This window comes from Vipera ursinii (assembly GCF_947247035.1).
Source record: "Vipera ursinii genome assembly, chromosome: Z".
Taxonomy (NCBI): domain Eukaryota; kingdom Metazoa; phylum Chordata; class Lepidosauria; order Squamata; family Viperidae; genus Vipera; species Vipera ursinii.
Window position 1 is genome coordinate 101,675,399 of NC_139517.1, and position 135,190 is coordinate 101,810,588.

The 135,190-nt window shown below is 40.1% G+C and overlaps 3 protein-coding genes across 3 annotated transcripts; 1 reads left to right on the forward strand and 2 right to left on the reverse strand.

Annotated features, from left to right (window-relative positions):
• Window positions 1–37,928: 37,928 nt before the first annotated feature.
• On the reverse strand, window positions 37,929–40,491 carry OTUD1 (OTU deubiquitinase 1). The gene has a single exon (XM_083376463.1). The coding sequence runs from the start codon at window positions 40,158–40,160 to the stop codon at window positions 38,913–38,915; it is 1,248 nt and encodes a 415-aa protein (XP_083232589.1). The 5' UTR covers window positions 40,161–40,491; the 3' UTR covers window positions 37,929–38,912.
• A 13,775-nt stretch (window positions 40,492–54,266) lies between these two features.
• On the forward strand, window positions 54,267–120,635 carry LOC310649802 (uncharacterized protein C10orf67 homolog, mitochondrial). The gene is made up of 16 exons (XM_083378596.1): window positions 54,267–54,364; window positions 63,155–63,275; window positions 64,480–64,623; window positions 65,882–65,956; window positions 68,042–68,188; window positions 85,828–85,969; window positions 87,156–87,214; window positions 88,330–88,401; window positions 90,965–91,030; window positions 102,034–102,267; window positions 104,202–104,287; window positions 104,373–104,438; window positions 106,298–106,382; window positions 106,830–106,925; window positions 109,083–109,182; window positions 120,419–120,635. The coding sequence occupies exons 2-16, from the start codon at window positions 63,255–63,257 to the stop codon at window positions 120,478–120,480; spliced, it is 1,455 nt and encodes a 484-aa protein (XP_083234722.1). The 5' UTR covers window positions 54,267–54,364; window positions 63,155–63,254; the 3' UTR covers window positions 120,481–120,635.
• Window positions 120,636–132,990: 12,355 nt separating this feature from the next.
• PTF1A (pancreas associated transcription factor 1a) lies at window positions 132,991–134,946 on the reverse strand (the record flags this gene model as incomplete). The annotated part of the gene is made up of 2 exons (XM_083378717.1): window positions 132,991–133,193; window positions 134,277–134,946. The coding sequence occupies 2 exons, from the start codon at window positions 134,944–134,946 to the stop codon at window positions 132,991–132,993; spliced, it is 873 nt and encodes a 290-aa protein (XP_083234843.1).
• Between the last annotated feature and the right edge of the window lie 244 nt (window positions 134,947–135,190).

Here is a 135,190-nt window from a genome sequence, read left to right on the forward strand (position 1 = left end):
TCCTAGCAGGCATCCAAATAGCTTGCTCATCCTCTCCTAACTGGCCACCACCTTTAAGAGATGTCAAACGTTGGCCTTGATTCCAAAGAAGTCAGTGGTCACTCATCTATAGGGCCTTGCCACCAGCCAACTGGGCTCAGAGGCCAAAGGCAGGTAGAAAGAAGGTGGAATTATGATCCTCCTGTCTTCCCTTTTGTCACACAACTCTGTATGCCTAGGAAGTGTAGCTGGAAGAACATGATGACATTGAAGTGGCCACAATTTAACTAAATTTCATTCCTCAAGAATCATGGATCCCAGCATTCTGTAAATTAGCCCATTTTATTTCATTCAATGACTGTTGCCCTATATTTTCCAAATCCACTCAACTAGATGTTACAAATAGGCATGAGAGTTTTAATAGTATATAGATAGATGGATATAAAACTTTAAAGAAACAATCACAACACAGCAACAGAAAGAATTATGGACCAAATCCATAAAATTTACTCTAAGCTATGGGCTAAAAAAAGGGACATGGTGGCTCAGTGGGTTAGGACGCTGAGCTTGTCGATCAGATGGTTGGCAGTTTGACGGGTCGAATCCCGAGTGCCGCATAACAGAGTGAGTGCCTGTTACTTGTCCCAGCTTCTGCCAACCTAGCAGTTCGAAAGCACGTAAAAATGCAAGTAGAAAAATAGGGACCACTACGGTGGGAAGGTAACAGCATTCCGTGCACCTTTGGTGTCTAGTCATGCTGGCCACATGACCACGGAGACGTCCTCGGACAAGCGCTGGCTCTTTGGCTTTGAAACGGAGATGAGCACCGGCCCCTAAAGTTGGAAAACGACTAACACCCATGTGCGGGGGAACCTTTACCTTTACCTTATGGGCTAAAAGCAAATTGGTACAAAATGTTTTACAGATGCTACACAATTCCTGTTAAGTGTTCTGTTCTTGAAGACACTAAGCAAGATGAGGTGTTCAAACAGCAACAAGTTTATTCTAACTCAGAACATAACAGAAGCAAGCTAATAGCTGCTGCACAGCTATTTATATGGTTGGCCTCTAGGTAGCAACCAATAGACTTAAAGTAGCAGTTTCCCACCCCAAACCTACTTAACAGACTGAAGACTCTAGCTCAACCCGGCAACCGTTACATAACATACAAAAGTAGGTCAGTTATTAAGCAAGCAGTTAGACATAAAGCAAGTGATTTAAACAGATAAGGCCAATACATTACACCCCTTCCCCCTGGATAGCACAAACTCTCATTTGTTTTACATAATCTTGCAGATACATGACCGTTCAGAATGTCTGAGGGTTACAGCAATCTCCTGGTCTACCTGCTTGCCTGCCAGGCTGGGTAGACCAGGACTCTGAGGTTCAGTGGAGTCAGGGTGACTCAAGTCCCTTTGGCTGGCCTGTCCCGGTCGGCCCAAACCAAAGTCCAACTGTGCAGCAAAATCTGCTGGGCTGCTTCTTGGTGCAAGTTGTCTTTCCAGATCCTGGGATACAGTCTGTGTGTCAGAAGGGGACTCTTCTACAGCCATTTCCCCATCACCATGTGCAAGAGTTCTCTCAGAGTGTGTACTGCTCTGTTGGGCCACTGACCTGTGGACCCAGTGTGTGTCCCTCTTGGGAGTCCTGAGCCAACGACTGATCTGCTAGCTGCCAACACAGCTGATCAATGTGCCAGCGAATGACTCACCCATCTTCCAGGACCACCTCATAGGATAGTGGTCCTAACACCTTAACAACCTTTGCTACCACCCACAAAGCCCCTTGCCTGTAATTCCAGGTGCAAACCTAGTCACCCACTTGCAAGCTTCTGGGCGCCTTTGGCCATGCAGTGTCTGAGGCAACTTTGTCGGGGTACAGCATGTCCAGTTTGGTGTTCAAACGCTTGCCCCATTGAAGCTCAGTTATACTTTTGCCCATGGTGGTACAAGACATTGTGTGCTGGCAGAGTAGAAAATCAGCCAGCCTGTGGTGCCAATCCCCTGTGACAATGCGTTTCAGGGATTCCTTGGTTGTGCAGACCATGCATTCCACTTGTCTGTTCGACGATGGGTGAAAGGGAGCCGACATGGTGTGCCTTATGAGGTTGGCCCTGAGGAAGGCCTGGAATTCTCATGTGGTGAAATGGGCCCTGTTATCAGAGACTAAGATGTCTGGAAGCCCATGTGTTGCAAATAGTTTCTGCAGCACCTGGATGGTCCTAGCAGTAGTCATAGTGGAAATTGGCACCACCTCTAACCATTTAGAGTGGCTGTCTACCACTATTAAAAACAATTGTCCCTGAAAGGGCCCGGAAAAATCAACGTGGATTCTGGACCATGGTGTGTGCATTTCCTCCCATCAGTGGACAGGGGCCTGTGGCATCTCTGATCTGGATTGTTGACACATGTAGCACCTGTGTACTTGGGCCTTGATAGCTTTATCTAGCCCTCGCCACCAGAGGTAGATCCTTGCCAGTGCCTTCATCCGGACTATTCCGGGATGGCCTTCATGTAGAGACTGAAGAACCCTGAGCCATAATGAGCTGGGGACTATGACTTTACTTACCCAAAGGATGCACCCTTTATGAGCTGAAAGCTCATCTTTTCTCATAAAAAACCCTTGAAATTCTGGCCCTGGACATTTGTCCACCCATCCTGTGTGAACCCACATTAGTACGCAGCTAAGTGTTTTGTCAGCTGCTGTCTCAGCAGCTGCATCTCCAGCATGAGAGGCGAGAATGGCAAGTCCTGTATGGCTAAAATGCGTGCAGCCAGAGCCGGATCTGGCTCCATGTGTGGCAAAGGCAATCTGCTAAGGCCATCTTCATGGCCCATTTCTTTGCCCAGTTTGTGAATCAGCCTGTAGCTGTAGGCTGAAAGAAATATAGACCACCTCAGCATTCACGGGGACAGAATCTGAGTTGTCTGCCTGTTCATCATGAACAATCCTAGCAAAGGCTTGTGGTCTGTGAAGACTGTGAAATGGCGTCCATACAAATAGTCATGGAACTTTTTAATCCCGGCCACAATGGCCAAGGCCTCCTTGTCAATTTGTGTGTAAGTGCGCTCAGCAGAAGACAGGGTCCTCAAATAATGCGATGGGAGACTTTCCCATTAGCCGACAAATGGCTCAACACAGTCCCAACCCCATATGGGGATGCATCACACGTGATGCAAACTTTTTGTTTAAGTGGGTGAGCACCAAGTTCGAGGACAGCAGTGACCTGACTGCCTGGAAACTTTGTTTGTGGACATTGGTCCACTGCCACTGAATGTTTTTGTCTAAGAGCCAGTGTAATGGCTCTGTCACTGCGGCCTTATTTGGGAGGAATACATGATAAAAATTTAGAAGGCCCAAGAAAGCTTGAAGCTCCCCTTTGGACCTAGGGCTTGGTGCCAGCTGAAACGCTTTCAGCTTTGACTCCAAAGAATGGATGCCATCGGCATCAATGCAGAATCCCATGAACTCAGTAGACTGTACCCCAATCTTGCATTTCTCCTTTTTTAATTTGAGTCCTGCTGCACGGAACCGCTGAAGGACAGCTCTAAGCTGTTCAGCTTAGACTCCCTGGCAATGAGAACATCATCAAAGTAGGGGCAGACCCCTGGAATACCCTTGAGTGTACACTCCTTCACTCCCTGAAAAATCGCTGGGGCCACACTCAGCCCAAACTGTAGGCACTTGACCTTGAAGTCCCCCCTATGTGTAACAGTGGTTTGGGCGGCTACCATGGCCTCTTCCACCGGCAACTGTTGATAGGCCTATGCTAAATCTAATTTAGCAAACCTGCGGCCTCCCTGCAAGGACGCCAAAATATGGCTGACAACTGGCACTGGGTACACGTGCTGTTGAAGTGCCTGGTTAATGGTGCACTTATAGTCAGCACATATGTGTACTTCTCCATTGGCCTTGAGTGGTGTTACGATGGGGGTCTCCCACACTCCACTGTTTACGGGCTGCAATACCCCCTGACTGACCAGCTTATCCAGCTCTGCATCAATTTTGGGCTTTAATGCAAAAGGCACTCAACGGAGCTTAACCCGGATTGGTGTTACCAGGGGATCAAACTTAAAAGCTATCGGAGGGCCCTTGTACTCTCCCAGGCTTGGACTGAAAACATCTGCAAACTCTTGTCAGTTTGCCACCTGTGTCCAGTGAATGCCGGTTACTTGGATACCCAATGCATCAAACCAGCTGAGCTCTATGAGGCTCGTGCATTGGCCTCCTACCACAATAACATCTAGTGGGCCTGTAAACCCCTTGAACTTCACCGCTAATGTGGCTTCATCCTTGACCACCACTCGGGAGTTCTGGAAGTCTGTGAGTAAAATGTATTATTTTACAACATTACGGTATTTTAAATTATTCTACAGCATGGATAAGGCCCAGATGTTATCCTTTTCTTCCATATACCTGAGACAATATCCACAACCTCTAGATGTCAAGATTAAAAAAGGAGATAAACCTGAGAGATTAACCAAATGCGAAAGAGCATGACTATACTGGCTTTTATGGAACCTTTATTTATTAATTAATTTGGTTTATATACCGCCCTACTCCCAAAGGACTCAGGGCGGTTTACAAGGCAAAATTTAAAAACAATACAATATAAAATTAAAATTAAATTAAATTAAGTCTAGCCGCAAAAATTAAAATCACAATTTAAAAACATTAAACCCCTCAGTCCAGACCAGATAGCTCAAAGAGCCAGGTTTTTAGGTCCCGGCGAAATGAACGAAGGTCGGGGGCAGTCTGGAGTTCCGTTGGCAGTTGATTCCATAGGGCAGGCGCGCCCACAGAGAACGCCCTCCCCCTGGGGATCGCCCGTCGGCAATCCTTGACCGGCAGTACCCTGAGGAGGCCCTCCCTGTGGCGATGGGAAATTGACGCTGGCAGCAGGTGCTCCCTCAGATAATCCGGGGCCAAGCCATTTAGGGCTTTATAGGTCATCACCAGCACCTTGAATCTCACCCAGAGGGCAACTGGAAGCCAATGCAGCTCGCGGAGAAGAGGTCTTACATGGGAGTATTGGGAGACTCCCATCACAACTTGCGCGGCTGCATTCTGCACCAGCTGAAGCCTCCAAGTGGTCCTCTGGGCAGCCCCATGTAGAGAGCATTGCAGTAGTCTAGCCGGGAGGTCACGAGCGCATGGGTGACTGTGCGTAGGGCATCTCGGTCCAGATAGGGCCGTAACTGGCGCACCAGGCGAACCTGGGCAAACCCTCCCTGGCCACGGCTCCTATATGATCTTCCAAACTGAGCCGTGAATCCAGGAGGACGCCCAAGTTGTGGGCCCTATCAACAGTTACCATATTAAGTGATTTGATCACAGTTGCATGAATATTAAGGATTATTGCTTTTTCATCTTGCTCATGGGTTTCCTAGGTATGTACAGTAGAAGGTTGTTATTAGAATTATGATGCTGAGCTAAATAGTCCTTTGGTCTGATCCATTAGGATTATTCTTAAAAAGAGCAGAAATCTCCCCTGTCCTGGTCTGAAAAACTGGGAGAACCACTTGCAAATTTCTCTTATTTTGTGTGGTTTGATCCTTCAATTAAAAAAATTACAATCCAAGTTCCTAAGTCTAACAGAAAGCAGCCCTAATATAAAACCAAACAGTCTATTCTATTATACAGATGGCTTAAGTTAATCTAATGTGACAATCATATCAAACAATAACTCTCCCAAAGATTTATTTTGTAGAATTAAAGAATAACAAAAAACAGAAATGATAGTTAACATTACATCACCATTCTTACCCCAGACAACAGTAAGTTCCACAAATACTTGTCTCAGGTTTGTGAGACAAAACAAATCAAAAGTCTTTGCTTTCGATTTATGAACCATCTTGTCTCAGGCTGATTCTTTTCTAATGACATTGGGCTGTTGCTAAGCAAGGCATATGGCAACGTTTATGATAAGCCATTCCTGTCATCAGAAATGAATATCCAGTAGATATTTATCCTATTTTTGATTAATGAAATTTTGCCTTCTGGGAATTTCAGAATTACTAGGAGGAAGCTGGCATATAATGCAGTAGTAGTAGTAGTAGTAGTAGTAGTAGTAGTAGTAGTAGCTGCTGTCTTATCATTTAAGATCGGTGGCTTATAATCTCTTTAAACTGTGAAATTTTGTAATTTATAGACAATTATAATAGAATCTAAATTGTGCTCCTAGACATTCCTGTTTCCCCCTTTTTATCGGTTCCAATTTTCTTCTTCTAGCACAGGGGTGTCAAACTCAATTTCATTGAGGGCTGCTTCAGCATTGCGGTTGCCCTCGGGAGGCCGGTTGGGTATGGCCTGGGTGGGCGTGGCCTACTTGGTGGGCGTGGCTAGAGTGCGTATGGCCTACTGGGTGGGCATGGCCAGCTCTACATTGTTCGCATCAAGGGTGCCTATGGGGGCCCGGGCAGGAGTGGGACAGATCTGAGGGTCTCTGGCAGAAGGAGGGTCTCTGGGCCAGGGCCAGGGCCAAGGCAGTGGGAGCCGTTCCCTCACTGTTTCCAGGATGGCTTCGCGGGCCACATGAAACCACTTCGCGGGCCGGATCTGGCCCCCAGGCCTTGTGTTTAACATGTCTGTTCTAGCAGTTTGAGGAAACTTTGGAATGATTAAAGTAGATCTTAGTTTCAAGTGACTCATAAAAGATGGACCTGATAAATTCCAGATGTTTTAAGGAAAAATGAAAGGTTGCTTTCTTTGAGGTTTTAATGTATGCTTTTTCAAATCTTTGGATTGGATTAAATCTGGTAATTTCATTTTATTTATTCAATTTATATACCTGCCCCTCTGAAACCAGTGACTCTGGGTGGCAATCAATCACAAAAACAAATAACACATTTTAAACCTAACACACAAAAATAAATTAAATACAAACAGTAGCTATGAAATACTATAATCCACGGGGTGCTGATCAGGAGCATTGATGATATTACCTAGTTTGGTAATAAAATGTCTGCAAGTAAACAGCTAAGCTCAGAGAGCACCAACAACCTCACTCTTCAACCCTACAAATATTACTATCCATATTATAAATTTGTTGGTAACAAACTAACCAGAAAATAAGGCCATTTATAGACTCAGGACCCCAAGTTCTACTTTAATCATTCCAAAGTTTCCTCAAACTGCTAGAAGAAAATTGGAACTGAAAAAGGGAGAAACAGGAATGTCTAGGAGCACAATTTAGATTCTGTTATAATTGTCTATAAATTACAAAGACTGAGGAATCAATTTGGTATGTTTCTGCCATACCAAAGAAGTAGGCCTCTGTTGCCATAAAATCTATGCATTCTGGAGACTAGAAGTCTGACACATTGACACTTTCTTGCTGAAGCAGAACTAATTTGACTTCCCAGAATGCAAACAGATTTGGTCATGGTCAGGTTTAGCGCAAAAAAAAAATAAATACAAATGGTAAAGAAGATAAATAGAAAGAAGATAAAAACCTAACAATGATGCCAAATCAGCACTTTTGGAAGACAGAAAAAATGGGAAAGGAGAAATTGCTCCTTGGGTCCAGAAAAACAAAAAATAACATGGGATTTGCACACTGTTCATAATGTCACAGTGTCCTCTGGAGCACTGCAAACTATTGGAAATAACCAGATTGACCCTGGATCGTTTCCATCTAACCTTGATTTTGTTTTGTGTGGATATCTAACTGACATTTGTTCAGAGCATAACCGTCAGCATGTGTTTACATTTCTGCAGTTTAAAATATAAAAAACAAATTTTCATATTAAGGAAATACTTCTAAGCTTGTATATTTAGGTAGAAAGAAGATAAAGGTTATTGAAAATGTCTGTTGTTTGTTGAAGATGCATTCTGAAATTATGTTTTGACCTGCATGAAACATTTTGCTTTGTAGAAAAACTGTCACATAAAAATGTTGGGATAAGGTCACAGTTCTATTCTGATTTCAAAGTACATCCCTCTTCCAGGGCAAAATAAGCATTTTGCTTAATTAAAAAGAACATTCAGCCTGCTAATAAACATTTGATTGAGCTCAAGACATTTTTATAATTCTGACATTTCTGTTTCAGTAGCAGAAAGACAATCAGTAAGCTGACCTCTGCTATTATGTTCTTCCATTTAATCAGCAAACATGTAGAGATCAGTATTAAGACTGTTAAAAATGGAAATAGTGTTTGAGTCACAGGAAGAATGAAGGATGAAATACAGGAGACATGGAGCTACCCTGTATTTCCTGAGATAACATTTTGCTAGGAATAGAATCTGAATCATAAATGACAAAATACTAGGTTATTGATGCATATCTTAGAGAAAAATAAAAAATAAAACGAAGTCCTCTTCTGCTTCTCCAAAAATGCAAATGCAGCTTACTTACAGTATGGCCTCTATGAACATTTCTTCCAGAGAATGTGTCACCTCTTGCTTCTGTTTATCCAGAGTTCTTTCCCAACATTTGAATACTATCCACTATTTTTCTATATCAGAATACTGCTCATTTGTTTAAAAATATGTATATTCATTCAAATAATAAATTAAACAATTGAAAGCAGCTTTGTTGTATTTCAATAGATTAGATTAGATTAGATTAGATTAGATTAGATTAGATTAGATTAGATTAGATTAGATTAGATTACCTTTATTTTCATTTTTACTGTAGGCACAACGGCACACCTTAAAAATGAAATTTAGTTGCTTGATCTCCAAGTGAACACATACATAACACATATTTAAACATACTATATACAACATGTATAGACCTACACCCTTACTTATAAGTAACATATAAGTATTTATATATGTATTAGATATGAAGGAGGAAATCTGTACTTTTAGATGTAGAGGATACTTAGAATCTGATCAGCATTACAGTATCCTGAAATGAATACTTGGAACCAAAATTAAATAAAAATACACTTTTTTAATGGCCAACATTTTGAGGTTGCTAAAATTCAGTGTTCTTACTTAAAATTTTGAGATTTAATTAGTGAAATTTCCAAGACTTCTTAGGACAAAAATTTTCATGAAGTTACAACTAGCTGCCTATAACTATGAACAGTAAGCTTCATACTGAAACATTTTAGTGCAGATCACATTTATATCAACTATGTATTTCAATGCAGATAGAAGCTCCTCAAGAAAGTAGCTTAAATAAGAAACTTCCTGGAAAAACAGATTTTTAGCAAGATCATAAGCAAACCTGATTGCTTGTCAGGTAATTTTTAACAGATCCTAAAATAGGCTTTTATTTCTTGCATGAGAAGTGAAATATCTTTTTAAAAAATCAGAAGACTGATTGCCTTTAATAGCAATAGCACTTACTTATATACTGTCCCATAGCACTCTCTGGCCAGTTTACAGCATCAGCCTATTTCCCCCAGCAATCTTGGTCCTCATTTTACCAACCTCGGAAGGATGGAGGCTAAGTCAATCTTGAGCCCCATCAGAATCAAAATCCAGGCTGTGGATAGTTTTCCTGCAATACAGCAATCTAACCACTGGGCCACCAGAGCACCATGGTTTGAAATAAAAGTTCCATTGGGACAACATATATTTGGATGAATGAGAACCTCCATAGACAGATCCTAAAATATAAAGTAAGATAAGAGGTTACAGTTTAGAACTCAGCATTAGCACTAACCAATGACTTTATTTTAACAAGGAAAATGACTGGGCAAATGACATGCTAAAGCAGACATGTCAAACACAAGGCCCGGGGGCCGGATCCGGCCCGCAAAGTGGTTTCATGCGGCCCGCGAAGCCATCCTGGAAACAGTGAGGGAACGGCCCCCGCTGCCTTGGCCCTGGCCCAGAGACCCTCCTCCTGCCAGAGACCCTCAGATCTGTCCCACTCCTGCCCAGGCCCCCATAGGCACCCTTGATGCGAACCATGTAGAGCTGGCCACGCCCACCCAGTAGGCCATACGCACTCTAGCCACGCCCACCCAGTAGGCCACGCCCACCCAGTAGGCCACGCCCACCCAGCCCCTTGAGGGCAACCGCAATGCTGATGCGGCCCTCAATGAAATTGAGTTTGACACCCCTGTGCTAAAGCAATAATGTCTTCCACATTATTATCATCAACAATATTTGCAAAAGAATGAAAGCTTTTATTTACTTGTGGATAGAAGTTAGTTCTTAAATCCTAAATCAGCTCACACCATAATTATGCTAATTAGTGACTTAAAGTAAATTAAGTCCACATAAATAATTGGAATGAACAATATTTCATACCAGGTTTAAAACATCACAAAATAGTATTAACGCTATCACCTAAATGAGAATTAGAAAATTTCTTCAATTAATTTTATAAGGACATTTCATTTATAATTAAATTCAATCAGAAATGTGTTCTCCTGCCCAAATTCATTTGGGGTACTCTTTTTATTACTTTATTTAAATGAATGTCTTTCCATATCTTTATCCCAAAATTATCCAGAGCAAAGTAAAATCATATACTGAGCCTAAAATATAAACCCATTTTAATTGTTGATTTCCTATGTTTTTAAAGGTACCTCTTATAATTCCAGTTTCAGATTATTTTACAAAAAAATGAAAACCTCAAGCAAAATAATCATACAAACAAAGGACTTTGGGGTTTGATATGACTTACTCTACCACAGTTGATGGCTTCCATTGGTCAGCCATCATTTTTGGTCATAAAAATTAACATTCCAAGAGCTTCAGATGAGGGGGATACCAAAATTTGGTTTGGCACTTTTATGTCCTCAGATGATTCCAAATGGAGCTTAAAATCTCTAGACAATTATCTAATGGGATGCAGTAGCATCCAATGAAACATCCTTCTATTTTTTTAAAAAAAATTGTTTGTAAAAAATGTATAATTAAGAATACTTCCTATACTTGAGGAGCTGATCTCGTTTAATGACTTCCTCTTAGCAATTGAAGTCCTGTTCTTTTGTTTTAAAAAAAGCTAAAGCCATTTTCTCACTGCTTTTATTATTACTTAACAGCTATCCTCATCTGTCACCTTAAAATAACTAGTGGCCATTCCTAAAGGTATTCTGGAGTCTATATCCTACGTTTTGGAGCATCCAGGTCACAACTAGCAGTTCAAACATGAATGTTTGACTATCATCTCATTCACTTTTCAAAGCAAAGGGAGTCCTCAAGATGCTTAAATATGAAATGCACGAGCAACATAAAAAGAATAAAACTTTATGAAAAGAAAATGTGAACTTTAATCTCACTTTAATTTTAGATATTTAAATGTCAGTTTCCCCATATAGGGATGCGGTGGCTCAGTGGGTTAGGACGCTGAGTTTGTCAATCAGATGGTCGGCAGTTTGGCGGGTCGAATCCAGAGTGCCGCGTAGCAGAGTGAGCGCCTGTTACTCGTCCCAGCTTCTGCCAACCTAGCAGTTCGAAAGCATGTAAAAATGCAAGTAGAAAAATAGGGACCACTACGGTGGGAAGGTAACAGCGTTCCGTGAGCCTTTGGTGTCCAGTCATGCCAGCCACATGACTATGGAGATGTCCTTGAACAAGCACTGGCTCTTCGGCTTTGAAACGGAGATGAGCACCGGCCCCTAGAGTTGGAAACTACTAGCACGCATGTGCGGGGGAACCTTTACCTTTTTCCCATTGAAGCTGGTAGTTACAGAACCAATAAAATGACAAGAGGACAGCAAATTCAAAAAGCTTCTAGGAAGAAAGGAGGAAGAAGCTCATAGACTGCCATTCACAAGAATGGCACTACTCCATTCCTCTTACCCCAAGATTTCCATTATTGCCACTTATGTAGAGTTCTCTGGTAATCCAAAATCTGAAATTGATATTAGCGTATATGATATTCTTTGCAATGTCAGTAAGGATAAGAATGATAGAAATACAACTTAAAGTATCTAAAGTAGCACCCATTTAGCAACAAAAGTATGCATACATTCTTGTATGCTTACTTTATATACTCTTCTATTTACAGATGTGTATCTTCATGGATTAAAGTCTATGTGACTGCAGAACATAAAATACATAAAATTTTATTCATAAATACATAAAATTTTATTCATAAAATTTGTTTAAATAAACTGGAGGATGCTTCATTACTTTATTTAGCATAAGAAATGCAAAGACTTCAAATGTCAAGAAAATGCTGGGTATGTGTGGTAATTGTAAAGATTAGAGGCCTTTCCTTTACACACATGCAATTATTGTTTACTTCAAAGGAAATCATAGGCTTTTATCTCTTGGCAAATTGCTTCTGAATAGATAAGTAGAGGAATTTAATGTTATTACCAAATAAATAAGCACTGTAAACTGGATATATTAAGAAAATGGTTTGTTTTGCCAAATATATACATTAGGAAGCATCTACTGTTGATGCCTGCTTTAGTTAAATGTGGCTGAACTGACACTCTTTTATACTGAATTTAGGTACTTGCTAGACAACAGGGTGTTTACTGTTGAGTATCCTCAACATTGAAAACTTTTCAACCTCTTATGAACTACAGATAAGCTTTCACCAGAGAAGCTTGTGATAAAAAAAGAAACAATGAACAACAGTTTATAAAATGGAGCCCAATATTATTCTCCCAACTCCTATCAAACATTTTTTCCTGTTCACCTAGTGAGAAAGAAATATTTTAATCACTTGACTCCTTTCCCTAGTTGAAACAAAAACTAAAAATCAATGTATTCAGGTTTATCAGTAAAACTTAGCAATTAACAATTACAAGTAATCAAAAGTCTATTTCATAGGCCTTTAAGACAGAGGTCAGCAACCAAAATTAAAGGGAGGGGGAAGCATTTTACAAGCATGCATGAGCATGCACACACATAGGGCTGCAAGCACATGCATGATGCAAACAGGGTGGGCTAGTGCCCATGTGATACTAACTAGCCCTGCCCCATTCTTGTGTGGCACAGTGCCCTGTTTGCATGCCCTGAGGTGCGGCGGCAGCCCATTTTTGCACCCTGAACCGCAGTGTCCTGTTTTCACATGCCGCAGCACTAGCATGAGTGGGTGGGTGCGCACACACACATACATGCACTGGCCAGCCTGTCCCATGGCCCAGTGGCCAGTAGGCCACGGCCCAATATTGGGCCACGGCTCACAGGTTGGGGACCCCTGCTTTAAGATACCTTTAAAATAATAGAAAATACTTGTAGTTCTGGCTTTAGATTTTGGCAGTGGTTTGATCTCCAAGCTTGTTTCAATATAGTTTCTGAACATTTCGTTACCAAACTGGATAACATCATCAGCAGGATTTTCTTGTCCTATTCTCCTTAGGTTATAAATGTCTTGTGTGCCAGTGTGGTCAGTTGGTCATGCAATTGATTGTCATTTGGAGCTATATTTAAATTCTGAGCAGCTGATTGGTTCTCTTGTTGATTGGTAGTTTGAATGGTCTGGTTTCTTACATACTCATAGGCTGGATCTAGATCAATATGCTTGTTTATTGCTCCTTTGGTAGCAGTAAATTCACATGTGTGGTAGGTGTTGGCATGCCCAATGATTTTTGTTCCTTCCCAATCAAATTGTTGTGGTTTATTATCAATATGGTTTGAGGTCAGGGATTTTTGGTCATGCCGTTTAACTGCTAGTTCATGTTCATGAAGCCTTCTTTTCTATCGACTGCCTATTTGTCCCATGTAGAATTAGTTACAATTGTTGCAATTGATTTTGTACACTATGTTGCTGTTGTCTTCCTTCTATATTTGACTTTAGATAGCTCCTTTCTGTCGCTTTGTGAGCTATTATTTATTATTCCTAGGGGTTCCAGTATTCTGGCAGCCATTTCGGATGTTCCTTTGATGTACGGCAACACTTGTTTTTGTATTGTGGCTGGCTGTGTATTTTGTCAAGGCTTGGATGGTAAGCATTGTATTATGAAATTTTGGGGATAGCCACTGTGGAGGAAAACATTGAAAAGGTGTTTCTCTTCTGCTTTTAATAATTCGTTGCTGCCATGTGTTTGGCTCTTTTGAAAAGGGTCTGTATGCAGATCCTCTTGTGTGCCATGGGATGGCTGCTTGTGAAATTTAGTATTTAGTTTGTGTGCGTGGATTTTCAGTATATGCAGTTTGTTAGATCACCATTATCCTGCCTCTTTATGTCAATATCTAGGAAGGGGAGTCGTTGCTCTCTTTCCCCCCCCATGTGTAAAACTTTAAGATATCTGTTTGATATTCATTTCAATGAATATTTATGCCAAAAAGGAATTAGAAACTAGACAAGAACTGTGTGATAGTACGAGTACAAAATTCTGAGCTTTCTAATTAGAAATGGAAGCTTATTGTAGAGAGAAGATCAATAGCCAAGGAGTAGAAATAATTGAAAAAGAAATGTGAGCTATTTGAAGAAATCCCTAACGGTGTCAGCAAATGAATGATGGAATAGACTCTGGTCTTTAGGGATGGCATTAAAGAAGGAGCCTTAAGTTCACCTATCAGCGATGCTGCAGCTGTAAACTGCTCTGGACAGGGGAATGGATAAGCTTATCCACCCTGATCATCATCATAGTATACTCTAGTTCTTGAATCCCAGGAACAGCGGATCATAACAGGAGCTTAAAATATACGACAGGAAAGGCACCTGTGACTTCCGAAGATAAAATTGTTTCACAAGTACATAGTTGAAACAGCCTGGAGTCATCTATAAATATACTAGTATAAGAGAAGAATTCTCCTTTTCCTTCTTAAAGTAATAATGTCCCACTCTACAGTACAGTGTTCCTTAACCTCAGCAGCTTGAAGACATGTGGACATCAACTCCCAGTACTCTGGGAGTTGAAGTCCAGATGTCCTAAAGTTGCTAAGGTTGAGAAACTCTGCTACAATATCTTCAAGATACATAACTATCTCATTTTGTCACCCATAATCTTGAAAGCAAGTTTAAGTGTCCTATTATGGGTGCAGCCGGAATTGTGTTTGGGCATGTTGGCATGTGGGCACCTCAATTGCTCTACTCAATAGCTAGCTTCAACAATTTCCTTCCAAGCATTTTATCCCCCACCCCATAAGCATTTTGTCTGCTTCAGTACCATTCACCTCCCACTATCACCTCTATTTTTAACATCAGTTCCTCTCCAATTTTTCAACTACTTTGTTTGGGGGGAAGAAGAAGCCCTATAGTGCAATTGTATTTTAATGACATTTTAAATTGTGTCACTAGGTATCTGTATCTCTTTTTGCAGCAAAATTGCTTTTTGTTTTTGCAGTGTCCAAGAAAATATTAATGTTCAATATTTTAAATTGTTCTTCCTGTTTTTTTCTTTTTGCCAGTTTCCTAACATTGGTGACTTTCAATGGGGTCCCTGCCTGTCATCTTTAAAGTAAGAGATGAGGTTGCCCAGCAACTAGTCACTTTCTATTGCATAGTTACAGCAGGTTATGTTCCTTTCTCATGGGGACTATTTAAACCCCAACTTCTTCTCCTGTATTTCTAAATATATTTTTAAGTGAGAGCTGCATAAACTGGGTAGGGGAAGAGAGGCAGAGAAACTGGAGAATCTCGTGCAGAATCCAAAAGACCCCCATCCATTTCTTCTGCAATGGCCCATCTGGTAAATGTATCATCACTAATTGGTGATGTGCTGGAAGTGGGTAGGAAATTTGTGTTATCAGGTTTGCAAGATTGATGTCAGTCTTTTCAGGTAGACCAGATAAGAAATACAGCCACATGAGCTAATTCTACTTTATTATAGGGCTACATGAATAGAATCGTGCAAGTCTGATAGTACAAATCTGCTCCTGTCTCTTTTACAGCATGAAAATTTAGGGAGGTACTTTTCTAAGTCTCTTTCTCTCCTCGTTATGCAGCTGCAGGGTATACCTTCCATTACCTTATCATTCCCTAGGCAGCATCTCTTTCTGGGGCTCCCTAAATCATTTGCATATACATTGATTTTGCAGAAGGAGGAGAGAAGTTATTTAAGAGTTTATTTATTTTATTTATTTATTTTATTAGATTTATATACCGCCCTTCTCCCACAGGACTCAGGGCGGTTCACAAGGTATTTTAAAAACAATACAACAAATTACAAAAATTAAAAACAATTAAAATGATTACGCTAACCTTGAACTAAAAACCCCAATTACAGTTAAAATAGTTGCTTCTATTATGGATCTGAATCTACAAGCAATCTGTCAACTCTACAATGAAACTGGCTGCAGCCATTTTTTTTTGTTGTTGTTCTAGGTTGCCACAAGAAAGGGAGGGGGAGAAAGGTATTTCTGGTAATCTAAACATGAGCAAATCTTGTGGGAACCAAGATCATTCTCATAACAAAGGAGCGAAGGAAGATTGTTTAGTCAGAAAGCCCGCCTAGTTGTTCTATTGGACAGCATGAGTATAGGGGTGGGAATTGTTACATTGTATTATTTTGATTCTTGGAGGGAAAGTTTAAGTCTGGTTTCACTTTTTCACTGGTTTCACTTTTTGTTCATGCCAATATTATGTATCCAATAAACAAGTTGTTTCAGGAATTTTCCTGCCTCGGAATTCTGATTTTCTTGGTCTCATTGATCGGAACCTTGACACTAAGAAGTAATAAAATTCTCCAGGAACACTGTCACAAATAAGAGTTTAGTCTAGAGTTTAGACAGCAAAAGTTAAAGAAGACTATTAAAAGCTACTGTCGATCAGTGAAGAAGTGATTAAGAGAAAAAGTATAACCTTCAGCCTAATGGATACCCAACTCCTACATCCCTATTCATGGTGTAGGAGTTGGATATCCTAGCTTTGTGGTCCCCAAAGGGAAAGGGATAGGGATATTGTCATGGGGGAAATCAAAGGAGCCAAAATGATAAGTGGAAATACAGATCATAGTTCCCCTTTTGCATGTTTATAGTAGCAAAGGGCAGGGCTTTGGCTCATGGTTGTCTTTTTTACTTTGATCCTTTTAAAGAGATAGTTTTTTCCTCTCCTTGCTGAATCAATGCAAACTTGTCGTATTTCAGAAAACTAAATCATCTGGTTCCAAAAGGAGGTGGTGAGGGAACCAGTAACCAGGACATCCAGCCAGCATAGCCACTGGGGGGGGGGCTTGTTTGCTTGCTTGCTTGCTTGCTTTGATGCCTTCTAGCTAGTTTTTGACCTGGCAACTGCCTGAGATTAGAATCTGCAGTTTTCTTGGCAAGTTGTTTTGGAAGTTGCAATTTGCCATTGACTCCTTCCTAGGGCTGAGGGAATGTGACTGGCCAAAAGTCACACAGCTGGCTTTATATCTAAGGTGGGACTTGAACTCTTAGTTTCCTGTTTCTAGCCTGATGCCGCTATACCAAACTGGCTCTCCCTGAGTACTATAGTTCTCTGATATCTGGAAGGCCACATATTTTCTCTTTTAATTTTGTCCCATCTTACATGAAAATCATGCTAAGCTTTCTCTCTTGAGCTACTGCAGAAGAACGGGTGGATGCAGGATAGGCTTGGGATATGGCAGTCAAAAAAGTAAAGATGGAAGCCACAATCATGCAATCAAAGACTGTATATATATTATGTACATTGTGACGCATATAAAAGGCAGAGCTTTAATCTGATAGTTGTGGCCATTTTCTTGAATTCTACGCACAGCCCATTCACACCCCCATAGACACCCCCCTTCCTCCAGTTGGATATTTTTTTATGAAGTAGAATAGTACAATACATTTTTAAATGAAATCATGTTTCATTCAATGCCACTAGGTGGCACAAAATCATATGAATGAAAAAAAGATGAGCATCTGATCTAAATTATTTGGATAGTTTGTTTGTAAAATTGTATTTAGTGGTATTTCCCATATAATCTTTTTTTTTAAAAAAGTATGTTGTTCATTGCCAAGTCTCTGGAATATTTTCTTTAAGTTATGGTTTCTTTGAGGCAGATCTTAGATATACCATGGCCCTTGGATATTACAAATGCCTGGCTGGTTGATATTAGTTTTATGAGATAAATATGGCTACCCATGAAAAATAACCAGTGGATAAGAAATAGAACTTTGATTTTTACCTGAACAAAATACTCAATTTGCTTTAATAAATCTTTTGTAGAACTTTTTTTCCTGTAGCATATAACCATATTTATGACTAATAATATTTTATGGCTTTGTTTAACTTTCTATTACATATTACACAATAAACTATTATTTACTTGAATGTTACTTATTGACAGATTACATTCTTTGATATATACTTGCACTCAAGTCTGCCCTTTGTGTTTTGTTTTGTTTTTTGGATTTTTAGATGACACTGAATATTTTCCAAGTAAGCCCTTTCTTTACAGAACTGGTATCATTTGCCAATGCATAAAACGTTCATGTATCATTATTAGTTGCTCTATAAATGCAACATGATTGGGATGCATTCTCTTAAAAATGCAGCAGTGACATTGCAAAAGTTTTGTAAATTTTGCTAGATGCATGCATGACCAGCATGGCCAATGGTTAAGAACACTGAGACTTTCATTCAGACTTCCTCTCGTGCTTTAATTGTTTAATTGTTCTTGCTTCTCATAACATTATTGATATTATTTCTCCATCTCCTTTCCCCATTGATCCTGGTACTATGCGTTCCTCTTTCTGTTAGCTTACTTTTTCCTCTCAGTCCTGCAATTTGGGTAAAATTATATAAGGTACCAAGAAATTTCAAACTAGACTCTTTTGACAGAGTCCAACAACTTTGTTCCCTGTGCTACTCCAAAGTGGCCTTCTGGCAAATGATATTATTTATCTCTGCTATTTACAGCTAAGAAAACAAACTGGTGGATGTTCAAATAGAGTTTTCATTTGAGGCACAAATGATCAGGCTCAAATTGTCCTACTTCAGATACATTATACAAAGACCTAACTCTCTGTAGAAGGGTCTGATGCTGAGAAAGGTGGAAGGGAAGGGAAGACAACAATCAGCAACAAGTTGGATAGATTCAGTTTCAATGGTGATGAATGCATTTATTGGAAGACTTGAAAGACAAGGTTAGGGACAGATTATCATGGAGAACTTCTATCCACGTGGTCACTAGGAGTTGATAATGATTTGATGGCACACACTCAATCAATCAATGATGCAGCACCACTCCAATATTAGCATCAAGAAATGGGACTTACTGTTTTTCAAACTAATTATTTCATTATGGAATATTAAGTTGGATAACAAATATTTAACTAACTTCCTTTCTACTGCCACTTGTTCTAGATCAGCCTTCCCTTAATCTTTGTACTCTTCACAAGAAGGGCTTTACTTCCTAGAATTCCCAACAATGGGCCTTGCTAAGATCCTACAAGCATCTGGGGAATGGCCCAGTTAGGAAAGGGTGATTAAGCTCTGACTGATCTTAAGCGAAGCTTGCAGATTCTCCTAGATATCATGGATTACTAATTTGTCAAAAATGAATAAGTCTGGCTGAATTAAGTTCCAAACTCAGGACACCCTTTCTGGCTCCAACAAGCTGATCTGTCAGAACCCTGTCTTTCTATGGGCATAGGCTTTTTGTTCTTTTTCAGGTTCTGCCATTCTTCTGGGGGGAGGGGGGAGCTTGGCATGCTGCAGTATATTTACTTTACTTTGTTCCTTGTTCTATCCTCTTTGATGTTTCTTTCTCAGGGTGAGAATGGAATGTGCCTCCGGCCATCTGCCTTATCTCTGGGTGCAGAGACATAACAGCCCTGGAAGACAAAGGACGAGTGAGAGTGGTGATCATGGCGCTGGAGGGAGCAGAAGCTCACTGGATGGTGAGCCTGCATAACGCAGATGCCCCCAAACTTCGGAACTTCAACCAATTTATGGCTGCTCTGAAGATGAGATTTGAGGAACCCTTAGCTGACTGGAAGGCCAGAGAACGCATTGAAACAGTGAGGTGAGGTCATTGCCAAGTGGCTGACCATATGGAGGACCTAGTATGCCATCTCAACTGGCCGGAGGAAGTCCTAGTGGGTCATTTCAAAGATGGGCTGAACCATGTTCTGTACCATGCGTGCATCGGCTGGAGAGATCTGGACTGCCTCTACGACTGATGTATCCTGGCCAAGAAAGCCGAGATCCACCAAGCCCGAAGTCAGTGATGCCTGGGACAAGCCTGGAGATACTGCCCCCCGAGAAAGAAAATGAGAGGCGATGAAAAACCCCATTGCAGCACCACATTCAATGACTTGCTTCAAGTGTGGTAAAGAGGGGCCTTGGGCTGCAGAATGCCATTCACAGACTCCTTTGCACAAACCTGACTGATCCAGTGGGGGGAAATCTCAGAAGACTCTGCAATGACCCAGGGAGAAGAGCACTGAGGTCAGCGAGGTCCATTCCCCCTTGATCCCAGGGGAAGGAACTCTGGCCCTAACCAGAAAATCACCCAACTCTCCTGACAGCGACTCTGAGGACGAACCCCTGGTGGATCTCTCATTTTTTTAAGTGGGGCGGCATGTCACAACCCTGTCTTTCTATGGGAATAGGGCTTCTTTTTCTTTTTCAGATTCTGCCATTCTTCTGGGGAGAGGGGAGAGCTTGGGGTGCTACAGTGTATTTCCTTTACTTTGTTCCTTGCTCTATCTTCTTCAATGTTTCTTTCTTGGGGTGAGAATGGAATTGCCTCCGGCCATCTGCCTTATCTCCAGGTGCGGAAGAAGAGGTGTGGAGAAGTGGTGCTTTATCAGTCTGTTCCCACAACATTTTCACACCTGCAGATTGGCCCATTTGAACCGTCCGGATGGAGAGTTGGAGTGGGATTTTCATAGACTCTTTTGACATTGATTTGCGCAGTAAATCCTCAGATCCTGCCTTCTACTACTGCCTTGAACACCTTCCAATAAAAGTTCCTTTTAAAATGATGTCCATTTCAAGAGTTCTGCTTTGTTGGGAGAACTGATTGAGGCAGGTCCTTACTTGATCATTTCTCAACCATATGCCCTCCAAATGTGTTTGGATTGCAACTCTCAGCATTTAAATCAGTAGAGCCAATGACTAGGAATTATATTCACTCTTCACAACAAAGAGGATCAATTAAACAATCAAATAAGTATACAAAAATCCTTAAAAATCAGGAGAGATCCACTTTAAAGTGTTATTTTCAAAAGCAAGCATTGATAGACCTGAAAATTGCCAGCCTCTTTGTTGCCTTTAGCCCAGATGCAGAAATTAACGCAAAGTATGATGCCTGGTTTAATGTGCTCAAAAGCTGAGTTCCAAACAGTCAGAGGAATCTATAGGAGGGTCAAGCATTACATTATAGTGTTGCAACCTCTGTTACTCTCGAATGGGTGTCAAATATTTATACAGAAAGAGTAGTGCTTGCATCAAAATTTTGACAAAGCTGCTGATTTTGCAAATGCCTCTGAGAACAGCCATTCTGAAGTCACACCCGACAACGAATCTGAATGTTGGGTAAATGTGGTGTGTGGGGAGCAATTAAAATTACATTCATTGTCTAAGAATTTTCTTTAATGTCTCATTATAGGAATATTCTTGAGAGAGGTCAAAAAGGTCAAGATGAGTAATCAAGGCCTCCCTCCTTTTTTAAATGTAATGTGCATCTCAATCTCTAATGTGTGCCCTGACGGCACAGGAAACCTCCAAGTGGCCTCAACAGGGAATTTTAATTTTAATTTTAATTTTAACTGGGGTTTTATTTGTTCAGGGATGGATATAATTTTTTAACTGTTTTTAACTTTTGTATTCTTTGTTTTAATCACCCTGTAAACCGCCCTGAGTCCTTCGGGAAAGGGCGGTATATAAATATAATAAAATAAATAAAAAATAAAAATAAACAGCTCTCAGAGAGTACTAATAATCAGATGACTGCAAAAAAAATACAATCCTTCCATTTCCCACCACCACCACCATCCTATGAGAACCTATCCTTCTATTTCCCGCCCCCCCTCCCCCTTCACTCTCCACTGTCAGTATCTACCCTTTCATCCTCCCACCGTCAGAACGGATGAAGTTTCTTGGATGAGAAGCAAAATATTTTCTTCTTCCTCTTCCTCAAGGAAAAAACAGCCCAGTTGCCTTTTGAAGAAAAAAGCACCTTTGAGACAAGTATGACCTGGATGACTGAGAATCTTCACAGATATGTATCTCAGAGGTTGATCCCAAAGTCACAGTTAGCCTCTTAACTTTTTTGACACACATAGGCAGCCAGCAAACACCCCTATGTCATGATCATTGAAACTTTGTTTTGGAAAAGCTTTAGGCATATTAAATTAAAAACCTGCAATAGAAACATCCCACAATTTTCCATATTCATGGTCATTATTATGCACAATAAATGTAGGTTAGTTATATAACTCTTTTTCATTGTCCATATGTCTTTCTCTAAAACTGCCATATTGTGCTAACAAATGCATTTTGCTGTTATCTGAAAAACAGAAGTAATGAATTGCATAGTGTTTATGTGCAAATACATATAGGTAAAGGTAAAGGTTCCCCCGCACATGCGTGCTAGTCGTTTCCAACTCTAGGGGCCGGTGCTCATCTCCGTTTCAAAGCCGAAGAGCTAGCGCTTGTCCGAGGACGTCTCCGTGGTCATGTGGCCGGCATGACTAGACGCCAAAGGCGCACGGAACGCTGTTACCTTCCCACCGTAGTGGTCCCTATTTTTCTACTTGCATTTTTACGTGCTTTCGAAGTGCTAGGTTGGCAGAAGCTGGGACGAGTAACAGGCGCTCACTCTGTTACGCAGCACACGGGATTTGACCCGCCAAACTGCCAACCTTCTGATCGACAAGCTCAGCGTCCTAACCCACTGAGCCACCGCGTCCCTGCAAATACATATACAGTAATGCAAAACAATTTCAAGAGTTTTCCCAGCAGAATACAATAGAAGGGGGAAAAATGGAATAGTGGATGGGAAAAAACATGAAATAAAAGGATGCAATCTGCTCATTTTGTTTTGGCAGAGAAGCAGCACATTCATTCAGAGAGAACTGACATTTGCTTTATCAATTTTCCAGGATGGGCATTCTTAGAGCATTTCTCAGCATTTCTCGTAGCCTATTGACATACTTCTGATGGTTATTCTCGTACTTTAAAAATGGCTTTCACTCTATTATCAATAAAAAACAAAAATGGGAACCAAGGAAGCATGTGGCATCAGTTCAGGCAACTGTTCTTTTGTCTCGCAGCCTGTGCTACCTGTGTAATTCAACATCATGAGTCAAATCCGATGTAACCCAGGCTTTGGGTCTTCCTTCATCACAGCTATTGGTCTGTTATTGCAATAATTTTTCAATTACACATTTCATTAGAAGAATAACAGCATGATGTTGATGGGAAAGTGAGGTGTAACTAAGAATATACAGAGTTCTTCAACTGTAACTGTGAACATCTCATTGATTTAAGATCTTCTGTGTCAACCATGGGGAGCTCAAACACAGTTGAAATTCATGTCCCCTCTATCTGATGAAGCTGAATGTTATGAAAGCTTGTGACTTTTAATGAGATGTATGGAAACTGATAAGATGCATGTACAATTGAAACCAGGATAGGATCAGAAGGAGGATATTCTCCTCTTGGAACTTTGCCTGCCTAGGTTAGGGTTTTGCCTCAGCCTCAGGAAGAGGGCAGATGACTGTTGAGATCTGAATTGTTAATGCAAATAACTAGATGTGTGTAAAAAGTAAGGAAGATAATCTTGATGAAAATATACAGGAACCATTACTAAGCAAAATAAGCTAAAATATATTTCAATTTCACAGTGCTGAGAACATTCAAAAGCAAACACCTCCCTAATTCAATACTGTACAGTACAAAAGGGGGATGAGATATAGTACAATCATATTTGCAAGACTCTGTTATTATAATCAATCTCAACTGAAATAGTTATAGCCTTCCTGTAAAGTCGCGTGCTTCACATAGAGACGGACACAGAGCTGGGGTAAAGATGAGTTTATTTGAACAGAATGAACTGGAGAAACAGGGAAGCCTGGCGTCTATTGGATGCCCAGATGGATGGCATCCAATCAGTTCAAACCTGGGCTTCCTGCCAGTGCAGGTGACAATGGGTGTAGATCCTGGCTTCCCACCAGGCTGACCATGCCTGGAGCTGTCAACAGCTTAACTCATTAGGCTTATCCTGAGTGAGCAGTTATCGCCCGGAGCTGTCCATCCAGTCTGCTGATCTGCACCATCAGCCTCCTGCTGTGCTGTCCTTTGTGTATGCTGGGAGGCATACAGTGCACCCCTTCCCCCATAGTGAGGAGGATCCTCTGTCTTTCCTTCTTAACTATATACAGCTTATCTACAATTTTTACATTTAACCCTCCAGATTCCTCCTCCCCCCAGGCTTAAGAGCGAACATAATCACTGAGGTAGCTGGGGGCTCTGTGTGTCCTGTTTGATCTTCTCAGGCTTGGCACTGTAGTGGTTTCGGTTCTGCTTCCTGTTCCTTGGTCTGGTTGTGTTGGTCTGATTTGTGTGTGTGTGCATGTGTTTCTGTGTTGGCTCTTTGTGACCTGCTGCCCTCAGGCTCTTGCCTACTTTCCCTGTCAGCTCCCTGCCAGGCAGATGGATGCCCCAAAACCCTTCCTGCTGTTCTTCTGGGTGACTGTGACTGTGGCTGTGTGTGTGTTTGTGTTTGCTCTGCCTCCTCCCTTGCTGTTTCCATTGATTCTCCACCCATCCTCTCAGGGGCTCTCTTCCTTAGTTGATCTAAGTGTCTCCTCCACAAGAGTCCCCCCTCCACCCTTACTCTGTAGGAGAGGGGGCCTGTCTGTTACACCACTTCACCTGGCACCCATGGATGGCCTGTGCTGTAATTTCTGGCCCAGATCTGCTCCCCTATGTTGAAATTGGTTTTGAGGGTTGGGGGTTCTGTGTCTGCTGATACCCTGTCTGGGTTGAGTCTGTCTAACGTAGTTATGAGGCGTCTGCCCCACCTGAGCTCCACTGGGCTCTTTCCTGTGGCTGTGCAGGGTGTTGCGTGTTGATGGAGGAGGAATGTGGCCAGTCTCTGTTTCCAGTCCCCTTGTACTATTCGTTTGAGTGCATCCTTGGTAGTCCGCACGAACGTCTCTGCCAACCCGTTACTGGCAGGGTGAAAGGGTGCTGAAGTGGCATGCCTAATCCCCAAGGTCCTCAGGAACACCTGGAAATCCGCGGAGGTAAATTGCGCTCCGTTATCAGATACTACTACATCTGGTAGCCCATGTGTGGCAAACACTCCCCTTAGTGCCTGTATTGTGCCCGCTGATGTCATGTTGGACACAGGTACCACCTCTAACCACTTGGAGTGACTATCCACGATGACTAAGAAGGTGTGTCCCTGAAATGGCCCCGCATAATCTATATGGACCCTGGACCAGGGGGTGTGAGTTTGTTCCCACTTGTGGACTGGAGCGTATGCCTGCTCTGGACGAGACCTTTGGCATATGTAACATCCTGCTACCAACCCCTCTATCTCTTTATCCAACCCAGGCCTCCACAGGTAACTCCTGGCCACAGCCTTGATCCTTACCACTCCCGGGTGACCCTCGTGAAGGGACTAAAGGACTTTCTCCCTAAGTTTTGTGGGGATGACCCTGCTCCCCCACAGCAGGCAGCCTTTATGGGTTGAGAGCTCGTGCCGCCGCGTAAAAAATGCTGTGAACTCAGGTCCCGGTGACTTGTCCTGCCACCCGCTGCTAACCCAGGACTGAATTCTGCTAAGAATCTCATCCCTGGGAGTTTCACCGTCACCGACGCCTCCCCCCTGACTTTAATCGGAGAGTTCTGGAAGTCTGAGACGGTCAGTTTGGATGGCTTCAGGGGAACCCGCTGGGCGCTCCGCTTGCAGATCTCGCTGAAAGTCCGCGCGGAGATAATGGATACGGCTGACCCAGAGTCAAGTTCCATTACTCAGGGGACCCCTTGAATTTTAACCCTCAGTTTGATTTTTGGAATAAGGGGTGGGTGTTCCCCGGTTTCGCAAACAGCCGACCGTCCTGCCGTGTGGCTAACCGTAAACCTCAGCGGCCGCTCCCCTGTACCTGTGGCCAGCTGGAAGTCCTCCTCCACCTCATGCAGACTGTCCCTCGGCCGGCTCCGACAGACCGCCGCGATGTGGCCGGTCTTCCTGCATGCTCTGCACTTCACCGACTTGAACCGGCAGGTAGACCGGGGGTGCTGTCCTCCACAGCTGGTGCAACGGGTAGATCGGTTGGAGTTTCCTGACCCACAGCCGATGCACGGGGTAGACCGGTGTTGTCCAAGTGAGCCGGGCTGGGTAGACCTGGGGCCGCCGCCGCACTGCTGGGTAGACCGGGAGCGATGGGTGCTGCAGCCGGCGAACTGGGTAGACCAGGGGCCGCTCGTTCCGCATCCGCACTCCTGGTACCACTGCTTGGCTGTCACTGGGCGCTGCTCCTTCACGCGGTCCCGGGAGTAGGTGGTCGATCGCTGCTGGCGGTGGATGGCGTCCACCTCGAAGTCTCCCCCTTCTGTGTCGTCGTGGCCGGACAGCTGATGGATGGCCCCGTTCTCCCTTGCATCGGACTCCTCCGCTATGTCCCAGGCTAAGAACTTCTCCTGGACGTCCCGAAGGGTCAGCTTCTGCTTGGCAAACATTTTCTGCTGCAGCTTCCGGTCCCTTAGCCCGCAGATGATCCGATCCCGCAGACGGACTTCGAGGTTGTCGAAGTTGCAGAGTGACAATGGGTGTAGATCCTGGCTTCCCACCAGGCTGACCATGCCTGGGGCTGTCAACAGCTTAACTCATTAGGCTTATCCTGAGTGAGCAGTTATCGCCCGGAGCTGTCCAACCCCTCTGCTGATCTGCACCATCAGCCTCCTGCTGGGCTGTCCTTTGTGTATGCTGGGAGGCATACACTGCACTTCCTCTGTTGATTTTCTCATCTAGTCTACTTGGTGAAGTTGACAATGATCCTCTATTTAAATGATTGATTGAATGGATGGATGGATGGATGAATTTTAACTGGATCACATCTACTTGAGGTACTTGGAGCACAGTTCTATTGGATTATCTGAGATGAGTCTGAATTTGTGACTCCCAATGAAGTGGACAGTGAATTTGGCCACCTGCTTATTAAATTATTATTAAATTCAAACCTTCACGAGTTATTAAGGCTGCCTGGGAGGTGTTCTAAGTTGGTGTCGTAAATTGTCCTTAAATCCTAAAATCCTGGACATTATTATCCTGTCTCCAATCTTCCCTTCTTGAGAAAGTTGAAATTGCAGAGGATCCTGGAGGAAAGTAATTTTCTGGATTTGTTTCAGTTAGGTTTCCAGACAGTATGTGTAAAGTCGCGTGCTTCACATAGAGACGGACACAGAGCTGGGGTAAAGATGAGTTTATTCTGAACAGAACGAACTGGGGAAACAGGGAAACCTGGCGTCTATTTGTACCTGCCCAGGTGGATGGCATCCAATCAGTTCAAACCTGGGCTTCCTGCCAGTGCAGGTGACAATGGGTGTAGATCCTGGCTTCCCACCAGGCTGACCATGCCTGGGGCTGTCAACAGCTTAACTCATTAAGCTTATCCTGAGTGAGCAGTTATCACAGGGAGCTGTCCAACCCCTCTGCTGATCTGCACCATCAGCCTCCTGCTGGGCTGTCCATTGTGTATGCTGGGAGGCATACACTGCCGTATGCAGTCCATTTCCTATCCTAATGCCTGAAAGACAGACCGAAGCTCAATCCTGCCAAGACAAATGGCTGCACTTTTTTTAGCCCTTTCAAATCTGGTGATTTCCCATCTTTAGATTTGCATAGGGTTGCAGTCTTTCATTCAAGACTGGTAAAACCTGTGGATTGTCTTGGACTTCATGATTCCTACTTAAAGAATAGGTAGCAACTGTGGCTGAGATCAGTTTTGCACAGCTTCATCTGGTACACCTGTTATTCCTGTTCTGGGAAAAGGAAACACCTCAGACAATTACTCATGCCCTACTCACTTCATGTTTGGATTACTGCAATACACGCTATGTGGGCTACCTTGAAGACCACTTGGAAGTTGCAAATAATCCAGAATGCATCAGCACGGGCAGGGTTGAATGTGCCTTGGTATATCAATGTACCCACTGCGCTATGGGCTGTTTTAGTTGATGATAAACATTTATGTGCAATTCAGGATCCTGGTTAGTATTTATGAAGCTCTTCATAATACAGAGCCAAATTATTTGAGAGACTATCTCCATGACTTCTGCCCATCCAATAATTTCAGACAAAATTGTTCTACAAATTCCTTCAATCAAACTATGCCGCCTATCCGCACAGGAAGCTTGCCCTTGTCTGCACAGCACCTGCTTTCTGTAATTATATTCCCTGTCCCAGGAAATCCATATAGTTCCCATACTAATGCTGGTCTGAAGGTCTTTACAAATATGGCTGCCCCCCTGGAGTTTAGGGAAGGGTGGTTGTGGGACCTCTGTCAGTTTTATGTTATGTGTGATATGGTTGTCTAGTCATGTTAGATTTTTTTTAACATTTAGTAAGCTACCCAAGGTCATCTGGAGTTGGGCAGCCCCCAAATCTAATAACTAAAACTTTCTGAAAAGATGCTACCAGTTTCTGATTTTTTTGCTACCATAGACAGTTCTTCTCATTACATTGTTTCCTTCATGTTTTCTTTCTCCAAATGACCGAAGGGGTTTCAGACTACTGAGCAAGACATAAATATCACCTATAGATACAACTATGGCATATATAATTCATCAATACTTCCCTCCTGTTCTACCAAAACAAAGTTCTTAAATTCTAATATCTCTAAACCAAACCAGTTTTAAAAAATAATGGTCTGCCCATCTGCAAATGATAACATAAGGAAACAATAATGGAAAGCAAAAACAAAGCGCCATGGAGCAATCCCTTGCACTTATCAGTAAGCATTACAGTAAAATTCTTAATGATCAGAGTAAAGAAGAATATTTACTTTCTTATTTATTTAGTAAAACCTTTAGTATTTTTACAAACACAAGGTAGCAAACATACCATTTGCAGTTGGAATCTAAGCATGGTACAACTCCTATGGAGTTGCTCAACAGAACGGACTTACCTAGTCATTTAGGAATGTTATGATTCTGTTGGATGTGAGGAACTGGGTAGGATCCTGAAGAATGCAAACACCACAATCTGCATATTAGATTCATGCCTCTTCCTGGCTAGTTAAAGCTGCCCAGGAGTGGCAGGTGGGTGGATCCAATCAATGGTGAATTCATCCTTTTTGAAGGGAGTGTTTCCAGTTTCCTTTAAAGAGGCATTGGTGTGCCCCTTACTCAAGAAGCCATTGCTGGATCCTACCATGTTGAACAATTTTTTTCCCAGTCTCCCAATTCCCCTTTCTAGGAAAGGTGGTTGAGAAGGTGATGGTGTTGCAAATCAGGGGACCCTGGAGGGAACAGATTATCTGGACTCTTTTCAAGTCAGGTTTCAGGTTTTGACATGGGACCAAAATTGCATTGGTTGTGCTCATGGATGATTTCTGGCAGGTACAGGATGTGCTGCATCCATTTTTGCTCTCCTTGACTTCTCAGAGACTTTTGATACCATTGACTATAGTGTTTTTGGGGGGCAACTTAGGGAGTCAGGGGTTGGCAGCACAATTTTGGACTGGTTCACTTCCTTCCTCCAAGGCTGGACTCAACTGGGAATGAGAGGTCCAACTCACAATGAGGACCCAGATTGTTGGGGGCAATAAGCTGACTTTGTAATAATGCCACTTGGGGGGGCCGAAAGCCCTAATAAGCAGGCATATACATAGAATGAAGGCTATTGCTAAGCACATTGATTTGTGCTTCTTAAGATTGTAAGCCGCCCTGAGTCTTCGGAGAAGGGCGGGATATAAATGGGATAAAAAAAAATCCCTTCTCTGTGGGGTGCCAAAGGACTTAGTGCTCTCCCCGCTCCTTTTTAACATCCTCATGGAAGTGCTGGTGAAAACATTCATCACTATGGGATGTCATATTACCAATATGCTGATGATATTCAGCTATATATTTCCATCCCAGGTGAAGTGATTGCCAGGAGGCTGTGGGGGTCTGGATGGAGAACAACAGACTTCAACTGAAACCTGATAAAATGGAGTGGCTGTGGGTTGGCCTCGCTGTATCCAGGAGTTTATCATTTTTGGCTCTGGATGGATTGCACTACTGCAAACAGACCTGGTGCTAACTTGGGGGTCCTCATGGATTCATGGCTCCTGCTTGAAGAGCAAGGAGCAGCCATAGCCAGGAGGGCCTTCTATCAACTCCACATTGTGCACCAGTTATGTCCCTTCCTCAACCAGAAGGTTCTCTGTTTGGTCATTCATGCCCTGGTCAACTCCTGTTTAGACTATTGCAATGTGCTCAACATGAGATTTTCCTTGAAAAATATTTAGAAGTTTCAGCTGATGAAGAATTCAGATGTAGGCTCCATATTGGATGCCCCAAAGAAGAGCAAATATAACATCTTTGATCTGCGAATTGCACTGGTGCCAGTTTGCTTCTGGGTCCAATTCAAAATGTTGGTTACAACCTATAAATCTCTTCATGGCATAGGGCTAGGCTATCTAAGGAATTGGCTTCATCTCATTACATCAGCCGGTCCCACTTGATCAGGCAGGGAAGGTCTGCTGTAGACCCTGTCAATCAAAGAATTTTGACTGGCAGTATCTAGGAAAAGAGTCCTCTCTCTCATTGCCCTCGCATATAGGGAATATATTGCCCCCAATGTGATGTGTGCCCCTACTCTCCTGGCTTTCTGCAAAGGTATTGAAACTTGGTTGTGCAGCCTTGCATGGAGGACACATGCATTCATGAAATAGTGGGTCTGGCTGGCCGATGAAGCCCTCCCCCCCATCTATATTAACTATTGCTTAATGCTCATCTTGGATTTTTTTTTACTTTTTTGAAATTTCATATTATGTTTTATGAATGTTTTTTTAAAAAAACTTACATCTATTTTAATTTTTTAACGTTAATTGTATGTTGTTTATATAACAATTACATTGTATACCACCAGTGCCTCTCTGAGGGAGATGGGTGGTTATGAAATAAGAAATATAAACAAACAAATAAATACATCCAATTTTCCTCACAATTTTCTGAAGTGGGTTGGGCTGAGAGACAGTGATGACCAAAGTCATCCAACTGGCTTTCATGACTAAGGTGGGACTTGAAGTCCCAGTGACCTGCTTTCTAGCCTGGTGCCTTAACCACTAGACCAAACTGGTTGATCAAGTAACTGGTTAAAATAATCTATTTGATGTGCCAGTTGCATCCATTCCTGAACTGGGAATCCTTGCTCACAGTCACCTCCTGTTTGAATTACTGTAAGGTGGTCTACATCTGGCTGCCCTTGAAGACCATCTGGAAACTGCAATTGGTTTATAATATAGTGAAGACACAGTTTTGGGTGCCCCACAGTTTACACACACACACACACACACACACACACACACACACACAAAATAATGCAGCACTGGGTAAAAGGGATTTAAATTTTTGCCAGATTCCCTAGCTCCTCGAGGAAGAATATCATTTTAACAGTAACAGAGGAGAATAAATAGAAAAACACCACATTATTTGCTCAAGCATTAGGAGCAGTTCTTATATAAGTGATATTACTTGCCCAAGAAAGGTATGCTAAGTATTTGATGAAGCAAAGCCTGTTAGAACTGTAAATAAAACCTATCTGCTGAAGTCCAGGGTGCGGATGAGTCAGTTACAAAAACAGGTACCAACCATGTCAGGAATATAATTGTTATGCCATGCCATCGTTCTGGAAGAAAATACTTCAGGTATTTTAGTGTGCTTTCGCTTTCTATTTAAGTTTTGTCTGCCATGCTGGACAAAAAACAGTATGCAATTTCTTATGTTGTATAAGCAAAAAGGAGACTAAAAAGAAAATTCTAGACACGTTCTCCTGAGATGATTGAAAACTTAAAGAAGGCGAACATAGCATAACATTAGAAAGCAATCAGATTCAATGGAGCAAGCTGCTCTAGTATTTGCTTAAAAGGAAAGGAAGAGGAGAGAAGCAGAAAACACAAACATCAGAAAGTCTGTCCTTTTGCTTTCCTTGAAATTCTTTAGATATCCTTGCCTGATCTGGAGCCAATTGTTCCAAAACATTTCTCTGAAGAAACCCTGAACGCAGGAGGTAAAATGATCTTTGGGCCAAAGAGTAGTACTTAAATCACAGAGTGGCCTGCCAGAGATAGGGCCCATACTAAACTAAGATGAGTCTGGGCAAAAAAAGAAAAGATTGTTTCCCTTGTTCTCTAAGTCTACTCTAAAGTCGGTCCAACTCTTCACACCCTCAAAACAAAAAGTAGTTGGATTTAATTTTATAGTTAATTTTAAATCAAATTAATTAAAAAATCAGTTATTAGCATTTAATAATTCTGCCTAACATACAAAAGTGTCCCTTGAGATGACTGCACACAATTTTATCCATGAACTTAGTTTGCCAAAGTTAGTTTGCCAAACTGTTTGTCATTAAATTACTTTCTTCTGGGATTTCTTTTAACGTTCTAGCATCATTTTAGTGTTACATTAAAAATTACAATTTGGTATCCAGTTTTGGAAGTGTTCTGCCATTCTTCCTTCCAAATCTACACCTTTTTTTCCTATTTCCTCGCATTCCCTCAATACTTGTTCAATAACTTTCAAATAAATGATTGAGAGTACAGGTAGTCCTCAACTTACGACCACAACTGAGTTCAGGATGAATGTTAAGTGAGAAATTTGTTAAGTGAATTTTGCCCCATTTTACAAACCTTTCCTGCCACGGTTGTTAAATGAATCACTGCAGTTGTTAAGTTAGTAACACAATTGTTATGTGAATCTGGCTTTCCCATTGACTTTGCTTGTCAGAAGATCACAAAAGATGGATCGCATGATCCTGGGACACTGTAAGTGTCATAAAGATGAGCCACTTGCCAAGCATCTCAATTTTGATCATGTGATCATGGGTGTAATGTATTGGCCATTTCTGTTTAAATCACTTGCTTAATGTCTGATCACTTGTTTAATGTTTGACCTACTTTTTCTGTGTTATGTAACAGTTGTTGTTACTGGGCCAGACTTGCCATCTCCAGGCTGATAATTAGGTTTTGCTACTTTAAACCTATTGGTTGCCACCTAGAGGCCAACCATATAAATAGCTGCACAGTAGCCATTAGCTTGCTTCTGTTCTGAGCTAATAAACTTGTTCACTGTTTCAACACTTCGTCTCACTTAATGCCTAAGAGCCGAAAATACAACAATGGGGATGTGGCAATGATCATTAGTGTGAAAAATGGTCATAAGTTGCTTTTTTTCAGTGCCATTGTAACTTTGAATGGTCACTAAGTGAACTGTTGTAAGTCGAGGACTACCTGTAGCTGTTATAGCCATTCATTTTGCTGAAATGAACAGGCATTTTTATGGTAAAAGGAAGTATTTCATTTCCTTATCCATTGGATTACTGGTCCCACAACATATTGTTAAATAAAGGAAGATAACAGTTTTAATACTGTTGTTCATAGATGAGATTTTTTTTATTTGTATACCACTTTTATTACTTATAGGTGGCAAACATATCTAATACACCTTCCTCCTATTGTACACACAACAACCCTATGAAGTGAGTTGGGCTTTGAAAGAGTGACTGGCTCAAGGTAACCCAGCTGGCTTTTGTGGCTGAAGAGGACTGGAACTCAGTGTCCTGCTTTCTAGCCTGGTGCCTTTCTAGCCTTAGACTTTTTAAGAGGGCTTGAAAATTACTCACAAGATTTCAGTAGGTTAACTATCTAAAGTTGATAAAATTATGCAGCCAAGCATCTTTTTCTCCATTTTATTGACTAGAGATTGCTTTCCCCCCCCCCCCCAACAGCTTATGTTTTTACAATGGCAAGCTCAGAGTACATTCACAGTACATCGTTATCCCATTCAAACTACATCATTATGAATCCAAAACCATAGATTATATACACTCAAGTACATCCAGGTTATTAAAGAGAATAATAGCTTATCCTCACTTGTGCTCAAATTATAGTGTTTTTCTTTTTGATCAAATAGAAGAACTTCAAAATTTATTCAGGAATTCTATGTACTAATACATAGAATACAGTTGAAATAGTCCTACGTAAAAAGGTAGTAACCAGCACATTAAAAAAAAATCTCAAAAAGAAATTAAAATAAAAAAAATTAAAAAGAGAAAGTACAAATCAGCCCAATTAGGACAAAGAATTATTGCAGAGAAGTGGAGGTGAGGAATGGAGGAATAAAACAAGTAGATGGAGAAAATGGAATTAACAGAACCTAGAAAACTTTAAATCTTTAAACAGGAGCTCCCCATTGCACAGGTAGTCCTCGACTTACAACCACAATTGAGCCCCAAATTTTTCTTGCTAAGTGAGCCATTTGTTAAGTGAGTTTTGCCCCATTTAACAGCTTTATTGACATAGCTTTTAAGTGAATCACTACAGTTGTTAAATTAGTAATACAATTAAGTTAACCATTAAATTGTTAACTTAATCTGGCTTCCCCATTGATTTTGCTTGTCACAAGATCATTAAAGGTGATCACATGACCCCAAGACACTGCAACTGTCATAAAAGTGAGTCAGTTGCCAACGGTCTAAATTTTGATCATGTGACCATGGAGAAGTTGCAACGATTCTAAGTGTGAAAAAGATCATAGGTCGCTTTTTTCACTGATGTTGTAACTTTGAGCGGTCACTAAATAAACTGTTGTAAGTCAAGGACTATCTTAATATGTTTTTGCATGGTGGATTTTTATAATAATATCTTGCAATTTATGAAAAGAAGACACCCCCGCCAAAAAAAGGATACAGGGAATAGGTATTTAATGTTACTCATTTCTTGAAATGATTGACATAATTTATAATATCCTAGATCAGGGGTGTCAAACTCAATTTCATTGAGGACCACATCAGCATTGCGGTTGCCCTCAGGGGGCCGGGTGGGTATGGCCAGGGTGGGCGTGGCCTACTGGGTGGGAGTGGCTAGAGTGCATATGGCCTACTGGGTGGGCATGGCCAGCTCTACATCATTCACATCAAGGGTGCCTATGGGGGCCTGGGCAGGAGTGGGACAGATCTGGGGGTCTCTGGCAGAAGGAGGGTCTCTGGGCCAAGGCAGTGGGGGCCGTTCCCTCACTGTTTCCAGGATGGCTTCGCGGGCCATATGAAACCACTTTGCGGGCCGGATCCGGCCCCTGGGCCTTGTGTTTGACATGTCTGTCCTAGATCAAAGTGACCATGTAGACAATATACACCCTTGTGTAAGAGTCTACATACTGAGGATATGAGAATTCCAAAGTGTAGCTATGTATTGTGGGAAAAAGCATTTCTTTTTACTAGTCCTAAACCTGTTGTAGGGAACTTTGGAGGCTAGGGGAGCATTTTCTTCATTATTGATCCTGTTAGCCTGTGAATATATACTATATAATAATGTGTATCGAATAAAATATTGAGTTAGTGCTTCTGGCGGGCTACCAGGTGACAGAATGTCAGGCTTGCCCGGCCTTCCGCTTCAACCAGTAGATCTTTTATGTTCCATTGACTCTAGTCACTTCCTGATACAGAATACATAATTTCCCACAGTAACTACTCAATGTGGAAAATCAGACCTTTGAATTTATAACGCTTTAAAGTTTTCTGTTAGCTCATTTGATAGCCTAGATCAGCACTCCTTAATTTGGTGTCCTGTAGATATGTTGGGAATTCCCAGAATTTGCAGACATAATGACCATAGGAATTGTGAAAATGCAATTGTGTTGCATCTGGAGGGTATTAAGGAAGCTCAGGAAATGAAGTCGGCATCAAACAGAGCCTAGGTGAGTTTGGGGTGAACCTCACCAAATTAGATCTGCAAAGTCCAACAGCCAAAATAATTTAATTCAAAGCATAGCTCAATACAATGCAATGGAAAATTCAGATGACACCACCCCATTTTCTTAAATGTAGCATTAAAAGATATTGGGTTTCACTGCTAACAAAAAAATGAAACACATGGTGCCTGAAATTATCAGCTTCGCTCTATGTCTAATGGCCAAACCAACTCTTATTCAGGCCTTACAATAAATGGCGGTTATCAGAAAGCTTGCCTTCGAGGACACTTGTTTCTTTGAAATTTTTCACCTGCCGTTTTCCAAAGAGAACAGACTCTCACCAAAAAGTTTTTTAAAATCCTTTTTTAAAAGTTATGTTTATATCTACAACTTTTTAATAAATGGATTCAGCTTTATAAAAGCATTAAATGACTTTGCCAAGGACAGAGCACACGTCTATTTTGTGGGTGGAGAGCTACCAAATGACACTTCATTATCCAAATCATGGTTTCCGCTGGGTGATTCCCACTTCCAAACAGGACTACTCTGGTTTATAAATTGATGCTAATCAAAATGAACTCTGGAGCAAAATTCTGTATGCTACATCCAATTTAAAATGAGAGCTTTATTTTTCCACAATTGCAACCCTGGACATATTGAACTTGAAGGAGCATTCATTAACGTTGCAAGGAAACAGGCTTGAAAATCTCTTATGTAGCAAAACCCTCCTGTTTTATGATTGGATTGACAGAGGAACACCTTTATTGTTCTACTCCTCGTAGAACAAGCAGACTCCACCTCCATATTCTTGGGCAAATTCTATTCATTTTAGGACATCAGTTTATAGGATTTGATTCAGAGCAGCCTTATGTTACGTTAATTCCACTAATCATGATACTTCCTATAAAAAGTTGTTTCTGCAATTTGATTAGTGCACAGCCGGATTTGTTTTACCCGGAATTCCTGATTAGTTTATAACATGTTTATGCTTATTCAATATGTTTGATTGATTTTAATAAAGTTGATTTCTATGTATGCGATCAACCAACTACACCATCATATTGTAATTCTAAGCACCAAGAAAAGTTCTATTAAATATGTAAACTGTTACCTTTGGGAATGATGGGTAGGGAGTCTTCTGGCCTGCAGCATGCAGTGATAAAGTTACATCTTTACCACTTTGTGGTCCAAACTTCTCTTCCACTATATTAGTGGTGGCGAACCTATGGCACGAGTGCCAGAGGCGGCACTCACGAGCCCGCTCTGTTGGCACATGTGCCACCACCACCAGCAGGTCCATCAGGCCACCACCGCCGCCTGGAGCAGGAGTCCCACCCAGCACAAAGGAGGCAAAGCGGCCGACTAGCAAGCTCAAGTAGAGGTGGTAGAGCAGAGGTCACCAACCATTGTTGATTAGTGCCTGTGTGATACTCACTAGCCCTGCCTCATTCTTGCATGGTGCAGCACCTTGTGCACCCCAAGGAGTGGCAGCCATTTTTGTGACTTGCAGCATGGTGGCCCATTTTTGCACCCCCCGTTTTTTTCATGCCAGTGACACTCAGAGGTGCCTCCGTCCCCACCCCCACCGAGGGCACAACAATCCTGATGCGGCCCTGGCACTTTGCGATAAATAAGTGGGTTTTGGGTTGCGGTTTGGGCACTCGGTCTCTAAAAGGTTCGCCATCACTGCACTATTATGTATTAGGTATCTAATTTAGCCTCAATACGTAGTTCATTCTGCTCCTACCACCACCACAGGCCCTGCAATTACAATCATTAGTACATTATTTTGAAATGGAAAACACACTTAAAAGCTCAAATAAACTGAATTCGGTTTAATCATGTGAACACCTCTTCCCCTAGAAAAAAAAATCCCAGCTCTGTTGATTTTGCATCATTGCCTTCACCAAAAATATGGTCCCTTGCTACCAAGAGGTTACCTTTCCATGAACATATGTAAGAGTAATGTTATCTTCTAACCAGTTTTATGACCTTGGAGCTTGGTTATATATTAAATGGTTCATATAGTCTTGACTTCTCAACCCCTTCCCCACTATCAAAAAGTAGAAGCAACAGGATCATGGAGATACTCCAACCTCTACCTTCATCACACTTGACCCTCATGTGCTCTTTCCAACTCACTATTCCTCATGTGGATCAGGTAGCAAGCCTAGCGCCAAAGTACCAGAGAAGAAATCTGGCTTTGCCAAAAGCTTTCATTTCCTTTCTGCAGCCTCTCCAAAAACTCCCAAGTTTAAGACAAGATGTTTTTACCCACACAGATACAGGTCACAGATCCAAGCAAAACTATACATTTATTCCAGAATGCTAAGAATACTGCTATTATACAAATACAGTATAAATTCCAAAGTCACAAGATAAAAAAAAGTACAAACTCCATTTAATAAATATATCTAACCACTTCAGTTCATTGCAAAATTGAAGAGGGTGGTTTCTACCTTGAATGTTTGACCCAGCAAACCATACAAACTTAGTATAAATATATTTGTACATAATACCATCTTAAGCCAATTAGAAACAAAAGAATGTGATAAAGCTGCTAATAGACTATCAAGGGGCAGACAAGGAGGCATTTATACTCCTAAGAGCCAGTTAAAACCACATTGTTTGTGTGATTAACAAACAAAAGAGACCAATCAAATTGAAAACCCAGATTATTCCACCTAACCGAATCCAGAAGAAGCCCAACTGCTCTCAACCTTTGCTAAGAAGCCACATTATAATTATCTCAAGAAATCCTGCTCTGAAGCAGTTATTTTTCTGGAGAGTTGCTAGGTAAAAATTTTGCATTAAAATTATATCTTTAAAGGGTAACTAAAATTTATTTTCATCTACCAAGAGAAAAATGTGGGCTAGCAATGTAGTTTTTCACTGAAAGAATGATACTGCGAATGTGTCAGATATTAATATAAAATAACTGTTATGCTATCAGCCATCTAGGCCAGGAAAAAAACCTATAGGCAAACAAATAATGAAATTAAATTTTATTTTGGCGGTGAACAGACTAGAAAAAGTGCAAAAAGAAAAAAATCCTCTCTTAAAGAACAGAGTGTACAGAAATAAAAGAAACATTATATACACAAAATAAGATAGGAAAATAACTGGTATCTGATAATCTATAGATAAGCATTCATTATAAATCTCACTCTCCCTTCCTTCTCTACAGGTTTTTGCTCCATGTAAGAATTACAACTGCTAGAGAAAGAAATGGAGAACAATTAAGGCACCAGAACAGCAGACAAGGGATGCAATGCCTCTCTCAGGAACAGGCATTCTGCTCAATGTACATCTTGGACAAGGACACTGCCATGGTTTTGGCCAGCTCCTCATCCTTCCTGCGCTGCACCTGAGTCTTCCTGCACCACTCCTCATATTCTGGATTGGGACACTGACGATCTAGCACAGCATCATAGTGGCCGTTGCTAAGCCAGCTCAACCAAATGCTGCCCCGGCTCGGATCCTCGGGGCCCAGATAATGGGTCATGGTGGAGACGGTAGGGCTCTCGGATCTGCCTCCGGTGGTGAGGTGGATATTGACGTTCAGCATTTGCCCCATAGCCAGAAGCTCAGGATAGCCAGCCCAAGCACCGTCCTGGGCTGCGTTGATTAGGAACTCTCCCACGTCACCTTCGATAATGGGTGCGAAGTGCTCCAGGTGGTCGGCGATGTAGTGCACTGTCTGTTCGCGAAGGTCCCCATGCAGCCGCTGGTCCCCATTGATGGCTTTGCAGACGGCGCGGTACAAACAGTTGCCGTCGGGAATGATATGGAAGCGGAAGCGACCTTTGTGCCGCAGGTACTTGTCTTGCTTCTCCACCTCGGCCAGGTACAGCGCCAGTTTTTCGCTCTGCTCCGTCTGACGCAACTGGCTGGGGCTCGCCTCCTCCGCAACTTTCAACGTGGTGGCGGGCTGAGATTCAACTCCGAGTCCCGAGTAAGAGCCGGCTGCTGCCGCCGCTTGCAAGGCCTGGCAATGCTCGTTGAAGCGGAGCCCGCGATTGCTAGGCTCCGGCTGCAAGGTTGGCTGGGCGGCGGCCGCGATTTCGCTCCCGCTGGTCTCCAGCAACAGCCACGGGTGGGCATTTGTAGCACTCCGCGGGTCCAACTCCCCCACCGCTCCGACGGACTCCGAGTGCGGCAGTAGTTGGATGGGCACGACTCTCTCCAGCTGCCGGCGGCGGGTCATTTGTGCCGCGGAGCCAAAGACCTGCGGCTGCTGCTGCGGCGGCTTCCTCTGCACGGGCCCGGCCGGAGGCAGCAGTTCCAGGCAAGAGAAGGCGGGCATGGTGGTGGCTGTTCCCGCCGTGACGGCACTCGGGGTCCCTCCTCCGCCACCACCGACGCCGCTCTCGATTCCAACCGGGCTTTGTCCCGCGGGCTCTGGCGAAGGAGAGACTTTGAAAACGACTCCGGGCCCGCTGGACGCGCCGCTTCCTACCGCCGCTGCTGCTGCTGCTGCTGCTGCCGCGGCCGGATAATGAGTGACGATAGTGCTGTAGAGCTGCATCCTCGGCTCTTTATAGGCTGCTGCGGTGGCGGCGCTCACAGCAACCCAGGCAGGCTGCAGGGGCCGGGCTAGGGAGCAACCACTGCAGCCACTGCTTTGCCGCCGCCCCTCCGAGCAAGTAGCCAGAAAGGATGAGGCGAGCGAGTAAAAATAGCCGCTGGCATCCCCGCTCCCCACCACCGGCGTCGCCGTCCTGAGACCGCTTCCGCCCCCTCCTCAGTTCCTCATGCAGGCAGGGAGGCGGGTCCGCAGAAACAGCGCCCCCCTTCGCTCTCCCGTTTCCCTCGGCCCGCGCCGGAGCGGGAATTCCTGCTGCGCCACAGCTCTGAGAGGCTTCCTCCTCCCTTTCGCAGGCCTAGGCCCTTCTGGAAGTCACTAGAGGCCCGGCAGAGGGGGAGCGGCCAAAAAGGCCGGGCCTTGTTTACTTCCCGCCCTTCAGCACGTTGCGAGACACACGTCGCCAAGGTGGGAGGGGCCTGGCTGCCGGCCGAGCGGTCGCTCCCAGGGCCACGTCCTCCGCTGGGTTGTGTGACAGGGCTTCCGGCAGAGGTTGGCCGAGTTCCCCTCTTGCCACGGCCGGTTGGCCACGGACGTTAGCCTCAAAAACGCACGCGCGCGCGCACACACACTTGGTTCGCTGTCTCTGCTGCCTCAAGGAAGTGGGGTGGGCAATAGGAATTACTCGCTTTGGAGACCAACGGGGTTCGCTTTTAATGCCACGAGGAAGTACAGTAAGAATAAGCTTTCCGAGCGCCCGGAATCCTCTTCGGGTGCCTTACGGGGCTCAACAAGATAGAAGGAGCGAAGGAAAGAGGAGAGAGTCCGCTGGCGGATAATAGTCAGGCACAAAGAGCCAGGTGGGAACAGCATCAGGAGTCCGGGTCCAGTTAAATGCAGTGAGAAAATGCCTCTGAGCATGTGCACAATGCCGAAGGAATGCAGAAAGAAGTTCTACTGCCCTTCGGCCGAATCATGTGCTATTTTATTTTACTTTTTTTTAAAAGCAGCTGCTGCTTAAAAGAAGTGTGTGTGTATGTGAGTGAGATAATAAGCAAATAGAATTGGGTACCCAGGGAGTTGCAGAATACCAAATAAATTTTCTCCCCAGTTGATCAGATTTAAAAATTCCCCTAGTGCATGTTTTCATTTTGTGTACTATTTCATATTGTTGTTATATATAGGCAGTGCTTTTTTTGTAAAAGAAAAAGGTGCCGGAACTCACACATGTCATACAATCCGCCTTGCCTACCCTACAAGGTTCCATCCAAAAAAGGTGCTGGAACTCCGTTCTGAGCGTTCTATGAGAAAAAAAGCCCTGTATATAGGTAAAGGTAAAGGTTCCCTGTGCTAGTCGTTTCCGACTCTAGGGGCTGGTGCTCATCTCCGTTTCAAAGCCGAAGAGTCAGCGCTTGTCCAAGGACGTCTCCATGGTCATCTGGCCGGCATGACTAGACGCCAAAGGTGCACGGAACGCTGCTACCTTCCCACCATAGTGGTCCCTATTTTTCTACTTGCATTTTTACGTGCTTTCGAACTGCTAGGTTGGCAGAAGCTGGGACGAGTTAACAGGCGCTCACTCTGTTACGCGGCACTCAGGATTCGACCTGCCATATTGCCTACTTTCTGATTGACAAGCTCAGTGTCCTAACCCACTGAGCCACTGCGTTCCTACACACACACACACACACACACCGTGTGTGTGTGTGTGTGTGTGTGTGTGTATGTTTGTTAAGTATTTAGAATGCACTTGCTTAGGTACCAAGCATGGGACAAATCTTATTTCCTGTTTCAGCCTAACCCAAGGCCATCTACAGGCAGTAGCCACAGTAGTGGCAGCTCATATTTGTGTAAAAAAATTTTTTTTGGGGGGGGGATTGCTAACAAAGAATAAAGGGAGATAGATATGATCATTTCAAACTTATTTGTTCTCATCAGTCAGCCATGCCCTTCTGCAATTCGAACCTGGGCCAACTGCATCTTAAGCAGTTGTTTTAACCCCTAGGCCACAGGCTCTCTCTCTTTGTTAGCTGTTTTATTTATATATAAAAATGATGTAGAGCTGGCATGGCCAGCTCTACCTCATTCACATCAAGGGTGCCTATGGGGGCCTGGGCAGGAGTGGGACAGATCTGGGGATCTCTGGCAGAAGGAGGGTCTCTGGGCCAGGGCCAAGTTAGTGGGGGCTGTTCCCTCACTGTTTCCAGGATGGCTTTGCGGGCCACATGAAACTACTTCGCGGGCCGGATCTGGCCCCCGGGCCTTGTGTTTGACATGTCTGATGTGTGTGTGTGTGTGTGTGTGTGTGTGTGTGTGTGTGTGTGTTAAGTGTTAAGTATTTATTTTATATATATATACAGTTGCAAGAAAAAGTATTTATTTATTTATTTTATTTTAATTCCATTTATATCCCGCCCTTCTCCGAAGACTCAGGGCGGCTTACAAGCTTAGCAGTAGCCTTCATTCTATGTATATGCCTGCTTGTTAGGCCTTTCATACACCCCCGAAGCAGCATTATTACAAAGTCAGCTTAATTGCCCCCAACAATCTGGGTCCTCATTTTACCTACCTCGGAAGGATGGAAGGCTAAGTCAACCTTGAGCCTGATGGGATGCGAACCTGCACTAATTGCAGGCAGCTGGTGTTATTTAAGGAGGCATTAGCCCACTGCTCCACCAAGGCTCTTATGTGAAGTATGTGAACCCTTTGGGATTATGTGGTTTTTTGCATGAATTGGCCATAAAATGCGCTCTAAACATCATGTAAGTCACAACAATAGAAAAACACAGTCTGCTTAAAATAATAGTACACAAACATTCGCTGTTGTCATGTTTTAATTGAAGATAAGATGGAAACATTCACAGGGCAGGGTGGAAAAAGTATGTGAACCTTTGGACTTAATAACTGGTTGACCCTCCTTTGGCAGCAGTAACCTCAACCAAACGTTTCCTGTAGTTGCAGATCAGACCTGCACAACGATCTGGAGTAATTTTGGACCACTCCTCTGCACAAAAGTGTTTCAGTGTAGCAATATTCTTGGGATGTCTGGTGTGAATTGCTCTCTTAAGGTCATGCCACAGCATTTCAATCAGGTTGAGGTCAGGACTCTGACTGGGCCACTCCAGAAGGCGTATTCTGTTCTGTTGAAGCCATTGTTTTGTTGAATTACTTGTATGCTTTGGGTCATTGTCCTGCATGGAGGAAAAAAATACAAGTATTGCTTTATAGATTAATTTTGAAGGGTTTTTTTAATCAAATTCAGATATTTCATTTGCTTTCATTCAATGTCACAATACTGTTTACATCTATAGACCCAGAACTAGTGAAATGTGGTTCATGGCAGCAGTACTGTATACACCAGATCTAATCAAATATATCAAAATCAAAATGCCAGTATCACAGATTTCATCAAACTCTGCCTTAATACCTACTTTCAAATTGATAAAATATACCAACAAATTGATAAATATACCAACACCCATGCAATCCCCTCTCTCAGAGACTGTAGGAGAGACTGTAATACAATGTCTAGAAACTACAGTACTCCCGCACATACAACCAAAAGTATGGATCTATATGTAGACAACACCTTTGTCATAATAATAAAAAAGAACAGCACGACAACATCTTCAAAGGAATGACATTCACAAGGAATGACATTCACAAGGAAGAAGAAAGCAACCCTAACCTATTTAGATCCACATCAGCAAAAGAAATGGCATATTTGAAACACAAATTATCAAAAACTAATCAAGTGTTCCACTTCCAAAATAACAACCCAACTTCTTCCAAGGGGAATTATTCAGACAAGCACAAACACACTGCAGAACACCAGAGAAAGGAGATGAACTGCTTATACAACATAGGCAATATACATCAGGAAACCCACAATTTCAAAATATGTTAAGTAAACTGTAAAGTTGCGTGCTTCACAGAGAGGCGGACACAGAGCTGGGGTAATGATGAGTTTATTCATAACAGAACGAACTGGGGAAACAGGGGAGCCTGGCATCTATTTGTACCTGCCCAGGTGGATGGCATCCAATCAGTTCAAACCTGGGCTTCCTGCCAGTGCAGGTGACAATGGGTGTAGATCCTGGCTTCCCACCAGGCTGACCATGCCTGGGGCTGTCAACAGCTTAACTCATTAGGCTTATCCTGAGTGAGCAGTTATCGCCCGGAGCTGTCCAACCCCTCTGCTGATCTGCACCATCAGCCTCCTGCTGTGCTGTCCTTTGTGTATGCTGGGAGGCATACACTGCATAAACCAAAAGACTCATCAGCCATTAATAGCTACATACAGATTCTTTGATGGGAAACTATGAGAAGGTAGCTAAGAAGCTGAAAAACAACTCAGAAAAAACCACAGCTGCTCACCAAATTTTTATAAAATTTTTATCAAGGAAAACTTGAAGGGCACTTTTTATCTTCCTTTTTTGGGGGGGAATATCTAGAAGTTCCTAGTTCATGGCTATAGTCTGCTTGGAGACACTTTTTGTCTTTTTTTTTTAACCAAAGCATATAGAAGTTGCTATGAGCAAGCATCTTGATTACTTGACAAATTAACTACAAAATGTTACCTGCTTTCTTATCCTTCTAATCCCATTCCAGTGATTATATGGGTGTGAAATTGAAAAATCAGCCAACTTTGTGCTCAAGCACGAAGCCGAAGACACCAGTCTGAAGAATATATATATATATATATATATATATATATATATATATATATATATATATATATATATATATATATATATATATATATATATATATATATATATATTGCAAATTGCTAACCTATCATCTATATGCTATATTGATGACAAAATAGTTAACAGGAAGTACAATAATAATAAAGACAAGATTAAACTTTTAAAGACAAGATTAAACTATGTTAACAAACTATTATTGTGAACAACTCATAGAAATTTTTTATGGCATCTTATCTATCCGAAATCATCCCAAAGGTTAATAGTAATTGTCCTGGATCAAATATTCATGTTTGTTTCTTAATGCCATTTCTTATCAATTGCTGTCTGATTAAATATAATCAGTTCAATCTCCAAAGTTGGTCTATTTTCCAGATAAAATTGATTCCTGATTAAGTGTGATAAATCCATTCCCTCATCTCCTTTGATTCTCCAGGGGAAAGCTGATTTATTTCTCCACTCAATGTAATTTCTGCTGCAGGCTTGAACTTTCAAAGAAATGTATGCCACCAGCTCAATTAATTTTAAGACTGTACAATCTCAATTTCTATCCAACAAAGTACCTAGTTCCAAATCACATTCCTTTTGTGATATTGAACAATATGCCAGTGTATATTTTCCATGGCCATTATCATTTCATCAAACTTTTTCAGCCAGTCTGTTTTAATTCAATCCATTGTTGCTCTGTATAAGTTAGCCAGGAAACAAACATTAAAGCAAAGTGAAGAAATAAATTAAAGAAACAGGGAATATATTTTCCAGATATGTCAATCCACAATTAAAAGAAAAATTTAAAAAACAAGCTCCAAATATTTGCAAGTTAATAAAGTACGAAAACCCTATGGTGAAAGTCTAATATGATATAAATCAAATAGAAGTCATTCACCATCCAAGGACACTTTTCGTTTCCATACAGAAAAGCAAAAATTATTCAAAACAACAACATTAATCAAAAGGAAGAGAAATAACAGAAAAAAATCCAGTAAGGGGTTAAAATAGGTCAGCATTCAACCAACCAGTCAACTTTTAAAGACAAAAAGCAAAGTAAAACAATAAATTCAGAAATAAAAGTTAATATTCAGGCATGGTTAGAAAATGAAATGCTGAAAGGAAGGTGGATGCTCTGGCTTTTCAACTGCACCTAAAGGAATTGGAATCTTCAAGACTCCCCTTCCTAGATGGATCCCCAGCCATCCAAAAGTCATCTGGGTTATTCCTAAGTGCTCCCATTCAAATCCAGGGAGCCTCACTTCTGAATAACTGTCTCTAGCAGCAAAATCAGCAGATAGTCAGCAGAAAAGGAAAACATTCCCACTGTTCAGCAACCATCTTGGGGGGAGTCCTCAGTCCTGTGATATTTTTTTCTGATTTTTTATTCAAGTACTAAATAGATGACTCTGTTTGATTTGGGGGCATCAGCTAAGTTCAGCTAGGTGCTGCCATTTCACTGGGGTGGGGTGTGTGAGGAACCAACACTGCAAAGAGATATAAAGATATGTTCAACTTCACTCCAAACTGACTGACCATTATTCAAAAGCTTTGTTTTTTGCTCAACTGACCATCATTCAAAAGCCTTGTTCTTTGCTCATCTAAATATAAATATAAACATATAACAACAATTTCTTTGTGAAGATTTTTTCCCATGTTGTAAAATAATTATTTTTGTTAGCTCTCTTGCTCCAAAAGTCTATAGGTATTAATGTGCTGAAATTTTAAATAGTAGGAACCTAGCTAAGAAGAACAAATGTATCTTTAAACTATCACAATCAAGCCATGTGAATAATCCTGTTGATTTCAGTCCAATAAGAGGACACATCAAGATCATAGAAATTAATGTTCCAACTCCTGAGCCATATCTTCAGAAAAAGCAAGTACAGCCAACTCTTACTGAATGTTCCCTGAGATGTACACAAAGCAAAATCTATAATTTTTCCAGGCTTTTCTTCTTCCTTTATCATGATTATTAATTTTAATAATATCAATTATTGCTTAAACAGCTGCATGAATACTTTATCTGTTAACTCTTGGCCTTTTTCTACAAGTAGGGTACAGTGTTCACCACCCATTCTCAAGTTGGAACAAAACTACATGTATAAAGTTTCATGTCCTCATTGCAGATCACTATTTTGACTTCTCTCCCTCTGTTCCCAGTTGCTGTCAGTTCCCAGAGTTTCTTCCAATGTAATAAAAACTAATGGACTTTAAAGATTTTGAGGCTGCCTTTGGATCGTGTCAGATAGGGGAGAAATACTACTTTAATAAGCTAACAACACTTGCAAGAGCTGAGAGTAGACTGGAGGTACAGTGCCATAGTTAAGTGCAAGTGGGAACATGCTGCCAATAACTTTTCTCAGGCATCTGGCCTTTTAATGCTCTAACGTATTGACATAAGGAAAATGGCAGCAGGAAGCATGCAAATAGAAAGAATGTTGAGGGGGATTAGATGCACTGTAGCTCTATTCTTGGTCACCACATAGTACTTGCCCTTCATTCCTAGTACATGCCATCTTTTGCTGTGGCAAAATGAAACTGGAGTACTGGAGCCTACAAAAATTGGCCCTATCCCTTTCTCTTCCTCCTCCTATTGCAGAGATGACATGGAACTGAATCATGTGACTATTATCTATTCCACTAAGACAATGTTTCTCAGTCTTGGCAGGACTTCGACTCCAAGAATTCTCCAGCCAGGCTTGCTGGAAATTGAAATCTGCCCATCTTAAAGTTGCCAAGATTGAGAAACACTGCATTAAGATGTTAAATCACAATTTAAGAGCAAGTACTTAATCCTTTGTTATTTAAATATTAGTTGATTTAGGCATAACAATGTAATGATTCCAGTGGTCATAAATATCACATAAATATGTAATCATTTTTTAAAGTGACTAGCAGCTGATGGCTTTGAAATCTATGGAATGCTAACAATGAGTGATTCTCAGAACTCTGTAATACTTACATTGTGCCTTCTTTCTAGTTTTTGGTACTATTTCAAAGTTCATAACTTCCTTTAAAATTATTAGTTATTTGTAGCATAAAATAAAAGATTACTTATTTTTCTATAAAAATTTCACAATTAGAGAACATCGTATTTAAAGAATGTGAAGTAGTTCTTGATGTGACTTCACTGACAATGTGCTATGACATTATGTTCTCTCCCAAGTAATCCATTTGAATGATTCAGTGTAAAAGTAATCCATAACATTCCTTTGTATCCTAGTAACTAGCCTGGCAGGCTTGGTATCTCTAGGAAAGCAATACTTTCAGAATGAGTGACAGTGACATCACAGCACATCAGGCAAAGGAGAAGCAAACTTGCTGTTTAAAGAAACAGGCTTACAATTTTTCAGTATGTTTGCCAAGTAGCACTAAAATATCAAAATTATTTTGCTTTTGGCAGATTGGATAGATTCGAGTCTCTATAGTACCTATAATTGTTGCAAACTAGTACATATGAAAAATAGAAGGTGAAGGAATATGCCAAATTGATATACAGACTTTTAACAAAAAAGATACTTTACAAAGGTTTCCTCTTATATAAAGCAATCAGGGCAGGTTTAAAGAAAGATAGAACATTAAACATGATTACAGGAATGTGAAAAAGTGTATTTTATTTTGTATATTGTATTTGTATTTACTGAACTGTAAATTAATTTCATTTTTTGGTTCTAGAGTTTTGATATTAAGAGTTAAATTACTGAATAGAAAAGGGATGTCCTTGCAAAATGGCAGCCAAAAGGAATACAATGGGTGCCATGCCAGTAATATGTCATACTATAGCTTAATTAGTCATTACATTTAGCAGAATAGAGCAAAACTAAGGTATTTGTATGAAAACTGCTGTCTTTGTGTATGTCAGCTTTTTTTCTCCTACTCTGCAATTTATGCAAAAAAATACTCTTCTATTGGAATTACAAAAGAAAACATTACTACACACTTAAGCATAGTTTAGTCTTGCTAATCAAGAAAAAAATGTATCCTACAATTATGTTTCTACTACTGGCATAGTAAGAACTGATTCATGAGTAGAATTTAGGGAGCTGCAAGGTTATATGGGAATTAAACCAGCACTGTGTACAAAGCCAGTGGCAAAACATTCATATCTAGTGATGTCAGCCTACATTAAGATTGTTTTTCTGTCACTAACAAATTCTAAAAATGTAACAAATTGAATCTATAGTTAGACAAGAAAAAATATGCTTTATTTGCCCTCCTGATTTAAAAAAGCCCTGTTTTTTTCTAACTTTCATGTTCCTATCTCAGTTTTTACACCAAATATCTATTAACAATCTTGTTAGTAGAGTTGTCACTGTATTTTGTAAATACCTTGTACATATCAGCTCTATAATAAGTAGTAGTCACAGTACTGTAGTAAAGAGCAACAGTACCTCATATTACAAAGTAATGGCTAAGTTGCTTCATTGTGGCAAGTCAATATTTGTTTTAACTATGATTTGGAGACATAATATGTTGCTTTCGCTTTCACTAAAGCCTCAGACCTGAGGTTTTCAGTGTGGTCCTCTTGGAGGAGTGACCTGCATGATCCTCACCTGGTGGCCTTGAGGCTGCTTATTGACTTGCTAATTTCTACCACACACCACAATGCCAGCCATTCTGTGAACAGGCAAGCCATAAACACACTCCTGGTAGCCATAGTGCCTACAACATACTATCAAAATTATAATTGAGTTCCCCCAGTCAAAAAAGATAAAATATCTGCAAACCCACAATTACTAAATTCACAAACACACTAAGCCAAATCAAAAGAAAGCACCTTATAGATTCATAAGAAATAATTTTAATTTTACTCCTTCTTCTAGAATTAGAAAAAAATATAGGGGTAGCTTTTTATAGAAAAAGCTCCTTTAGAAGAAGTGTGGTTAAAGTGTATGGGTGTTTTATAACATTACAATATTTCATTTATTACTAAGTAGAAGACAGGAAACCTCCAAAGATGTATTTCCCATTCTTACAAAAAAAAAGTTAGACATTAGTCATCTCTGCCAAGCTTAATCTCTTCACTTTCAGTTGAGCAGGTTGGACATAAATAATATTCTAGTGGCCATTAAGGTCAACGCTTACATAAACATCTTCTCAGACTAGAAAAGGGTGATATTAAAGCAGTAAATGAAGAGATTATGAGACAAGTACTGTGGCAACAAAATGACATAGAACCAAGTGTCCCAGCCTAAAGGGCAACACTTTTTTTTTTAGCAACAAGTTATTCTCTTTTTTCCAGGAGATCTTGTGACACACATGCTGGTCTGAGGAATTCCAGGAATCTTAGGCCACGCTTGCTAAGATTGAAAAATACTGGTCTGTATCACAGTGGCTATTTAAGTCAAAGATACTTGCTGGTACTAAGTAACAAGAACAACACAAGCCAAATACATAATTAAGCCTAAGTAAATTATTACTTCATTAATGGTAAACAATTCTAAGCTATCATTAATCACTGAGTTTACAAGCACATCACATTCCTTTTATCTAGTAATTTTCCGTACTTTATTATTTGTGGAAATTTAATTTTAAAAAATAACATGCTGACTTCCTTAGTAAAATCCTGATTTTATAACACTTCAGTCTCATTAATTTCAACAACAGCAAAAGGTTTCATTTAGATCGATAGAACCCAAACTATTAGTGCTGGCTTTCAAAAAAAAAATCAAGACTAGCAATGAGAAGTGGAAGTCTAACTGAGCTGCAGTCTAGTGGCCACTTGAATGTTTTCAGGCATGATGTTTTTAATCTTAGTAACACTGATTACTTGTGCCTATTATTATTATTTTTTTAAAAATCCATATAGGAAGTCTCTACATTCGTACTTGATGAAAAGTGAGCCCCCCATTGAGCTCATGGAGGAGGATTTGAAAGAATGTATTGCATTTTATTTATCTAAATAAATCTGGGCCCGGTGGCCACAGATCCATGGTATCTTGTACTCTGTAGTGGAACTTCTGAGGATAAAAAAAATGGTGGACCAGCTTATGGGACTGACTTGCTACCTTCCATGCTGGCTTCCCCACCTGTATTTATGGGAACTTGGCAGGGAAGGTCGTAAATGGCAATTTCTTGATTGTGGGATACTGTAACTATCATAAGTGCAGACTAGTTGCCAAGTGCCCAAATCACAATCAAATGACCTTAAGGATGCTATAATGACTGAAACTTTAGAAACTGGTCATAAGTATGGCTCATTGAGTATTATCAATTTTTGAATGGTCATTGAATGAGTGGTCATAATCCAAGAATTACCTGTATAAACAAATTTCCCTTTTCTGTTCAATTCTCTTCTCAGTGCAGTTAATAACCCAGTAGTAGCTATATCCTCTTTTACTTCTGGCTAACCATTGCAGAGCTGGCAGAGAATTTATTAACAATTAGCACTAAAAACAAGTTGCTGGGTTACAATGGAAGAAGAAATGCTTTAATTATTGGGGAAAAGCTTCTTTAATGTAAGAACAGGAGAAATTGAACTGAAATAATATTTGTCTTTTAAACCAGTTAAATTAAAAGTACATCATAGACACTTGTTTTTATTAGGAAAGATTAAGGGCCAAATCTTATATAGCTCAGATTAGAGAATGGGCTATCTGACTCATTGTTAAATACTTACTGTGATAAGGAACATACTAAACCTTTCTTTGTAATCATTTCTCCTTTCCCAAAATATTACTAGTTTAACTAGGAGGAAAAGATAACTATTTTGTGAGTCTGTAAATTCTGTCAATAGGAGACACAGCAATTTCAGAGAGACGGTGGTTTACTAGGGAATAGTTCAGAGAGAAAGAGTAAACTCCTTTTCTCATGATGATGATGCTTTAAATGTGAAACTACCCATAATTCTTTTTAAAGCATTTAAACTGAAATCTGATAAGGGATATTTTTACGTCACTGCCTATTTTAGCTCTTGGTTAAACTTTTGGAATTTACTGGAACTCTGCTGCCGTAACTTCTCTGTCCACTAAAAACAATTCCTTTTAGTTCTATGCCATCATTTCATACTTGTCAGATAACATACTGAAGAAGCTGTACTGACAATGTACCCATTAATCATCACATAGGAAACCATCACCAGGATAGCACCTAGTGGCCAATGTAGAAAGGTTGGTGAATGGTGGCAAGCAGAAGTATGATCAAGTAAAAATATGATCATTCTATAAATGTGTATACAAATAAAAGGTATGGTTTCTAAATATAAAACAATACAGAGGCTTATCTGTTTCTTATCTCTTTTCCAACAGATGATAGATAGATAGATAGATAGATAGATAGATAGATAGATAGATAGACAGACAGACAGACAGACAGACAGACAGACGTTTTATTTCTGAATCCATATTTCTAGTTCATGATTTCTTTCAGAAAAAAGTAACATTCTACAGATTTACTGAGATGAATAGCTCACTTATATTCATGATACCTTATTGGTAGTAAGTATTTAAGACTGTAAACATAAATTATAATCCTAAAGAAAATGGTTATAAAGCCAAATCATTAGAAAGTCTTAGAATACTTAATATAGTTTTATCTTATGCTTTTTTAAAAAAGCACACGTCCATCATGAATAATATACTTGATTGTAGAGAAAAATGGTTCATTTCAGACTAATATATACACCTAAATTTTCATTTCAATCATTAATATCAATAGTATACTATTTCACCATTACTTGGTCATTACAATCAAGGTTTAGAATAACATATTACTGAGTAAGCTATTAAGAATCACTTTCATAAATAATTATGAAAATAAGAATATGACCAGCAAATTCTGGACTAAGTCCTCAGGGAGAAGGGCGGCATATAAACTTAATAAACCTTAACCTTAAACAATATCACCAGAACTCCTTGGTTATAGTCCTATAGTGGTACAATTCTATGGGGTGGAATCAAGAGGATTTAGTTCAACACATTATGTAATAATCCCCTTCTTCTTGTCTGACCTTCAGGGATGCAGAAAAGAAACTCAGGGACAATTGGAACTCTATTTTTGTAGGGTCTAATAATAAAATTTTCAAAGCTTGCCATTTTCCCCTCTGCTCTCAGTTATACAGGTAGTTCCTGCCTTACAGCCATACACTTAGTGACTTCAAAATTTCAACCGCACCTACAACTTCTGAAGGCAAGCTGTTCCACTGGTTAATTGTTCTCACTGATAAGAAGTTTATCCTTAGTTCTAGGTTGGTTCTTTGGATGTGATGGACAACAAATATGAGATTTTTAGAGGAAGCACAAGAGTGCTAGTTATAATGAGACCTAGTTCCAGCAGAGGTGGGGACTTTGTTGGTGATCAAGGTTGCATTTTATATTGAAAGTGGGGGAGGGGCTAGATAGGGCCTACGGTTGGGGCACATAGGCAGAGTAAATCATACACAGATATTTCTTTTTTCTTACTTTGTTGAGAAACTTTTTGTATTAAGAAACTATTGTGTTTTAAGGTTTTATAGTTTTATAACCATAGAGAGAAAGAGTCCCACTCATGTCCCACTTCAGAATAACAGGAAATCACATCTCTGACTTTGAGCAATCATGTCCCATTGAGCTGCACCAGCAGAGAGAGGTCACAAAAAGGTGCTTTAAGTTTTGCAGTTTGCTTACCTTTGAACAGGAGGTTTGGATACATATGTGATACTTAGGATTTCACAATATACCAAAGTATTGCAACCTCAGGTTCCATTCTTGATCAATCCTCTTTGATTTCCTACACTGAGTTTCCTTAGAAAGCCAAATCCTCAGTGCTGTCACTCAGTGCTGTTTATTCAGCCAACGGGAAAACCTTAGTTAGAGCTCCTGGGATGCTGGAGAAGTGATGGAAGTTGATCTACAGTAGCCAAGACAGCTAGGAAATTCTGGTAGCTCAAATTCACACATCTGAGTATCCAAGTCGGAAAAAAATAAATCTGGCAGTGGTGTTGATGGTAAGTCAGTAGTAGAGCTTCTACTTGTTTTCAACATCCAGCCTAACTTCAATTGTGCACTTTATTGGCAAGAGAATGTTCATTGTCAGAGAAAGGAGTTAAGACATCTTTAGTTTCGCTTTCTGTTGTCTTTCCCCAATCAAACAAATAACTAAATTGGATATGTGTTCAAATTTTTAGTGGAAAACTCTGCTGATCTGGAGGTGAAAGGAAGTCGTAACTTCTTCTCCTCTATAAGTTCATTGGAAATGTTCACTCTAGCAGAGTCTTCTCCAGCTAGAATTACTTTTTTGTTCAAGAAGGAATAGAAATACAGTAGTAAACACAGAATTTCCACATTGCTGCCATGGTAACCCATGATTGGTTCCTTACTCATGTTCTTTCCAAGACTCTAAAAGAGGAAGAAAGATGGCCAAAGCCCATACACTTCCTGTGTCTGCCTACCACTCCAATGAAAATAGTGATCTTAAAACCATTGAGCAGACTTCTACCCTGCTTTCAACCCAGAAGCTGACCCTCTCGCCAAACATCCTAGAACTTTTAACTCTGCCTTGTGGTTTAGAGGAACTGGAAAATGACTACCGGTAAAATGCTGAACCAGCTGCAGGGAGCATTTTGGGAGGATTCATAATCAAGTATAAGAATAAAAGGGAGGGAGAACATCTGGTGGAGGTATGAGGGGTATGGGTTAGATACTCAAGACTTCTTCAGATGGGATGTATATAGATACGCTTCATTTCAAATTACTTTATCTCTTTTTTTAATTAAAATATTCTGCCACTCCATCCTCCTGGTGTGGGATATGCCTACAATGGCTTAAAACAATTATCATATAATGACAGTATAAAAGCCCAAAACATGAAACCAATAAAGCAGTAGCGTTAGAGGAAACAGCAAAGCTAAAGCAGAATAAAGATTAAAAAACCCAATCTCAAACTTGGTAAAAATCTTCATTAGCTACCTAGAAGTAATTAATTGAAACTGCTCAGAAATAATACAGCTTTTATGTATTCAAATTATCTGGGTAAGAAGCTTATAAGATAGCTTAGGTTATGTGATAGTGACAGTTCATTTAGAAACAATGCATCCATGAATTACATGTATGTGATGGAGTCATCAGAACATGATCTCATTAATAATTTTCATATCACCCTCCTGAAGGACAATAGTCATTTTTAAACAGAGCCAACTCATATGCCTTTGGTTATCATGAATAACCATACAGTATATGTACTATATATACAGAGATATTTAATATTTTACTTAAAGTATATAGTTACCGTATGCTATTGTGTCATAGTCCATATTTAAACACTTATATACGTACTTTGTATAGTTGAGCCCTGTGTAACAACTTATGAAGTAAAACAAATTTCTGCTATTAAATAATGGAGATGAACATTACTGCTATGCAACTAACTCAGAGGCAGATAGAATTGGGTTTAGAAAAGGCAGCCCAGTTGCATTAGATTCCACAAAATGAATGAAACATGGAAGTACATGTCTTACATTTTTATATATTGTCTCTGAGATGCTTTTTTCAGTTGGACTTCTTTTGTTTTCCTTGAAGATGTTTCACTTCTCATCTAAGAAGCTTCATCAGATCAGACTGGATGGGGGAGGATAGAAGGACTATATTTCTTTGCAGTCATCTGGTCATTAGAATTCTCTCTGAAAGCCATTGAGGTCACTTGGGAGTTTATCTGTGCCCTCAGGGGGACCTGAATCAGAGGGCAAATGGGAGTGGAATCTTCTTGGAACTGCTGAAAGGACTGTGTTGTAGACAAAGAGATTGGTGGTGTCATATTCCTCCCCCTCTGTTGAGGGAGGACTGTTCAGTTCTAACATAAGTGGCCTTTTTTACCCTTCTTTCAAACCAATGTGGACCGCTATCTTCAAAAGAGTGACCTTTGCCTTTCAAATGCATATGAACTGCTGAATCTTGTCCTGAAGGATTTATTCTCCTATATTATGCCATGGATTTGTGAAGTGGTTGTTTTTTCAAAGTACAGATCTGCACATGTCTCACTGCATGGTACTGCATATATCACATTGCTCAGTTTGTGTCTGGGTGTAGTATTCTTGGGGTGGTCAAGCTTCTGCCTTGTATATTCTTGGTTTTAAAATATGCATGTATGTAGTGTTGATTGAAAATCCTCCTGATCTTTTCAGATATTCCTTCAACACATGGAATGACAACATTGCTTCATTTTTCTTCTTTTCTTTATCTGTTATGGAGGAGCTCCAGTTGGGTCTCTTTCTGGATTTGATAAAGGCCCAGCTGGGAAAGCCACAAGTTCAGAGGGTTTCCTTGATATGTTTTAGTTCTTTTTCTTTTCCCTCCTTATTGATAGACAAACTTTCAAACCAGTTGTGTAGGGTTCTGACCACTCCCATTTTATGCTCCAGTGGGTGGTGAGAATCAAAATATAAATACTGATCTGTGAGTGTGTAGCAAGGGGTGTTTTTGTAAACTTCAGTGTTTAGGCTTCTGTCTTCCTTAATGTGCACTGCATAGACCAGGAAACCCACACTGTTTTCCTTAACATCTTCCCATGTGAGCTTAATGTATCTGTCCACAGAGTTGATGTGTTTGGTGAAACTTCCACTTCCTATGTTTTAATCTTGACCCAGGAATCATCCACATATCTATACCAGTGTGTGGGTGGAATTCCTGGGAAGGAACTTAGCGCTTCTCTTCAATGTAGAAATTGGCCACAATGGAGGACACAGGTGAACCCATGGTGCAGGCATGTTTTTGTCTGTAGACACCTTCACTGCATATAAAATAGGTAGCGGTCAAGCAGAGGTCCAATATGGCACATGTGCGGTCTGGGCTGTTAGTTTTATGCCTAATGTCCTTCTTGTAGAAGTCATTCTTCACTACCATGGCAACTTCAGTTGTTGGGTTGCAGTAAAAAGTGAAGTCACATCATAAGAAACCATAGTCTCATCTGGATCTACTTTTAGTTTCCAAACCTTGTTGACAAAGTCCTGTCAATTGTTGACGTGATAAGTACTGTGACGGAGTTGATGTTGCTGACAATTGTCTGAATGGAGTTCCATCTTTATGAATTTTGGGGAATTCATATATGTATGGAGTCGCTTACCCTCTAGGTACAGTAATCTTTTATCTCTAAGCATTATCCATTCTTTAAGCCATGTTAGAATGGTTACTTGGTAATATAACCTCCAGTCCAGCAGTCCAAATCCTCCATTATCTTTTGCTTCTTGTAGCATTTTCACTTTGATTCTAGCTTTTTTTCCTTGCCAGATAAATTTTAATATTATTGTATTCAGTTCATCAAAAAAGGCTTTTCCCAGCCTTACAGGGATCATCTGATATAAAAAGAATTTTTGGTAAGATATTCATTTTCACTGTTGCTATTCTCCCTGACATTGAAAGTTAGAGATTCTTCCACTTTTCCAAATCCAATTTTATTTGTTTTAGCAGTCTTACATAATTATCTTCTTTTACTGTTACACATCTTGCTGTTAAATAAATTCCCAAGTACTTAACTTTTTTAACTATTTGAAGATTATTATTTTTTGTTAGTTGATTATTATTTTTTTGTTTTTCTGTTAAATTCTTTGTTAGCACTTTGGTCTTTTCTTTGTTTATTGACAATCCTTCCACTTCTCCAATTTTTTCTATTTTCTCCAAAAGCTTAGTGCTTATTTCCAGTGGATCTTCCTGTATAAAAACCAGATCATCTGCAAATGCTTGTAATTTGTATTTTTCATCTTTTATCTCAAGTCCTTTAATTTCTATATCTTGTCTAATGTTTCTATTCAGTACTTCCAATGTTAATATGAATAGTAATGGAAATAGTGGACATCCCTGTCTTGTGCTCTTTTTAATGTTGAAGTTTTCTGTAAGATCTCCATTTACAGTTATTTTGGCAGTTTGTTTACAATAACTTGTTTTGTTTACATTTATAAACTTTTTTTCCAAAGTCCATTTCTGCAAGTTGCTGAAACATAAATTGCCAGTTTACATTATCAAATGCTTTCTGTGCATCAAGGAATATTAGAGCCATCTGTTTCCCTGGATGAATTTCGTAATACTCTAACACATCAAGAATCATTCTTAAATTACTTTTTATCTGTCTTTTGGGTAAAAAACCATTCTGATCTCTGTGTATAAATTCGATCAGAAATTTCTTCAGTCTTTCTGCCATTATTGAAGCAAAGATTTTGTAATCTATATTTAATAATGATATTAGTCTATAATTTTTTATTTGCGTTAAATCAAAGTCTTCTTTAGGTATTAAGGTAAATAGGCTTTAGCTGTATCCCGCACATTTTGAAGTGATGTTTCTTCTTTCTTGTTTATTTTAAAGTAAAAATCCATTTCCTTTGTTGATAATTGTAAGAATTTTTTTCTTTCAGTATAGATTTATTCAAAGACCATCTAAGTTTTTTCTTAGTTCCTCTCCAAGTCACCTTTATTGGGTTATGGTCTGCCCAAACCTTTGTTTCTATCTCAACTTCTTGTATCAGCATTTTAAGTTCCAAAGTTGTCCATATCATATCAATTCTAGACCATGATTTATATTGTAATTTCTTTGGATTTTTCTCTCTCCATATATCTTGAATACAAAGTTCTTCTGTCATTTTTAGAAATGTTTTAAGTAATATATTTCCTCCCTTTCTCCCTTGTTTGGTGCTTTTGTCAGCTGGCAAGATAGTGATGCTTGGGTCTGTTCCTAGGGATGTCACTGCTCTTCTTTTTTGAATTATGAGATTGGAAAGGGTGTTTTGGCATTGGTGAGGGCTGCAGATACCTTCATTCTTAATTGCTCTGCCTCTGGTTCTGCCAATCTATTGTTCCTGATGGCTGACTCTATGGTTCTGATGAGATCTACAATTGGTAGGTGTTCTGGTGTTACTGCAAAACTCAGTCCTTTGGATAGAACATTCTTTTCTGTTTGAAGAAGCTCTCTGTCAGACAGATTTCTCACCATTAGTGATCCTTTCATCTCTACCACTATCCAGTTGGAACTGATGAATTTTCTTGGATGAGAAGTGAAACATCTTCAAGGAAAAACAAAGTAAATTCAGTTGGCTTTGAGACAACCATTATTTAATCTTCATAGACATTTTTATATTGTTTTATTTTTAATTTTTATTATTTAAAAATAGTTTACTTCCAAGGGAGAAAGATTATTCTCTTAAAGATGACCAGGAGGGAAGGGTATCATTGAAAGCCAAATCCTGGGATATGTAAGCTCCCTGAATCAAAATTTTTGCATTTCTCAATTAAAGGATCAGTTAATAAGGAATGGGATATAGCGAAGGCGTTTCAATTTAAAAGGAACAGGGTTATTTGGAAAAATACTTTGATTTTGCTTGAAACAGCTTTTTATTTTCCCACACTTTTATTTTACATGAGCCTTAGAATTAAAGATAAATTTGGCCTCCTAGAATGTTCTTTGGGAAAAAAAATAAACAAAAATGTTTGGTCTGGAATTGTGCTCCTAAACCAGAAAGAGAACAAAGTCAAGTAAGGGTAATAGACAATACCATGTACTGGGGATATTATAGGGAGAGGCAGATAATATTCTGGTAAATCAGTGCTTTATAACAGTTTTTGTCCCATACAGGCATATTGTGAAGCCCCCTCCCCCCACTTACAAAAGATTGAGGGCTCCTGATCTGTGGAATAAACTATCACAATGTCATGACCAATGTGGATTATGTTAAAATAGGTTTAGATCAGTTCCCTGCTAGTCTTGGTGACTTATAGACTCCTAAAATCAAAGCAAACATATCATTGAACAGCCCTATGATGTATTCCTAATTCCCTAGACCAGATGTCACTAAAATAATATGAAGTTTGTTACTTCACTGCAATGTTGACTAAAAGATGCTAGAAAATCTACACATCATTGAATATCCATTGCTAGAAAGGATGGAGTTCTTATATTCATGTCCTGCTTTGGAGCTGCCCAAAGGACTTTACTTGGTACCTGTGAGAAGAAAATGCTTAAACTACATTATCCGTACCCGGCAAGGCTGGTACTAAAAAGCTTCTGTGAGCAACTAAATAAATTGTGGCATTGGGTCATTAGCTTTGCCCACCGATGCTGATAAATATAGATGGTAATACACCACAGTTAACTTGTCTGGTTGCATATTGGGCCCAGTTGAGGATGGTGCCAGCCTGCCTTTCTTGCAGTCTCTACAGTTAACAGTTAATTCAAGGAACAAGTATTTAAAAAATTTATTTACAAGAAGGAAGATAATGGCTGCAACATGAGAATTTCAGTTAATCCTTTATTTCTGAATGAGATACCAATGTACAGTACATGCAATTTAGGGTGGCTAAACTCTTTCACCTCTTCCTGCTTTTTTATGTACAGGACTGGAAGCTTGCCTCTATATGAATGAAGGGCTATCTGCTTCTATTTACTGTTTCAATAGATATCATTCCCAATGGTATGAGAAATAACTCTCACATGTGGTTGCTGGTTGGCTTATTTATTCATTGGCAATACAACAGTCATAGGCCACCCCAATCCATATAGACTCTTAAAACTCAGTTGTATCTCTGGGGCCACATTCAGAACCAGGAAAGATCTTTATCCTCCCTGCTCCTCAGATGAATATTTCAGGTTCCCATTGGAAGAGTTTCAAACATGGCGCAAATTCACACAGAATCACTTGTATAACACAAACTAGGGGTGATTATGGCAAGGAATTGTTTAACACATAAGATGCTTTAAGAATGGCATTATCATGTGTCTTATTATAGTTCTGCATTAAGAGTTCCCTCTCTGAATGAGCTAAGTTTAGCTTGGGTGACGTATGTGTTGACTCAGTCTGATTTGACAGTCAGAAGACTAAGCAGTCACTGTGTGCATCTGTTTGTCAAAACTGCCAAAGCCAGTGAATCTTTGGATAGTTTCCATCTCCAAGATATCTAGACATTACAAGCTGTCCCCACAAAACCACACTAAGCAAAATAACAGGCTTTTCAAATAAATTGACAATGGGCATTAAGGAAGGGGGGGAACCTTTCTTAATTACTTCTGAAGAATGTTTTATGCCACTGTAGGCTGAAAATGTCAGTATGCTGAATCATGTATACACAGTTAGCTTATAGTGCAGACTCTTTAGAGAACCACTTGAAGGCACAAGATAGTTAAATTATTCAATCCAGTCTCATGCTACATATGGGCCACAAAAGTCTCTCTATCAACTTGAAAGAAGTCTAATGTAATTGAAAGTGGAAGCTACTAAGTACATAAGAAGCAATTATAAACTGCATTCAATCAATCTGAACTAAATTCAATTTTAGGTATTATCCCAGCTTTCCCCACATTTTGTAGTGTGGCAAATGAGGCATGTTTTGATCTAAAAGCCTGCTATGCTAGGGCTACCAAAAGTCATAAATTTATAATACACAGAAATTAATTATTTTTATGGCTGAGCCATAAAGCACTGCATGAAAAGAGACAGGAATTATAAATCAAAACTAATTAATCATTCAGCTAACCAGGAATCAGGATTCTGAACAAGACCAACCATGTAAAACACAACAGAGACCCCAACTCACAAATAGTTTTTTTTAACCTAGCCACAGTAGGTGGAGCCTCTCCAGATTTAGGTTTCTTCCTTTAAAAGCTGCAGTTCTGTGGGTAACCTCATGAGACTGCAGTCAACTATTTCACTCAAGCTATTTCATAGAATGTTAAGAATTTTAATTACAGCACTGTATATGATATGGCTCTCATATCATAGATAGAAAGAAAGAAAACTGGTCATGATTATATTGTATTTTATGTATAATACATGTTATCTTACACTGATGCTTAGATAAGTATTTAGTCTTCTTTGATATGGGCTTATGTCTAAGTAGAACTCCAAATATGCTAGAACTAGAATATTTATTATGTATTGGCTTGTTTGTATGACCTGCTTTTGCAAAATATATATGAATAGATATGACATCAACACAGAAATTAGTGAAGTGCTGAAGATGACACATTGACATAGCTAAAGAGCTGGTTAGCTATGTACATAGAATCTATATTTACAAATCCCACTGAACCATGAATTAGTCAACCACATTTTGGTCTAATATGTTGGGCAATCCTGACTTCTAGGTTTAGCTTCATTCATTCACTGGGAACCCAGAAAACTGAAATGACTAGACCATAGTAGTTACAACTAGAAAACTATGTTGTGTGGTCATAACCAGAAAGAAAAAGTCTAAGGTGGAAGGGGATGGGATTCAGAGAACATTAGGATAGGTTAGAGATGCATAAAAGATGGAACTCTAGTTTATAAGAGGAAAGAGTTTCTCTTGAGGTGAATGGGTATTGTGAGATAGTTATGTTGAAATGTGAGTATGTGAATCTTAAACATTTGGGGAAGAGCTATAGGCTGATCTTGAATAAAAAGAACTAAATCTAAGTTTTTGAGTTTATCCTGCACTACTGTTTTTTGTTGTTGTTCTTTGTTCACTGTTCTTTGCTGAATTATTTGTTACATCATTTTTCTTGGTTTGTTTGAAATTGGTTGGTACTAGAACAGAGCATTATGTAAATTACCTGGTCAGACAGTTAGACATTCATAGGTTAGATGGGCAAATTGTACCGGATGCAGTTATCTAGATTTCAAGTGCAGATTTTCCGTATCATCTGCTGTTTCGAGAAATGCCCTGAATTAAATCTGGAATTTCCTCAATATCAGAGGTCCCCAACCCTAGAAACCAGGCTGTGCAAACAAGCAAAGCCCCGTCCACCGGATGCAGGCAGCACACAAAACCACGCCCCCTCTGCTCCAAGGAAAAACCTGTCCCCACAGAATTGATCCCTGATGCCTAAAAGATTGGGAGCCTCTGCTCTATATAATGCCCATCAGTTGGCAGCACATAGCCAACCTGGACTAATTTCAAAAAGATAAAGTGGATTAGACCTGGTTAACATTTGGCCAAAATGCTTAGGAAATCCCAGAGACTAGATTGGGAAACTGGAAAAAAAAAATTAGGAAGATAATGAAATGGAAGCCACTTCATATTGCTATCAAGAACAAGATTTCTGATTGTGTTAAACAGGACTCTTTACCTTTTCCTAGTATCTGGCTATACCATCTCCCAAATGAGAGAATTATAACATTCTACTGCAGAATAATAAAAGCAAGATCAAGATCAATCAGGCAAAAGCACTGTATTTAAGTTGAAAATCAAGAAACTATAAATAGGCTTGCTTGGAAAATATATAGGAATTAATTCTATTCCAGTTATGAAGATATATAACTGAAACAGAAATGGATCATTTTGAAAAATGAAATGCTAATTTCTATTAGGCAAAGAATCTCTGCTGTTTAACATAACTACTTTTTTTATATAAAAAAAAAATCTGCAGGCCTAGCATTTCAGAGGACCTAAAAATAGGTTTTGCCATCTCTGATCATGCCACTCAAACTGAGATAAGTGAAGTAGGAGATCTGAAACAGTTTGCAACAATGACAAGAGCTTTACTAGAGGTAACTATAATTACCATCTTTCAGATATTCTCTTATATTTATTGTGCTTTTTACCTTGCCTTGCTTTATTATAAGCCTCCCAGAGTCAGTTTGAAGTTAGAGAATACATAAATTGCATTGAATTGAATTGTTGCAGTCCATGTGATTAACTCTCTACATGGGGCTCTCTACATGGGGCTTCCCTTGAAGACCACTCGGAGGCTCAAACTGGTACAGAATGCGGCCGCGAGAGTTGTCTTGGGAGTTTCCCGGTACTCCCATGTTACACCTTTGCTCCGCGAGCTGCATTGGTTACCAGTTGTCTTCCGGGTGAGGTTCAAGGTCTTGGTTATGATCTTTAAGTCCTTACATGGCATGGTCCGAGATACCTCGAGGACCACCTGCTGCCGGCGTCAACTCCCCTCCGCCCTGTGCGTGCCCACAGAGAGGGCCTCCTCAGGGTGCCTCCAGTCAGGGAATGTCGACCGGTGGCCCCCAGGGGGAGGGCCTTCTCTGTGGGTGCCCCGGCACTATGGAACCAACTGCCGGTTGAGCTCCGGATGGCATCGGACCTCCGATCCTTCTGTCGCGGGTTGAAGACCCACTTGTTTGAGTTAGCTGGTCTGGCCTGAAGGGGAATATGGGTTTTCTAATTGGTTTTATTATTTTTTATTGCTGTATTTTAATTGGGCATGGTTTAATTCTCTTTTAATTTTTGTATACCTATTTATATATGCCCTGTGAACCGCCCTGAGTCCCTAGGGAGAAGGGCGGTATAGAAATCCAATAAAACTAAACTAAACTAAACTAACTGCCCTTGTTTATATGAGGGCTAGTTCGCATGTAAAATCTGTATAGAATTCATATGTCTATAAGTAAAAGGTAAAGTTTCCCCGGCACATGCATGCTAGCCGTTTCCAACTCTAGGGGCCGGGTCTCATCTCCATTTCAAAGCCGAAGAGCCAGCGCTTGTCTGAGGATGTCTCCGTGGTCATGTGGCCGGCATGACTAGACGCCTGATTCACTGATATTTACATTTGCATTTCTGATCCGCTTTCTTATTATTTCTTCTTTATTTTCAAATACCCACAAAACATTGAGGCAGAAAGTGAAATCAAGGTAACAAAAAAAAAATCCATCATGGTCAGTATCAACTTTTTGTAATCACAACAGTTCCAAAAGAAGTTATGAATTCATATAACACTTCTCTTTTTTGTATTTTTAGTTTACGTACTCACTCTGTGATGACTTTGCCATGTATAAAAATATTCTGAAAATGCAGTATGAGGAAAAAATACAGGAATATGCATCCAAACTCTGGCTAGAAATAAATGACCGACTGGAAGACATTGAGAAACTTTATAAGGAGGTACAAGTTAACCTCCTTTATCTTCATTTTGCACCAGTGCATGATTGTCCTTGTGCTGTTTATAAATAGCTGATAAAAGAATAAGTAGGTAATTAGGAAAAAGCCAATCAAATTAATATAAAAGTTGAGTGCAAGTATTTAAGTTCTTCAGAACTTTTATTTAAGGGGGAGGAAGAAGAGAAGGAGAAGATGATTGGATGGCTATTTAAAGCAGGAGATTTAGTCTTGTAAGTCAGTCCTAAAATTCGGGCAGCAGGCTGATCCTAAGGGATACTGGTGGTTTTAAAATTAATTCCTTGTCTCACTATGGATTATACAGATAGTCCTCAACTGGCAATCTTTTGTTTAAATGACTGTTTGAAGTTACAACAGCACTGAAAAAAGGTGGCTTATGAGGGTTTTTCACACTTACAACCATTGCAGCATCCCCATGGTCACACGATCAGAACTGGGTTGCTTGACAGCTGGTTGATATTTATAATGGTTGCATTGTCCCGAGGTCAGGTGATCACCTTATGGGACATTCTGACCAATAAAATCAATGGGGAAACCAGATTCCCTAACAACAGTGTTACTACCTTAGCAATTACAATGATTCACTTAACAGTTGTGGCAAGAAAGGTTGTAAAATGGGGCAAAAGTCACTTAACTATCTCACTTAGCAACAGAAATTTTGGGCTCATTTGTGATCGTAAGTTGAGGACTACCTGTAAATTATTTCTTCTTCAGTTGTTCTTCCATACACATACTTGACCACTAACTTACTACACAGCAGAGAAGAAAGACAGATTAGCCCCCATTTTTCCCCTGTTCCCCTCATACTGTATGTGGAAAAAGAATGTTTATGTTTCATGATTTTCCTTCCTTGATTATTTTGTACAGGATCTCATAATTCAGGCTTTTCAAGACTGGCAACCAGCAGTTGTGTTGCAATTATAAGTCTCAAAAATCAGATCCAGTAAATTCAGTAATGTCTTCCAGATATGCTAGATTAAAATTCTTATGGTGTGCACTCTAAGAACCCTGAAGCAGATAGCTCCAGACAAACTGACTTATAGTTCACACTGTAGAGTAGCTCCGTATTTTAATCTTTTTTAAAAAAATTTAAAAAAAATTAAAAAAATAAAAGAAAAATTTGATAAGAACTTTTTTCTACAATGGGAATTATTTGTTTGGATAGTAACCTACTTTTTCAGTTTGTTATTTTTATTAATTCAATAATTCATACAAATATGAATCCTTTCTTTTTTAATTACAGAAAGAAATCAAAACACGATATAGCTACCAACAACAACTAAGTGATGCGCTTGCTATTCTTAGAATGCACTATTCAGTGAGTTGCTACTGTGTTTACTTGAGGCATCTAATACAATATATGTTTTTTGCTCTGACTTTTTATTAGAATGGTTGAAGGTTTTTCTGAACAGTATGTTATGTTTCTCATTGTTACCTGTTACCACCTTTTTCCTTCTTTGCCTTTATTCTACTATTTTTTTATTGCTATTTTTTCTGTGTTTGTGAATTGCCCAGAGTCACTTGGAGTCAGGCCATGTAAAAATTTTTTTTGAAAAAGTAGAGAGATATAACTTACTCCTGTTTACCAGATTAAATTTGGAATTTGAAGCAATGTTTTTCAAGGTTTTAACTTTCTGATTAAGAACCTGAATTGATAAAATAACACACGTGAAACATTCTAAAAGTCTAATGTGTCAGTGTGGATACATGTGTAGTTCTCTTGTGTATATGCTGTGATTCTGCCCAATCATTATGTAAAACAATTTTTACATAAGTGTAACAGGATCACTGGAATACATTGGCTTCCTTAGTCCCAACTGAACTTTGCCACTCCATCTATTGAAATACATTCAAAGAGATTAGATAATTTTTTATTTTATTTTTTATTTTATTTTAATTCCATTTATATCCCGCCCTTCTCCGAAGACTCAGGGCGGCTTACAAGCTTAGCAGTAGCCTTCATTCTATGTATATGCCTGCTTATTAGGGCTTTCACCCCCCCCCCCCAAGTGGCATTATTACAAAGTCAGCTTAATTGCCTCCAACAATCTGGGTCCTCATTTTACCTACCTCAGAAGGATGGAAGGCTGAGTCAACCTTGAGCCTGGTGGGATGCGAACCTGCACTAATTGCAGGCAGCTGGTGTTACTTAAGGAGGCATTAGCCCACTGCTCCACCAAGGCTCATTTTATAATAACAGAAACTCTGAATGTTTTAAAGAGGACTGTATTAGTTTATGGAAGCTAATTCTGTCAGTGGCTACAAATACTGGTAGCTGTTCATTACATTCTGAATTGCAAGCTGTAACCTTTCCACACTGAATGCTAAAAGTGGAAGGTCCTATCATACTCAGTTTCACTGACTCATCTAGCAGGCCACTCTGACCTTCAGTACTTGACTACATGGATTTAAGGCCCAGTCCTATTCGTCCCAAATTTAGCTGTTAAATTGATGATGATTTGGAGTTTAACTGTTGTAAGATGGAAGTACAGCCACTGCATTTTTCCTCCTTTATGTTACTTATGTGTGCTTCTAGGATGGCACTCATTGTATTCTGTTCTATGAGCTGCACTGGCAGTTGGTTTGCTTCCAGGTGCAATTCAAGATGTTGGTCTTGACTTTTGAAGCCCTACATAACATGGAGTCAGGCTATATGAGGGAATACCATCTGCCTATCCCATCAGAGCCTGCAGGAGGGGTGTGTTGCACGTCCTGTTTGCTATAGAGTTTTATCTGATGGGACCTAAACAGTATGCTTTTTTCTGCTGGGGCTTCTGCCCTCTAGAACATCATGCCCCCTCAGGATAGGAGTTAGCACCATTTCTGTTAGTCTTTTGGAAGGCCCTGAAAATGTGTTTTTTCCAGCAGCCGTGGGTTCCATGGGGAAGTCCACATGATGGTCATATTGGGCTTAGATGGATGTTCTCCTACTGCATTATTGCTTTTATTTATATTTTATAAGGGTTTCTTTTAACTGTTGAAATGTTCTTTTACATGGCCCAGAGTCATGTTCAGTGAGATGGTCACTAGATAAATTTTTTAAATAATTTTTTTAAAAATTCCTGCTCTGCAGTGATTGCCACTGTTTCCTAATCTGAACCAACCCACTCCCCCAGGGAAATAATTTCTTTGTGATGTTTTACCTTGTGGGTTAAAGTTTGGGAAGTTGGTGGGACATTAACTGCTGTATCATAAAACTTCAGACCTCTCCGCACCTTCTTTGGCCACCTCTTAATTAAAATAAACACAAAAACTCTTATTCTTTTTTCTTTAGATCAGACCAAAAAGAATGGTAAAACACATTTATAGCCCATGTGCCTCCTGAAGCTGCTCTTGTTGTATTCTCTAACTGGACAACTAGCTACAATGGGATCTCTCATTATTCCTCCTTTTGTTTTGACAGAAATATGTACAAGTTGATGAACAATGTAAAGTAGATTTGTCAGCTGCAAAAGTAGATAAGTTAAGGAGAATCATTGATGAGCAAGCAGATAAAATTGAATATTTAACAGCGCTGTTACAGGAAGAGAAAGATCTGAGAGATGAAAAGGTATGTTCTTTTTCACAGCCATTAAAGTCATTAGGCCAGCTGTAAGATCTGCTTTATTAAGCTTGTGGTCCAGCAAGTCTGATGCAATCCATCAAAGATAAATCTACCTTAAAATAAAATCTTTTTTTTCCAGTTTCGTTGGAGTTTACACTGTCTGTCTCTCTCCCACACTAGGTGATTAAATTGAGCTCACCTTGGCTTAGCCTGGATCTTTTGTGTATCTTCAAATAACCATTAACCTAGCTATTTTGGAGGCACAGAATGAAATAAGGTCATGTGTGTCATTTTTTTAATAAATAACTGGGAGCGCAAAGTAAATAGAGGTGACACCAAACTGCATGAAATAGCAAAAACCTTAAAAGACAGAGATAACATTAAAATAATCTTGAAAGTTAGAAAATTGAGTAGATAATAACAGAAATAACAGATGAAATAGAAATCAATGTAAACTTTGTCATTTTTTAAAAAAGAAAGCAATAAGACACTAACTTTGATCTTAACTAAAAGGCCAAGAAGATTGTTCCCAAATTAATTTAGACTCCAAGAGAAATTCCTGTTCCAATTCAAACATCTGGAAGATATTTTCAGAAAATAAAATCTTAGTTTAGAAATTTTGTATGGAAGGTTCTTTGGTTCAAAGAATACCTTTTATAGAAAATGCAATCACCAATTAATGAGATTCTGTTTTCTGAAACAGGAAATTTGTCTTCAGGCTTATCTATTGTCAAGTATTAAATGCTGGAAGCCAATAATGGTTGTTAATTTTCAGACATGGACAACTTTGGAATACACATAGATAGCACCTTTGGTTTAATAGACAGTACTGGGATCTAAATACAATACAACTCTAAGCACAGTATCTCTGGAAACAAATGTCAGTTAGAAAGCTATGAAATCTAATATCTTTTTTAAAAAAGTGTTTCTTTTTTCCCCATGCCATATTGACATTATTGGGGAAAAAGATGATGAAACCTCAGATATTGACTTTGGATCAATTGATAGATGATGATAATACTCTGTGTTTAGAGACTATTATCATTCACCAGATGTAACCCAATGGCAATATTTTTACAGCTAGAAACCTCTGTTAACATTGTTTAGTAACATTTTCAGCTTCTCTGATATCCAATATACAAAACTGCTAGTTAAATCTTTTAAAACTAAAAAGCCTACTAGAGGTAATCTTGAGTTACAACAGTTCATTCATTTAATGATTGTTCAAAGTTACAACTGCACTGAAAAAAAGTGACTTCACACCTATGACCACTTTAAAATAAGCAAACCATGGTCAGTGGCCAAAGCCCTTGTGAAAGCTCCCCACCATTGCCAGACTCCAAAACTTGGCCAAAGAACATTGATTAAGGAATTGGGTATAGTGGCTTGAATGACCCTTTCTAACATTACTCAACTTATGACAGCTGAGCCCATAATGTTAATAATAATGACATGGTCGTTAAGCAAATCATGTGGTTGTTAATCATTGTAAACCTGAATCCAGCTTATCCAATGGACATTTTTTTGCCAGAAAATGGCAACAAACACTGCAAAATGGGATCATATTATTGTAGGATACTGCAACCAGTTGTGAATGGGAACCAACTACCAAGTACCCAAAATGAAATCACATGACTGCAGGGTTGATGCAGCAGTTGTAACAGGTCATAAGTTACTTTTTATTTAGTCTGTCATAACTTCAAATGCTCATTACGCAACTAGCCACAAGTCAAGGATTACCTATATAATTCTGTATGTTTGTGTGTTCATATTAAAAAATTATGTTTGCTTATTTAAATTAAATTAAATCAAGTTAAATGCTGTATCCTTCTTGCTGTTCCTTGAATAATAAGCCTGTACAATATCCCCCTCTTGTGGTTTGAATCATGCTAACACACTCATATGCAGGTTTTTCCTTAGAAAGGGGAAACGGAAATATTACAAAAGACTACAAATTCCTAATGGGATTTTTGTGCAAAATCTATTTTGATTTAGCAGTCCAATTTACCATCATCCATTGTAATTTCTGTATATATATATTTTGAAGCAGAAAACATTGGGATAAAATCAGCAGTGTGGCATGTATTGGTATATGAAAGTTATAAGAGAGCAAAAGGTGAGACTGAAGGGCAACTTGGAGACTAGAGGCAGTGATGGGAAACAATTCCAGTACTTTTCTTTCCTAAAGTTGAATGACTTTTAACTTGCTATATTCAAAATGGCAGACCACTGGCCTGAACTGGCCCAAATATTATCATCATATGCAAAGGTTTTAGGACCCAAAATTCTAGCTTTATCCAGGTAGTGCATGTATGCCATTCCTGATTTTGTGATTTAGCAATATATAGGCAATATATCCGGCCCTGAGTCTTCGGAGAAGGGCGGGATATAAATGGGATTAAAATAAATAAATAAATAAATAAATAAATAAATAAATAAATAAATAAATAAATAAATAAATGTGAACAGGGTGAGATATCATACAGAGCTCCCCTCTACATTCAGTTTCCACTTGTCTGAGAAAGGCCAAGCAGGATTTAACTTTTAAAGAGTCCCAATTTGTTAGTACTTTTGAATCAGAAATCCTGATTTAAATAAAGTCTAGAAAATATTTTTAAAAGCCAACTTCAAAATACATTATGGAGTTTCACCAGAGAATACAATGTGCTTATTCTGGCCCACCTGCAAGCCACAAAACTCGCTTACTCACTCTTTCTTTCTTTCTTTCTTTCTTTCTTTCTTTCTTTCTTTCTTTTTCTTTCTCTTTCTTTCTCTCTCTCTCTTTCTCTCTCCCCCCTCTCTCTATTTCTGTCCATGTGTGTGTGTGTTTGTGAGTAAGTCAGAGAGAGAGAGGGAGAGGGAGAGAGAGAGAGAGATACTATAGAACCATCCAACTTAAAAGACTAGTTTATAGGATCATTCTGGCATAAGATATGAAAGTTATAACCCTTAGGTTGATGGTAAGAGGCCATAAATGTGCTGATTCTGCAAAGGAGCTTTGCAATCAAAAGTCATGTTCCTTGAGTATAATTCACACATGTGAGATCTGCACTACAATACACAGAAAACTTTCAATCCTATTTCATTCTTCGATAAAGTGACTAAACCAGTAGACCAGCAAAATGCTGTGGATGTGCTATACTTAGATTTCAGTAAGGTATATGATAAAATAGACCACAACATACTCCTTGGTAAACTAGAAAAGTTGGAATAGACAACATCACCACCAGATGGATCTGTAGCTGGCTGCCAAACCAAACTCAATGAGTAGTCCTCAATGGCACTACATCCACATTGAGAGAAGTAAGCAGTGGGGTGCCACAAGGTTCCATTTTAGGCCCTATACTCTTCAACATCCTCATCAACAACTTAGATGAGGGAATTGAAGGGAAATTTGCAGATGACACCAAACTGGCAGGAGTAGCCAACACCCTAGAAAACAAACTCAGGGTCCAAAAAGATCTTGACAAACTTGAACAATGGGCCCTATCCAACAAAATGAGTTTCAATGTGGAGAAAGCAAAGTTTTACACTTAGGCAGGAAAAATCAAAGGTACAAGTACAGATTGGGTGAGACCTGGCTTTAAAACGTAACTGTGAGAGAGACCTTGGAGTCCTAGTGAACGATCACTTAACCATGAGCCAGCAGTGTGCAGCAGCCGCCAAAAAAGCTAATACAATCCTTGGTTGTATAAACAGAAGCATAGAATCAAGATCACGCGAAGTATTAATACCGTTTTATAAAATCCTAGTAAGACCACACCTGGAATACTGCAGCCAATTTTGATCATCATATCACAAAAAAGATGTTGACAGTTTGGGGGGAAAAAATCAGAGAAGAGCAACTTAGATGATCAAAGATCTGGAGACTAAAACATATGAAGAATGGCTGCAGGACTTGTGTCTGGTTAGTCTAAAGAACAGAAGAAATAGGGGAGACATGATGGCAGTGTCCAAGTATCTGAGGGGCTGCCACAAAGAAGAAGGGGTCACATTATTTTCCAAAGCACCAAAGGGCAGGACAAGAAGCAATAGTTGGAAACTGATCAAAGAGAGAAGCAACTTGGAATTAAGGAGAAACTTCCTGACAGTGAGTACAATTAACCAGTGGAACAGCTTGCCTCCAGAAATCATGGGCGCTCCATCACTGGAGATTTTTAAGAAGAGGCTAGACAGTCACTTGTCTGAGATAGTATAGGTCCTCCTGCTTGAGCAGGGGGCTGGACCAGAAGACCTCTAAGGTCCCTTCTATTCTATTGTATTCTATTCTATTCTAGACACAACATAAATCTATATTTTATTTTAGAGCCACTAGTGGGAGGTAGGGATGCAGTGGCTCAGTGGGTTAGGATGCTGAGCTTGTCGATCAGATGGTCGGCAGTTTGGCGGGTCAAATCCCAAGTGCCGCGTAACAGAATGAGTACCTGTTACTCGTCCCAGCTTCTGCCAACCTAGCAGTTTGAAAGCACGTAAAAATGCAAGTAGAAAAATAGGGACCACTACAGTGGGAAGGTAACAGCGTTCCGTGCCCCTTTGGCGTCTAGTTATGCCGGCCACATGACCACGGAGACATCCTCGGACAAGCGCTGGCTCTTCGGTTTTGAAACGGAGATGAGCACCAGCCCCTAGAGTCGGAAATGACTAGTACGCATGTGCGGGGGAACCTTTACCTTTACCTAGTGGGAGCTAGCCAATAGGAAGTGGGGGATAGATCAATATTTAGGTTCACACTCAGGCATACGGACTTTGATTCAATGACTGAGCCAGCCATTTCCCTTCAGCCTAATATACTTCACAGGATTGTTATTGGAATAAAATGAAGAAAACTTACCATGTAAATTTACACTGAGTTCCTAAAGGAAGGAGTTGTGGTGATATAAAACAACAATTAGAGTTTGATTGGATCTGATTCTGAAGGCATCAATACAGGTAGTCCTTAACTTACAACAGTTCATTAATGACCATTCAAAGTTACAATGGCATTGAAAAAAGTGACTTCATGATCATTTTTCTCACTTTTAAACATTGCAGCATACCAGCAGCACATGAATAAAATTCAGATGCTTGGCAAATGGCTCATTTTTATGATGGTTACAATGCCCCAGAGTCATGTGGTCACCTTTTACGTCCTTTTGACAAGCAAAGACAATAGGGAAGCCAGATTCACTTAACAATTGTGTTACTAACTTAACAACTGCAGTGATTCACTTAACAACTGTCGCAAGAAAGGTCATAAAAGGGGGCAAAATTCACTTAACAAATATTTTGCTTAGCAACAGAAATTTGGGGTTCAATTGTCTTAAGTCGAGGACTACTGAACTCATTAATCTTTTGATTTTGTCTCAAAATGTTAAAATTAAAATATTACATTTTCTTTTGTGGGACTTCCAAAGTTTTAAATTTCTTTTGGTTCCATGATCAGCACAGAAAATACGAGGAAAGCTTTACTGGTGCTTGTTTAGAAGTTCTAGAAGTCTCTGGCAAGTTGAAGTAGGTTATAGCCCTGAGGTTTTTGTAATAAAGCTATTAGGTAAATGTTGACTTTCTCTGTTTTGATTAATTGAAGGTTAAAATATTTTCATTGTTTAAATTAAGAATATTAATAGTTTTTGCTTATTATTAATAGGCATTATTGATCCTTCATTTTGGAAAGCAAGGGCATATATTAAATAGATTATGAAATAATAAAATTATAATCATATTATACAATTATTATTACATTATTAAATAGTTTTAATAATTAATAAAATTGCATAGAGGGCTCTACTGCTCATGCTGTAAAAACACAGAGAGTGAGATACACCAAGCCAACCCTTTTGTAATAGTAAATTGCAAAACAAAATCTATGCTTTAGTAACTGGAAAAGGTGATAGCACTTTTAACTGATTTGCTACTTGCCTTTGCTAAACTGGAGCCCTTTCCTGGACCTGCCTGCTAGTGCCATAAACTCCCAGATTTGGATTTGGGAAATATATTTATCATAAGACACAATTTGTTTTCTTAGCAATTCTTATGTATAACGGGTGGTGGAGCTAGTGTTAAACCTCAGTCATGCAAAACAAATCACAGCCTATACATGGATTAAGATAGAAAGCTTCAATGCAGCTTAATTGGATTAAATGTCTGTATTCAAATAGGCTTGCTTGAATTTTAAAGTAATTTACTTCAATTCACTTGAAAATTCACTCTTGCTTGTTTACTGTTGTTATTATTATGATGCAAGAAGTCTATGTATTTTTTAAAAAACTAAAGGTGGTTCCTGGTGTCTCAGGTAATTAAGGTAATTAAGCCTATTAAGGCAGCAGTCTCCAACCCTTGCAGCTTGACAGCCCAGCAGGGGGTAGAGGGGAACCAGGCTGCATGAGTAGCAGGTCGGCACCACACACATGCATAGCTCCACTCATGTAAGCAGTGGGCTGGTGCACATGCATGTCCTGCTCGTCCACCTCTCACACATGTGCAAAACAGCCCACCTCTCATGCGCCCCAGTTCAAAATAAGCCACAGCCTAGTATTGAGCCACAGCCTGGGGGTTGGGGACCCCTGTATTAAGTCATGATACTGTTGATTTAAAACTGGGGGTTTGCTTTGTAATCACACATGGTGGGAGAACATAACAGGAAATGCAGACTAATCACTTCTTTATATTGTTTGATGTTTATGAACATCTAGAGGCAGATTTTTATTGGAGATTATTTAGATTCATTTGGGGTTTTTTCTCCATCTTTTTTTTTAATGTTGAGCAGAAAAGCTATTTTGCTACTAAATTTGCCTGAACCAACTTTGGGTGTGCTGGAGGCTGCAAATGGGATTATAAGCATCTGCTGAGAGGCAAGGAAAGCAAATGAAGCAAAGTATATTGTGCCACCCCTTCATGGATTACTGCCTTGTCGTGGCGAAGGGGCTTGCGTAATTCAATGAAGCTATGAGCTATGCCGTGCAGGGCCACCCAAGAAGGAAAGTTCATAGCAGAGAGTTCTGACAAAACGTGATCTACTGGAGAAGGAAATGGCAAACCACTCCATTATCTTTGCCATGAAAACCCCATGGACAGTACCAAAAGGCAAAAGGATATGATGCTGGAAGATGAGCCCCTCAGGTCGGAAGGCGTCCAATATGCTACTGGGGAAGAGCAGAGGGCTAGTACTAGTAGCGCCAGAAAGAATGAAGCGACTGGGCCAAAGCCAAAAGGATGCTCAGCTGTGGATGTGTCTGGTGGTGAAAGGAAAGTCCGATGCTGTAAAGATTTTTCTCCATAGGAACCTGGAATGTAAGATCAGTGAATCAAGGAAAGCTGGACGGGGTCAAACAAGAGATGACAAGACTGAACATCGACATCTTAGGTATCAGCGAACTAAAATGGACAGGAATGGGTGAATTTAATTCAGATGACCATCAGGTATACTACTGCGGGCAAGAATCCCTCAGAAGAAATGGAGTAGCCTTCATAGTCAATAAAAGAGTAGGAAAAGCAATACTGGGATACAATCCCCAAAATGACAGAATGATCTCAGTTCAAATCCAAGGCAAACCATTCAATATCACAGTAGTCCAAGTCTATGCCCCAACCACCAGTGCTGAAGAGGATGAAATTGACCAGTTCTATGAAGCCCTACAGCACCTTATAGAACTAACACCAAAAAATGATGTCTTTACTATCATGGGGGATTGGAATGCTAAAGTAAGAAGCCAGAAGATAACTGGAATAACAGGCAAGTTTGGCCTTGGAGTGCAAAATGAAGCAGGGCACAGGCTGATAGTTTTGTCAAGAGAATACGATGATCATAGCAAACACTCTTTTCCAACAACCCAAGAGACGGCTCTACACATGGACATCACCAGACGGTCAACACAGAAATCAGATTGACTATATGCTCTGCAGCCAAAGATGGAGAACCTCTATACAGTCAGTAAAAACAAACCAGGAGCTGACTGTGGCTCAGACCATGAGCTTCACATTGCAAAATTTAGGCTTAAACTGAAGAGAGTAGGGAAAAGCACTAGGCCACTCAGGTATGAATTAAATCATATCCCTGTTGAATATACAGTAGAGGTGGCAAATAGATTTAAGGAATTAGATCTGATAGACAGAGTGCCTGAAGAACTATGGACAGAGGTTCGCAACATTGTACAACAGGTAGCAACCAAAACCATCCCAAAGAAAAAGAAATGCAAGAAAGCAAAATGGCTGTCTGAGGAAGCTTTGCAAATAGCTGAGGAAAGGAGGGAAGCGAAAGGCAAGGGAGAAAAAGAAAGATACGCCCAATTGAATGCAGAATTCCAGAGAATAGCTAGAAGAGATAAGAATGCCTTCTTAAATGAACAGTGTAAAGAAATAGAAGAAAACAATAGAATAGGGAGGACCAGAGATCTTTTCAAGAAAATTGGAGAGATGAAGTGAACGTTTAATGCAAAAATGGGCATGATAAAGGACCAAAATGGCAGGGACCTAACAGAGGCAGAAGAGATTAAGAAGAGGTGGCAAAATTACACAGAAGAACTATACAAGAATGAGCTTCACGTCCCTGATAATCACAATAAGGTGGTCACTGACCTTGAGCCAGACATCTTGGAATGTGAAGTGAAGTGGGCCTTAGAAAAGCTGAGCAACAACAAAGCTAGTGGAGGTGACAATATTCCAGCTGAGCTATTCAAAATCTTAAAAGATGATACAGTAAAAGTGCTACACTCAAATTTGCCAGCAAATTTGGAAAACTCAACAGTGGCCACAGGATTGGAAAAGATCAGTTTACATTCCAATTCCAAAGAAAGGCAGTGCCAAAGAATGTTCAAACTATCGCACCATTGCACTCATTTCTCATGCTAGTAAAGTTATGCTTAAAATCCTACAAGCTAGACTCCAGCAGTATGTGGATCGAGAACTACCAGAAGTACAGGCAGGATTTTGAAGAGGCAGAGGAACTAGAGATCAAATTGCCAACATACGCTGGATCATGGAGAAAGCTAGAGAGTTCCAGAAAAACATCTATTTCTGCTTCATTGACTATGCTAAAGCCTTTGATTGTGTGGATCATAACAAACTGTGGCAAGTCCTTAAAGAGATGGGCATATCAGACCATCTTATTTGTCTCTTGAGAAACCTATATGAGGGCCAAGAAGCAACAGTGAGAACTGGACACGGAACCACTGATTGGTTCAAAATTGGGAAAGGAGTCCAGCAAGGCTGTATACTGTCGCCCTGCCTATTTAACTTATATGCAGAGCACATCATGAGAAAGGCAGGGCTAGATGAATCAAAAGTTGGAATTAAGATTGCCGGAAGAAATATCAACAACCTAAGATATGCAGATGATACCACTCTAATGGCAGAAAGTGAAGAGGAACTAAAGAGCCTCTTGCTGCGGGTGTAGGAGAGTGCAAAACTTGGGTTGAAACTTAACATTAAAAAAACCAAGATCATGGCATCCGGCCCTCTCAATTCCTGGCAAATAGATGGGGAAGAAATGGAGGTAGTGACAGATTTTATTTTCCTGGGCTCCAAGATCACTGCAGATGGGGACTGTAGCCAAGAAATTAAAAGACGCTTGCTCCTTGGGAGGAAAGTCATGGCAAATCTAGACCACACACTAAAAAGCAGAGACATCACCCTGTCAACAAAAGTGCGTATAGTCAAGGCTATGGTCTTTCCAGTTGCAATGTATGGCAGTGAAAGTTGGACCATAAAAAAGGCTGAGCGCCAAAGAATTGAGGCCTTTGAACTATGGTGCTGGAGAAGACTCCTGCGAGTCCCTTGGACTGCAAGGCGATCAAACTGGTCAGTCCTAGAGGAGATCAACCCTGACTGCTCTTTAGAAGGCCAGATCCTAAAGCTAAAACTCAAATACTTTGGCCACCTAATGAGAAGGAAGGACTCACTGGAGAAGAGCCTAATGCTGGGAAAGATTGAGGGCAAGAGAACAAGGGGATGACAGAGAATGAGGTGGCTGGATGGAGTCACTGAAGCAGTAGGCATGAGCTTAAATGGACTCCAGAAGATGGTAGAGGACAGGAAGGCCTGGAGGAACGTTGTCCATAGGGTCGCGATGGGTCAGACACGACTTCGCAGATAACAACAACAACAACAATATTGTGCCATCTCAATACAAGCTGTTCCCCAAACATAATTAAGTGATATTAATTAAGTGAAGTACAAAACAAAAGAGCTTGCACTGTGATATCATGACTGACATTTCACCACTTTGGCATCATTATTCAAAGCTAGACCTTACCTTGTTGGGTCATCATTTCAGAGATATTTCTTTACTGAAGCAGAGAAACAAACAAATAAAAAGAGCAGTCAAATAGGAGCGATTTTAACTTCCTGCTCATTTCCTCATTGAATTTCCTTGTGGGAATCTGGCAAAGAACATTGGAAATCTCCTTCCCTTCCCTTTCCTTCCATACCCTTCCCTTCCCTTCCCAGCTGGCAGGTAAATAACTGCCACTAGGTGAGAAAGGGAGCCAAGGATTGTGAAACTGCCTGGGAGACTGTCATGGAACACTAAAAACGAAAATCCCATGACCATAGTCGCAGCCCAGCAGAAGCCAATAGCACTGAGCACTCACAGCTTTCCCAAATTTCACTTCTTCGGGACGCTGGGGTCCCAGATTTGGCCCTTTTGTGAATTAGCCCACCTTAGTACCTTAGTTCAAAAATTGTTGCTTTGTGATTCACCATTTGACCCAGTGAAAAATTATCAGTGAGAATTTTAGTAATGTATAGATGGACATGAGTTGGGTCAGGGCAACAGGTTGTCCAATCCTGCCCTTGAGAATTTTTTATTATTTTGATAATTCTCTTGGTAACAAAAATGTCGTATTTACTTCACAGGTGGCCTCTATTTAAGAGCTCAGTAGGGAACTATAATGATGTATCAGGGGATTATCTCTAATAAGGATTACAGGTAGTTCTCGATTTACAACATTTCATTTAATGACTGTTCAAAGTTAAAACTGCGCTGAAAAAATTGACTTATGACCTTTTTCACATTTAGCATCGCGTGATCAAAATTCAGAGGCTTTGCAACTGGCTCATACTTACAATAGTTGCAGTTCCTTTTATGATCACCTTTTATGACTTTCTGACAAACAAAGTCAAAACAAACCATGTTACTAACTTAACAACTGCAGTGATTCATTTAACAACTGTGACAAGAAAGCTCGTAAAGTGGGGTAAAATTCACTTAATAACTGTCTCACTTAGCAACATAAATTTTGGGTTCAATTGTGGTGGTAAGTCAAGGACTACTTGTACTGAAGGGTCTGTTACTGTAGATCTCCATTAAAAGAGGCCTCATTTGCTCTTTCTGCTTTTTACAATAGCAAATATAAATAGGACAATGAATAAAAATGATTGCCTTTACAAAATAAATTACACAAATGTTCAAAACAACTAGAAGAACTAATCAGACATATAAGGCTCTTCTTAGCTGAGGGAAATCTGGTTTTGAAATCCAAGGGCAATTTTCTGTTGCAACTTGTTCTCCCATTTCTGCTGTGCTTTTAGAAATGTCTTGCTGATTCCTTTCTTTCTGTGCCAGGTAACGTTCTGGAATGGTCCTTCTAATTCTTTTCCTTTTTCTGATTTCTTTCCCTATGATTTTGTCTGTTTTCTTAGGCTCAGAATTCACCTCCAACTGCCATTCTGACCCTTCTATTTTTGGGTATTCTCAATTTGATCTGTATTTTTAATAATTTGCTTCCTGACCTTTTCCCCCCCCCCCCTACCCTTCTCCTCTTTTTGAGTTTCTTCTTAAGTTCTAATGTTCCTAACATATCTAACAAACTTCTGCTAAACTGCTTTGACTGAGGATTGCCCTAAACCAATTTCTTTGTTCCCGTCAGTTCTAACATTTCTCCGATCATGTTGCTGTACCGTCAACTTTTCCATCTATGTTTTTCGAAACAGAAACATAGAAAACTGATGGCACAAAAAGACACAGTGGTCCATTGAGTCCACTAATTTGTGTTTTTGTTTTCTTTTTAATCTATGTATTATTGTTTCTATTCCTTGTTATTATGGTCTATTGCACAGTCAGCCAGTTGGCCTTTTTGTCTGCCTATTGAGCCCTTCCCAAGGATCTGGGATAGGTAGATATGGATGTTGTTAGAGGTATTGTCACAGGATGTAAGCTATTACAATAGAATTTAGAATAGAATACTCTTTAATGGCCAAGTGTGATTGAACATACAAGGAATTTGTGTCAGGTGCATAAGTTCTCAGTATACATACAAACAACCAAGTAATGTAATCATAAGATACCAATAAAAAGGTAAAGGTAAAGGTTCCCCCACACGTGCGTGCTAGTCGTTTCCGACTCTAGGGGTTGGTGCTCATCTCCGTTTCAAAGTCGAAGAGCCAGCGCTTGTCCGAGGACGTCTTCGTGGTCATGTGGCCGGCATGACTAGACGCCAAAGGCGCACGGAACGCTGTTACCTTCCCACCGTAGTGGTCCCTATTTTTCTACTTGCATTTTTACATGCTTTCGAACTGCTAGGTTGGCAGAAGCTGGGACAAGTAACAGGCGCTCACTCTGCTACGCGGCACTCGGGATTCGACCCGCCAAACCTGACCAATAGGAGAAGTAATAAAAAAGATGAGAGGAATAATAGTAATAAAGCCCTATTATGTGGGTAAATATCCTTAGGCATAAGATAGTGCTGTGGTGATTAGGTTTTCAGCAGAGTGATGGCATGAGGGGATAAAATGTCTTTGTGTTTACTTGTTTTGGCATGCAATGCCTTATAACAGCGTCCTGAGGGAAAGAAATTGAAACAGCTTATGTCCTGGGTGTGAGGGGGTTTCTGTAGATATTTTCTCAGCCCTCTTTCTGACTTGCACAGTATACAGGTCCTCAATGGAAGGCAAACTGTTTGCAATTGTTTTTTTTTCTGCAGTCCTAATTATCTATTGAAGTTGCTGTGCCAAATCAGACAGTTATAGAGGTACAAACAACAGATTCAAACAATTCCTCTGTAGAATTGTATCAGCAGCTCCTTGGGCAGTCTGAACTTTCTTAGTCGATACAGGAAGAACATTCTTTGTTGTGCCTTTTTAATGATGGTTTTAATGTTAGATTTCAAATCCTGGGAGATTATGGAACCCAGAAAGTTAAAGGTTTCTACTGTTGATACTGTGTTGTCTAACATTGTAAGAGATAGTAGAATAGGAGGACTCCTCCTAAAATCCACTATCATCTCTACAGTTTAAGTGTATTCAGCTCCAGATTGTTCCAGATGCACCACAGGATTCAACCTCCCATCTGTATGCAGATTTGTCACAGTCTTGAATGAGACTAATGACTGTTGTATTATCTGCAAACTTCAATACTTTAATGGAAGGATACCTGTGAAGATTCTGGAAAAGATAATCAAACAACGAATCAGCGAACACCTAGAGGCAAACAAAGTCATTACTAAAAGCCAACATGGGTTTGTCAAAAGCAGATCATGCCAGACAAATCTTACTGCATTCTTTGACCAAGTGACAAAATTAATGGATCAGAGGAATGCTGTGGATATAATTTATTTGGACTTCACTAAGGCATTTGATAAAGTAGATCACAACCTACTACTCGATAAGATAGAAAAATGTTGGTTAGACAGCATCACCACCAGATGGATTTGTAGCTGGCTGACTGGCCGTACTCAGCCTGTGGTCCTCAATGGAACCACATCTACATGGAGGGAAGTGTGTAGTGGAGTGCCCGAGGGCTCTGTTCTGGGCCCAGTGCTCTTCAACATCTTCATCAACGATTTGGATAGATAGGGAACTCATCAAATTTGCAGACGACACCAAGCTGGCAGGAATAGCCAACACTCCAGAAGACAGGCTTAAGATACAGCAGGATCTGGACAGACTTGAACACTGAGCGCTATCTAACAAAATGAAATTCAGTGGTGAAAAAAGTAAGGTTCTACATTTAGGCAAGGAAAACCAAATGTACAGGTATAGTATAAGGGGTACCTTGCTCAATAGTAACTGTGAGAGGGATCTCGGAGTCCTAGTGGACAATCATTTAAATATGAGCCAGCAGTGTGCTGCAGCTGCCAAAAAAGCCAACACAGTGCTGGGCTGCATTAACAGAGGGATAGAATCAAGATCACATGAAGTATTAATACCACTTTACAATGCCTTGGTAAGGCCACACTTGGAATACTGCATCCAGTTTTGGTCACCACGATGTAAAAAAGATGTTGAGACTCTAGAAAGGGTACAGAGAAGAGCAACAAAAATGATTAGGAGACTGGAGGCTAAAACATATAAGGAACGATTGTGGGAATTGGGTATGTCTAGTTTAACGAAGAGAAGGATGAGCAGGGGACATGATAGCAGTGTTCCAATATCTCAGGGGCTGCCACAAGGAAGAGGGAGTCAAGCTATTCTCCAAAGCGCCTGAAGGCAAGACAAGAAGCAACAGATGGAAACTAGTCAAGGAGAGAAGCAACCTAGAACTAAGGAGAAACTTCCTGACAGCTAGAACAATTAACCAGTGGAACAACCTACGTCTAGAAGTAGTGAATGCTCCAACACTGGAAGTTTTTAAGAAGAGACTGGACTGCCATTTGTCCAAAATGGTATAGGGTTTCCTGCCTGAGCAGTGGGTTGTTGTTGTTGTTGTTGTTGTTAAGATGTAATACCTGGAGACAGCAGAATAGAAAAGAAGGAACTGGAAAAGATAGCAAAATATGTACATGCAAATAGAAACAGAATGACTGTGACAAAAGAAAGCAAAGATAGAACCAATAGTCATAGGTGCCTTGGATGCAATTCCAAAACAATTGGAGCACCACTTGAGCACTATTAGTTTTGACAAATTCAGCATCAGTCAATTGCAGAAGGCAGCATTAATTGGAATATAATGTAACTTGAAATTTCTGTCTTTACCAATGACTGCAATTATCAACAATTGTTAAGTCTGACTTCTTATGTGGCAAGTGCCTGTCTGTTTAAATTCTAAAGTGTCAGAGCACTTTAGCCTCTTTGTTTTCTATTACTTTATTATTATTATTAGTAGTAGTAGTAGTAATAGTAGCAGTAGTAGCAGTAGTAGTAATAATCATAGTAGTAGTCATAGTGGCAGCAGTAGTAGCATTAGCATTAGTATTATTTATTTATTGGCAGAGACAAAGATAGGCCTAAAGAGAAGTGGGTGACATCTTTCTGTTGAGATTTATGCAAATTAAATATCCAAATGTGATTGGATAGAGAAACCAGTTATTTCATTGGATGTAACATGTGCCTAATGAAGCCCATGGCGTTATTAGGGCAGAGGTCCCCAATCTTTGGGGCACCAGGTACTGGTTACCTGGAGAGATGTTTTTCCACGGACTGGAGGGGGCGTGGTTTTGTGTGCTGCCTACATTGCGCGGATGGGGCTTTGCTTGTTTGTGCGGATAGGTTGCTGGCATGCTGCAGACCGGTATGGGTCCACGGACTGAGGGTTGGGGACCCCTGCATTAGGGTTTAACTATGGTCTATAAAACCATTGTTTCTTTCTAAGAGTTACTTTCTTTTTCTTACCTAAAGCTCTTCTTGCCCCCAAGTAACTTTTCCCAGTATATCTGCACTCTTTGGCCTTCCAAAGATTCTATGACTAAGCTGACCGTGTGATTTTCCTGAAAAATTGTTTTTGTAGTCAGGTAGTTGCCTAATTTGTCACAATATAGCTGTCCTTTTTTTTCCTCTGGAAAGATGCATCAGAGGCTTTAACTTGGTACCCCAAACTCTCCTATAATTCCCTCTTCAAAAGTTTGAAATGTTTTATTATTTTAAGCTTCATCATCCCTCAGAGATGTACATGTTATGCAAAGTGTTGATTGCAGGTCCAATCATTATGCTATAATCTGAGCAATGATTCAACTTAAACTCCAATACATAAAATGACAGATGGTACCATCAGCAAAGCTGTAGTAGTCAAACCAGGCTGAATCAGGACATAAAGAAGAATTCCAAACATAATTAGCAAACCAATTTGCCATCCTGCAGACACTGCTTAATGATGTGAACATGGAAGAAAACTAGATATCTGAAGTTATCTATTACTGTGTCAAAAGGGTGTGCCAGATCATATGACTCTGAACATAAGTATGGATCTTGGAGAATGCCTATATTTGGTAAACCAACCCAAACAAGCGAAACTGATGTCAGTGCCCAATAAATTGTGAATTTTTTCATCAGAAAAAGGAAGAGTTTGAGGCACATTAAAACATTTTGGAATTAAAAGATACTATGCAAAAACATGAGCTTTATCATTCTCAGATGCCTAACTGGAAGAAATAAATCAACATACAATAAAATATATAATAATATATTTGAACATGTCTAAACTATATTTGTTTCTTAGATGTATTTTGCCATGAATATATTCTATATAGCATTTCAGTTTACTTCTAAATTGTCAATATCATGTTATTAGTTTTCCTTTCTTTTTATCTTCGGATGATCTAGAAAAGAATTACCTAATAATTACCTAAAAATTTAATAATACCATATCTTTAAGTAATTCAGCTATTTAGTGCTAGGTGTCACGATTTTTAAAAAAAAAGATCTCAGAATTCACTGTTATGTTCTTAGATCATTATAAAGTTGTGTTACAACTTCCTTTTTTCCCCTCCATCTCATTAAAAGAAATATGCAGCAGTAAAATCTCAACAGCCATTTAACAATGTATGCAAATGTTCTAAATAGCTTTGAAGCAGAAAAGAAGAAAGAGTAATTCTCCCAATAAGCTTGGATGCATACAAAGTCTTTTCCATAATGAATGTGTCCAGATTTTAACAAAGGCCATGCATAATAAAAATGTAAATGAGTTTGCTTTACTAAAAGTATAACTTTAAAGTCTTTTGTTGTATGCTGTCCTGAAACTTTCCTTCAAGGTTATCACTGCTTGCATGGAGATTTACCCAAAACCTTCAACGGCATTTAAAAAAAACAACAACAACTCCAAACCGAATAGCCTATGTGTGATGTGCATGCAAAACTGGTCTAAAGCTGAGAATATGAATTGGCTCTGGGTGGCTTCAGCACGAAGCAAAAAGCCAACTATATTGCTATAAGACTGCCTGACGGACTCCATGTGGCTCCCAGCCTGGAAATTTCTTCAATTTTGACATGTGATGTACTCGTCACTGCAGTGGCAGCCCTGTCACTGAGAAATGGCACAAAGACAACAAGGCACCCCCTCCCTCTCCTTAGCCCTGCACATTGCAGCCCCCTGGAGCTGTCTGTCCATGGTTTCTCTTGCTTGCCTAGTTACAGACGGCCCTTCTAAACTGAGAGATAAGGGTGGGTGGACTGGATAGGCCCCAGCTGCCTTTGGGATGCAGCTTCTACAATAAATTGGCCTGAATGATGAGGGCAAACAAACAGTATGATATGTATTATGCCTGTCAATAATACAGCCCCACATGTTTCCGTCTTTGTATAAGCAGGACCAAAGCTTTTCTTCGGCAAGTTCTATTTCATCTCCTAGCTTTTCCTTCCATTCATATTATAACTTACATGACAGGATTCAGAAATTTTTATGATAGCGGCATTGTATAACCATTGTGTATCCATCGCCCCCCCATCCCAGCATCAGATTTACATTTTGTTATTCTTTTATGCCTCTTGCTTTAGAAATAGATGGCTTCTTAATCTTTCAGCTTCAACTTGAAGGGTACGTTACTGTGGAGTGGCATCGGGAACAGATGCGAGAGTTGAGAGAACAAATAATTAGCCTGATTGAAAGAAACACACAACTTCAAGAAACTATGAAGCAGGGAGCGAAAGAGCAGACTAACTTAGGTAAATTTTGCCTGTAAATCAATCATTAGAGATAACATCATATGCAGGAAAACAGAAAGAGTATATAGAAAAATAAATGGCAGAATAGTATCTAACCAGCAATTGCTCATTTCTTTTTATTTTGCTCTTTAATTTGAGTTGGTCTTGAACTTTGATAGACAGTGCAATTAATTTTTATTTATATGCTTATTTTCTGGATATTTATTCTGGTAAAAAGAAGATAACAGTATTTATCAACCCTCTACTAAATAATAAATGAAGAAATTAGGAAAAATGCCTATTAATGTGGTATACACATATATGTGTATACAATAGATTACTTCTCCTTCCTGCACACCAAAAAGTGGAAAATTAGAAATTTGCAAACATGTCATCTCTGCTTTCTAGAAATTAAGAAGTTTTGGAGCAACTAAGCCCATATCAAAACCAAGAGCCTTGGTGGAGCAATGGGCTAATGCCTCCTTAAGTAACACCAGCTGCCTGCAATTAGTGCAGGTTCGCATCTCACCAGGCTCAAGGTTGACTCAGCCTTCCATCCTTCCGAGGTAGGTAAACTGAGGACCCAGATTGTTGGGGGCAATTAAGCTGACTTTGTAATAATGCCGCTTGGGAGGGGTGTGAAAGCCCTAATAAGCAGGCATATACATAGAATGAAGGCTACTGCTAAGTTTGTAAAGCCGCCCTGAGTCTTCGGAGAAGGGCGGGATATAAATGGAATTAAAATAATAAATAAAATAATAATGTTAAGACATACTAATAATAACAAAGTACATGTAGCAAAAACAAAATACTGAAACATGATACTATTGGATGGGAATATAAATTAGCATGAAGTCAACATTTTTGCAGTTTTATCATCTCTTATGATTTGCCCATATCTTTCGCAAAATTTAGAACCACCTGCTAAAGCATTTTGTATCAGCTGTGAGTATTAATGAAAAGCAAAGGGTGCTCAAATACACTTGGCTCTTGAACTTATTTCTCAATCACCCTCTCTCTGACCAGCCAGCTGAACAGCAGGCGGAATTCTGTGAAGGTCAAGGGCAGTTGTGAAGGTCATCAGTCTGCCCACTGCCTTCCATCTACCATGGACCCGACTGACCTGCAGTGCACAATATGAATCTATTCAAATAGCCATGTAATTTCATGGTGTGCTTTATCCCCGCCTTATCCTTGCTTCTTTCAGAGAATGAAATAAAACTTTTGCAGAACAAAATGGAAAAAGATATGAAGGCAATGGAAAAGGTACTGTATCCTTTATTTATTTATGTCAGTGATTGATTAACTTGTACAATAGATGCAGGAATCTAGAAATTCACTAAAATAATATTTAAAAGATGATCCCTACCATTCTATTGTTCCTAGCTTGTTGCCTTTTATAAACTGTTTTCAAAATATAGGATTTCTGTGGAAATCATGCATCCTGAAGTTCACCTCGGTTCGATGCAAGCTGGAAAAGCAGAATGAAATACCAAATTATATAAATGGAAAGTAATATGATGTTTCTGATTTGACAAGTCTGGTGCTATTTCATATAATAGCAATTTCATAAGGTTGAATTTTTGGAAACAGAATGGAATCACTGACAATAATAATAGTTCATTATTAATAATCATAAATATGATGTATATACATTAGAGGAGGGGTCCCCAACTCCCAGTCTGTGGCCTGGTGCCAGTCCATGACCCACTGAGAACCAAGTCGTGCAAGCAGTAGACGATGTGGGAAGCTCCATTTCTGCAAACGGCAGGCATGCATGTGAAACCATTTCCTTCTCCCCCTGTTGCAGCAGCTGCCAATCTGCAGAGCCAGAAAGGTTGGGGACCACTGCATTAGATGAATTTTCTAAGTAGTCAAGAGTAGAGAAGTTAGTAAATAAAGTTAAACACACACTTTTTAAAACTTCCAAGTTGGTAATGGGCAAAAGGATGTAAAGGACTTTTCTTTGTTCTTTCAGACCAGGTATGTCCAAACCACAGCTTATGGGCCACATGTGATATCTGGACAGCTAGTAATGCAGCCCCACAAGATCATAAACTTTAACAGTATTATGAGATTATATATACATTAAGTATACATTATATACATTAACTACAGTGCATTCAGAAAGTATTCAGACCCCCCTCTTCACTTTTCTCAATTGTGTTACGGTACACAATTGTTGAAATTCATTTTTTTCTCATTAGTCTACACTCATTACCCCACAACAACAAAGTGAAAACAGATTTTTAGAAATGTCTGTAAATTTATTAAAAAAGAAAAAAACTGAAATATCACATTGGCATAAGTATTCAGACATTATATTTTAAAAAAATACTTTCCTCTTGTAATCTAAAGCTCCATAATGTTTTTTTAATTAGTTAACAAATGCTCACGAATTACTGAAGGCAGAACTTGACAAAGAGAAGAAGAGAGTGCAAGCAAAAGCTCAGGTAAGATTCTATTAAAAAAAAAAAGAGTATATATACTATGGAGGATTTCCTCATATGTCAAGGCCCATGAAAGATGTTATTTTATGTGTTTTGTAGCAATAGCAATAGCATTTAGACTTAAAAACCACTTCACAATGCTTTAAAGCCCTCTCTAAGCAGTTTACAGAGTCAGCATATTGGCCACAACAGTCTGGGTCCTCATTTTACTGACTTTGGAAGGATGGAAGGCTGAGTCAACCTTGAGTCAGTCAGAATCAAACTGCTGGCAGTCAGCAGAATTAGACTGCAATATTGCATTCTAACAACTGTGCCACCAGGGCTCCTGTGTTTTTATGTTTTTTCTGAGCTATATGAAAATGAATGTGAATACATAGTAATCTCAGAAATGTTTTTTTTACTATTGGAATTACCTTCACTATTTACCATTACATAGATAAAAGCTATCTCTATAATCTTTTCAGTATTTGCACACTACATCCAGTTCAGTGTTGCTTAAAACAACTAATAGTCCTGATGGTTCTGATTATGCTTTTAATTTATGTTTTATTTTTTCTCTTCTCTTAAGTAACTTGTTTTCATATTGGTCAATGCCAATTTGTTTTGTTTACAGCAGGTTAAATATCATATTGATTATAAAATACATTAAAATCAAACACATCTTGATTCACTTTTTTAAAATTTGCCAAAGAATGTCAGAGTAGAAAATGTTATGAAGAGTAAACCAAACCTGCTAAATAATCACTTCCTTTTTGCAGTTACATTCTGAGCCTAATTACAATTTATTTGTTCATTCTATTTTGTTAAGCTCAGGACCATGTAGGTCCTTGAGCTGAAGATCAAACCTGGGGAGAACCATATTGTTTCATTATAAATCTGTAAAGAAAAAGAAAAGGACAAGAATCTTCAGAGCTGTTGCAGCACAGAGAAATGAATGAAAAATGTTGTTTATTTTATATTTTTATAAATGGTCAATATGCTGCCATTTTGTTTTTAAGATAATCTATTCTTTCCAGAAAGGGATGCGGTGGCTCAGTGGGTTAGGACGCTGAGCTTGTCGATCAGAAGGTCGGCAGTTTAGCAGGTCGAATCCCGAGTGCCGCGTAACAGAGTGAGCACCTGTTACTCGTCCCAGCTTCTGCCAACCTAGCAGTTCGAAAGCACGTAAAAATAGGGACCACTACGGTGGGAAGGTAACAGCGTTCCGTGCGCCTTTGGCGTCTAGTCATGCCAGCCACATGACCACGGAGACGTCCTCGGACAAGCGCTGGCTCTTCGGCTTTGAAACGGAGATGAGCACCGGCCCCTAAAGTTGGAAAGGACTAGCACGCATGTGCAGGGGAACCTTTACCTTTACCTTTACTTTATTCTTTCCAGAACAATGAAGAGTTTTTTTAATATTGCATTATGGTAAACAATGTTGGGGAACCAATGAACATTGGGATCATTGAACTGTGATCCCAGCAGCTCCAGCATGAATGACTGAGTGAGGGATGCTTGGAATTTCAGTTTTGTAACAGTAGAATAGTCATATTCCAGTTATAGACAATATCCAGTGAGCATTTTACACAGCAGCTTCTTTTAGAAATTACACCTCAATTCAAGTTAGAAAATCATATATCTGTTCAAAATGATATGGCTATTTGCAGTGTTACGCTATACAAAAAGATAATAACTATGAAGCTATTTCCCCAATATTGCCTTGTGGATAGTAATCACTACATAGAACGGTATTATAGTAAAAACTATCTCATAAAATTTGGAAAGATTGGGGTTTATTTTTATAAGAAAGAGGAAGAGGAATTATTTTATCTACCATTGATTTTAAATATTCATTTTAATTTTCTTCAATCTGATATGTTTGCAATTCTTTCAGCTAGCAAGTTTAAAGGAGCTCAACCAATAACATCTTATTGCAATAGAATCATGATAAATGTAGTGATAAATAAACTAAAATCCTTTGTGGTTAAGGAAGTTAATGTTGATTAAAATCATAAATATTGGGTTTATTGTATTATTGTTGCTAATTTAGCAATATTTGCTAGATTTATTAAAACAAGATGTTTTTTTAAAAAATAAGGTAAAGGTAAAGGTAAAGGTTCCCCCGCACATGTGTGCTAGTCGTTTCCGACTCTAGAGGCCGGTGCTCATCTCCGTTTCAAAGCCGAAGAGCCAGCGCTTGTCAGCGCTTGCATTTTTTATGTGCTTTCGAACTGCTAGGTTGGCAGAAGCTGGGACAAGTAACAGGCGCTCACTCTCTTACGCGGCACTCGGGATTCGACCCACCAAACTGCCGACCTTCTGATCGACAAGCTCAGCATCTTAACCCACTGAGCCACCACATCCCTTTTAAAAAAATACATCATTGTTAAATATTATCGTAAAATATTTTTGTTCTTAATTCTTTGTAAGTGCAGGAAAAGTCTCATGTGAGAACACTATTGATTGTATTGGAACTTAGTTTATAAATCAAGTAAAATAAACATCTTCCTTCTAGTGCCAGAGATTTCAGCACCACATTTGTTATTTCAATGATGTTTAATTCTATTTTATATTTATTTTTAAGGAACTGAAAGAAGCTCAAGATGCTCTTGGAAAATTAGGGGAAACTGGAGCTCAGCCGGTAGCAAAGGTAATTTGGCCTGTTGACTATAAATGTATTTTATTTTATTGTAGAGATAGTCCTCAGCTTATCACTACAAGCAATATCAGAATTTCCACTGTAAGTAATTGTAGTTGTAAGTCAAGTTGGACCCAATGTTACAACAATTTTTAGAGTGATTGTAAAGCAAATCATTTGGTCATTGAGTCATGCTGTTGTTAAGCAAATCCAGTTTCGCTAATGGGTGGTTGGTTTTTTTTGCCAGAAATCAGTAAAAAAAAAGTCACAAATCATGACCAAATAACTGCAGGACACTATTAAGTAGAAGCCAGTCATCAAGTTCCCAAATTGTGATCACCTGACCATGGGAGCAGTACATTAGTTGTAAATACTTTTTCTGAGGCCATTATTTCGTCGCGATCTTAAGACATTTCTGTTTGTACAAGCCGGCCTAGCCTGAGGGGGAGTGTTGGGGTTATTTTATTTTTTGTTTTTTAACTTTTTTGGGGGTTTTTAGTGTTGTATTTATATTGTTTTAACTAGGGCAATTTGTTTAATCTTTTTTTAATGTTTGTATTCACTATTTTATTCTGCCCTGTGAACCGCCCTGAGTCCTCAGGGAGAAGGGCGGTATATAAATGTTATTAAATTAAATTAAATTAAATTATAACTTTAAACAATCATTAAGCAAATGGTTGTAAATCAAGGACTATCTATACATTAAACAAATGGTTGTAAATCAAAGACCACTTTTTTTAAAAAAATCCATTTATATCCCACCCTTCTCCGAAGACTCAGGGCGGCTTACAAGCTTAGCAGTAGCCTTCATTCTATGTATATGCCTGCTTATTAGGGCTTTCACACACACACCCCAAGCGGCATTATTACAAAGTCAGCTTAATTGCCCCCAACAATCTGGGTCCTCACTTTCCATATTTAATATTTTATTTTCCTGTTTTTGAATTAAACACATTGAATTAAACACATTTTAGTTCCTTACTGGGATCCCCACCTGCTTCCGTCGCTCACAACTCGGCGGATGCCTTAGTGGAAGCCTGGGAAAGGGCAGCCACTGAGGCACTGGACCGAGTTGTACCCTTGCGGCCCCTGACCCGGCGCAGATCCCAACGAGCTCCATGGTTCTCCGCGGAGCTCCAGGAGATGAAGCGTCGGAAACGGGGCCTAGAGAGCTGCTGGAGGTCCAGCCGATCCGATTCCGACCGATTGCGGTTAAGAACCTATATTAGGTCTTATCTCTCTGCGATGAGGGTGGCGAGGTGTAATTACTTCTCCACCCTCATCGCGTCCGCAGATAATCGCCCGGCCGCCCTGTTTAGGGTGACTCGCTCACTTCTTAATCAGGAGGTGAGGGGGGATCCCTTACAGGGTCGTGCCGAGGAGTTTGGTCAGCATCTGTCGGACAAAATCGCTCGGATTCGGACCGGTTTGGACTCCAGCTGGGCAGAGTCTGACGATCAGGACACGGGCGGTCTTGTCAATGTTATCTGGGAGGAGTTTGATTCTGTGACCCCTGATGAAGTGGACAGGATTATGGGGAGGCTGAGCTCCACCACATGTTTATTGGACCCGTGCCCTTCCTGGCTGGTTTATGCAGCTAGGGAGAGGACACGAGGCTGGTTCCAGGCGGTGATATCTGCTTCTTTGAGTGAGGGTAATTTCCCCACCGTCTTGAAGGAGGCGGTGGTGAGACCTCTCCTCAAGAAGCCTGCCTTGGACCCAGCTGTGTTGAACAACTTTCGTCCAGTCTCCAACCTTCGCTTTCTTGCGAAGGTTGTTGAGAGTGTGGTGGCGCACCAGCTCCCTCTGGTCCTGGATGAAGCGGATTATCTGGACCCGTACCAATCGGGTTTCAGGCCCGGGTACAGCACGGAGACGGCATTGGTCGCTCTGGTGAATGATCTCTGGAGGGCTCGGGATAGGGGATGTTCCTCTGTCCTAGTCCTATTAGACCTCTCAGCGGCTTTCAATACCATCGACCATGGTATCCTGCTGCGGCGTCTCAGGGGATTGGGAGTGGGAGGCACGGTTCTTCGGTGGTTCTCCTCCTATCTCCTGGGACGTTCGCAGTCGGTGTTGGCAGGGGGGCAGAGATCGGCCCCTAGGTCTCTCGTTTGTGGAGTTCCTCAGGGGTCGGTTCTCTCGCCTCTCCTGTTCAACATCTACATGAAACCGCTGGGTGAGATCATTCGTGGTTTTGGAGTTGGGTATCATCAATATGCTGATGATACCCAACTTTTTATTTCTACCCCAAACCACCCCAGTGATGCCCTCGCTGTGATGTCCCGTTGCCTGGAGGCGGTTCGGGTCTGGATGGGGAGGAACAGACTTCAACTCAACCCGGACAAGACTGAGTGGCTGTACATTCCGGCATCCCGGGACATTCAAATTGTTCCATCTCTTTCTATGGGGGGTGAGCTGTTACCCCCCGTGGATAGGGCTCGCAACTTGGGAGTCCTCCTAGATTCACGACTTACTTTGGAAGATCATGTAGCAGCTGTGACTAGGGGGGCTTTCGCCCAGGTTCGCCTGGTGCGCCAGTTGCGGCCCTATCTGGACCGGGATGCCCTGTGTACGGTCACTCATGCGCTCGTGACCTCTCGCCTGGACTACTGTAATGCTCTCTACATGGGGCTTCCCTTGAAGACCACTCGGAAGCTCCAACTGGTACAGAATGCGGCCGCGAGAGTTGTCTTGGGAGTTTCCCGGTACTCCCATGTTACACCTTTGCTCCGCGAGCTACATTGGTTACCAGTTGTCTTCCGGGTGAGGTTCAAGGTCTTAGTGACGGTTTTTAAGTCCCTACATGGCATGGGTCCGGAATACCTCGGGGACCACCTGCTGCCGGCGTCAACCCCCCTCCGCCCTGTGCGTTCCCACAGAGAGGGCCTCCTCAGGGTGCCTCCAGTCAGAGAATGCCGGCTGGTGGCCCCCAGGGGGAGGGCCTTCTCTGTGGGCGCCCCGGCCTTATGGAATGAATTGCCGGTGGAGCTCCGGATGGCACCGGATCTCCGCTCCTTCCGGCGCGGGTTAAAGACCCACCTGTTTGAACAAGCTGGCCTGGCCTGATGGGGAGTTAATTGGGTTTTTAAATATTTGTATATTTTACTGTTTTATCTTGGGCATTAATTTAATTCTATTTTAACTTTTGTAGTTTTGTACTTTTATTATCTGCCCTGTTCACCGCCCTGAGTCCCTAGGGAGAAGGGCGGTATAAAAATTTAATAAAACTAAACTAAACTAAACTCAAATTTAATGGAAAATAGGAGTGATTTGCATAGATTACTTGAAGACATTCTTATACAATATTCTGTGCTACAAAACAGATGAAGGATCTTACCAAAGGAGGCCAAAAGTTCTGTCTTTCCCAGTGCTGTTTCCAGCTGTGGCCAGTCAAACATTTCCACTGATAAGACATGAAGCTAACAGACTGCCTTTGTTTGCAATTCACAAGTCTGATTAAGGACATTAAAATCCATTTAGGCAATAGCTACATCCAATATTTTAGAAATAATTGCACGAGAATACAGAAATATTAATATATAAATATATATTCTTACATGGAAGATGTACATTAGATATAAATAATAAAGTAATCCTACCCACACGGATGAGGAAAACAATAGGATCAAAGGAACCACATGCTTTATAATTTGTTAAAAATAACTATAGAATAATAAACCGAAAGCGGAGCATGGAAGCTGTTTGCTGAGGATTGGGCATGACGACTGAAGACAATGGGAAACTAATTGTCTCAAAACATGCCTTGCTCCAGATTTGTTTTCAGTTGCTTCTCAAAAAATTATGAGTAAAGTTAGAAGTTCAGATTATATGGCTTAGCACCTGAAACTCTATCAAGATGTCACAAAACATTATGCAATGGCCATATTTCTTTCAGCAAGCTTTTAAAAACCAACTATTTACAACTGATCGCTTTATTATAAAATCTCGTTGGTTATGGTTCTTTAACCAGCATGTTCCAATACATGGATGAGTCAGCAGGTGCTTTAAATAATGAAGGATTGTTTTTGTATTCCTTCCTAAAGATATTCTTAATATGGAGCTGATAAAACTGTGTTTGACTAAAGGCTACTGTTATCCTATATCTTTCTCAAACTTCAAATAATGGCACACACCAAGCAAGTGCTCAGAAGTTAATGTCTAAATCCATGTATAACTCACCTGCTCCTTTGATGCTGTATTGGCTGCAAAAGGAATTTGCTTTCCTTTATTAATCAAACCTATATTTGTAAAAGTGTGACATGTAGTGGGAAAGTCACACATGCTGAGATTATCTAGACTGGAAAACAGTCCCAAAAGAAAGGAGAGAAATATGATCAGTTAATTATAATGTGGTAAATAGTTTTGAAATATCTGTGATTTGTTTTCAGATAAAAAAAGTAATTTGTTATCAAGATGTTTGTGTTTGCTACATTTAAGAGGGTAACTCAGTAACTAATATATCAGTGTCATTATTCCGTTAAACATGCGTTCCTAGTGAATCATTTTGTAGTATCAACTAAGAGTTATAGCTCCAGGCCCTGATCTAAGAGAAGGTACACTTTGCTTTGAGCCTGATGTGGTTTAAAGCCATTATGAATGGACTTTATGGACTTAAGAATGGAAGGGGATGCCTTGAACTGGGACTGAAAGACATATTTTAAATTTGGAAAAATTCTTATTATTAATAATAAAGCAAACCTAGAAAGAATCAGATAAATGAATTTCTTTCTATATAAAAATTATTTTTCTTTGAAAGACATACATTTTAAAGATAGGAATAATACTTTCTTCCAGTTCATTTACTTCATTTTAATTCATTGTATGACGGTCCCACATTTATATATTTAGAAGTCAGCTCTTCAAAGTTCATTTTGAATCCCAGGAAATGACTGCGTGTTTCCAGTCTTACCATAGAAAAATGCATTTTAAAAAGCAAAGAGAATAAGGAGCTGTGGGCAGAGATGAAGTGAATAATGATTCTGTTGTATAGTGAGTTCTGGAGAGCAGGAAGGACGCCGAGACGATGAGTACAGCATGGCAGATCTTTATTCGGTGGATGTGACTGTACTGGGGAATAGGGGTTACCTGTCCTCCTTTTATACCTGGCCAGGTGAGCAGCTGGCCAATCGGTTTGAACCTCTGTTTCCCACCGAAACTGGGTTCCCGCCAAAACAGATACAGTTCAACGCCCCCTGTTGGTGACTGCTATGTAAGTGTGTATGTGTTCTCTTCACCTGGATACATAACAGATTCACCCTATCTAACAAATGTAAAGCTGAAGAGTCTGAACCCAGGATTTTCTGAGTCTCCACTGTTTCAGGAAACAAAGCATATATTGGTGAAATGAAGTGAGAGATGCTACATCTTATAACTAGAGGAGTAGGTAGCAGCTGTGGTTAGGAGGGACTTTGCACAGTTTTGTCTGGTATGCCAATTGCACCCCTCCTGGGTGGGACACCTTGTTTGTAATCATTGATACCTTGGTCACTTTTCATGTGGATTACTGCAATGCACTATACATGGGGCTTCCTTAAAAAAAAGCTACAATTGGTCCAGAATGTGGCAGTGTGCATAGTGATAGGTGCTCCTAGGTTTGCCCATGTAACACCTATGTTGTGTGAGCTGCACTGGTTCCCAGTTTCCTTACAGGTGAAATTCAAGGTGCTGAAAATCTTATATGGCACAGTGTCAGTTATGCGAGGTACTGCCTCTCCTTAAGGTACTGCTTATCTATCCTACAAAGTCAAATAGAATGGGCATTCTCCTAGTCCCTTTTCTTAAACATTGCCACCTTATGCGATCTGGGGAGTGTACTTTTTCCATGACATTCTTTCCCTATGGAACATCCTTCCCTCATCCTTCCCTCACAGCCTTCTGAAAAGTACTTAAAGGCCTGATTTTTTTCCCAAATGCTGAGACAGGGCCAGTCTGATGGACTGAATGTGAAAGTGTACTTGGTGCCAGGTTATAAGACTGATGGTTTTAATAGATATATGTAAGTCAGACATGTCAAACACAAGGCCCGGGGGCCAGATCCGGCCCGTGAAGTGGTTCCATGTGGCCCGCGAAGCCATCCTGGAAACAGTGAGGGAACGGCCCCCACTGCCTTGGCCCTGGCCCAGAGACCCTCCTCCTGCCAGAGTCCCTCAGATCTGTCCCACTCCTGCCCAGGTCCCCATAGGCACCCTTGATGCGAACGATGTAGAGCTGGCCATGCTCACCCAGTAGGCCATACGCACTTTAGCCACGCCCACCCAGGCCACACCCACCCGGCCCCCTGAGGGCAACCGCAATGCTGATGCGGCCCTTAATGAAATTGAGTTTGACACCCCTGATGTAAGTATTAATGATATATCGACGATGTTTTTGGGGAATCACCCAGAGTTTGATATAAAATGGGCAGCTAGATAAATGCTTTAAACAAATAAATAAAGTGTTTTTTCTCTTTAACAAAACAATAATCCCAAAACCCACTGTCCCATCACAGTCCACACCAAACATCTTTTCCTAATTTACTTAATATGTGTACTTAAGCAAAAATCCAAACAACAATAAATCGCACCAAAAACATAGAGAAAACTAACTCTTTGCTGTCTTCTATTAACTGTCCTGATTTTTGCAGCACAGCTTTTTATGTGAGATGGTTAGTAAACAGATTTATCTGGCTGCTTTGTGCTGTTATTCTGAGGCATACTGGAAACTGTACAATGAAGTTCATGAAGCTGCATAAGAGAAAATAGAATGTAATTGTGGTTAAACACATATATGCTTTGTTCAATATTTGTCTTCTAACACAGATTTAGTGAAGTAGCTTGAATTATGGGTAGATACAGAAGTGGGCACCTGTCAGGATTTCAAAAGGTCCTTAATACCCTATATTTGTATATATCTGAGCAATATTTGCACAAGAAAAAATATTTTGTATTTAAAAATAAAAAACAAAGTAAGTTTAATATGTTTTAATCAGCACAAGATCTTGAGTTGCCTGATGCTTGTATATGTATAACTACAGTTGTATAATACATTTATTTAGCTGTCAAAAGTGCAATTCAACCAGGGAAAATATTTTATTAATTGATTTATTGTGTGTAATGAAATTGGTATTGACTCTTAAGAACTACATAGATAGACCTATTCCAGGAAGATTTGTCCTCAAATTTGGCCCTTCAGATCTTCCAACAGTGCACCCATTACTGCTGTAATGAAATCTCTCCATCTTGATGCTGGTCATCCCCTTCTCTTTCCTACTATATTTCTCAGTTTTGTTTGTTTGTTTATATGTATCCCATCCTTTATTATTTTTATAAAAAAAACTCAAAGTGGCAAATACTGTATATACAACACACATTCCTCCTCCCATTTTTCCCACAACAACAATTCTGTGAGGTGAATTGGGCAGAGAAAGAGTGACTGGCCCAAGGTCACCCAGCTGGCTTTCATGGCTAAAATGAGACCAGAACTTTTGATCTGCTTTTCTAGCCTAATGACTCTAGCCTGATGGGAGTTTGCTGTTGATAGTCAATATTAAAAGGCAAAATTTATCCACCACTTTAACATCCTTAGAATTTAGAAGCCAAAATGGGTTTGTCAAAAACAAATCATGTAAGAGAAACCTTATTGCATTGCAACCTTATTGCATTTGATAAAGTGACTAAATTAATGGACCAGCAAAAATTGTTCTCCGCTGAGAACAATTAATCAGTGAAATGGCTTGCCTCCAAGAAATTGTTGGTGCTGCATCGCTGGAGCCTTTTAAGAACAGATAGGACAGCTATTTATCTGGTCTCCTGCTTGAGCAGGGGGTTGGATTAGAAGACCTCCAACGTCCCTTCTAACTCTATTATTCTGTTAATTCTAAGACTGATTCCTACCTGTTGCCATTAGTTTGACCATATTTATATCTAGTCTTAGTTACAATTTTTCCACTGTGCTCCTTGACTTTAATTACTAGAGCTTGCAGATCATTTGATTTTCAGCTATCAGAGTGACACCACTCACCAGCAAAGAGCAATATATCAGTGTTTCATCTTGCGGTTTTAAAACCACACAATTTTTTCAGTTCAGTTTTCTTCCTATATATTCATCATATAGGTTGAAAAAAATTAAGAGAGGATATACAGCCTGGTTTCGTTGTGTTGCCATTCTGGAGCAGTCTATTTTGCCATGTTGTGATAGACAGGAATCCAGGCTGGGATTTCCTGTCTAGTCTTTAGGTTTCACACGAGGAAATATGATTTGGGACTGCCACTTTCTTAAGCGCTTTCCATAGGCTGACGTAGTTGATGCAGTTGAAGAGTTTTCCATAATCAATGAGGCACATACCAACTTCTTTTTAGTATTCTTTGGCTTTCTCACTTATCCAGGACAGATCAACTATAATGTTTCTTGTTCCCTAAACCTCTCTAAAGCAAATATGAACATTTGGCCTCTCTGTTTTTATGTGGCTCTCTAACCTGCATAATCATTATTCTGTTGACATGTGAAAATTACAAATTGATCTAATAGGTTGCACACTCTGTAAGTCTCCTTTCTTGATATTGGTAAATAGACAAACATTTTGTTGGCTGCTGTATTGTTCTCCAAATTTCCTGTATAGTTTTGTAGAACTTTCTGGTTCTTCTTCTGTTGCTTGCCCTATTTCTGTAGATTTTCCATCAATTTTGTAACCTTCCAACTTAGTAATGACCAGAATGCTGATTTAACATCACCTTCCTCAATTTTGCTGGCTCTCTGGACTGGCAGCGGGGCTGAAGCAAAGGCAGGGAAGGGGATGGTTTCATGTGCACAAACAGAACTTCATGTGCTCACCCACCACATGGTTCCAGGCCATGGGGGTTGGGGACCCCTGCCTTACCATACCAGATAGATAGAACCCCCTTCTGATGGTGAAGTGGCAGTTGTATCTGTCATCTTAAAAATCCAGTGATTCCTTAGCTGTGGAGCCCATCCCTTAGAGAAAATGACAGATTGAGAAGCAAGGCTTCTCTCTTGCTATCCCACACATTCCCCTGCAATCCAGCTAACCTTCAATTTAATTACTTCTTAAAAAACAACTAAAGTGGTTTTTCCACCAGAACATTGGTGAAAAAAACATGTATTTGTTTCTTTTTGTTTATTGTATTTCTAGGCGGTGCTCAAAACAACTGACAGTACAAAACAAGGGTTATAAACATCCAAATAATAACAATGATTTATTTTCTATATGATCAGCAGTGAGGTATCTTATATTTTATCCATGTTTCATGAAAAATATTTATTTATTTGTTATGCTGCCCTTCTTACTGGTGCAGTGACTCAAAGTAGCTTACAATACAATACAATTATCATGGTTATTTGTTGCTATGATTTGGTTCATGAATTATTTAACAAGATGAAGTTGTGGTATGGAAATACTGGAAACAACAAATAAATAGGATGAACCATTTCATATGAAAATAAAGGTAATCTAAAAAAAGCATGCATTTGCTAAGAAATCATCACGGAGTCACATTTGGTTCAATGGAGATTTATAATTCATATAAACTTCTTCAATGGTATACAATTTTTGTATGGAAAATTTTTGGACAAGCAATTTTTTTTTAAGAATGCAAGCATCATTCCCCTAATTTTATCCACATAGCAACAGGAGGGAACAACTAGCTTTAGAAAGACAAAACAGTGCTGTCGTAACTCTGAACCATCATTGAATGAATGGTAACAAGTTGAGGACTACCTGTTATGGAGATAGTAGGAGTACTGGTAGAAGAATAATTGATTAAATGTGTATGCTGCCCAACTGTTTACAATTATCCAAAACATTAAAAGAAACTAAGAATAATAGAAAAAATACAAAAATAGCACTAGGCAAAAAAAACAATGGCAAAGAAAATAAGGCCTGAAGGGAACAGAAAGAAAAGGGCCATTACTGTTGCTGCCAATTATTTATAGCCTTGTGGCAAGTCATTACCACTTTAGCTTCGGTCTTTTGTTGGGGATGGGGGGAATGAATAAACTTTTCAGCAGCTCCTTATCATTTTTTTTTGCTAAGAATGCCTCTTAGATGTGCCTAGGATGCAGAAGCATTTTTTATTTTCAGCTTATTCTAGAGGTTAACTCCTCATTTTTTTGGTATATTTTTGTATATTTTAAAACTATTAAATGGCTTTGATTGGCACCAAATAAGATATTTACAGGTATACTGAGAGTCAAAGATACCAGTGTAGAAACTAGAGTAATTTCTTTAAAAACCCAGAATGCCTTCTTTAACAAACCTTGGTTTTAAAAATTCAACTTTAGAGTCTGTAGAAGACCATTGTTCTTATCTAAAATTAATATACACATGTGATTGAAAATAATATACAACAGCAACAAAATTCTGTTAATATATTTAATAGCTAGGGCAGAAATAAGGAACTTTCCTCCCCACTAAATGGCCATATTTATTTCTATTGTTGCATCCTCACTGCAGTAAACCTCATCTCATCTCAAATGCATCTCATCTAAGATAGGGGGACATCATAGGCACTTAACAGATGAGATTTGTCTTGTGGAATGAAGATTAAAGATAATTTTCTTCCATTGTGTTCTTCCTCCCACATTAGTTTCCTTATCTTACTTGCTTTTTTCATCCCAGCTGAGCATTAGTTATTTATTGTTGTTTTTAAATCTTATTTTGTTACTTTCACCATGTTGTGACTGGGCTAGACAGCTCTGTTGCCTTATAAATTGACTGCCATTCAGCCTTTCATGGCTTGTTATTATTGTGTTTTATCCATTTCTAATATTTATATCCCTAAACCCTAAGAAGCAGGAATCTGAAAGAAGTCCTCTGAAACAGACCATCAAAGGATGAACAAAGGGGGGAGCAGGTGAGTTACCCTTGGGAGGGCATTTGAGATGCTAGACGAGATCCACTCCCCCACATACAACTAGCCAAGCTTTGGAATGAGATTTCTATCAGGGCTCAGTGCCTGAGAGTTTGCCTACAAAAATCTTCATGTCTTAAATGGCAGGATTATTATTTGTATTTTTAGAAAGCCTCAGAACAGGAGGGAAAAGTGAAAAAGGGCCGGAAAAAAAGCTTGAAAGGGAAAACTGTCAAAGAGACAACCAGTAAAGAGGCAACTCTTAAACCAGCAACCACCAAAGACACAACCACCAAAGACACAACCACCAAAGACGCAGCCACCAAAGACGCAGCCACCAAAGATGCAGCCACCAAAGACTCAGCCACCAAAGGAGATGGGATAGGTGAAATTTTGGATGAGGTAATGAACTATTTTTCTAAGCTAAGACAACCCTTATCCCCATATCACATCTTCCTCCTCAGCTGCATCATTGTCCTCATAACTTTTCTCAATGGCCTTTGTAACAGAAGGGCAAAATGAAGAGGGAGCAAGGAATTTTCTGTTTTTCCTTGGATTTATCCTGACAAGTGGCATGTTCCACACGCCATTCCACTAGCATTCCCCATTAGGTTAAAGGCGTTGTGCAAGTTTACATTTTATGCGATTTTCATTGCAGCTCAAAAGTTCTTTGGAAGGGCTAAACATAAACTCTAAAACTTAATCTGATGATCAATTTTCTGGAATTACTATCTTGTGCTTATCTAGTTTTGATGAAAAATGAAGATAAAGTTGCTGATATATTATGCAACTATTGATAAGTTATACAACTAAGTTTGTTACGTTATTTGCTTTTATATTTCAGCTTATTCTAGAGCAGGCATGTCAAACACGCGACGTCACGTGACATTGCGCAATGTATTGGAGCTTTTTCTCCATTGCCGACAATGGGGTGGGCGCGGTTTCATCGCGATGCGTCCGGCCCGTGGGCCGGCAGTTTGACAACCCTATTCTAGAGGTTTTCATTTCCTTTAAGACTTAATAAACCTATTGGCTTGGAATTGTAGACCCTTCACCTCTAGAGGATGTCAAATTGAGAAAACTACTCTAGAGAAGATGGTTCTTTTTTCTGGACAAAAAAAAGTGGCATTAGGCTATGATTTTTTGGTTTCATAAGGATGTATTAATATCAGTTTAATGAGCCACGACATGCAGGAGCTCTGAACTCACATGGTTGTTTGTTTATGGGTCACTCACTTTACCTCATGCTCTGTCTTTTCAGTAACTTTTCCCTCCTTGTCACAGTTTTCAATTCACAGTTTCCCATTATATCATCTACCAAACTGCTTTTCAAGTACTGAAATAAGCCAGAATTTGAAATTGTTTTAGTCAAACACTGGTAACTATAATGTCCTGCTTGAATATAACTGAAGTTTTGTTGGATAATTACTGAGAACAAAGAAAGGAATGGGCAGAATGACAATGGAGAATATAGTTAATTCACTTGACTATGCTAAGATCTCTTTTTCTCTCTTCAAACGAGGTCAACAAATGAACAAAAATATAAACTCTTTTTAGTTAAAATTCAAAATACTGGCCAATGTACCAGTTGACTATGCATGGAGCAGCTAATGACCCCTCAACCTCTACAACTTTAATAAGACCAGTTAGCAAGGCCAGAAAGTGTGGAGGTTGGAAGCAATGTTACCCACCAGGGAAGCAGGACCTAATAACAAAAGCAGCATTGCATCACTGAGATGTATGTCCCATCTTTTTTGTCAGTGACACTGCAGATACTTAAGAAAGGGCAAGAGCCTTTGCAGTTTTGATAAAGGTAGTAAGATCTGACAGATGCTCTTAATTATTGCAGTTTGTGGACACTGGATACCATACTCCTGATCTTCACAAATCAGTATCCTTTTCAATAGCATTTGAATGAATCTGTTTTTACGTCATCTTTTTTATCTAGAATTAGCAATAACAGTTTTAGATTTTTAAACAAGGTGTAGGCTTATCAATAAACCTGCAGTAGATACTGTAAGTACATACTATTTTCCAAGGTTTTTATATAACCCATAGCCTTCTCAGCTGCTGCTTATTTTTGGTTAATAATTACATTCAGTAGTTTTAATGTGGTATTTGGGGTGGGGGAGAGAGAGATTAACATATACTGATAATCTTGAATGAATAAATATTTCTCTGTGTCCAACTGTTATATCTGTGTGTTCAGCATTTTCCATACATCTATAATTAATGCATAGTTCTTGTTCTTTTTGTTTGTGTCTGTCTCTCTCTCTCTCTGTGTGTGTGTGTGTGTGTGTGTGTGTGTGTGTGTGTTGTAAACTATATTTGAAAAGGTAATGGCAACTGAGAGAAAAGCATTATATAATGAAATAAAGAGGCTTAAGAAAGCTGAAGAACAAGCAAGATTGCATGCACAGAGGTACGTTCACAAGGATGTGTTGTATGAATAAGGCAATCGTGCTATATTTAAAAAACATACAAATGTTCCTCTTTTCTTTTTTCAGACTTCAGAAGGAATTAAGTGAATTGAATCAATCTTGGGTATTAAAGTTTGATATTCTAAAGAAAAGGTATTATGTTACTAATACTATCTATTTAATTGTATTAACACATCATACTAAGCCTTGTGTATTTGCTTTGTTGTAGGCTTTGTGAACATAACAATGTGACCTTTTACACCCATAACACTAAGCTATAAACTGTAGCCTGCAAAGTACAACGCTCACAAATAATAATGGCGACAAAACTTTTTCTTTGGACATTTTAAAGTGTTAGTAAAATGCATACTCAACTAGAATTAGTCCACAATCCTATAAGCAAATTATATAACCCTTTTTGTGCATTACATAAAGCACAGTTAGAATTAGTAGGCTGACAAAAGACTATGATTTCAAAATGCACTTTATCCTTCATTGAAATACTGAAGAAAGAAAGCTAAAAGGAATTTGCCTGAGGACAATGATTTATTCTGAGGAAGTGTATGTCGAGAGTGAAGTATGAAAAACTCATATTTTTCATTTCCTGAATAGCTGATAATTACAAGGACTGTATCTTGGGAGCTGTTGTCTACCTGGATAACTCCTTACTGAGTAAGCAGAAATTGAAAGAGGAATATTAGGCAGCCTAGTTCGAAGGAGGAGCTATGTGAATGAGCAATCAGGAATTTACCTGAGGATTTTGGTGGTTGTGGAATGTACTTGCAAATTTTCTCTATTCAGATGTTTTTACAAAACATGAATAGATGCAGCCATAATGGCTGATGGGTAATGAAACGTCTGCAAGGAAACAACCAAGCTCCGAGAGCACCAAGAACTCCATAGTCAAAATATGCAATTTAGTCTTGAGAACAGTGGATTTTGCTCAACTTTAGAAATTAAAAGTCAGATCTTGTAACAAGAGAAATCAATAGTAAAAGATGCTTAGTATTTATGGGAATGTTTCCTTAAAAAGGAAACATGAAAAGCAAAATTGAAAGAAATTTCAGTGAGGAGAAAAAATGTGAAAGGAAGCCAATGTGGCTATGCAAAAAGCTTACTAAAGATATGAAAACAAAGAAGGACACACACAGGAAATGGAAAGATTGCCAAATCACAAAGCAAAATACAGACAGGTAGGCCAGAATTGTAAATCTGGTGTCAGAAAAATGAAAGTTCAAAATGAGCTGAGGTTGGCTAAGAATGCTAAGACCAGTCAAAAGGTCTTTGTTAAATATATTTAAAATAAAAGCTAAAATAGTCACACAAACTGCCTAATAGAAAAGGCAAAATGCTAACAGATAGCAAAGAAAACTATTTATTTCCCATTTGTTTCCAACTTTTCTAACAAAGAAACCCTATGTATTCAACTTGGAAATTGCAAAGAGCAGGATTAAAGTTTGAAATTGATATAAACATGGTTTGGGAATATCTTTCACACTGAGTTTAATTCTCCAGGACCAGGTGATATATATCCTAGGTCCTGAAACAACTAGCAGATAGTCCAGTTAAATCCTTATGTTTTATTGTTGAGAAATCCCCAAGAACTGTTGAAATGCCAAAGCGTAGGAGTAGGCAAATATTGCTACCTCCAAAAAATGGGGGGAGGGAGAAGATTCAGTAAACAACCACTCAGAGTGTAAAGGCAAATGATATTTTGTTATAATATGTAAAAATAGCTTGTGGTGGGTGGCCTTTGTCCAATTTGCTATGATTTAGACTGCAACTCAAAGTTTTTTTCTTGTTAAGCAGCAACAGTCAACTATTTTTGAACTATGGGGATTTCCAGAAATAATTTGCAATGGGGCACTGAGTCGAGGGGTCCACTGCCATCTAAATACATTCTGGGAAAGTTCAATAAATCTTTCGGTTTCAACCCTACTCTGTAAAAATGAAGCTGCAGAGAGGCAGTCATTAAATTAATTTAAAAACAGATTCTTTCCATTTATTTCTAGCCTGCACGCTATTAAGAATGAGATGCATCTTAGACAATCACTGCAGCAATCAGTAAAATTCCGACGCCCATTACTAACTGAAAGGGTAGGTATAATAGGAGCCATGTTCTGTAGTTTGACATTTTTTTTTCTTTAAATCTAAAAGGATGTGATATTTTTGAAATTCAGCTTCAGAAAGGACCTCCTTTCTGATTTATGTGGCACTTCTGATATCAGCATGAGGCCTAGTTTGGGGGCACCAAATATCTGAGATGTTCTTTGTTTTGTGTTATGCCTCTGTATATCATAACACTTACATGTCCTGCATGGACACAACACTATCTCTTGCAGATTGTGACACCTCTGGTGAATTAGGAGCTCAAGATCACAAAATATCTTGTCCTTCTGATTTGGAGAATGAACATTATTTTTTATTTGTCTTCTATCACTTTATTTTTTTAGTAATGATTTTAAAAATGCTATGATAGACTATGAACTATGGCATGAATTTTCATTGGCCATTGAATCATTTGAATTATGTTTTATATTCCAGAAAACATTGCCTATACACATCCAGAATCGAATTCAGAATCCTCCACATAAACGCCGTTGGATTTCAAGTACTTTGTATATTCAGTATTCTCCCCTGGTGTGTAATTTTACCTAAGACTAATAATTAGGTTGTTAGTGCTGCTAACCTTCCTGTCACTCAGGGCCTGGAAGATTACTAGCATGCCCAAAAATGATGGTCAAGTATTGTAAATTCACAATCCAGGCCCCCACAGTTACTTGCAGCTTTTGTGAGAAGGAAGAAAACAATGTCATGGCATTATGATGTAAGCTCTTCCCCTTTTGTACATGCATATGGTATCACAATGGGCATAAAAAATGGACAGAGCATGCAATGATGTCACAAAGTTGTCCCTCCTTGCCCCCAGCCCTCTGGGGATGTTGTCAGAATCCCTATTTGCCATGCAGTTCTCAAGTTAGAGATACAATAGATGATGACTTGAGTTTCATATCTAGGTAAAGGTAAAGGTTCCCCCGCACATGCGTGCTAGTCATTTCCAACTCTAGGGGCCGGTGCTCATCACCAATTCAAAGCCGAAGAGCCAGTGCTTGTCCGAGGACGTCTCCATGGTCATGTGGCCGGCATTACTAGATGCCAAAGGCACACGGAACGCTGTTACCTTCTCACCGTAGTGGTCCCTACTTTTCTACTTGCAGTTTTACGTGCTTTCGAACTGCTAGGTTGGCAGAAGCTGGGACGAGTAACAGGCGCTCACTCTGTTACACGGAACTCGGGATTTGACCCGCCAAACTGCCGACCTTCTGATCGACAAGCTCAGCGTCCTGAAGGCCATCGACAGGCAGTAGTCACACCGGTGACAGCTCATATTTGTGTAAATTTTAAATTGCTAACAAAGAATTAAGGGAGACTGATATGTATTTCAAACTTATTGATGAAAACTAATAAGTTTGAAATGCATATCAGTCTCCCTTAATTCTTTGTTAGCAATTTAAAATTTACATATATATGTAATTTACATATATATATATATATATATATATAGTTTGTCTCTGTGTGTGTCTGTGTGTGTGTGTCTGTGTGTGTCTGTGTGTGTCTGTGTGTGTCTGTGTAGTTCTTAACTTACAGGCACTATTGGGACCAGAATTTCCTTTGCTAAGTAAGATTGTTGTTAAATGAGTTGCATTTGGTTTTACAACTGTCTTTGCTACAGTTGTTAAATGATTCACAAATCCAGCTTCTCCCATTGACCTTGCTTGTTGGAAACAGGATGGAAAGATTGCAAATGGCTAACCCATGACCCCAGGATGCAGCAGCTATTGTAAATACAGTTGCAAATTGTAACTTTGAATAATGGCTAAACAAATGATTGTAAATGGAAAACTACTCATATGAAAGTCTGAAAGTGAGAATCGTCGGTCTATATGCATTCTGAAGCTGGTGCTTTTTATTTGCTTATTTGTTTTAATAATTTATAGAGCTATCCATCTTACTGCAGTGTATCTGGGTGGTTTATAAGATTGAAACAATCATGACAGTGTTGTGGAAAATTCAAAAGATAGCACAACACTAAGGTGAAATGGCCATTCATTCATTTAATAATCATTAAATGTACAAGAAAGAGGAACCTCTCCACAAAATGGGAGGTTTACAGAGTGGGAATATTCTTTAAAACAAGTACTAGAAAGGAAAATAGCTAGCTTTCCATTAAATCAGTGCTTTGTAAAGTGTCATGCCCTCTTTGACATCCATTTTATGAATTGGCAAACCTCTTCAGCCTCCAGTTGGGGAAAGTACCTGCAACATGGACTCAAAATTCCATTTTTGCCCAAGAACTCTGAAAGTCTGATTGATCCTGCTTTGTGTTAGCATCACTTATTTTTGAATGAGTGGATTCAACTATTGTCTTGAGGCACTGGTTGTTTAATTGTGGTCCATTAAACAAACTGCAATGGTAATAAATCATGCTTTGCAAATCTTAGTGGCTGGATTCACCCAACACGCTAAACCAAAACCAAACAAACCACATTATAGCTTTCAAGATAATTTAATTCAGTTGGAATGTTTAAAATATATATTAAAGTTGCAATTTCAAGAACTATATTTTCTCTGTTCTACTTATAGATTTTACTCAAAACTTCTACAATTTATAAATCCTCAAATATTATAATATTTATTAAAATTACCATATTAATCAATATTTTGCACAGATTCTCTTTAAAGTTTCTTGTGATTTAATTGTATAAGACTTTTTAATAACAAAATATTGAATTTCAGCCGGAGATAACTACTGAGATAGACATTGAATCAGGTGATGAAGAACAAAATGATGCCAACAATCCAGTTACAACTGCAGTTCCCAATGCTTTAATCCAAGGTAAGTAATTCTGTAAAATATGGTAAGTGTTCTTCTTCTAATTATATGTGGCATCAATTATCTTGGTTAATTTTAAATCTTACATATATCTATTTATTTTCTTTCTGATTATACTGTAAATAGATGCCTTAGTTCAGACATGTCAAACTCGTGACGTCACATGACATCGCACAACGTATCAGGATGGTTTTGCCATTGCCGGCAATGGGGTGGGCGTGGCTTCCACATGACACATCTGGCGCGCGGGCCAGGAGTTTGACACCCCTCCCTTAGTTTAAAAACAACATCCAGATTTCTTTCATTTATTTCAGTTATCATCAGAAGCAGTTAATCTTTATTTTTCAAGACACTTTTCTGTATTGCTGTTTATAGTACACAAGAGTTAGCAATAGTCAGCCTTTGTGTAGTAGGGGTATGCTTAAAATAAACAATTAAGGTTGCAACCTTCTCCAGATTGAGGGAGGGGAGTTTTACTACAGACTTATTACATATTTCTCAATAGATATTATCACAAGGGCTTCCAACAATGAACATTCTGCACAGATAGTGATACTGGCTAAGCATGTTTGTGAACTTCCAAAACTTTAATAAATCTGGTTCAAATAGGCTTAATTGTAATAGACAGATCACATGAATATTTACCTCGGAGTATGTCCCATTAGGAATCTGTGCAGCAGTTATTAGATTAAAAACTTTTATCCATCTGACCAAGTATTATCTGCTTTGTCTAGCAATAGGACATCTTTAACATCATCTGATGCTTTTAACTAGAGCAGTATTTCTCAGATTTGAAAACCTGAACATGTGGCCCTCAAATCCCAGAATTCCCCAGCTAATATGTTCTTTTAGGAATTATTGGATTTGAGAGCCATCTTCAAGGTGCCAAAGTTGGGGAAGACTAAACTAGAAAGATATCAGAAGATTAACCTGATAACTTCCAAATGCCAAACATATGTACGATCCAAAGGCTACATGACCTCTTCTTATTTATTTAGGAATAAGGCCAATGTAGGTTCATATAATAAGCTATAATATGAATTGATTGGTTTTGATTTAATGTGTGAATTTTTGTTACAATTTAAAGTGACGTGAATCCATCCAACGGTGGTTTATTGAATAAATCATGGTTTTAAAATAATAGTTTAACCCAACAGGTGACAACTATCATTTTGATCAATGTGATCAGTCCTAGACAGCTATGTAAACTGTAGTAGCAATTCAGGGAAGATCAATTGCCTCATCATCGTTTTCTGCTTTACTTTGGGAGACTTTATTATCTCTTCTCAATCAGTAAAATAGATAAAATAGATAGTGGACAACATCCAAGCTTTCCACCCTGTGAAAAGAAAATGCCATGTTTACTTTTCTGGACTGAAGAAGACTTTTCTCACAGTCTGGTAGCCAGGCACTATTTGCTTTTTGTTATCTTTAGAGACAGTCTTAATGAGTAAGAAAGACACGAATCCCTAACATAAAACTGCCAAGGAATACCAACTCTTTGCATAGTTTGTCAAAAAGAGAAAGCTTAAACAAAACTATCTGATGCACAGAAGCAACTCAAATTATTTTGAGAGATTGCATTGTTTGTTTCTGCTTCTTTTTCAGCCCAAACAAGCCAAAAGGAAGATCAGATTTAAAGCTAGGAGAAGTCAGGACTTTTTGTAAAATAAATTTAAACTCTGTATCTCATTTATTAATGAAAACTCTTTGAAGCACAACTTTTGGGTCTGTCATTATGTCATGTAATATTAGATCTTCTGTTCAGGTCAGTGGAGAATCTCATCAGAATAAAAATTTCAAAATTGTGGAATGAGAAAAATTACCTATGATCTTGTCATAATTAAATACTTTTAAGACTTGGGATTAACTATGAAAAGTTTGTCATTAGTTATAACACTTTCTCATTGCAACCAAGAGAACAAAATGACTTGATTAATGAATAAATGTGAATTGCCAATTATTATTGTTTAGATTAATCTTCTTCAACTAGGTACCTTTCAGATTATTGAATTTCAGATCCATAATCCCCTGCTAAGATGGCCAGAAGAGATGCCCATGGCAGATTTGAAGGAGGTGGTGCAAGACAGAGGGCATGGAGAGTGCTGATCCATAGAGTGGCCAAGGATCGAACAGCACTGAATGGTTGATGACAATTTATCTTACCAGGCTAAAAATCAGAAGATTGTGAGTTCCAGACCCACCTTAGTATGAAAAATTGGCTGGGTAATTTTGAACCAGTCACTTTCTCTCACCCCAACTCATTCACAGGATTGCTGTTGTGGGGAAAATAGGAAAAGAAAGACAAGTTGGTTATGTTCTCTGCCTTGAGTTATTTGTAGAAATAATGAAAGCAGGATACAAAAAAAAAATAAGTAAAATACAGGAGATGAAACTATGGACCTACAATCTATTTGTTAGATATATACAGGAAATCCTCAACGTACAACCATTTGTTTAATGACTGTTCAAAGTTACAATGGCACTAAAAAAATGACTTATGACCACTTTTCACACTTATGACCGTTTCAGAATCCCCACAGTCATGTGATCAAACTTTGGATGCTTGTCAGTCAACATGTACAGTATGTGTGATGGTTGCAGGATCCTAGGGTCCTGGGACTTTCATTTCTTCTCCCTAGGAAGCTTCTTAGGGCACTTCTGGCAAGCAGAGTCAACGGGGGGAGCCAGATTCACTTAACAACCATATGATTCACTTAACAACCCAGTGATTTGCTTATCAACCATGGCGAAAAGGTCATAAAATGAGGCATGATTAATTTAACATCTGCCTTGTTTAGCAATGGAAATTTTGGTTTAAGTTATGGTCATAAGTCAAGGACTTTGATCAAAGAAAAGAGCATGAGCTTGTGGTTGCTTTGAAGCCACAGTGAGAAAGTAATATTATTTTCTGCCTTTTCTGCCCAGATAAAGAAGTTCCAATTTTCTGAAAAAGGATGCTAGATTTAATAGAGAGATGGTCTGATTAAGAAGGCTCATAGGTTTTGATACTTTTTCTTTAAAAAGCTGGACTGTTGTTTCAAAATGAGAAAACAAAAAGTAGAAATAACCTTTTTTTCAATGGAGGGAAATAAGAAACTCTTCAGGGATCTGCAGCTGGTGCTTTTCTACTTGTTTATAAATTAAAATGTAATTCAGTTAAATAGATGCAAAACAATTCCCATAATTTAATCTCTAAAGTTATGAAACTTAAACTGTAGCTAAAGGGAAATTATCTTTCTTATCTGTTTTCCTTCTTACCTTCTGGGAGGAGGCTCTGTGGTATGCAAAGCAGAACATCCAGATTTAGTCATAGTTTTGTTCCATACAGTATTAACCTTGTGAACTCTAATGCGTCCTCCTTCCATTATGTATTCAAGATGTATGTTATTTATATGTAAGGGTGTAGGTCTATACATATGTTGTATATAGTATGTTTACATTTGTATTATGTGTGTGTACAGTTTGAGAGCAAGCAACTAAATTTCATTTTTAATGTGTGCCATTGACAATAAAGGCTATCTATCTATCTATCTATCTATCTATCTATCTATCTTGGGTCAAAGAAGATAGCTTAATGAAGATGTTGCATCAGAAGGCAGCAATGATGAAAGGGGCAAATTCCATTGTATGGATCATTAAGAAAGGAATTGAAAATAATAATGCCAACATTATAATGCCTTCATATAAATATATAACATTTACTGCATCTGGAATACCATATTCATGTCTGATCAGCATGCTTGAAAAAAGGCATAATAGAGTTGAAAAAGTGTAGAAAAGGGCAAACAGAAGACCTAAAGATGTTGTACTTTCTATAGGAGAAGTGATTACAGGCATGTCAAACTCGCAATGTCATGCTTTTCCCCATTGCCGGCAATGGGGTGGGCACGGTTTTGGTGTGACGCATCCAGCCCACAGACTGGCAGTTTGACATGGCTGGATTAGAACATACAGGACTTTTTTAGTTTAAAAACAAGAGAGGGAAGAGGAACATGGTCAAGATATATCAAATTATGCTTCATCATCATCAGCCGTTCAGTGATGTCTGGTCCTTGGCCACTCTGTGGATCAGCAGTCTCCATGCCTCTCTGCCTCGCACCACCTCCTTCAAATCTGCCATGAGCATCCCGGTGTCATCAGGTCATGGAAAAAACAATGCAGCAAAGTTTTCCTCCTTTTCTCAAGGCTAAGAACCAGGAGTCATCTAGTGCGAAAGAGACATAGAATAGACAAAAGAAAATTCATCAACACACCATGCATAATTAATCTGTGGAAATTATTACCAGTGAACTGAATGATCTCCACTTACCTGGAAAGATTTATGGAGGACAGATCACTCAGGGGTCTTCTAGTTTTGAAGATTAAATTATATTTCAGGGTTGGAAAACAATGGTTCCAAATTCAAATTTCAAAAGAACAATAGCCAACTAAGAATATGCCTCTATTTCCTGCTTGTGAACATCTCAAAACTATCTAGTTGGCCAGGGTGAGAAGCATTTTAAACCCTCTCAAACCTGAAAATGCAAAAGAAAAAAAAAGCCCATTTTTGACCTCACTCATTTGAGGTCACCACAGAGTGCAAGCTAACACAGAGCCCCAACACTGCTTTCTGCATTGTTACCCATATTAGTTCAACATCTGCTAAGAAAACACTTCCAGCAATGAATCCATAAACATTGGCAAAAGGTTTTCTAAGATCATAAGAACAGTAATTGTTTTTTCTTGTGGTTTACAAATGTATATGCTGCCCAATCCCAAAATGACTAAAGGTTCTGCAAGTTAATTTGGGCCTAAATTTTAATTTAATTTTATTATTTTGTATGATTGATGCAATCATTGGTGGTTAGTTTATTTTTAAGTCAAACACCTTTTAATTGATAAGGGAACTAATTAAATCAGCTGAACTTCAAAGGATATACAATATTTGCCTATCATGACAGTACTGTTGGGGTAAAATAATTTATAGAGCTTCGGTTTCTGATTTTCTCTTTCTAAAAGAACACATTTATTAAACTTGACTTTTTCTTCCAGCAAAAAGACACAGGAATGTCAGATCCTTAGAACTGGGGTGACAGTATCTTATTGAAACATTATGGTGATAACTTTATCAGCAGTGTGTGACATAGGGCGGCACCAGACCATAACATGTGCCTTTGTCATAGGTGTCTACAAACATTTCAGATAAATTGCTTGTCTGTTTTGAAAGAAAGCCGATGTCTCCTTACCTCTCTCATCTACTTTGTTGTTGAATTTAAGTTTTTAATGTACGATTTTTGAATTTGAAACTAAAGAGCCAGTCTGAAGGACAAAACTCAGATGCAACATTACTGGTGACACTTTAAATGGAATTTTTCATTCAGACTTTGACATTAAACTAGAAAGGCCTTTTGGCTGTGACCATACAAGCATAATAAATTCTGTATGTTTGTGATACTGAATGAATCTTGCCCATATGCTGCACTGCAAGGCTACATGAATGAAGCATTTACCAAATCAGGCCCACCACATTAAACAGAAAAACAATCTTTATTCATGGTAACTTATCAGTTTCAATTAATCAACCTCAACAATGGAAATTCTGATGTGCTCAAGCAACTTGAAAGCAATAGGTCATCTCCAGGGCAGCCATGTTGTGTCTTTGTGTTCATGGCTTCAAACAAAGCAACATCTCCCATAAATGTCCATATTCAATTCCATATAGCCTGCATAGCTGTTTTTAAGCACTGAAGCTCACTACCCTCGCTAATGTACCCACCTTCTCAAAGACGTGTACGCGTTTGTGTGCGGTTTTGTTGTTGCTAGATGTAATGGTTTTCTACTATTTTGAAGCTCTGTTAAGATCAAACAAAGGAAAAGACATTTCCATTGGATGACCATCCTTTCAGTTCCTCTGCTGCTATGTGAATAAGCATTGTGCAAGCCACTCCAGTGGAATTGAAAGGGGGTAACCATTGGTTTGATTTGGTTACACGGTTTCGTAAAGCGCTCCCTCCCACTGCCTTAGGGTCTGTGAAAGGTCCGTGACCCGTTTAGAACTGCCAAGTGAAATGTCATGTTGCCCCTCCCAAATGAGACTATCTGCATTCATTTGATCAGTATAAAAAATGATTGGGGATGGGAAGATCAGGGCTTTTGAATTGCAATTTATAGCAGTTTACCAAAATGCACATTGTTGGAAAAGAAAACATGGAAGTGTTTCTTTCTAAATTGCATTACCTGTGAAATGTCATTAGTCTTTTTTTAGGATATTTGCATTCAATTTTTACTACGAAACCTGAGATAGGCTTGAAGAAAGGAAAGAAGTTAACTTTTCTTCTTTGTGTTAACACTTATCCCATTGTTGTCACGCTTAGTTTCATGTTGACATCCAAAAATCTGGGTTATCAATTTTTATGCTGCTTTTGCAAAGTCCTTGTTTGAACTTTTCTTTTAATGGTAATTGTGTCTGTGCTAGCTAGTGCTTCAGATCAACATAAAACTCTTATTTTCTAAGCTAGAGATAGTATATAAATACATATTTATATGCATTTCTGTTAATTTCATAGTATTTGCAAATGATAATTGGTTATAAATAGATGGATTTTAAATTGTTTTCCTGTTACCATCTCCTCCCTATTCTTTCCCTGATATTTTTATGCAAAAAGTGTTTTAAAATATTCAGACAATATAAAACTAATCCATTGTATTGGAGGTCCCTATCTGAATAATTTTATATTTGTAAATTTCAATTGAAATGCATTGAAACTTTATGCTTGGGTGCTTCAGTCTCTCTGTCCCTGTCTCTCTGTGTGTGTGTCTCTGGGTCTGTCTGTCTGTCTGTCTCTCTCTCTCTCTCTCTCTCTCTGTGTGTGTGTGTGTAAAACCTTATTTTCAAGTGCATGTATATTCTAAAATTTCCAGTACAGAGGACTGATGTTCCAGATAGAAAGGCACAATATTTAATTAGAAGTGCATGAATCTTTGAATGGGACACTCAGCTGACTTCTCCGTTTTTCCTGCCAAAGAATTAGAGATTTGCTGTCACAACTTGTAGCTGAAATGGAGAGTAGTTATTTATAGAAATTCTCTCACAGATGTCTGCACACCTGCTTCCCAAACTTTGCAAGGTTTTGAACAGGACAGCAGTATTTCACTAAAAGCTGCATTGGTGACGTCGTCACCTGATTAACTGCTAGGCCTGAAGACGTCACTTTCCACACAAGAGCAACCTGTGTGTGTGAACAATAAGACGTTTGCACAGCAGCTGGAATAGAAGCTCACATGTAAATGAATGCTGTGTATGAAAGGAGAGCATCCAAGCCTTTTTGGTGGCATTCCCCTCTGCCTGAGAATTCTCAGTTAACAGGGATCCACAATGGAGATGCCACCGTTTTGTCCTGACAGAAGTTTCTGTGCCTTGAACAGCTGCATCTGGCAGAAGTTCAACAAGTGTAATTTTTCCCAGCCAGGAAGGGCCTTGGAGGGGGGGGAGGCTGCACCTGCTGAACTTCTGTCTTTCACAAAACTCTTAGCAGTACAGGAAGACTGTTACTAAAAGACAGCCTCCCTAATTTCACTGTGTTCTACATCAAGTAGTCTGTTGTTGAAAACCACTTCACCTCTTTTCAAGGACTGCTTTTTTAAAAAAAACAAAAATCCTTGCATTCCCTATACCATGTATAGAAGTTGTAGCACATCTGACCACATGGCATGTATGGAAAGACCCACTAAGTTAAAGGGTTTCACCCAGAAATGGACCTAAGTGTCTTCTCTTACATGTAAACCTTACCATTTCATTTCATTCATTTTCATTTTATTAAATTTATATGCCGCCCTTCTCCCTGAGGACTCAGGGCGGCTCACAACAATAAAAATTAAAAAAACATAGAGTAAAAAATTTAAAAGAGAATTAAACAATAAATATGAAATTACAAAACAATTTAACCCAGTAAAAGCCTAATTAAAAATCGTAGTCAGTCCAGGCCTGCTTGTTCGAACAACCAGGTCTTCAGGTCACGGCGGAAGGACTGAAGGTCAGGGGCCGTCTGCAGCTCCAGAGGCAACTCATTCCAGAGGGTTGGTGCGCCCACAGAGAAGGCTCTCCCCCTGGGGGTCGCCAGCCGGCATTGCCTGGCCGAAGGAACCCTGAGGATGCCAACTCTGTGGGAGCAAACCGGGCGATGGGAGGTTGACAATAGCAGCAGGTGGTCTCGCAAGTACCCCGGGCCTAAGCCATGCAGGGCTTTAAAGGTTATTACCAGCACCTTAAATCGCACTCGGAGGGTAACCGAAAGCCAATGCAGCTCGCGCAGGAGTGGTGTAACATGGGACTACCAAGATACTCCCATAAGCACCCACATGGCCGCATTTTGCACCAGTTGAAGCCTCCGGGTGCTCTTCAAGGGCAGCTCCATGTAAAGAGCATTGCAGTAATCCAGGCAAGAAGTGACGAGGGCGTGGGTAACCATGCATAGGGCATCTCAATCCAAAAAGGGGCGCAACTGGAGCACTAGGCGAACCTGTGTGAAGGCCCCCCTGGTCACGGCCGTTAGATGATCTTCCAAATTAAGCCGTGAATCCAGGAGGACACCCAAGTTGCGAGCCCTTTCTGAGGGGGGCAATACCTGCCCCCCATCGAAAGAGATGGAACTTGTTGGACAATACAAGGTGCCAGTATCCACAGCCACTTGGTCTTGGAGGGGTTAAGCCTGAGCCTGTTCCTTCCCATCCAGACCCGCACCGCCTCCAGGCACCAGGACATCACGTCAAGGGCATCACTGGGTTGGCTCGTGGTGGAGATGAACAACTGGGTATCATCCGCATATTGTTCTTATGTGCATCTACTCAGATATTCTAAAAGCCATTGAGACTTCCAGAGAAATATGTGAAGGAGGAAAAACATTGGATACAATCTTATACATATCTATTCTAAAATAAGCCCCACTGAACTCAGATAGATTTACTGTCATAATACTGGATATAAGGTTGCAACCAAAGTTTTTTTTTTAGCCTCTCAGCCATACAATCTCTTATGGATTATTAATCCCCATTTTCTCGCTCTCTCTTAAAGATTCTCCAATTCAGGACACTGTATTTCAAGATAAGAAGTAATAGGCTATAATGAATGAAAGTGCTAGATTTTGTAGAAATCCCCTGGTTCAAAATTATATTTAACAATAAATTTCATTGGCTGAATTTGGGGCAAGTTGTCTGCCTTCCTCTCCTCATCCCACCCACCCCCGTTTAGAGTTATTTAACACAGCAAAATAGAGCTACACTATTAGATAAATTAATGCATACATTAAAGCTATTAAAACCATAAATTTTGATTTAGAAAAGTAATGCTAATCAAAGATTCAAGTTGTGTTGCCTGTCTGGCAGCAAGTAGACAAGTAAGTACAAGAAAGGGATAGACTTCTAAGGGGTTTCAAAGTGGAAAAAAATATAGTAGACGATACCTATGACATATTTACAGGGGACCAATGCAGGTCTGATCAATGAATTTGTGTGTGTTGTGCTTTAAAGTCAAATTAGTTTTAGAATTTACAAAAATCCAAACTCATTATTTATAACTAGTCATCCAGTGAAATAATCTCTCCTTCTTTCTAAATTACTCAAAAGCAGGGGTGTCAAACTGCCGGACCCTGGGCCGGTTTCATCATATTGAAGCCACACCCACCCCATTGCCGGCAATGCAAAAAGAGTTGTGATACATTGTGACACATCACGTGACGTGCTGATTTTGACACCCGTGCTCAAAAGCATTGTATTCATTGGTCAAAAAATGGCACTCAGAAAAACCTTTCCTAGTAATAAAATCAACAGGTTGTGTACATTATGTGGATTGTTGGTTTTTTGTTTGCAAACCCTAGTTTTAACATCTATAACTACAGTTCATTATAGCTTGTGAATCAATTGTGATCTATTTAAAAATGATAAAGCATTGTTTAATGCAGCATGTGACCCCCATATCTCTTAATTGCTAAATTTAGAAGTAGAAACAAATATTTTGGCAACTCTGTAAGTTTTGGGGCTGCGGTTACAAAATAGGTTGTAATTAACTTAAAGTTCAGTTAAGCTAAGATTCTGAGTTTATACAACACAGACAGCCATGACGTAACCACATAGATATGGTTTGTCCCAAACATTAGATTAAAATGTCATGGAGTCATTTTTATTCCCATGTGTCATGCGAACAAAAGCAAATGTGCTATAAATGCATATAGATGCAATTTTTCTCCTAAAGTGTGTAGGTGGAATTTTAGCCTGTTTTTAATAAAGTAGCACAAAATTCAAACCAAACTGACACAGTACTTGAATGTTTAGAAATGGGACAAATTGTACCAAGGTTGTACTAGACCAATGTTTCCCTACCTTAGGAACTTGAAGATACGTGGACTTCAACTCCCAGAATTCCCCAGCCAGCATAGCTGGCTGGGGAATTCTGGGAGTTGAAGTCCACACATCTTCAAGTTCCTAAGGTTGGGAAACGCTGTACTAGACTATACCATAGATGGACCATTGAGTATACTGATGGGGACTTTTTTTCATCCCAGAAATCTTCACAGTCTAGCCCACAGGCCAGACATATTGCATAAAAGTGAAAATAGCTTCCATAATATATGCTGCTGTCTTTTCAAAACCATAAGAGACTGTTTTGCAATCCAAATGCTGTTATGGTAGCAAATGTTGTGTGTGGACTAAATGTACTTCACCAGAGTTGGCTCCTTGGGAATTTAATAGTCTCTTGTTCCTCCACTGGCCCACAATAAATGTAATGCAGCAGTTAGATTTTAATCAGGACAAGATAATTCTTAGTGATAGAGAGTCATTTGGCCCCAACCCCCAAAGTATGATTCCCTCTATTGTAACACAAAGCCGTGGTTTAGTTAGCCACTGTTTATTAATCATAATCAAATGCAAGCCATGAAGCATGGTTTAAAACTTTATTAACTCGATTCACAAAAACACTAAACCCAAATCAAACAAAGCATGCAAACATAGTCTATACTTTCATGACATAACCCAATTTTCTGACCCACATGATAAACGGAGAAATAACTTCATTACACAGGCTAGATTTTCATTACAAGCTACAGCCATAAATGTACCTTTCTGTAATTCATCAGCCAAGCCAAGATGCCATTTTACCATGCTTCTTATCAAACAGACCTGGGTAGAGTACACATTCAAGTGATTCTCATCTTTCTTTTCTTTGTTTCTCTTTCTTTCTTTTCTTTTTTTATTTCTTCTGCAGATGAAGAAGGGCTTATACAATCAAGGATACTGTCTTCACCTCTTGTGTCTCCTGGACACTGATGTCGGAGTCTTCTTCCATATCTAGAACAATTGTCTGCACCAAAAAAGTTGAATGTGTTCAGTTTTTTCTAAAGAAGGAACTCAAAACAAATTGGCCAGATGAGAAGTCATTGCTCCTGAGAGTTGCTTGAGCATTTTCTGCCCAAATGTCATAATGGTAAAAGTGAATCAATATATTTAAGGAGCACTGCTTCTATCTGTTAAGGAGCTCTGGAGTGTTTTTCCTGCTTCAAAAAATAAAAAAACAAAAAGCTTTAAATAAAGAAGCTTAGGACCATATTTCTCTGAATTATTATCCTGCAAGCCTTACCATTAAAATGCAATAAAAAATTAGTTCCTAAACTGAGCTTGATTTCTATGAATGCAGGCTTTGTGGAATGTAAAATCAAACCTGTTCTGTCAATCCATCAAAATAAAATGACCTTTTTTAAAAATAGCAATCATTTTAAATAGGGCAAACTGGAGGACTTTGAAGATGAAGTAGTTTTGTCCAAATACACCTTTTAAATACACCTTTCAACATATATTAGCCTAAAACATGATGTTGAGGTGGTCCAAGATTCAGCATGCAGTACACAATATTGCTCATGGCCTATTTGTTTTTACAATGTGGGGATTAGATTCACAGATTGTATTAATCCACACTTTGCTGTGTATCAAGAGCAGATTCAAGCAATATGCTAAAGCATAATGGAGCTTCATTTTGATTAATGTGTCAGGTGAACTCATTCAGAGTTTGTTTTTCTGCTGCTTTTTGTGTTGCTTTAGTGAACTTTGGAAAGAACAACTGATACGGACTTTCTAACTGATTTTAGGCTTGTAAGTCAACCTGTTGCTCTTCAGACTTCTCAGGATTTAAGTTTCCAGAATTCTCAATTGGAGATTCTGGTAACTGATGATTCTGCAGGCGATATTCTTCTTCCCAACACATCCCAAGGAAAACAACTTGGGGAAAACTGGTTTTAGTATTAACCTCCATCTAAATTGTGCCATGATTTGGTTGGGCACATCTTTCCAATCTAAAGATTTCTTATACTACATTCTTAAGCTTGCAAAGTGATGAAGAAGTTCAAGAATGCCTTGTGATTTTGAGCTATCACCACATGCTTACAAATACAAGTGAAAGATGAGGGGTAAAAGTCACTGAAGAAAACAGGTACTGTACTTGGGTATGTGACTGCTTCTTGGGCACTAATTGGCCATTGATTTTATACCCTAACCCAGTTGCACCAAGATCACAAAATGTTTGCCTTGTTTGAGCTTGAAGCTCCAAATTCTTTGTGATTACCCAATTAGAATGAATCTGATGGCAACTAGACAGGATGCAAGAGTGAAATGAGCAGAAACTCAGTTGGGGGTGTGTGACAGTGTTTCCCCCACATCCTTTTCACACAATGGCCCTTTGCAAGCCCCTACCGTTCTTCAGGCTTCAGCTCAGCTCCCTTTACCCTGTGTGCCAGAAACATTTCCAAAGGATTGTTGCCCTAGAAACTTGGTTTCAACCGCCTGCTATATATCAACAAGCTTGTTTTAGCAATCCCCTGCCTGAATTACAGTTACACAGTTTGGCGCTTCTTTCAAATTTCCTCCCATTACTTGGGCCAAAGAAAAGCATTTTTCCTCCTTTAGAAATGAATTGGCTTAATTAGTAAGTAGATTAATGGCAATGGCTGGTGAGTTGGTTTCCAGCAGAGTTTCACCAGAGAGGGTTAATCGGAGTCAGGGCTGGAATCGTTCCCAGAACTGGCTGCCAGCCATTTTCCATCAACAAATCAACCCAGAAACAAATGCACTCACTCCTCACAGTTCCTATCAGAGAAATAGAGATGATGGGCTTCCTTTGAGAGGCACCAGCAACAAAGCTGCCCAAACATGTGGTTGTTCTGCTGCAGGGCCATCAAAGGACACCCAGATTCTGACTTTGCTCAGCATTAAATCTAAAGTTTCAAAGTCCTTGCCCAAAAGATGGGCAATCCAAGTGCTTAGAGCTACCCCATCTGGGTTGCAGAAACCCAAGCAACCATTAGATGGCCACAGAGAGCAAAGATTTTCTATTTCTTGTTGACTGGTAGGGTAGCTAAGGGGATCTCTGCAAGACTTTCATGCTGAATAAATCCATTGAAAAGATTATGGTTGAATAGGTGTCAGCTGAACTGAAAACTTAACTGGACTAATTTTACCATGATGACCCCATATTTGCAAATCATGTTTTGCTTTACCACTATGTTAAGAACAAAATTGCATTTATGGGCCAAAACCTATTTCCTTGCCTATTCTACTCTGATGGTGGAAGTTTGAGTGCTGCAACAAATTTGGGGAAAGAGTAGTTTGGAATTGCTGAAATTTTTTAACCAAGTTTTTCATTTTCATCCAAGTTCTGTTTCTGAAATAAACATTAGTTAATCTACAGGAAACTAATTTTTGGAATAGGTTTGGTGTAACATGACTGTGGTATTATACTAGGTTACAGATTTCTATGACCCCAATATTTAAATAAAAGTGAATAATAGAAATAGGAACATTCATTTTCATTTCCTCCATATTGACAAAAAATGCATTCATAATTAAGAAAAATAAGTTGTATTGCAAAAACAAAAAATTTGCCTTGCAGAGAAATGTCTGGACAGCAGTGAAATGTATGCTAGAAAAGGCAGACTGGTGTCATAGTTTTTCTTTTGAAGATATGGAGAAGAGATCCAATGAAAAATGACACAGGTTTTAGCATTTTAGAAAGCTGGCAACTAACAGAACTCTTTTCCTCTCCCCCCCTCCCCCTCCCCTCTTCCTCACCCCTTCTTTTTTTCTCTTTAACTTTCTGCCTCTGAACAAAGAGGTCGGCAAAACTAGCTAGGTTGTAATGAGTTCTGTGTCCCAAGCCCATTAAGGGCATCATGGAAACATATTGTATTGAAATAGTTTGGAAGAGAATAACGGGAATGAAAGAGAATGGGTGCTTTGATCAGCTCCCTGGGGTCCTGAGCGCGCACAGACTGGCTTGCAAGGCCTCATTCAGCTCTAGCGAGACACACTTACAAGACCATTCAATGTGATTTGCATATCTGCAATTTATCACATCGGAACCCTCCAACATTTTTTTTGCAAGATAAATAAAAGTTGGATTGAATAACAAATATCAATCATCTCAGAGCGAAAGGGAGAGGAAACGGCGGGTGCAACCCAGACTAGCGCAGACATCTGTAAAGAGGCAAAAGAAAATATTTAGCCCAGCGAAGGGAAGTTCAAAGGGACTTTGACAACAGGTTCAAGGCTAGTTTTAAAAAGGAAGTCTATCACCAATAAACCTTTGGGGTTTCCAACTCGTGGAAAAAGAGAAAGCATTAAAACACGAAGGAGAGAAAAGCATTAAATATGCATTGAGAAACGAAAAAGGATAAAGGGCATTCTCGTCCCCACGAACTTTTCTCGACTCTTTAGTGTAATTAATTATCATCTGCTCTTATGGAAAAGCATAAAAGAGACAACAACAACAAAAAAACAGAATAGGAAAATCACAGTTCTCTTTGCCCCGAAATGATATCAGTTAAAAAAAAGAGGATTTAAAGGGATTCCTCTTCAGAACAAGGGGCAAGTTAACAGGCAGCCATTGTCTAGCCCTTCCCTTCAAAAAAAAAAAAAAACTTCAGTTAAACACCAAATGAGAATCTTCAACTTGACCTTGGAAAGGCTCAGCGCCTCCAGCTAATCTATCAAACCACCCCAGTGACAATGATGTATTTCCAAGTATTGTCAGATCCTGAAAAGATTGATAAATTCGCTGCTGTTACACCCAGAGTTAGCGTTCCTCTTTGGAAGGAGGCACGCTGTAAAAAGCGCACCTCCTCATCCCCAGGTCGGGGGGGGGGGGGCTGGCTGGCGGGGTAGGAATGAAAGGCCGCGGCGAAGAGAAACGAGACCCCTTAAATCAGTCTGGCCATATTTCCTGAAGGAGCACAAGAAAGCTGGAGACAATCCTTCTCATATTTAACGCAATATTTCTTGGCTGTGGCGAGGAACAAAAGTCATAGCAAGACGTCTTTGTGACTAATTCAGTCAAAGGGTCGGCTCTGGTTCCCCTGCCGAAAGGTCACTGTCGTTGTGTATGGTCCACCAAGGGGGGGTTTTCACAGGGAAAACGGAGCCAGCTGTCCCTGTCACACTCTCCACACTGGGGGAGCGCACACTGTGCATGGTTATTAGCTTCATTCTACACCTGCAAAACCTACCCATTTCCAAGACTTTTCAAGGTTTTTTTTCCCCTTTTCTTTCTGGACCCCCTTTTTTTCAGCCTCGTCCACTTTGACAACAACTATTCACGTTTTTCCTGAAAAGGGCTGGGAAAGAAGGGGGGCGCTTTCTACTCTTTCTGGTGGGTACCCATTGAGCCTCTAGCTAAAGGAGCTGCCTACCACAAAACAAACTTTGACAAAGTCCCAAATAGTTTGCACCAACGTGGAAACGGGGTGTTGCTAACTGAAGTATCCTTTAGCCAGGGTTCGATGTACAAAGGAGCCACGCTCGCTCCCCAGGAAAAGCCAGTCCTACATTTTTTTTCCGCCGGTCTCTCAGCGATTTACCTGTGGCTGTCCTCGCTAAGAGCGACAAAGAGCACCATTTTCCCATTTCCCCTCTTCCCCTTTCTCTCTCTCTCTGAAAATACGCTGCAAACTTCAGAAATGGAGACTGGCCTAAGCCTGCCAGAAAGAATCAGGTTGATTGGGAAATACTTAATAATCTGCCGATGCCCCGATTGATTGCTGCAGCGTGCGCCAGTCTTATTAACCAGCACGGAAGACTGGCCAGTGCAGAAGGGTGTCTGGCTTTGCGCGGGGGCGGGAGCTGGAGCGTGTTCGGGCGGCAGGATTGTGATGCAGCTACGGTTGCTCTTGCCCTCCTTCCTGGCCTAACCAAGAGATTCTCTGCTCCCGCTCGCTCTCCTCGTGCTAATGGGTTGGGCAGAAGTGTAAGAAATAGCCAAGGCACGCAAAGACGGGGAGACCCGACATGTCAAGTGTCACCCGTTTGCCTTAAGACAGGAAAGCCTGCCCAAGGCCGTTTCCCAGAAGAGGTGGGTTGATTTGTTTCTTTGCCTCGGAGTGGCAAGCTCGGCCTGCTTTGGAAAGCCTCTGAGCAGATCTCTGGAGTCGTGACAGGCGCTCAGCGCAACAAGTTGCCTTCAGAGCAGGTGCGCAGGAAGGGAATTGGAATTTGGGGGGTGGTCAGAAGAGCGAATAAGCCCGGAGGCTCGGAGAGCTTTCCTGGGCTTCGGAAACCAGACTGAATCTAAAAAAGGGAACCACCGTGTTCTTGGATACCTCTAACCTATGTGAGGGCAGAACAAGCTTGCCAGAGGTAGTCAGCGAGCGCCTAGATTTTTTGTCAGGAAGATCCAGTTCTTCTCTGTGTGTCAGCCGTCTAAAAAGTGGTTCCGACATGGAAATCGCGTTCTTCCCTTTGCGAACCCCTCGAGCTGTCTGCAGCCACTGGTATACCTCGGTCCCGCTCGTTCAGGCCTCAGGCAGGCCCACGATAACGGGGGCCCCTCTTGGAGACCTCCATGCGCAACGATGCCAAGCAGGCGGAGACCGTTTCTTGGCTGCCTTCTTCTAGCAGACCAGACCTTCAACAGCAAGGAGAGGGAACATAATGATCCGACCGGGGATCCTCCCCTTCGTGGGGTCTCGCGAGCCGGCTCCTTGCCGACTCCCCCAGTCCTCGGGTTTTTAGAGGAGAAGCAGGACGCATGTGCGTCTCCAACCAGGGACCGTCCCAGCCGCTCGCCTCAGAGCTTGTGGAGAGTTTGGCCAAGTTGTCCACGAAGGCGCCTAGCACTCGAAAGTTGGACTCAAAGCACTAAGCAATCTGACTGAGGCCTTTGGGGTATGCCCTGCTCCTGCTAATGACTAACTAAGACCGGGGACAGCTGGGGGAGGGGGCGAAGAGCGAAGCTTTTAAGAGACCCAGAAAGGCTCCTGCGCACCAAGCTGTCGGCGCGCTCAGCTGAGAAGGCGGCTCTCTCTACTGCAGCCGCGCGCGCCTCATTCACGGCTCCAGCCCTCATTCTCCCCCTCCCTCCGCCCTCTTTTGTTCGCCTTAAAAGTAATGCTGTGAATTAAAAGAAATGACAATGTTTTCTCCCTGCTCGCAAGTCCAGAGAAGAGCCCTTGAGCTTGGCAAAAATCAGGCGAATCATTCAGCGTGCCACCCCGCACCTGTGATCTTGGCATTGAAAGCTCCGCAGACCTATTCCCTATTAAACTTAATTATTCCCTCAAGCACACAATGGTTGAAATGGAACAGGTTGGAGTCTGTTTATTGGCCGTAAATGTTTTTCTGAAGATCTTCTGAATCTCATTGTTAGCTTGTTGTTTGAGGCTGCCCTCGTTCTTTCAGTCTAGAGTAGCCTTGGACTTTTCAATTTTCAATCGTAACATCTGCTTAATCGTACGGATCAAAATATGGAGACACAAAACATATGTAATGGTGGATTTGTTAAATCCTGGTAATGAGTTATTAACAAGAGAAAACAATGGGCCAGGATTGTGAGAGCCTTATGGTAACAGAGTCACTTTATGCAACGCTTGACGTTCCCCTTCTTGATAAATGGAACTAAGGTCTGAACGCCAGGTGATAGCAAGAAAATCAATGTCTTTAGAGGCCAGCACGGAGACTTTTTTTCTGTGTGAAAAATTAGAAGACATAAAATTTAATTGGCTGATAGGAGAGGGAAAGTAGTGGTCTTAAGTTTAATTGCCAGTTGAAGGCTTAGCAAAGGGAGACACAAAAAAAGCCCCAAACAAAAACCCCCGAGACTCAGGCCTGTTTGTTTGCTTGCATCTCAGCTCTTACTGCAAGTGTATCATTGAAAATGTGTTTTATTATAACACATGTCATGCTTTACAGTTCGCATATTGTGTCAAGACAATGCTTAATGGTACATTAAAGACAAGCAAACCATGCCAACACGTCTTGGAGACATTGTAAGGGCCTCTCTCAATCTCTTTGCTTGTTTTAAGCAGCTGCAACCCAGCACCCAGAAACACAAAAAGAACAAGTTTGAAATACCAGGTGCATCCGAGAGAAAGTCGACAGGGATTGATATGTTATAGCCCAGGACATGAACCTAGCAATAAAGATATCATTTTGATTGTCTCCAGCTTCCACGCCATGTAAAAAAAGCAAGAGGCACCCGGGAAGCCTTATTCTGCTGGCAGCAAAGCCTTTTCCCATCTCGGAGTCCTCCTATCTCCCTCAGCCAAATCCGAGCACCTGTTGGCCAGACTTCACATCCCGTCGTCGTGGGAATCGTTGCCTCCCGAGGCTTCCAGATTTAGAAAATGCAATTTGTTGTGGAATGAGTGTGGGTCCATTCCCACAGGCATCATGGGAGGGGAGAGAGGGAGACAAAAAAAAAGGAGAGAGAGAGAGAGAGAGAGAGAGAGGGTGAGAGGGTGAGAGGAGATTTAGCGGGAACCCTCCACTGGTGTTTGTTCATCCTGGCAGCTGGTCCTCGATGCCACCGCAAAAGAGACCTTAATGGAAATGGGATGAGTTCATGCCTAGCCGAGGTTTCACACCCCATATATTACAGGGCTTTAATCCCAATATTGGCAGATTAGAAAGCCTGGGAATCCCAAAGGGGCAGGTTCTCAGTCTCCATTAGGGGCAGTTTCTTCTTCATCCTGCCTTTGCTTTTCAGAGAAAGTTTCTCATATTTTTCCTGCACTTGGAGCTGAAAGAGATTGATGCCTTGAGGCTTTAATGGGATTTCTGGTTCTGGCTTTGTGCGGTCCAGCAGGTCCGTCTTCCTTCGCTGGAAGGGCCCTCGCAAATGCTATTGAATTCAAAGGCAAGGATAGCCTGATCAACAAAAGCAGAAAGAAAATTAGGATCTTAGTAACTCTTGCATCATTTGCTGGTACGACAGCAGCAGCCTCGGTCTCCGTGGTAGACATGAATTCCAGGAGTGGCATCTTAGCCCACTGGGAAATTGTGCATAGAGCAACCATCTTGCATCTTATCTCTACTGGATGGATGGAAATATTTTTCAACCTGAAAACTGCAGAATAGTTTAGATCTTCGCTAAAACTGCACGTTGCTCTTTTCAAGCTCATTGGCTAGTTCCAATATGAGTAGTAAACATTCTGAAGAAAACAACTTTTGTAGGACCTCAGGACTAAATGTTTTTCCATCAGATCACTGTAAAGTTCTTTTAAAATCTTCAAGTACTGAGTTGTTTTATAGGTGGAAAAAATGATGATCTCCCCGCACTTCCCCCAACCACAGCAATGCATCCTGTCGACTTCCGATCAAACTGCTAGAGAGGTGGAAGAGCGTTATCTATTTGAATGCAAGCGCAGTGCCCCAGGGGAGAAGCTTATCAATGAATCCCTTTATTGTTGGCCTTGATTAATTTTTGGGGGTGAGAGGGAGAGAAGGGGAGTAGAGAGAACGCCGGTTTCAAAGGTTTGAATAGCTGTCAATCATGGAAGCCCACATGCTGGTTCCTTCCAATGCCAAACAATATTATACACAGACACGCGCTTGGGCGACTGTTGCTGCTTCATTGGATTGGGAGGTGTTTGTGTGTGTTTTAATTTTCTTTTGCAATTTTTTTAATTCCATTTATATCCCGCCCTTCTCCGAAGATTCAGGGCGGCTTACAAGCTTAGCAGTAGCCTTCATTCTATGTATATGCCTGCTTATTAGGGCTTTCACACACACCCCAAGTGGCATTATTACAAAGTCAGCTTAATTGCCCCCAACAATCTGGGTCCTCATTTTACCTACCTCGGAAGGATGGAAGGCTGAGTCAATTCTTGTGCCTGCCTTAAAAAGCACTTTAGCTAGAGTCTTGGGAGGCAGATTGATTTCACTTTTCAATGTGGATTATACGTGTGTCCACTCATTTATGTATATGCGTGTGGAGGTACACACAGACACCTTTTAAATTATTTTTTCTGGCCTTTAAAACATTTGCAGCAACTGTAGTGAATAGCTGAGGAAGAGCGGCAAAGGACTTAGGATATGATTTGAAGATCGTTATTAAAAGGACTTGTCAAGTCAAACCAGAGGAGTCACATGATAGAGACCCTGAGCAGCCCAGCTCTTCCGCTTGATCTGCGCTAGATTTAAGGATATGACGAGGCCATCCCTGAATGACAAAACGCACGCAAGCCTTCACCCGCGGGCCCCCCCCCTCACACCCGCAAGTGATGCCGTGGAAGAGAGGACGTCCCGTAACAATGCTGTAGTGTTGGGATGGTGCAGAGCCATCAGCAAATACCCCACACGCACACACACACCCGGCCATAGTAAAGGGCCTTTCACCGCTTAGTATCAAGGCGTTCGAATCTAGCGACCATTTGACTTTCTAATGAGCGTAATGAAATTACATGCCTCCTGGAAGCGTTTGTGCCAAGGAGCCATTCCGTGTTTAATGAGATCCTAATACCGGATCGTCGAATTGTAGCTGGGCTATTCAAACCTCCGCTTTCGCCCCCAGCTTTCCCTTCGAGGCCCTCGACAGTTTCGTAATGTTGCCAGTGGGTTTCCCCTGCTCCTTTTCCCGTGGGGGTAGGCGGGGGCGGGGGCGGCCCTGCTCCTCTTCCCGCCATCCGAGATCGCCCACGGAGGGCAAAGGAACTGAAATCTGGCTAATTGCCCTTTGAAGCGATGGTGCCAGACGGGAGACATGGCCACTTTGCCAGCCTATCTAGGTTAATGCAATTAGCCTACCCGAGCGGGTGATGAGTTCCTGTTGCTTTCCGAAAGTGCCGGCGTAGCAAGGGGTCATTAGTTGTTTTGGGGCTCCGAGGACTGACCGCGGTTCCCATTCGCCTGCCTCTCCCCTCCCCCGGGTAGGAGCAGCAAAAGCAGCGCTGGATCAGACATACGAGAGCCGGGCTAGGCAGCTGGGCTTCTCCCGCCGATCCATGGCGTCTAACATGGGAAAATCCGCACCTGCGGCCTTCGCCAGCCGCGGAAGCAGAAGCGGCTGAAGCAGCCTCGGGGCAGCCAGAAGTCCCCACCGCCTTTGCGGCCCTCGCCGTGGGGTGTGGAACTAGCTCTAAACTACACACCTCCGACCCTGGGAACTCCCACTGTGCCGTGCTCAGTTCAGCCTCCTCGCTAGATCGATCCATTTCGCAAACTAGATTTCCATTCAATGCAGGGTCGTGGTCTCAGATGGGGCTATCCTGTTTGCAGGGGGAAGGGGGGGCGGGTTACTTTTCGGACTGTATCTAATCCATGCCAGGATTACTTTTCAGGAGAGCGGCCCTCCTACAATTCCCCCATACACACACTGTGGTGGAATTTGGGGTAGGAAATATAGCAGAGAAATTAGGGCTACCTGTGCTGGAAAATATTTTGTATGTCGTTATGTTTTCCTGTGTTTCTAGGACAGCTACGGATCTCACTAACAAGGTTGTAAGGTATATTGCCTTTATAACTAAGTTATACACTGGTAAGCTGAAGCTTACAGAGAATCCTATAAAACGCTGTTTGGTTTATTTACATTTAAGACTGAATCTGGCCATAGGGATTCAAGTCCCCAGTAGTATAGCGGCCTGTTTTTCACCTGTTCCTGAAAGTGTTGAAGGTGCTGATGATGTTGCCGTTGCTGTTTGCAATTATATTTTTAGAAATAGGAGTAGCCTTATTTTTAGCTATCCGCTTCATAAAACCTGAATGAACACATACTTTTGAAGAGTATCCTGTGAAATTCTTAGAAAGACGTGACGTTTCTCTTTCCTTCCCATGAACATATGTGGATATGCAGAATCATCTCTACTACAATAATAAAAATAGCTTTTAAAAAAATAAATTCATAGAATGTAAAGATTAAAAGGGACTACAGTAAAGACATTTTCTCTCAAATAATCAGGTGGAATATCTAACTAATAAAAAGGACAAATTCTCACCAAATGTGTCACAGGAAAAATACTGCTGGCACCCACTCTGCAGACTTGATTTCTTCAGAGCCTCATGTATTTACGGATAAATTCTCAGTTCCCAGTTGCCTACTATTTAAAGCATGGGACATCAATATTACATGATTCCAAGAGATAATTGCAAAAAAAAACCACCTTAAAGGATAACGAACCTCATGTAGCTCAACCTTTTGCTATCTGCTAGTGGTCTATAAATAGGCAGCCCTCAATACACAGCTTTACAATGTCTTCTTGAAGTCACTCAGTGAAGTAGAGCTCCCCCCTCTTCTGATAAACTTGTTGCATTAACTCACTACATGAGTTAGGACATGCTGGTTTTCATGATGGATGATGACGGAAGCTGATTTGTTTCTGTGCTAGATATTGATAAGTGGCCCAATGAAATACTTCTCATCCTAAGCCTCCAGTGACTTTACAAACCCATTAGAAGCATTAGCTAAGCAACATTCAAGAAAATACCAGTAGTAAAAGGGGTTGCTGCTATAAGGAAACAAACTTTCTCACACAAAGAAATATCCTTTAGTGAACTAGCAAATCTGGATTACAGCCTTGTCCATTGGATGTCACCCAACTTTATACCACCCGTAACTTGTTTTTGAAGTGAAAAGCTGATTGGAATATTTCAGTGTAGTTAACAGTTTTTATCACAAATCAAATGAATCCACAAGAGTTTTTCACCTAAAAGATTTCCTAGCAAAAGGTTTAATCCCGAAAAGCATGGATATGTGATTTAAAGTTCCATAGTTGGCAGTTAACTTAACTAGGGATTTTGGGAACTATAATCCTTATACATCTGGAAGGTATTGGGTTTCTCCATACAGTAATATAGGATTAAGATTTTTGCAGCACAGAATCAATAAGAGGGATGGTCTTTAAACAACAAATTTATTAGCTGAATAAATTTATTAGCAGAGTTTATTTGCTGAATCCTGCATCAAGACATCTCCTGTATCTGTAGAAATTTCCTGTATTTTATAAACAATTTAATCCAAAGTTCTACCTGAGAATAGATCCTCCTCCAAATAAATTCATTTTAATTGAAGTTTACTAATATTTTAATATAATTAACATATTCAACAAGTGATAATATATTATGTTCACATTTCTTGGGAAGTATTTTCCTTTCTAACAAAACAATTTTGCCAAAGGTGCTGGTGAATGAATCTACAAGTATTGCATATTTTAACATTAGGATAAATTATATAAATTATACATTCAAAAAAGATAGCTCCATTCCCCCCCCCCGCTGTTAATAATAAATAGAAAAAAAGGTGATTGCTCTTAGGATACTTTTTTGTATTGTAAAATAACTTTGAAAATATGTGTTATTAAACAAAAATGTTCCAATAAAGGAGAGTACAGGTAGCCCAGGATTGGATTTCTTTCTGCTAAGTTCAGTTGTTTGCTTGCAGATGTTTCATTACTCAACTAGGTTCACATTGTTACCTAATCAGGTAATGAAATGTCTGCAAACAACCAACCAAGCTCAGAACCGAGAACTCATACAACTATATGCTGGCAAAAATATTGATATTTTTAATGGAATAATGTTCTCATGTTATGATATGAAATCAAAAGGGGGCTCATTTTCAATGTTGTTCACAGATGATTTGCTGTTTAACTTCCTGGGGTCTTCTGGAGTCCAGACTTTAGCAGTTCTAATAATGTTTTGTTCCTTGAGTTGTTTTTCATCAGTCCAAGAGAGTGAATGCCCAGCAAGAGGAGGAAGTCCGTAATCTGGGTCACTTGGAGAAGGTGATCCTGGAAGGAAGATAAGCCAAGGAAGAAGAAGAGCATTAGACTGAATATTCTCACCATACTAGAATAATAAACATGCTGTGAGCAAGTAGATGGCGATATAAATTTTCCAAATAAGTAACGGAGACTTCCCACTTTCTGCCACACCTGTAACAAGGACTCAGCTAACTGTGGCATCATTTGCTGAGTATATAATGCAGTCTTAAGCCCACTCACCATTTCATCTACCTGTTGGATAGTCTATCAATTTAAGGAATTTAATACTTGCATTAAACCAGCATGGTACTTGGGAGAAAGCAGCTTCTCTCCATAGCTAAAGAATAGCCTTATTTTTGGCTGCTCTTCAGATGTGTTGGACTAATCTCTGTTACAGCCATGCTGGCTAGGTATTTGGAAAACCAAAATCTGGAGGACATTAAGATGGATAAGCAGAGGTAGCACACTATTCATGGGCAAGGGCTTCTGCAGAGATTATCTAAGGAACACCCTAATTTGGATCACAACTTCTTTTGAATGCATGCAGATGTGAAGAATACTTATGTGTATTGCGGGGTTTCAAGAATAATAGTCTATCAGTGGTGCACTGATTTGGATGCAAACAATCTACAGATTCATGCAAAATACGTGGCTCCTTACAATTTAAATTCAGCCTCGAATGAGTGTATCCTTTTAGGGTTTACCCCCGGCTAAGGATCGCCTTTGAGTCGGTGCAAGCACATTTCACTAGCAAACAAAGGAAAGGATAAAGTTTCCGTGTGTGCTCGTGCATACACTTGTGGGTAGCAGCAGTAATAACAGCCACCGACAGACACGTCCATGAAAAAATCCGAGCGCGAATGGAATGCTATTGGATACCCATTTTGTGCGCCAAGTCGGGGAGTTTCAAAGCAAGGTTTCGGGCTGCGACGATCTCTCACTGCTTGGGTGATGGGAATGAATTTAGCAGGGCGAGCAGGGCGCGTGAGCTTGAGGACGGCCGTCTGCAAGGTTTCTACAGCCGCACCGAAGCCACTGTGGCCAAGGAGTCTCCCTCTCTCTTCATTTGGAGCGCGCTTGACCGGGATGGGAAGCTCACCCTGCACTTACTTGTGCCCCGGTGGCAGATGATAACCTTCTTGGGTTGGCATGGGCTCTGGCTGCCAGCGCTGCGCAGAGGTAAGTCGGACTGGACCAGCTCGCTGAGGAAGTTGATGTAGCCGATGGCCAGGCGCAGAGTGTCCACCTTGGAGAGACGCTTCTCGTAAGGCAGCGTGGGAATATGAGAGCGTAGCCCCTCGAAGGCGTCGTTGATGGACTGCATCCGCCGCCGCTCGCGCACATTAGCCGCCTGCCTCAGTTGCTGCAACTCAGCCTCGGAACGCACCCGCCGCCGCCGCCGCGCTGCTGCTGCCGCCGCCGCCGCTGCACTCAAAGCCTTGAGGCTGCCCCTGGGCGATGCCGCCAGTTCACAGCACTCATAGGTGAAACTGGCCGACGACGGCGAGGAAAAGGGCATAGAGAAATTACCTGGATCCGCTTCACAGCACAGAGAGCCTTCCAGCACATTTTCAGACCCTGAGCCACCGCCAGCCCCGTCGCTGCGGTAACACTCATGGAACGGCGGGCTCAGGAAGCCCACCTCGGCATCCAGGAGTTCGTCACCTTCCAGAGGGTCGCGGGAAGACTGATCGGTGAAAAATTCCTCATCATCAAAATAAGATTCTGAGGAGAAGGAGTCCAGCCCAGCAGGGAAGTGTTCCAGTAGTACCGATTCCATGCCGGATCTGCAAGAATGTGGCTGGGAAAAGGCGTAACGGGAAGCCAGTTGTGGGTGAGTCGCTGCCTTTTCTTTCTTTGCCCACCCCCCCGCCTCCGCCTTTGGCTCCTGCGGCGCTGCGATTTGCTACTGCTCCCTTCTGCGTATTTGCGCGCGTTCTCTCTCCCCGACGGGGGCTGCAGACTTATAGGCACTGAGGGCCGGCACGCGAGGATTCTTATAAGTACAACCGGAGGCGCGTGCC

Coding starts and splice junctions, on each gene's coding strand:
- LOC310649802 (XM_083378596.1), top strand. CDS start 63,255: ATGACAAGAGCTTTACTAGAG. Junction 85,970..87,155: donor GAAAGAGCAGACTAACTTAG/GTAAATTTTGCC, acceptor TGCTTCTTTCAG/AGAATGAAATAAAACTTTTG. Junction 88,402..90,964: donor GAGTGCAAGCAAAAGCTCAG/GTAAGATTCTAT, acceptor TTTATTTTTAAG/GAACTGAAAGAAGCTCAAGA.
- OTUD1 (XM_083376463.1), bottom strand. CDS start 40,160: ATGCAGCTCTACAGCACTATCGTCACTCATTATCCGGCCGCGGCAGCA.